Below are 112,733 nucleotides of genomic sequence, written 5' to 3'. Positions count from 1 at the left end.
AAAAAAAAAAAAATATATATATATATATATACAAAAAATTAGCCAGGCATGGTGGCATGCACCTATAATCCCAGCTACTCAGGAAGCTGAGGCAGGAGAAACGATTGGACCCGGGAGGCAGAGGTTGCAGTGAGCCGAGATCGCACCACTGCACTCCAGCCTGAGCAACAGAGCAAGACTCTGTCTCAAAAAAAAAAAAAAATCACATCTCCTTCAAATAAGGATAATTTGACTTCTTCCTTTCCAATTTGAATGCCCTTTATTTCTTTGTCTTGTCTGATTGCTCTAGCTAGGACTTCCGTACTATGTTGAATCACAGTGGTGAAAGTGGGGATCTTTGTCATGTTCCAGATCTAAGAGGAAAGGCTTTCAGTTTAAATTTATTTTTTGAATAAACTTTTCATTTTTGTAAAATTTCAGGTTTACAGAAAAGTTACAAAGATAGTACTGTAAATTCCCATATATTCTTCACCTAGTTTCACCTAACATTAACATCTTACATAACTTTGGTACGTTTGTCAAAACTATGAGTTTAACATTGGTATATTTTCTATTAACTAAACTCCAGATTTCATGCAATTTCACCAGTTTTGCCACTAAAGTCCTTTATCTTTCCAGGATCCAACCGAGGGTAGCACCCTGTAGGTGAGTCATGCTTCCTGAGTCTCTTCTGGTCTATGACAGTTTCTCAGTCTTTTCTTGTTTTCCATGACTGAAAATTTTCAGGTATTTTATAAAATGAGCAGGTATTTTGTAATATGTCCCTAAAGCTGGGTTATTGTGATGTTTTCTTTATGCTTAGACTGAGGTTAGTGTTTGGGGGAAGAATACCACAGAGGTGACATGCCCTTCTCATGATATCATATCAGGAGGTACGTGATACCTGCTGGTGATGCTCATCTTGATTACTTGATTAGGGTAGTGCTTGCCTGGTTTTTCCACTGTAAAATCCATTCCCTTTCCCATACCCTGTTTTTTTGTAAGTAAGCCCCTAAATCTAACCCACGTTGGAGGAGAGGTGGTGTGGGGTGATTAAGCTCCATTTCCTAAAGGAATGTGTGTGTGTGTGTGTGTGTTTATTATTTAGAATTCTTCTTTAGGAAAAATTGGTACTTTCCCCCACTTTATTTATTCAATCATTTGCTTATAATGGTATGAATTCACGTGTATTTATGTGTTTTTTTAAACCAAGTGTGTTTTTTTTTTATTTTATTTATTTGAGACAGGGTCTCACTCTGTCGCCCAGGCTGGAATGCAGTGGCATGATCACAGCTCACTGCAGCCTCAGCTGCCTGGGCTTAAGCAATCAATCCTCCCACCTCGCTTCCCAAGTAGCTGGGACTACTATCACCTACCACCATGCCCAGCTTGTTATTTATTTTGTTGCTCCAATTGTTCCCACTTTAGGCACTAGGAGCTCTTTCACATTGGCTCCTGTATCCCTTTGACATATTCTCATCCTTGTGGAGGTTTTGAGCAATTCTTTACTTTCTGTGACTACAAGATGCTCCAGGGATCCTCTTCTTGTCTTTTTCCTTGTCTTTTCCACAATACCCCAGTCACTAGCTTAAAAATGACCCACTCTCTCCCAGGATGGGAGCATTTTGCATCACCTAGATACAGTACCTGTCCTCTCAACCCTAGGATGTGACCCACCTGTCCAATTGGGTCCAACCCTAAGTTTCCATTGGATCTTAGGCATTTTGCTGTATTTGTAGAGCCCATCCCTGGAACCAGATGGAGTCCCCTCTGTCTCCTACCTGGTCCCAACATCCTCTTTCAATGTTACAGCTTATCTCATATTCAAGAGCTGGCTCCATGCTGTGTAACATTCAAAACAATCTGAATGTTAGACCAAATGAATGTTGGCCAGGTGTGGTGGTTCACACACACGATCCCAGCACTTTGGGTGGCGAAAGCAGTAAGATCACTGGAGGCCAGGAATCAAGACCAGCTTGAGCAACATAGCAAGGCCCTATCTCTACAAAAAAAAAAAAAATGAGCCGGGTGTGGTGGTGCACATTTGTAGTCCTAGCTACTTGGGAGGCTGAGGCAGGAAGATTGCTTGAGCTAAGGAGTTTGAGGCTGCAGTGAGCTATGACCTCACCACTGCACTGCACTGCAGCCTGGACAACATAGTGAGACCCTTCCCTTAAAAATAAAAAAGAGAGACCGTCTAAATTATGAAAAGAATAGCTAGCTGATTTTGGAGGCGGGTTCATGAGTTCCATTTTATATATATACATATATGGAATATATAAAATATATATCCATTATATATGTATGTGTATAGATATATAAAAAATATCAGGCTTAGAGTTTGTGTGATATCCAAATATCGTTTGCCCCACCCCCTCTTGTTTTTTTTTTCTTTTTTAGAGCCAGGGTCTTGTAACGTGGCCCAGCCTGGCCTTGAACTCCTGGACTCAAGTGATCCTCCCATCTCAGCCTCTCAAGTAGCTAGGATGGCACACCTAGCCCCCTTTGCTTTTGATCCAGCAAATATATGTGCTGGGAAATTGTTGTCTTCATCTTCCACAATCTAATCCAGTCTTCAGGCCCAGGCCCTTTAGTCCTTTCTACATAATTACTGCCTTGTATTAATAATGGATTATTCTCTTGCTGTTTTTGCCCTTAGATGTTTACTTTCTCCAAATAACTGCAAAAGTTGTCACCCTATCATTTGTGTCTGGATAGTTCTAAAAAAGCCTTTGAACTTCTTTAGCTCTGCCTAGAGCACAAATCCCATTGACAATGACCAGATTCTCTGCTATCAGATCCATATCCCAGTGCGAATCTTCAAATCTTCTTGGGTTTTCTTTGGCTGTTCCTTTACCCTACCCCAGCCTCTTTTCTTCCAAAACTTTCCTTGACTCTTGGCCTACCCTATAATTTCAGCAGCTCTCTGTTCTTGTCCTGCTGTTTAATCCACTTCAACTCTGTCTTGTATTCGAATTGCTATGTGCTTGTGAGTTTCTAGGGGGTAGGCATCAGATCTTAGTCATCTTCATCTCTGCCACAATGCCAGAGTGTGTCTAGCTTCTAATGTCCCCCAAGGCTGAGCAGTACTCCACCTTGTTCATGATACCTGAATATTGTGTCCAACTACATAAGAATTGAATTCACTTGATGTCTTTATGCCATCCATGTACTTGGCAACTAAAAAACTCAGGGCTTCTAGAGTTCTTCTGCATCCAGCCTTGGAGAAACCTAACCCTGTGCCCTATCCCCTCCAAATGTGGGAGGGGAGCTACTGTACAGTTGGCATCATCAACAGGATCAAGGGGTGCTCTGCCCTTTGGGGTCCCAGAATGCTAGGTATCTTCTCAGACTTGACACTGTTCATGACACCATGCTGAGAGACGAACTGAGCCGATGAAAGAACGCGGTAGAGAGTTGTGGGTAAAGAGAAGCAGAGGGACTTTGCAGGAGCCTCTCCTAACTTTAGCCATCTTGAATTTGGGAGAGGTGTTTGTGGAAGATGAAAGGGGTGGTACTCAGGAAGCATCGTGAGAGTAGTGGCTGGGGAAAGGGGGATTACTGATGATCCAAGGCATCAGTGTGAAGATGTGGAACAGGAAAACAGAGCTCAGATAGAGGCTGCAGGCCCTCAGATGCACAGACGGGCCTATGACCACCTTAAAAAGGTTGATTACTCTATCCTCATAAAACTAAAATCTGGCTCCTTTGCAGTCACCCTCCTGCCTAAAAGTTTCAGGGACCTATCCAGAGAGTTTCATCTCCAGAGGAATGTTCTTGAGTGTCTATTACCTGGATATTTCTCAGGCACCAGGAGGAACCAGCTCTCTACTGTCAGGGCCATATATCACAGGCCCGAAAGAGCTGGCATGAATCTAGGATGAACAAGGGTGCCTTTAATTTGTCAAAACATGGGGCAGCTGATGTCTAAAATGTACAGCCTGAGGTTTCTAGTGTTTGTTGGATCCCACCACCAAGGGCTTTCAGCACTCCCCAAGTTCCTTATGTTCCTCTTACAAACACGGGGCAGGGGATGTGACCCTCATTTCATGGTCTAATGCATGGATGTAGCATTCATTCTAGATCTTGTCATGTCTGATTAAGACTGCCCTTTTTCTGGGTTTCCTATGTTAGGTACACAACTTCTTCCCTCTTCCCCTGGAATTATCTAAAAGTTCCCACCTCTCATTGTGTGTCTGTGTGGGATTGGAGTGTGTGTGCACGCATGCACATGTGGCCGCATGTTGGTAATGAAAATATAGGGATGCCAGTATAAGGCTTGTGTTAGGAACCAATGAAATGGAGTTGGGGACAGAATTAAAGAAACAAATCTGCTGTTAAGACCAACCCATGCCACCCATCCTGTCCCACCTCTGATCTACTGTTTGATTTACTGACTTTGAAAGGTTAACTTTCCAAAATAAGACATTTCATTTTATTTCTGAAATCAGAATAAGTCGGTGAGAGTAGAAACCACTAGGTCAAGAACAAGAACTCTCCCCCAAAGTGGAGAGAATATTTCTCCCTAACCCGGGCTGCTGATGCCCTGGAAACCGGGCTTCTTCCTCCCACATGTGCTGCTGGCACAAGTCCCCTTGGGTGGGCTGGGCTGAAGTGGCCAGGGTTGGGCCCCTTTCACCCACCCAGAAACATGGGTTCACTGAACGTCAGGCTCTAGGATCTCGAGGGGGTCCGCAGTGCGCTTCTGACCTGGCCCAGCAAGAGCACTCCTGACAGCCTCACAGACAGAAGGAGCTGCAGCCAGGTGTGCCTGAGCCTCAGTGATCGAGCACCGGAATAGGAGGCTCAGCAAGGCGATGGGGATCACCTGTGGGGAAGAGGCAGAGGGCACTGAAGCCTGAGGGAATGAGGTCATCAGAGAAAGAACCCCGGAGGAAGGTCAGGCACAGTGGCTCACGCCTGTAATCCCAGCACTTTGGGAGGCCGAAGTGGACAGATCACTTAAGTTCAGGAGTTTGAGACAAGCCTGGCCAACATGGCGAACCTCATCTCTACTAAAAATACAAAAATTAGCCAGGCATTGGTGGCTGGCACCTGTAATCCCAGCTATTTGGGAGGCTGAAGCAAGAGAATCTCTTGAACCCGGGGGCAGAGGTTGCAGTGAGCTGAGATCGCGCCACTGCACTCCAGCAGCCTGGGTGACAGAGCAAGACTCCCTCTCAAAAAAAAAAAAAAAAAAAAAAAAAACCAGAACCCTGGAGGAGTTAAAGCATTTGATATTTGATATAGGAATCAGGAGCCACTAGGTTAGATGCAAATAGGATGTTATGAAGATTACAAGGTGGTAATGAGGTGGATTAAGAGCAGAGAGAAACCTTCACTTTGACCAGGAAAACTCCTATTCGTCCTTCAAAACCCAGTCCAAAGACCCCATGAATGTGGAGGTCCTTGTAAGCAGAGTGCCACTGAGCTTTGTAAACCCAGTGCCAAACAAACTTCCTGACACACTGGAAGTACTCAACAAGTATTTGTTGAATGACCAGCAGTGGGCAGGATACCTGTTCCTTCTCATGTGCAACCTGGACATGGCAGGAGATGGGAGCAGCCCGAATATCATCTGACAGTGGCTGGGGAAAGTGGATCGCTCGGAGGAGGCTCTCGATGCATCGAGCCTTGGACTGTCCAGAGAACCGCTAAGGAAGAAGTGGTAAGATCAGTGTCAGGCTAAAGGCCAGAGGAACTAAGAATGGAGTCAAGGGAGAAGAATGAACTATGAGAGTGGGAGGCTGGGATCCCGAGGCCTGGCTATAGAGGCTGTAGATGATTTGTCCATGTTGGCAATCTTAAATTGTAATTCCCAGGTGTAAAGAAAGACTAGGTTAAAGGGGTTGGTGGTGGCCTTGACTGGCTGGGTTAAACTGGAGGATTAATGGCAAATTGCTCAAATTTGCATGTGTGTCCCACCAATCCTATAGGTTGGTAATCTGGACTCCCTCTCTCTAGTTTCTTCTGTAACCAAATAAATCTTGCACACTAATGTAAGACTGTTCATCTGCAAACACTGCTTCCATTTTGTCATTACCCTCCTCTTGTCTAGCTCAGCATTGTCCGGTAGAAATATAATGCAAGGCTGGGCACAGTGGCTCACACCTGTAATCCCAGCACTTTGGGAGGTCAAAACAGGAGGATTACTTGAGCCCAGGAGTTCGAGACCAGCCTAGGCAACACAGCAAGACCCCATCTCTACAAAAAATAAAATAAATTAGCTGGGCATGGTGGCACCTGCCTATCGTCCCAGCTACTCAGGAGGCTGAGGTGGGAGGATTGCCTGAGCCCGGGAGTTTGAGGCTGTAGTGAGTCATGATGGTGCCACTGCAACAGCGTGAGACCTTGTCTCTAAAAAAAAAAAAATAAAGAAAAAATATAATGCAAACCACATATGTAAGTTTAAGTTTTTAGTAGCTGCATTAAAAAAAAGAAATAGGTGAAATTGGCCAGGCACAGCGGCTCACGCCTGTAATCCCAGCACTTTGAGAGGCTGAGGCAGGTGGATCACAAGGTCAGGAGTTGGAGACCAGCCTGGCCAATATGGTGAAATCCTGTCTCTACTAAAAATACAAAAAAAAAATTAGCTGGGCGTGGTGGCGCATGCCTATAATCCCAGCTACTCAGGAGGCTGAGGCAGGAGAATCACTTGAACCCAGGAGGAAGAGGTTGCAGTGAGCCAAGATCATGCCACTGCACTCCAGCCTGGGTGACAGAGCAAGATTCCATCTCAAAAAAAAAAAAAAATGTGATTTCACCTATTTCTCCCGACCTTGTGATCTGCTCGCCTTGGCCTCCCAAAGTGCTGGGATTACAGGTGTGAGGCACTGCACCTGGCCTGAAATCAATTTTAATAATATATTTTATTTAACCCAATGTAAACAATGTTAAACATTATTAGTGAGATATCTTGCAATATTTTTCTATATTCGTATTTTGTATTTTGAAATCCAGTGTGTATTTTGCAACTAGAGCACACCTCAATTTTTTTGTGGCTTTTTTATTTTTATTTTTATTTTATTTTTATTTTTTGAGAGACAGTCTCACTCTGTCACCTAGGCTGGAATGCAGTGGCACTATCTTGGCTCACTGAAACCTCCACCTCCCAGATTCAAGCGATTCTCCCGCCTCAGCCTCCCTAGTAGACAGGACTATAGGCCTGTGCCAACACGCCCGGCTATTTTTTTTATTTTTATTTTTAGTAGAGACGAGGTTTCACCATGTTGGCCAGGCTGGTCTCAAACTCCTGACCTCAAGTGATCTGCCCACTTCGGCCTCCCAGAATGCTGGGATTACAGGCATGAGCCACCGTGCCCAGCCAGCCCACCTCAATTTGGGTGCTAGATTTGCAATGCTAAAAAGCGAAATGTAGTCCTACCAAAATATTAAAGTTACATTTAATTTTAAAAGTATATAGCTTTGGTTTTTATATAAAATTAAAAATTCAGTTCCTGAGTCGCACTAGCCACATTTCAAGTGCTCAATAGCCACATGTGGGTGGTGGCCAATGTTTTGGACAGCGCAGGTCTAGCTGCATTTGGCAAAGTCCAAATTCCTGCCTGGCTTTAACCTCCCACATCCCTCCCCTTCCTACTTCTTCACAATCCCTCACTGCATTCTAAAGTGACTCGCCACTCTGGTTAGACCTGTGTCCTTCACATATCATGCCCAGTCCCCCTTCTGGGACTTGGTGAATGGCCTAACAGGAATGCCTTTCTGTCCACCTATCCAAGCCATAACCACCAGGCCTAGCTCAAATACCACCCCTTCCATGAGGCCTTCTTTTTGCTATAATGCGTTCTGACCCCCACCTTCTTTGTACCTCCACTGGATTCAGTAACGACCATAGTTTATTTTGGGGACCTGGTGGGCGCTCACTAAATGTTCATTGATTGATTCCTTTCACATAGGGTTGCCAGATTTTGTGAATAAAAATACAGGACATCCAAATATATAATGAAAAAAATAAAAAATATCTCAAATATTGCATAGGGCATACTTGATGAAAAAATTATTCCATATTTATCTGAAATTCAAATTTAACTGGGCATCCCATATTTTTATTTGCTGAATCTGGTGACCCCATTTTCATGACCATCTGTTGTTCTGTCTGCTCAACATCCACTCCTCCTTCTGGTATCAGCACCTTGGTTTTCCTCTGAGGACCTATCGCTTCCCCATGCTCACGTAACAAGGTTGGATTGAGGCTCACCTCCCAGCCCTTCTTCCACCACCATCCTGAAGGGAAAGCACATGAACCAGACTGGGCAGAGCATCCCTTGCTCTGGAGAACAGTGATTGCTTCAGGGACATGCATGTGTCCCAAGCAAGAGCCCCCGACCAGGCATTTGCAAGAACCACAGGATAGGCAAGCTCTTTGCCCACTACTGTTGCTAAGTAAATTGTCAGGCTGGCACTACTGGTGGCCAGTTTGCCACCTAATGGAAAAAACTTGCCTAAGTACGAGAGCAACGGCCAGGCGCAGTGACTCACGCCTGTAATCCCAGCACTTTGGGAGGCTGAGGCGGGTGGATCACCTGAGGTCAGGAGTTCGAGACCAGCCTGGCCAACGTGGCAAAACCCTGTCTCTGCTAAAAAATACAAAATTAGCTGGGCATGGTGGTGGGTGCCTGTAATCCCAGCTACTCGGGAGGCTGAGGCAGGAGAATCAATGGAACCTCAGAGGCGGAGGTTGCACTGAGCTGAAATAGCACCACCACACTCCAGCCTGGGCAATAGAGCAAGACCCCATCTCAAAAAAAAAAAAAAAAGAATGAGAGCAACACAGGGGAAAACAGAGTTAAGGGTGGAAAGTTCTGGAACACATTAGATTCAGCTGCCCTAAGATTGTTAAGTTATATCAGCCATCATTTTCTTTGTTTAGCTTAAACCAGTATAAACTCGTTTTCCATCACGTTTGTAACTGAGTCTTGCCTAATAATTACCATTTCACAAACACACCCATGTGTGCACACACACTCCTTAAGGGGAAGATGCACCTAATAGCAGGAGCAGAAGCACACAGAAAAGGCAGCCTGTACCCTTGCACATTTCCATACCTCTGCAAAATGCCCTCCTCTGGCAACCTAAGCATTGAGGCCAGGCCCCACCCAGCCCTGCCCCATCATATCCCTACCTGCAGCATGGCCAGTGCCCGCCAGAAGAGCTTGGAGTTGCTAATCCGAAGGTCCAACATGTGGTTTTGTAGGATCTTACCAAGAAGCACATGAGCACCTGTACTCACTGTATTCAGCACCCATTTGGTGCTTAGCTCACGCTGGAACTTCTGAAAAGGGCAGACACATGGGGGTGTCAAAAATTAGAGGACAGAATAGCAGCAGAGTGAACAGGGCCCTGTTATCAGATGGAAACCAACTATCAAGAACCAGGGACCAAAATGCAAACATGATTTGTTTGAGCAGCCCAGGGTTTAAATGTTAGGGCAGTAGATGTAAACCAGGATTGTCTCAGGCAAACCTGGTAGCTTCATCCATTTGTGTTTTTGACCCCTAGGTAGACAGACATGTTCTCTGAGTCCTTCCACATTAGGATTTTGATCCTGCTGAATCATTCCTTTTTCTCCCCGGGTATCAGACAGGAGGAGTGGGATTCATTCCACTAAACCACAGGCTTCTTGAAAGGGCAAAGATGGAGACTTATTCTGCTCCAGGGCCCCAGTTTTTTAGAACATGACTGACACATGTTTGCTGATCAATACATTTGTTGAGGCCAGGCACAGTGGTTCACTCCTGTAATCCCACCACTTTGGGAGGCCAAGGTGGGTGGATCACCTGAGGTCAGAAGTTCTCGACAAGCCTAGCCAACATGATGAAATGCTGTCTCTACTAAAAATACAAAAATCAGCTAGGAGTGGTGGCATACACCTGTAATCCCAGCTACTCGGGGGGCTGAGGCACAAGAATCACTTGAACCCGGGAGGTGGAGTTTGCAGTGAGCCTAGATTGTGCCACTGCACTCCAGCCTGGGCAACAGAGTGAGACTATGTCTCAGGGGAAAAAAAAAAAATGTTTGTTGAAAAATGAATTCTATTTAATTTTTGTAACAACCCTACAGAATAAGTTTACCTATCCTCATTTCTACATATGAGAAAACTAGAGGTCAGAAGTAAATTAACTTGGAGAAGCTCATATGATAACGAGATGCAGAATGAGGACCTAAATCCAGGTCTTCTGATTCAATGATGAGGGCATTTCCTACTTTGCCCCAAATATCTCCTGGATGAATGAGAGAACCTGTGTCAAGGCATGTTGAAAACTAAAAAGTTGTACAAACATGTGGTATTGCGAGTATAAAACTGCCCCCTGTTTTTGGCCCTTATATCTTGTCCACTTTGGGGCACTTATAACACCTATTGGCACATTAGCAGGGAAACTGGGGCCCAGTAAAGGTGTTGAGGGGATTAATTGGTGATATGGTTAGGCTTTGTGTCCTCACCCAAATCTCATCTTGAATTGTAATCCCCATAATCCCCATGTGTCAAGGGAAAGACCAGGTGGAGGTAATTGAATTACGAGGGTGGGGGTTCCCCCATGCTATTCTTGGGATAGTGAGTTCTCATGAGATCTGATGGTTTTATAAGGGGCTCTTCCCCCTTCACTTGGCACTTCTCCTTTCTGCCGCCTTGGGAAGAAGACGCCTTTCTTCCCCTTCACCTTCCACCATGATTGTAAGTTTCCTGAGGCCTCCCCAGCCATGCTGAACTGTGGGTCAATTAAACCTCTTTCCTTTATAAATCACCCAGTCTCAGGCAGTTCTTCAGAGCAGTATGAAAATGTACTGGCCAAGGTGGGCGGATCATGAGGTCAGGAGATTGAGACCATCCTGGCTAACATGGTGAAACCCTGTCTCTACTAAAAATACAAAAATTAGCCAGGCATGGTAGCAAGCACCTGTAAGTCAGAGCTACTCAGGAGGCTGAGGCAGGAGAATGGCTTGAACCCGGAAGGCAGAGGTTGCAGTGAGCCTAGATCGCGCCACTGCACTCCAGCCTGGTGACAGAATGAGACTCCATATCAAAAAAAAAAAAAAAAAGTACTAATACACATGGTCCCAGCCAGCCTGAGGAAACAGTCTACTGCTACTTTTACCTCTTTATTCTGGAACTCTAGAAATAGCTGTTCACACAAAACCCTGGAAGAGGGTATATTGAAAACATTTTAACAAGTGAATGACCAGGACACTAAATATAAGAACAGATATCTGACCAATTTCAGCATGAAACTGGCCAGTAAGTATGCAGTACTGATGCTATAGGGTGCGTGTCAGACTGCACTTTGGGAAAGAGGTCAATTACATCTGGGTTATACCACTAACCATTGATACCATTAACATTAACACCATTAACACTAACACCATTAACACAAAAATATTTTAAATTTTACAAAATTTGGAGTGCGACACATTCATTTTAAAGTACACATGGAAAAATCGGCCTGGATATAGCCAGGAAAATCCTTAAAAAGAATAATAGGCTGGGCGCGGTGGCTCACGCCTATAATCCCAGCACTTTGGGAGGCTGAGGTGAGCGGATCACTTGCAGTCAGGAGTTCGAGACCAGCCTGGCCAACAGGGTGAAACCCGATCTCTACTAAAAATACAAAAGAAAATTTGCCTGGTGTGGTGGCGTGTGCCTGTAATCTCAGCTACCTGGGAGGCTGAGGCAAGAGAATCACTTGAACCTGGGGGGCGGAGGTTGCAGTGAGCCGAGATCATGCCATTGAACTCCAACTTGGGCAACAGAATGAGACTCCACCTCAAAAAAAGAATGAAGAACAAACCCTACTGGATGCTAAACATACCATAATGCCTCCATAATTAAAACATATGGTACCAGCACATCAATAGACAAACCAGTGGAACAGAATAGAAAGTCCATAAATAGACCAATGCACATAGAAATTGAGTATGTGACACAGGTAGCATCCTAAATCACTCAGGAAAATATGAACTTAAAAAAATTATATTGGAGCCAGGCATGGTGGCTCACCCCGGTAATCCCAGCTCTTTGGGAGGCTGGGACAGGAGGATTGCTTGAGGCCAGGGATTTGAGACCAGCCTGTGCAACATAGCAAGACCTTGTCTCTACAAAAAAAAAAAAAAAAAAAAAGTGTTTAATTAGCCAGGCATGGTGGCATGTGCCTGTAGTCCCAGCTACTTGGGAGGCTGAGGTGGGATGATTGCTTCAGCCCAGGAGTTTGAGGTTGCACTGAAATCTGATCACATCACTGCACCCCAGTGTGGGTGACAGAGTGAGATTCTGTCTCAAAAAAAAAAAAAAATATATATATATATATATATATATGAACAATTGGATAATCACTTGGAAAAATATGTAATTGGATTCATGCCTTACCCCATACACAAGAATAAACTCCCAATAAATTAAAGATATAAGTGTTTAAAAAAAAAAAAGAAACCATCTTTACTAGCAGAAAACATGGATGGAATTCCTTTACAATTAGGTGTTAGAAAAAGCTTTCCAGACCATGCCTATAATCCCAGCGCTTTGGGAGGCAGAGGCGGGTGGATCACTTGAGGAAGACCAGCCTGGCCTACATGGTGAAACCCCTGGCCAACATGGTGAAACAAAATTAGCTAGGTATGGTGGCAAGTGCCTGTAGTCCCAGCTACTAGGGAGGCTGAGGTGGGATGATCACCAGAGCCCAGGAAGTTGAGGCTGCAGTGAGCCATGATCACACCACGGCACTCCAGCCTAGGTGACAGAATGAGACCCTATCTCAAAAAAATAATAAAATAAGGCTGGGCGTGGTGGCTCACGCCTGTAGTCAACACTTTGGGAGGCCGACATGGGCAGATCACCTGAGGTCAGGAGTTCGAGACCAGCCTGGCCAACATGGTGACTGTCTCCACTATAAATGCAAAAGTTAACTGTGCATGGTGCTGGGCACCTGTAATCCCAGCTACTCGGGAGGCTGAGGCAGGAGAATTGCTTGAACCTGGGAGGCAGAGGTTGCAGTGAGCTGAGATCACATCACTGCACTCCAGCCTGGGTGACACAGCAAGACTCCATCTCAAAAAACAATAATAATAATAGTAATAAAATAATAATAAATAAATGAAAACTACACAGAAGTGGCATTTCTAATCTATCAGGTTGACAAAATCCAAAAACTTCACGAAACTCTCCAAGAGGCTGTAGGAGAGCAGCATTCTTGTATATTGCTGGTATGGAAAGCAAAATAGTAAACCCTATGGAAGGAAATTTTGCAATATCTAACAAAATGGCGTATGTATGTACCCTTTGACCCAGCTCTAATATTTCTAGGAATTTATCCCAAAGATACTCTTCTGACATTACAAAAATACATGTACATTCATTACATCATGATTGATCATAGCAAAATATGGGAAACCTAAATGTCCTACGGCAGAGATTGCCTGAGTAAACTATTACATATGTGGAAACACACAAAGGTAAAAATTAATGAGGAAGAGCTCTGTGAGCCAATATGGAGTGATTTCCAGAATATCTTCTTGAAGCACAAAAGAGTATAGTAGACTGCCTTTTGTGTAGGAAGTGCAAACTATATACATATGTACACACACTTTTTTTTCCAAAAAGAAACATAGGAGGATAAGCCAGTAACTAATTAAACTAATTCCCTACAGGCGTGAATGGAAATGGAATGAGATGGCAGATATATTGATGATGTTGGAAATCAACATTATCACTAAGGGAAAGAGGAAGAAGAGTGGGAATATATATACAGTATATATAGATGTATATATAGATGTATGTGTGTGTATATATATACACACACACACATCTGTATGTAAACAAACATACATATGTATATGTGTGTATGTATGCATGTATACATACATAAACACACACATACACACACCCTTATTCTTTCTACTGATAGGGCTTAGAGGCAAAGACACACCAGTAGCAGTGAACATACCTAGCATTTGGGTTTCTAAATACTAGAACCCACTAACAAGAACCAGGGCTCCTCAGAAAAATGACTGACTCCAGGGCTGGACCAGGGAAAGTATAGGTGAGCCTGGGTCAGTGGTTTTGTGTTCCTGCATAGGAGATTGACAGGGCAAACTATTGTTACTCACACACACACACAAACACACACAAATGCAAATAATAATAATGAAGAAGAGATCTATAAACTGCACTGCAGTGATTTTCAGAGTATCTTAAGCAAAAAATGCAAGATGTAAAAAAGATGCTACCTTTTGCACAAGAAGGTTATTATTATTATTATTTTACAAAAAGAAACACAACAAAGAGTGTTCAAATACTGATGTGGATATGTCACAAGGACACAGGAACCAGCTTGAATGAGGTCTCATTTTGAGCATTAAAATAAATAATGAATAATAAGAATGGATTAAAACACATTTAACAACAACAAAAAATTCGTGAGTCCATATTGACACTAAAAAAACAAAGATAGAGTAGATAGGATGGGGAGAGAAGAAAAAAAATTTCTTTCTTTTCTTTTTTTTTTTTTTTTTTGTGATGGAGTATCGCTCTGTCACCCAGGCTGGAGTACAATGGCACCATCTCAGCTCACTGCAACCTCTGCCTCCTGGTTCAAACAATTCTCCTGACTCAGCCTCCTGAGTATCTGGGACTACAGCTGCACACCACCACACCCGGCTAATTTTTGTATTTTAGTAGAGATGGGTTTTGCTATGTTGGCCACGCTGGTCTCAAATTCCTGGCCTCAAGTGATCCGACTGCCTCAGCCTCCCAAAGTGCTGGGATTACAGATGTGAGCCACCGCACCTGGATGAGAGAGATTTTCTTCACAGAAGAATGCCAACTACTGAATACAGATGGAAGGGATAGAAATAGAAAATCACCATTTAAAAACTACCATAGTAATAATTAATGCAACCAAGAATCATCAGTGGATGCTAAAACCATTGGGTGAAAGATTGCTGAGGAATAGGATACAGAGAAATCTAACAGACACCATCCTAGCTAAACGATGGAATGTAGCATCACCAATAAAGGGGCAAACTGACATCAGGTGCCTCCCGATGTGATACAGTGATAAGGGCACAACTTCCCCTACGCAGTACTCCTGCCAAAAAATTTAACCTGAATATCATGAACAAACAATCAGGCAAATCCAAAGTAAGGCATATTCTGGAAAACAATTGACCTGGACTTCTAAGATATCAGTGTCATCAAAGAGGTAAAAAACAACTGAGAAACTCATCTGGAGTAAAGGAAAACCCAAAAGACCTGATAACTGAATGCAGTGCATTATCCTTGATTGGATCCTGGATCTGGGAAATAAAAACAATATAGGAATATTTGGGGAAATTTGAATATGGTCTAGATAATAGATAATAGTATTATATTAATTGTCATTTCCCTGAGTGGAAAAGTATATTGTAATTATGTAGGTGAATGTCCTTGTTCTTAGAGGACATATGCCAAAGTAATTAGTATGATGTATCAGGTATCTCCAATTATCTTCTTTTTTTTTTTTTTTTTTTTTTTGAGATGGAGTCTCTGTCACCCAGGCTGGAGTGCAGTGGCACGATCTCAGCTCACTGCAACCTCCGCCTCCCAGGTTCAAGTGATCCTCCTGCCTCAGCCTCCCGAGTAGCTGGGACTACGAGCATGTGCCACCATGCTCAGCTAATTTTTGTATTTTTAGGAGAGACGGGTTTCACCATGTTGGCCAGGCTGGCCTTGAACTCTTGACCTTGTGATCCACCCACCTCGGCCTCCCAAAGTACTGGGATTGCAGGCATGAGCAACCATGCCCGGCTCTTTTTTTTTTTTTTTTTGAGGTAGAGTCTTCCTCTGTTGCCCAGGCTGGAGTACAGTGGCATGATCTCAGCTCACTGCAACCTCTACCTCCCAGGTTCAAGCAATTCTTCTGCCTCAGCCTCCTCAGCAGTTGTGATTACAGGTCCAAGCCACCATGCCTGGCTAATTTTTGTATTTTTAGTAGAGATCAGGTTTCACCATGTTGATCGGGCTGGTCTCGAACTCCTGACCTCATGATCTGCCTGCCTTGGCCTCCCAAAGTGCTGGGATTACAGGCGTGAGCCACCGTACCTGGCTCCAATTATCTTTCATATAATTCAGGGGAAAAGAAAGAGATGAAGCAAATATGGCAAAATGTTAATAATTGATGAATCTAGGGAAAAGTATATGGGTGTTCCTTGCACCATTTTCGTATTTTTCTGTAGGTTTGATTTTTATCAAAATAAAAGAGCATCCACTGTCACTTTGAAGGGCGAAAAAGAAAAGAAAACAAAACAAAACAAAATAAAAGTGTAGGAACAGTTTACATCGAAAATATTTCTTTTTTAAAATTTTTTATTTATTTTTATTTATTTATTTTTTTGAGACAGAGTTTCACTCTTGTTGCCCAGGCTGGAGTGCAATGGTGCGTTCTCAGCTCACTGCAACCTCGGCTTCTCCTGCCTCAGCCTCCCAACTAGCTGGGATTACAGGCACCCACTACCATGCTCAGGTGATTTTTTTGTATTTTTAGTAGAGACAGGGTTTCACCATGTTGGCCAGGCTGGTCTCGAACTCTTGACCTCAGGTGATCCGCCCGCCTTGGCATCCCAAAGTCCTGGGATTACAGGCGTGAGCCACGGCGTCTGGTCAAAAATATTTTCATAGCTAAAGATTGACCAGCCCAAACAAAGCCTCTTTATTTCAAACAATTCCAATTCATTTAGAAAGATAAAACCAGGCTGAGTGCAGTGGTTCACTCCTGTAATCCCAGCACTTTGAGAGGCCAAGGCAGCCGTATTACCTGAGGTCAGAAATTCGAGACCAGCCTGGCCAACATGGTGAAACCCTGTCTCTACAAAAAATGTAAAAATTAGCAGGGCATAGAGGCGTGTGCCTGTAATCCCAGCTACTCAGGAAGCTGAGGAAGGAGAATCGCTCGCACCCAGGAGGCAGAGGTTGCAATGAGCCAAGATCACACCACTGCACTCCAGCCTGGGCCACAGAGCGAGACTCTGTCTCAAAAATAAATAAACAAATAAATAAAACCAACATCAACCAAAAGGCAAAAAACACAAAGATAAAGATTGATAGATTTGACTATGTAAAATTTTAAATAAAATGTCTCTACATAAAAAACATAAAAACAAAAGAAAATAATAAGCTGGGAAAAATATAGAACAGAAAAAAAGGGCTACTGTTTTTGCTATACATACCCCTTCTTACAAATAAGAAAAAAAATACCCCCCAAAGAAAGAATGGGTAAATAGACCCAAAAGACAAGAAGCAGTACATGAAAGACAAAAAAAAATGTATCAAATGGCCAATATATATTTTTAAGTAGTCCACCTACACAATAATTAAAGAAATATAAATTAAAACAACACTGAAATGCCCTTTTGTTGCTTTGCTGATTAGCAAAGATTTTTTTATAAGGATGCTATCCAGTATGTATAAGGGCGTAAGGGAACAAGCAACTTCACGCTTTATATATAAACCTCTTTGGAGGGCAATTTGCCTATATGTATCAAAAAGCTTCAAAATTTTACATCCCCTTTGACCTAGTGATTTCACTTCTGGGGTTTATCCTGGTGAAACAAGTCAAATGCTTAAAAGATGTATGTATAAGGATGTTCAGTGCAGCACTTTAATAAAAACCATAATACTGAAGTTGTCTCTGTGTCTGATAATTGGAGTTAGAGTAAACAATTTATGGTACATCCATACAGTGGAATATTACATTGACACTAAAAATGATAGTAGTGGCCAGGCACAGTGGCTCATGCCTGTAATCCCAGCACTTTGGAAGGCCGAGGCGGGCGGATCACAAGGTCAGGAGATCAAGACCATCCTGGCTAACATGGTGAAACCCCATCTCTACTAAAAAATACAAAAAATTAGCCAGGCGTGGTGGTGGGCGCCTGTAGTCCCAGCTGCTCAGGAGGCTGAGGCAGGAGAATGGCGTGAACCCAGGAGACAGAGCTTGCAGTGAGCGGAGATCACGCCACTGCACTCCAGCCTGGGCGACAGAGAGAGACTCCATCTTAAAAAAAAAAAAAATGATAGTAGTGATCTATCAGATGAGAACATGTCCTGGCGTGATAAAAATAAAGAATAATAATAATAATTTTTGAAAATGATAGTGATCTATTAGTACAGAAAGATGTTCATAAAGCAACTTTAAAACAGCATATTGAGTATGGTCTTACTTTTGTACAAATATATTTATATATGCATATAGTAGAAATTTAAAAGGACATTCTCCAAAATTTGTTAGAGTGGTTTTTTTTTTTTTAAGATGGTGGATTTGGAGTGATTTTTTTCTTTTTTGCATTTCTGTAATTTGTAACGTTTTTACTATAAAAAATGTATGGCTGTTAAAATGAACATTTTTCTTTAAAAATACAGTGTTTTGGCTAGGCGTGGTGGCTCACGCCTGTAATCTCGCACTTTGGGAGGCTAAGGCGGGTGGTGGATCACTTGAGTCTAGGAGTTGGCAAACAGCCTGGGCAACATGAAGAAACGTGATCTCTACAAAAAATACAAAAATTATCCAGTCATGGTGGTGAGTGCCTGTGGTCCTACCTACTTAAGAAGCTGAAGTGGGAGAATCAGTTGAGCAGGGGAGGCAGAGGTTGCAGTGAGCTGAGGCAGCACCACTGCACTTTAGCCTGGGCCACAGAGTGAGACTTTGTCTTTAAAAAAAAAAAAAAAAGAATGAAAGACATTGGAAGGAGAGTGGATTCCCTGTTCAGGGGCAGAGAAACTTCCCACTTCTATATGAGTTCTGAGTCCAGGTAAGTCAGTGTTCCAGCTGTGTCTGGTCAAGCCAGGAAACTTCCTGACAGACACGGTTTGAATAACAAGTAAGAGACCACATCTCTCCAGAGCAACCCTTCAGGGCCCTGATTCTGCCCATGGAGGGTGGGCAGGTGGTGTATGAGAAAACGGAGAACCAGAGATGTAAAATTGCTTGCTTTCTTGGGCCACGCAGTAGAGCTAGACTGGCATCCAGAGCTCCCAATGCCCACACAAAGCTCTAAATTGCAAACAGCACACACACTGATTATTATTTCTGTAATTATTATCAGTACTTGTGCTGGATTATAATTCACTGGCAAGCAGGGACTATACGCACATAAAGTTATCTGCAATGAATTCAGCATAGTAAACTTGCAAAAAAAAAATAAAAGGTGCGGTAAAAGCTTTTGGATAATGATGATGACTTTGGTATCAAGAAATAACCTGTCCCAGCCAGGCGCAGCGGCTTACACCTGTAATCCCAGTACTTTGGGAGGTTGAGGCAGGCAAATCACTTGAGGTCAAGAGTTCGAGACCAGCCTGGCCAACATGAGGAAACCCTATCTCTACTAAAAATACAAAAAGTAGCCAGGCATGGTGGTGCACACCTGTAGTCCCAGCTACTTGAGGCACGAGAATCGCTTGAACCCAAGAGGCAGAGGTTGCAGTGAGTCAAGATTGCACCACTGCACTCCAGCCTGGGCAACAGAGTGAGACTCTGTCTCAAAATAAAAATAATTAACCTGTCCCAACGGACAAATGAACATCTGTCAGGTGACTGGTGGCCTATCCTGCACTTTTTGCATATTCCTAAAGAGAGCTGAGCCCAGCAGTTTATTGCCTTGGGAATTCTGACTAGTGACCTGGTAACCCATGACCTTGCCCAGCTGGCTTTGTGAGGGTCAGAGAGGTCTCCAAGCTTTCTGCCCTCCAGCCTTGGGATTTTTGATTCCTGGAATCCCTCTCCCTCTGAGCCCCTTACTGCAGATAGGACCTTCTCATTCCCCATACCTGGATGAAGTTCCCTTCATATTCAAAGAAAAGCAGTGGCCATGTGATGCTGATGATGGAGGGAAAGAGCCTCTTCAGAGGGATCTGGAGAGAGAGAAAGAGGAGCAGGAGAGGCATCTCCACGAAGCCTTGGCTGCAGCTGCCACCTGGGTCCCCTTGTCACGGCTGGACTCTCACCGGCAAGGTCTGACCCACGGTGCTGTGTGCCAGGGCCTGGATGTGGCTGGTCTTCTCTTTCACCTGCTCCACTAGAGTCTGCACCTCCGTGAGGTTGTCTAGGAGAAGGGGAGGGCATCAGAGTCAAAAGGCTGGCTGTGCAGCTGTTCTTCCTGCTCCCCTGGCTGGGGTCCAGTCAGGACATTCACCCCGTCCCTCCCTCTGAGCAGGTACCCTAAGACCCAGAAAAATGACAGCTCCTCTGAATCATTCTACTTCCCCCCTCCCCACCCCTCACCACTCCCATCTTCCCTCTCACCATCCAGGGTGAAAATGAAGACCACAGTGTCGATTTCCGTGAGGGAGGGAAGGATGGAAGTCAGGAAGTCCTCCTGGGAGAAGGTGAACTGGGGACCCTGGGGCAGAAGAAGATGGGAGGGTCCCTCCCATGAAAACAGTCTAAAGCACAGACTTGAGGACTAAAGGGGGCCGTGGAGGAGATCTAACACTTTTGTGTACAGGTGAAAGAGCTGAGGTTCAAAAGGTACAGTGTTTTGCCCAAGATGATGTAACAAGTCGGTGGACTAGGGCCAAGTTTGGGGACTGGATCTAGAGCTTTCCACACTGCCCATGCTAAGCCAAAGCCTCATGGCTTCTGACCCATATGCTCTTCTCTGGACCATCTATTCCAACGAACTTCCCACCTAGCTCCACCTTCCCCTTTTCTTCCATCCTCAGCACACCAGTGATCTCCTCAACTTCCCCAAGTCCTGTTCTTCTCCGACCTGGTTGGTGAGCTCAGCCTTCTGGTTAAACATGTCACTGTGATCACCAATGAGAAAGCCACGGACATCTTGGAAATCTGGGAAGTTTAAGGACAAGGAGAGAAAAGTGATTGGCTATATAGGAAAGGAAGGTTCTAGGCTTCAGGGGGAGAAAATGGGACTGGGAGGAAAAGTGGCAAGTGGGGCGTGGAGTGAGGAGTAGCCCATGTGGGAGGCCATAGTTAAGCACAAGGGTGGGAGCTGAGAAGGGATCAAGGACTGAGTTGGGGTTCTAAGGAAGAAGAATTTGACTGAAGTGCCTATTTAGATAGGGAAGGTGGGACACTGAGGAACACCCATGGGTTGGGAGTAGGACAGTGTTTGGAGAGCAGCCCGAATGGTTGGGATCAGGAGGAAGCAGGAAGAACGTCTGGACTGGGGTCCCACCAGCGCCAAAGGTGTGGATGCACTCTACTCCGTCCATGATGGCAATGATGCCCAGGGTCTGCCAGCCAACCAGGTACACGTGGCCTTTCTTCTCCAGACTGAGAATGGATCAGAGGTCAGGACATGAGAGATCACAGTGCAAAGAGGCCAGAGATGTCCACAGAAAAGCACAGGAGTCAACAAACCATGACCCTTCAACATGCAATCCCATCGCCCATACCATGTTAACATGTCTCATAGAGTCTCCCTGCTCTCAGTATTCTCCATCCGGGCCACATCCCTGCCTCTAAACACATATCCACACACCTGGTGCTGATGCTCTTCATCAGGGTGGCAATCTTGGGGCTTTGGCTGTAGGTCACCTGATGAGCTCGCTCAAATGTCCGCAAGATTTCCAGGAGGCATCTGGGAGAAAAGCCACCAGCTCCCAAGAGGGGCCCAATTCCCCCTCGGAAAGCTTAGGTGCCTCCCTGAGCGGGGAGGTGAAGGTACAGCTCCCTTAGAACTAAATTCTGCTGGTCCCTGGAAAGGTGCAGAGAGTAGGCCCAGACTGCGTTCTGGAGGGGCAGCAAGGGCTTCAATGGGCAGAAAACAAAAGAGCAGAAAGAGGGAAGAGTGCAGCAGGAAAGCACTGCGAGGAGCAGGATCTGAGAGCCACTGGGAAGGGGCGTGAGCAGCCTGGGAGTGAGGCTAGAGACCCTGGAGAGGGAGGCAGGCCCAGAGGAGGATGAGCTCTACCTGCATGGCCTGGACCACCCCCAAATCAAAGGACCCTAGGGAGCCAGGCTAGCTTTGGAGGCCCCAGGCAGGCTCAGGGATTAGGTCTTGGCCTGAGGAATCCAGGATCTACTGGAAACAATTCGGACTCTGCAACTATGAGGTGGGAACAACAGCATGTACCAGCCAGCTCCCTTCCCAGGGGAGGCGTGGTGGGCTGCAGTCTTACTGCCACCAGCCCAGTCCTTGGATCTAGACCTGCCAATCTCCATCCACACCATCTCACGCTCGCCTGACTCTGAGCTCTCTCTTATCCAGATCCTCCCTACCTTTGAGATGCTGCAATGCCCTGGTCCACAGTCTTATGGGCTGCTAATAACAGGGTTTCCAGCAGAATCTTGGTGGCACTTCCACCTTTCATCCGGGAGGAGCCGCTGAGACCCTCGGGCTGAAGAGGTGAAGACACCCAAGAGAAATTGGGAGAGGATGAAGACCCCGTAGACCACTTATTAGTAACCCCCGGGCATGCATGTGATAGTACCGGTGGCCCCCAGTGTGCTTGTGAGGAAGGGTGCTGGGGTGGGCTTGACCGAGAGGAAGATTAGAAAGAGGGGAAGGGCCTCCTCTGGTCACTCCTAGGTGTATTCAGGACTTTCTGGAGAGGAAGTCACAGTGATTGGGTCTCTTGTCAGCTGGGTCAAGGGTTTTTCAGAGTGCTTTTCTTTTTTTTTCTTTTTTCTTTTTTTTTTGAGATGGAGTCTCACTCTGTCACCCTGTCACCGAGGCTGGAGTGCAGTGGCAGGATCTCGGCTCACTGCAAGCTCCTGCCTCAGCCTCCCGAGTAGCTGGGACTACAGGCGCCCGCCACCACGCCTGGCTAATTTTTTGTATTTTTAGTAGAGATGGGGTTTCACCATATTAGCCAGGATGGTCTCGATCTTCTGACCTCGTGATTTGCCCATCTCGGCCTCCCAACGTGTTTTTTTTTTTTTTTTTTTTGAATGGAGTCTCACTCTGCCACCCAGGCTGGAGTGCAGTGGCATGATCTTGGATCACTGCAACCTCTACCTCCCAAATTCAAGTGATTCTCCTGCCTCAGCCTCCCAAGTAGCTGGGATTACAGGCACCTGCCACCACGCCTGGCTAATTTTTGTATTTTTAGTAGAGACATGGTTTCACCATGTTAGCCAAGCTGGTCTTGAACTCCTGACCTCAAGTGATCTGCCCGCCTTGGCCTCCCAGAGTGCTGGGATTACAGGCGTGAGCCACCACACCCAGACCAGAGAGTGCTTTTCTTTCCAAGAAATTTCTCCCCCACCTCCACCATTTTCTGTGGTAGTTTATCAATCCAAATACCACATGTCATATGCTTTGGACAGACCAATGAAGAAGCGATTGCAGCAGTCCAGATGTGGAACACAGCACACCAGACAGACAAAGAGGCTACAGCAAACAGAATGATAACAGTAGTGACTGAGGCTGGGTGCGGTGGCTCATGCCTGTAATCCCAGCACTTTGGGAGGCCGAGGTGGGCGGATCACCTGAGGTCAGGAGTTCGAGACCAGCCTGGCCAACAGGCTGTCTATTAAAAATACAAAAATTAGCCAGACGTGGTAGCAGGCGCCTGTAATCCCAGCTACTCTGCAGGCTGAGGCAGGAGAATCGCTTGAACTAGGGAAGCAGAGGTTGCAGTGAGCCAAGATCACGCCATTGCACTCTAGCCTGGGTGACAAGAGCAAGACTTTGTCTCAAAAAAAAAAAAAAACAAAAAACAGTAGTGACTGAGAAAAGAAGATTGAAAGTCATTGAAAGTCAACATTTGCAGGGAGGAGGAAAGACAGATGAGCATTTGGGAGGTGAAAGCCGTGGAATTCTTATGTCATATGGAATTCTACCTTCTTATCTCACAAAAGGAAGATGGAGGAGAATGTTGCAGATGGTGTGCCCATCATTGGTAGAGGGAGGCACCGGCTGGAATTTGGCTAAGGCCCTCGTAAGGCCCAAGTAGGGAGAAATGGTGCTAGTGAAATGTATCCGCAATCCAGATGAGAAAAAAGGAACAGGAGAAAACAGCTTTCAAGCTAAGAAGGGCCACCCAATTTTGGAGAGGATTTAGAAAGGCAGAAGAATGAAACAAAACTGCACCCCATTTTTTAAAGCCCATATTTAAAATGTAAATATGTGAGAGAGACAGACTGAGACCTAACAATGGCTATTCAATGCTCTCTATACATAGACGGCAAAGAGCTTCTTTAAACAGAAACTGTCCCAGACCGCTGAAGTGTTTAAGGCTTACCAATTTGAGAGAGAGGGTTGGAATGAAGATGAAATATCTTAAGGTGAAAATGTAAATGGGAAAATAGGATTTGGTTTATAACATTTTAGCTGACTCACAATACCTCAGGAATTTAAACAAGATATAATAGAACCTAAAATCAGAGGCCCCAAGGAAGTGGCAAGCAGTTCCCGGGTGCTGGAGGGGTGGAGAACATAGAAAAAGGAAAGGCCCTACCCCGATGGCAGGATTGAGCACAAAAGCTTTCTGTTTCTCCTGCATTTTCTGCATCCGCTCTGCTACTTGTCGGAATGTTGAACTCCAGTCTTCAATGGGGTCATTTCTGAGGTCCAGAGAGACACAAGGTGGGGAGATTGTCTATGAGGATCTCAAAGAAGGGCCTCAGCTGGGAGTCATGATCAAAGACCGCATTGGGATTGAGGTCAGAGGTCAACAACTTCATACAGACATATGCTTTGGAGCTTTTAGAGGCTCTGTGTCCCTGAACCCCAGGGACAGGGGTTAATAAAACATGCAGCACCTCAAGCCCAGAGCAAAGCCAACACTCAAGTTTAAAGTCCCAGCCTGAGACCCAAACCATCTCGTGTCCTGCTCCTTGCATAAGCCCCAATGCCATGGCTACACTAATCTCACTCTCTGCAGGTCCTTTAGGGAATGCCTGTTATTCAAATGTCAAAATTGTAGCCTTATTTTCCATCTTAGGGTCCATCAGAAGCCCTTCCCATTTGTGGGAATACATACTGGAAATCCCTCCAAAGAGTGAACCCTCAGTACCAGAGAGAGGGATAACAGTGAGGGAACCAAGCTTCAAGGTAGCACCTCACAGTTGTTGAACATTCCTTGAGTAAATTAATTGGGAACAAATCAATGTGTTCATGAGGCAAGAGAGCTACAGACTTGTTATCTGCTTAGTTACAAATCATGGAATCTCAAAGAATGACGATCTTCTTTAGTTATTTCTAATGGCTTTGCTAGGGGATAATTTGTGAATCGGCCATTGTGGCAGGACTTCAAAGAGTTAGTTACTTCTGTACATGGCACCCCTAATTTCGCCTTATCATCCCATCCTGCAAAGGTTCCCTCCCCTCTTGAACTATTTTTGTATTTTTTTCTTCTGTATTACTTCTAGGGCAGACAAGTTTCACATATTTCATGCCCGTTGTATAAAATGTCTCCTGTCATTTTTCCTCAAACTATTACTGAAACTTCCTAGAGTCCTAAGAAAGAGGAGACTAAAGCAGAGAGGGTTCATATCGTATGGTTTAATGTCGAGATTCCTAAACACAGCTGGGCATCCAAATCATCTGGTGAGTTTTGTTTTTTAATAACTACCCATTTCTGGGTACCACATCCACCCTAAGATTCAGATTCAGTAGTTCTGGAGTGGAGCCCAAAAATCTGTATTTTAAAAAAGCTTCCCAGATGACTCTGAAAATCAGCCAAGTTTGGGAGCCACTGATTTAAGGAACAACTGGAAGATCTCCACGCCTACGTTGTTTGAAATTCTTCATTTCACTTAGTCATAGAGCCTGAAATTAGCATCCACTGCAGCAGAAACATTTTCGGTGAAGGAGAGCCCTCCATGAAAAGGATCAGGGTTAGGAGTATTTCAGATTCATTTACACCTTCGCATAAATTATACTACCGCCTAGAATTCGGAAGGTGAAAAAGCACCTTGGAAAAACCCACTTGTCCCCCTTCCCAAGACCACCGCTAAATACAAAAAGCTGCTCTAAAATAATCAACAAGCCTTTGCCGCATCCCTCTGGTGTCAGGAAGCCCTCAGCTTTGTCAGGTGGCCCACTCCAATGGTTTATTTAGCAGAGTTCCCCAAACCTGGCCGTGCATCAGAATCTCCAGGGTTGCTTTCAAAAAATAGATATTTCAGGGCCTTACTCCAAACCTACAAAATCAGACCTCTTACACAAGGAACTAAGAATCTTCTTTATTTTTTTTGTAACATTCCCCAGGCAGCTAATGCACAGAACCACATCTGAGCACTACTGGTTTAATATGTTGACTTATTCTGAAATAAGAGTGACCACTGATAAAGAGAATAAGAGGGAGGTGATTTGGTAATGAGGGGCTCTCAGGAAAGGTAAGAGAGTGAGAGATCTGAGGAGCCTCGGGGGAGGAAAGGGGTGCCTGGAATGATGAGAGAGAATGGGCACTAAATAAGGGAACTGGATAAAGAGGAGTAGGGGGCCATCTGGCACCCACTACTACTACTTTGAAAAGGTGCTTGGGGCTCACCCCCATCTGAAAGCACAAATCTTTGTGGTATGCATCTTCCTGACCCCATTTTATCCTCCATTTTATCCCTTGTTTCTCTTGCCTCTTGAATCCCGGTTTCGAATGTATGCTATCTTATATTTTATGCATCCTTTATATGCTGCCTTTAATGCTTTCTGAAACAAGAAGAGAATAATTCAACCAACCAACAAACAAAAAAACCTTATAAGCTTAGGGGCACCCCATATTTACTTTAAAATTCTGAGATTTGGTGAACAAGTCCATCTGTTCTCTCCCTTGTGGTTGTACTATAGACTTTGACATGTTCCCTTCCAGCCTGCCCCAGGGCTGCCCAGTCATTCCAGAAGGCTCACCTGGCCATGCTCACTGGATTGAAGCCAACCAGGACTGGCAAGAAGACAGCTGTGTTGTTCATGCAGTAGTCCATCTGGCCTGCGACAAAGGGAGCCTGATGGTGAAGACAGAGAAGGGCATGATGAGGGGGTCATTACTCTGAGCGGTGCCCAAGGCTCAAGTGCATCAGAATCCTTCAGAATGCTTGTTCAAAATGCAGATTCCTAGGTACAGTTACAATCTACTGGATCCAAATTTGAAGGGGGAGCACATTTTTAACAAGTACCTCAAGGGCACTACATTTTTAACAAGTTCCCCAAGGAAATCTTCTGCATGGTAAAGTTGGAATACTATTGAACTAAAATCGTAAGCTCTTTGAAGTCAATACCCTCTTCTCTTTGTGTGCTTCCTTCCATATATAACACTAGTGGGACCTGGTTTCTGCTCAGTGAATTCTTACAGCCAGAGAGCTGCAGAATTGAGAGGAAACTTGGAGTCATCTGGCTCAGTGCTTCTCAAACTACCTGGAAATCTTGTTAAAATGCTCAGTAGGTCTGGAGTGGGGCCTGAGATTTTGCATTTCTAACAAGTCCCAGGTGACACTGATGTTGCTGGTGCAGGCACCACATTTTAAGTAGCAAGGGACTAGTCCAGGGGCTGTATTTTTCTGTAAAAGGCCAGATAGTAAATACTTTAGGGTTTGTGGGCCCTATGTCTCTGTCCAACTACTCAACCCTATGGCTATAGCATGAAAGAGGCCTTAGACCATATGTAAACAAAAATGGCTGTGTTCCAATAAAACTTTATTTTAGGGGCTGGACATGGTGACTCATGCCTGTAATCCCAGCAATTTGGGAGGCCAAGGTGGGCAGATCACTTGAGGTCAGGAGTTCAAGACTAGCCTGGCCAACATGGCATTCCTCATGTCGGTGAGTACCCTGGTCCCCAGTTTTCTTTTTTAGTAGAAACTCTGTCTCTACTAAAAATACAAAATCAGCCAGGCATGGTGGCATGTGCCTATAATTCCAGTTACTCGGGAGGCTGAGGCAGGAGAATCACTGGAACCTGGGAGGAGCAGGCTGCAGTGAGCCAAGATTATGCCACTGCACTCCAGCCTGGGAGACAGAGGGAGACTCTCAAACACAACAACAACAACAACCAAAAAAAAAAAAAAATTAACCTTTATTTTAGGGCCAGGTGCGGTGGCTCATGCCTGTAATCCCAGCACTTTGAGAGGCCGAGCGAGGCAGGTGGAGTACCTGATGTCAGGAGTTCGAGACCAGCCTGGCCAACATGGTGAAACTCTGTCTCTACTAAAAATGCAAAAACTAGCCGGACATGGTGGTGGGCGCTTGTGATCCCAGCTTTTCGGGAGGCTGAGGCAGGAGAATCACTTGAACCCAGGAGGTGGAGTTTACAGTGAGCCGAAATCATGCCATTGCACTCCAGCCTGGGTGACAGAGCGAGACTCCATCTCAAAAACAAACAAACAAACAAACAAAAAAAAAAACTTTAAAAACAGGCAGCTGGCTGCATTGGCCAGCCAGTAAAGTTTGCTTACCCCTGGACTAGTCCACCTATCTTAGTTGTTGATTGATTGATACACAGTTATTCTGAAATAGAATCCCTTCCCCATCTTCCCACATTCACACAACTCGATCCAAGTTAGTGAAACTAAAACCAAAATTCCTTGAGCAAACTTCCTGCTTTCTAGCACCCATCTCATTGATCTATCTTCCATGCTATTCCATTCCCACTCACTTCCTCTCTCTAAAATTGATCCACTCAACCCATCTTTTTACTCACAGACAGTCCCACAGAAATGCCAATGACAATCACCCTCTTCTTCCCGGAAGCCACCTAGGAGAGGAGGATGGACAAGGTAGTGTAACTGGGAGGATTCCAGGGCACAAACCTACTGTGTGAGGATATCAGGGCCAGGAACAGGGGAGGGAGGAAATAGGCTTTGGCTGAATGCTGGGGCTTTTATGTCCCCATGAGAAGGAACAGATAGAGGTCTCTGGTCAATGTCAGTGAAAAGCACAGACCTTCTTCAGTTCCTCAATCCCGTGCAAGGCACTATCTTCTGTCCCCTCCCTAGAGGCCACCACAGACCTAAGAGGACAGACTCAAGGTCAGTGGCACTGGCTGGGAAGCAGAAGCCTATGGTTTATTAGGGCAGGCTACATTAAGAGATGGGAATAAAGGGAAAACTATCGTTGAATGAGCACCCACAGTTTGTTGGTGCATGACAGACACTCTGTAGAGTTGAAAAACTCAAATACCTATAACAGCCAGTCAGGCAACATAAGTATGTGAAGTGGGCCAAGTGTAAGGGAATAAGAAATGGTGAGGACTAAGACAAGCCGGACACAATCTCTGTATAAAGGCATTCAAACTCAATTTCTAAGAAATGCTATTTAGGTCAAACAAAATATTCATAGGCTAACTTGGCTTACCTGTCACCCCCTGCAATGAGGTAGGTGTAAAGAGGTTTCTGTCCCAGACCTTTCATCAGCTGATTAAAGGACACCTGTCAAGGGGGGAGAGGATGTAAATAGGTAATGACAGAGAAGAAACAATTATTTTGGATTTTCAACTCCTAGAGGGCAGAGACTATATAATGATTCTCTTAGACCAGTGCTTAACCCAGTCCTACATGGAATTTGGCACTTAAAGCTGCTACTTGGAGATGATTAGTTGGTGGTGCATGGGATGTAGAGGCATTGACAACATACTGGCAGGACTCAGATGGGCTCAGAAGAAATGGGACTTCATGGTGACATCCAGCTTTTGGAAGAGAGAAAGAGCCAGGCTTGGAGTCCAGGTCTAGTGAGGGGGCCACCTGGGAGCTTAGTTATGATGATCTTTATGGTCCTGAGGGTCACCTCTAGAAGTGGAGCGGGAAGAAAACTGGGGACCAGGGTGCTCACCGACATGAGGAATGCCATCCGGCCAGAGGTGCCCCCTCCACTCAGCACAACCAGCCCCCCATCTGGCTCCTGAAGAAGGAAAGAGGTATATATTACCAGGGCCTGGCTCAGGTTGGGGGAAGAATATTCTTTTCTTTGTCAGTAATGCAAGAGGAATTGGAAAGACTCCTTATCCCTCCTCTCATCACAAAATTGAACAAATACATGCAACGTAGCATAGCAAAAAGAACATTGGATTAGAGAAACCAGTTTGACTCCCATATCTTGCTCCACTACTTGTTCAAATCCTTACTTATCCCAGAAAGAACTGAAAGCAGCTTTGTCATCTAAATAAAAGTAAATAATAAAAGCGGCATTATCCAGCAATTATTAGCTGAGTGTATTTGAGCAAGCTACAGTGATTATCCTTTCTAAATCTTTGTTTTTTTCATCTGACGAAAACAAACAGAAGTCATATCAACTTCACAGGCTTTTGTGAGGGTAATAGGTGTGAAAGTAGATTGTCAATTATAAAGTATTAAGCAGAGAAGTTATCATTATTATTTATTAATAAGATGAAAATAAGGATCCAAAAGGGAGGATCTCCAAAAGGGAGAAAGGAGAATGAGATCTATCAAAGTGAGAAATAGAGACAATAAAAAGAGAAAGAGGGAAACAGAAAAGTTTAGGCAGGGAACAGAAGGAAGGTTAGTACCTTCAGCACTTCCTGAACTTTCCCAGCCACCTGTACCATGGTGGTCAGAATGGATTCGCTGTAGAGTCTCTGTAGGGAATAAGCAGGAATGAGAAGCCAAGAAAAGGAGGACGATGGATGGGGGAGGGGGTCTCGGGGTTTCTGATATTAGAAGCCACAGTGAGGGAGAGCAGAGGTGGGGTTGGGGTTGGCATGTTTATTTGCAGTGTCCAGGTCTTGGGTCTTGGTTACCTGGTATGTGGGCAGGGCTTGCCCCTCCTCCTGGAAGATCTCAGCATCACATTGCCCCAGCAGTCGAACAATGTTCTCAGCATCTGCTTTGTCTAGATCCTGGGTCAGTGGGTTTGACTTCTCTGTGATTGGCACAGCTGCCTCGTACCCAGACAACTAGAAGGAAGAGGGGACAAGGATGGAGCAGGAAGCCAAAGCCTTATTCGTGCCTCTGAGCTGGAGGTAGGAGTGGCAGCAGGCACAGAGTTTGGACTCACACACACGCACACACATACCACACCAGAAACTCAGCCTGTATTTGGTACTGTGGGCATATTAGGGAAAGAACATCAGGAAGGAAGAAGAGGTGAGCAGAAACCAGGGTGGAGGGAAGACAGGATGAAAAATAATTCTAGGAATCAGCACAGAAAGCCAACATAAAGAAGGGGTCTCACCTCCCACTTGCCAGGCTCCGGGGTCTCAATGACATGTTGAAACCGTTTTGTGCCTGGCATGGTCCCACGCTGTGGATACACTGTTCCACCTGCCTCTTCAGCCACACAAACCCCTCTGGTCACAACGACTCTGCTTCCAGTTGGCAGGGCCTTATCTGAGCCCCAGTGATGATTAACCCAAGCACCCTGGGCTCTCAGAGCACCACCCCCTGTACCACTGCCTGCACCACCCTTTCCTGGTCACTAGGCCCCCAGCCCTCTGGTAACCCTAGGGAAACTCCTGGGCTTCCTCTTTGCATGCACCCTGACTCGCCAGCCTCTGCTTTGGCCCCTGAAGAGGAAGACCTGAGGCTCGGGACTCTTGCCCTATAGGGACAATGCCCTCTTCTCCGGAGGACCTGGAGCCTGGGAGTGCAGGACAACACCAACAGCAGTGAGAATCCCTGGGCAAGCGTCCTCCGAGGCCAGAGATCAGGGCCACCAGGTCAGCAGAAGTCAGAGGACCTGGCCCATGGCTTGATCACAGGCTCAGCACGCACAGTCCCACTGGTCCCATTTTATCCTCTCCTCTCAGAAAGGAAGGCAGTAGAAGCTTCCGAGCCCCAAGTGTGCACACACTGTACTGGATATTACAGCGGGAAAAATCCCACAGAAACAGAAATACTGCATTGAGAATTAGAAACCAAAGAATCTGCCCTAAATACAATGTTAGCCAACATTTATTTACACTGAAGAACACACTTTTCACTGGTGTATCCAGTATCTCATTGAATACACCAACACTAAGAGGTTGGTCAATATTGACACCCTCATTTTTCAGATGATGAAACAGGCTCAGAGTAGTTTAGTTGGTTGCTTAAGATCACACAGCTGGACAAATTGGGACTCATGCCCAGGTTCTCAATTCAGATTTCAAGCTCAACTAAAGCATGAAATAATGTAAAGGCTTACATGAACAAACAAGCAACTAACAGATTGGTGCAAATTAATCATCATCATCCAGTCACATAGTGTTGTGAGATTTATAAAGATCTTTCCCCAACATTATCTCATTTGAGCCTCACAACAACCCTGTGAGATTTCACACGCTTTGCTTTACAGGTGGGAAACCTGAGGCACAGATAAACCAGTTTCTCCAAAACCACACCGTAAGTGGCAGAGCTTTAGAAAAACAAAAAAAGAAAAGAAAAGAAAGGAATAATAATTTTTTTAAAAAAAGCCATAGAGCTTTGCGCTTTGATTCTCCCGAGAAGCCCAACACTTAACAATCACTGTATCTCCAGGTTTTAACATAATGCCAGACACATAGGAGATGCTCAATAAATATTTGCTGAATAAATGAAAGAATGAATGAGAAAGAGAATGGAATTAAATGAGATTATGAATGGGAAAGAGACTTAAAAGCTGACGCAGTCTACAAGTAAGGGATTGTTAAAGCAATTACTGTCTCCCTCACTCTCTTCCCCTCTCCTCTTAGCCCCTCGGGCACTGGAGGTGGAATTCCTCTTCCCAACTTGGCTTTTCCATGCGGGGAGGAAGGGGATCTCCCAGGTGCCAGAGACCCTAGCACCCGCGCCTCCCCCCCAACGCCTCCGCCGGCTTGTCCGCTTGAGCTGGGAGAGAGAAGGGATAAGGGATGGGTCCCCGGAGGCGCCATTGGGAGGGTCGTGGGAGGAGCCCCGAGACGACGGGAGTGAGGGGGCGGGAGGGGAATGACGGCTGCGAGAACCCGAGCTGGGCGGGGCGGGCCCGCGCGTCCCGGCCGGGCTGCGGCGGAGCGAGCGGGGCCAGCGCTGCAGAAGGCGGCGGCTGGCTCTCCGGGACGGTCACATCCCGCTGCAGGGGCGGGCGGAGGCCGCCGCACTGCCTTCCGCACCGGGGACCCAGGCCAGCGTCCGGGCAACGCCCCCTGCTCCCGGACAGACTCCGTGGCCCGCCCGAGCCCTGGGGGCTCCGCGGACCCGCGCCCGCTCCGCCGGCAGCTCGGCCCCGCGCTGCCCGCGTCGCCGGGCCCGCGCCGGGATGGGGTAGGGGCAGCGCCACCGAGTCGGGCGATGGGCCGCCCTCTGGGCACCGAGCAGCCCCCGGAGGCCTGACCAACCGCGAGGACCGGCGGAGGTGGGTGTGGGCAGGGCAGACCGCGCTCTGGGGCCGCCCGGGCAATGCGGGGGTGGGAGGGCGCAGAGAAAATAGGGCTGTTGTGAGCTGTGGGGAGCCCAGGAGAGCTGCTGCCCCCCCCCAAACCTCCGTGCGTTCTGGGCAGTCCTTGACCCCCCGCAACTCCTGCCATCTCCAGGAGCCCCGCCTGGATGTCAAGCGGATGCCACAGTGCCCCCCCCCCCCCAGCGGACTCGGTGGGGACATGGCTTCGCTGGTGCCCCTTTCCCCATATCTAAGCCCCACGGTCCTCCTGCTGGTCAGCTGTGACCTGGGCTTCGTGCGAGCAGGTAAGTAAAGGGGAAGGGGGCTGAGGGTCAACCAGAGCTAGTCAATGGGTGAAACCTGTTAACACCCTGGCTCCCGCAGATCGGCCTCCTTCTCCTGTGAATGTGACGGTCACTCACCTCAGAGCCAACTCGGCCACTGTGTCCTGGGACGTCCCAGAAGGCAACATCGTCATTGGCTACTCCATTTCCCAGCAAGTATGAATCACCCTTCTGCTCCCCCAACCTGTGTCCTTGGATTTCTGCACATTTCTTCACTTAAGTGGGGGGAGGGGGGGGATCTGGAAGCTGGCGTATCCTGGCTCAGGCTGCCCTTTTCACGCTACTCCCCCGGAGTGCTTGGATGTTGAAGAGTCTCTGGTTTGAGCCTTGTGGCCTGGCAATGGGGTGAGGCTGTCCTCCTCTCCCCTCATCTCCCTGCAGCGGCAGAATGGCCCCGGGCAGCGTGTGATTCGGGAGGTGAACACCACCACCCGGGCCTGCGCCCTCTGGGGCCTGGCTGAAGACAGTGACTACACAGTGCAGGTCAGGAGCATCGGCCTTCGGGGAGAGAGTCCCCCAGGGCCCCGGGTGCACTTCCGAACTCTCAAGGGTTCTGACCGGCTGCCTTCAAACAGCTCAAGCCCAGGTGAGGGTCTGTGCTATTGGATTCTCTGGCTGCTTACCTGGCTTGCAGCCTCTTACTTGCTTCCCCAAAACAAGCAACAGACTAGCTGAGTTGAATAGGATGATTTAATTCATTGTACTGCCAGGAAAGGAAGGAAAAGCAGGTGGGAAGGGGACTGGGTATAGACAGGCTGGTATTGAGTTGTTCGGGGGAAGGCCTTTTAAGTTTCCTGTTACCCAACTTCACAAAAGCTGCAGCTTGCATAAGTGAGTAATTAACCTGCAGCCATCCTGCTTTTTGGTCGCTAACCACCTGTCCACCAATGGCTTCCTCCCAGGGAGGGGCTACCCTACACTCCAAGGGCAACATTATGATGGGTCTACCCTCTCTAATCCCCAGCATCTCCATCCTGCATATGTCTGCATAGATAGCTATTCCCCAGTAACCTGGAGTCTGCCTTCTCCCTTCTCAGGTGACATCACAGTGGAGGGTCTGGATGGAGAGCGGCCACTGCAGACTGGGGAAGTGGTCATCATTGTGGTGGTGTTGCTCATGTGGGCTGGTGAGTAAGCAGCTAGACAGGGGACCAGGGACTCAGTAAAGGTGTGAGGTGGCAAAGGTTGTCAGGAGAAAAAGAAGTGAGAGATACAGTGGCTCACGCCTATAATCCCAGCACTTTGGGAGGCCAAGGCAGGCAGATCACCTGAGGTCAGGAGTTTCAGACCAGCCTGGCCAACATGGTGAAACCCGTCTCTACTAAAAATACAAAAATTAGCGGAGTGTGGTGGAGGGCACCTATAATCCCAGCTACTCGGGAGGCTGAGGCAGAAGAATCGCTTGAACTCAGGAGGTGGAAGTTGCAGTGAGCGAGCCAAGATCATGCCACTGCACTCCAGCCTGGGCAACAGAACGAGACTGTGTCTCAAAAAAAAAAAAAAAAAAAAAAAAAAAGAGAGAAATGAGAAATAGAGTGGGGAGATACTTAGTTCAGGAGGCACGATTTGAACTTTGAAGAGAGGGAGAAGAGGCTGTTGAGAGCCCAGAGAGGAGGACTGCATGGGCACCAGGAATTCAGGATGTTCTTCATGGATTTTCTAGAAGCTACGTGGGTATCTCCCTATGAGGGCGGAAGTGGAGATGAAGGCTCAGACTGTATTGTGTTTCAGCTGTAATTGGGCTGTTCTGCCGTCAGTATGACATCATCAAGGACAATGACTCCAACAACAATCCCAAGGAGAAGGGAAAGGGGCCGGAACAGAGTCCTCAGGGAAGGCCAGTGGGGACAAGACAGGTGATGTGGGGGCCAGTGAGGGTGGAAAGGGTGATTCTGCCCCTGAGGGGCAGCCAGGGAAAGGAAGAAGGTCCAAGAGGGGCAGAAAAAGATGGAGAATGGAAGACCTGGGATGGGGGAGGCTGGAGAGAAAGGGTGGCACCTATTACCTTCCTGAAATTGAGACTCAGGCCATTTTCTTTCACAGAAAAAGTCACCATCTATCAACACCATTGATGTTTGAGTGAAGAAACACACCCAGAAGAGAGATGCACTAACAACTGGGGATGGGGATGGGGTCAGGGAGAGCCCAAGATGGTGATCTGCCCGAGACTCCCAGAGGGTAATACCACTCCCACAATCTCAGGCCTGGTACCCATCCTCTTTCCACTGTGAGCAGAGCCAGAAGGTAGGTCTGTTCAGAGTCTGTGCCCCTGGACCTGCGGAGTGGATATCAGATGGGATATCTCCTTCCGTTCCCCGGTCCAGGGGAGAGTCACTTGTTGTACCCTACTCCATTAGGTCCCAAATGGGGGCCCCATTTCACCTGTATCAGGACTTTCAGCATCCCCAGCTGCCCCACATCTTGCCTCTGGGCCTCAGAGAGGGGTGTTTCTATGGGTACTCATCTTACCCCAGCAAATAAAAGGAATTGTCTGACCCTAGAGGCAGATGCTGCACTGCACTACTCCAATGTCTTCCATGGAGCCTCAGGTGCTCCCCCTCTCACCTGGCAGCCCCTTCAGCTGCGAGTGATCTCACTCGTTGGACATTTTTCCAATAAAGGTTCTTGGACAAACTGGAGCTGACTGTATAGTATGCTGAAGACATTTCCTCACCTTGTCTCTCTCCTGACCCTCCAAGGACCCCTTACACCACCACCTACTTGACAGGAGCATTGCAAGGTGTGTTAATACCCCCCCCAGGATAGGGCCAGGAAGAAGAGGTGTAGAAAACTGGAACCCCGGATTCTTTTGCTTTGTTGGGTGAGAAGGGAAAAAAGAGAAGAGAAAGATATAAGTTCCTGCACCACTGAAAACTAAGGCATATCATATGAGAGGGCAGTAGCCTTTTTATCTTCACTGCTTGCATCGACAGCACAGCTCCTCACCACTTATTCTTCTGACTCCTCCATCAACCCTGGGCTAATGGTCAGAAAAGGACTAAGCAGTGTCTTGGGGACTAATGAAAGGACAGCTACACTCATGGATTCCTTGGTGCCACATGCTCCTATCCTATGTGTTCCTGTGTCTGTTCTTCCCTCCTTTGCCTTCCCTTTCATCTCTATCTCTCTTTAGTCAGTCAAAGTCAGTAATAACTGTAAATTATAAATGAGTTTATATTCATGCTCTGCCACCATATCCAGAGGAGGATTCTGAAAATAAAACTGAGGGGTTGGGACTCCCCTGTCAAAATAATTCTCATTTGACCTCTGAGGCCTACTTGTTTTCTGTGAAAATAGGGGCTGTCCTCTGCTCTTTCCTATTTTCTAAGGGGTAGTTGGTGGCCATGAGACAAACACCTGTTGACACTTGCAAACCACTGTGGGGGAAGGCTTCTGGACCCACAGTCTGTCTGGAGAGCATATGCTACACTTCCTGGAGAGTTACAGATCTTCCCAACTTTGGATCATTTCAGAGCAGGCTTATGAATAACTCCTTTCTGCATTTCAATCTCTCTGGTATGTTAGAAGATAGGCCAAAAATTCTGAAAGGGACTCCAATCCAAACAAAGATCAACAAGTCAGTCTCTTTTCTACTTAACCAACCTCTAACCCCAGGTATCACAAGACAACCTATCGGGTGAGCCAAGTCAGGTCTGCCCTCAAAACTGAACCATAGGCCGGGAACGGTGGCTCACGCCTGTAATCCCTGCATTTTAGGAGGCCAAGGCAGGCAAATCACCTGAGGTCGGGAGTTCGAGACCAGCCTGACCAACATGGAGAAACCCTGTCTCTACTAAAAATACAAAATTAGTCGGGCGTGGTGGCACATGCCTGTAATCCCAGCTACTTGGGAGGCTGAGGCAGGACAATCTCTTGAACCCAGGAGGCAGAAGTTGCAGTGAGCCAAGATCGCACCATTGCAGTCCAGCCTGGGCAACAAGAGGGAAACTCTGTCTCAAAACAACAACAACAACAAACTGAACCAGAAAAGCATTCCAATATAAACAGCAGTCTTTAACCCACCATTACCCAATTTGGAATTAGGGTACCTTACATTTCTTTGGCAGCCGGTTCCAAAACACTCATCTCTCAGATTCTGAGAATAAATGTCATTTATTGGGATGGGAGTGTGACAGGTTATAGTATCGTGGCATGGAGAGAGCGAGCTAGGAGTTGAGAAAGAACATAAAAGCTGTTTAAAGTTACTAACTCTGGGTTAACCCCAGTTGCAAGTCCTTCGCTGGCTGTGTTAGTTTGAGCAAGTGCCCTGAGTCTCCTGTTATGTAAAATGAGACTAATAACGCTATCCCCTTCAAAAGGTGGTTTTGAGATTAAATGACACAAATGCACGTACAATACTTTACACAGTACCTAGCAGACACATACTGAGTATTCATCGTTAGCTATCGTTATTAGCCTTGCGATCCCGTGCAAGTCATGTAACCTATTTGGGTACCATTCCGTCAACTGCAGAAGGCCTATCATGGAAACCGCCCTGCTTTCCTCCAGGGTTGTGAGGATTAAAAGAGTGCACTCAGAAAGTCAGGTACATCGAAGAGCGAGACGGACCGCTATGACGTAGGACCTGGGGCTGCCTGAAGGCTTGTGGGCGGGGCTTGGTCTTGAGTTTGCATGCGGCGACGGGATTGGTCAAGGAGAGCATTCGTGAAGCCCTCTCAAGGGCCCGGCCTAGATCTCACCGCGCTTGCGCACGTTCTGTTTGCTTCGCCGCAAAGCTACGTGTGACCTTACGACGCGTGTTGCGCTCCGGTCGCATAAGCGTTAACGAACGGCTGCGTGGCGAGCTGTCTAGGTAACCACGGGAGTTGTCGCTGTCTGGGAGCATCTGAGAGACAGGTGTGCGTCATGAAGTTGAAGCACCTGAGGACCCTGCTAAGCCCTCAGGTGAGGAGTTGCGTGCCAGTCCCTCCCCCTTACGCTTTATGTTCCAAGAAAAGTGGGGGAACTGAAGTTTAATGATGTTGAGCTCCTACTGTGTGCAGAAGGCTGTAAAGGATATAGCGATGATCTGGATCTTGGCCTGTCGATACAGCGTCCAGGAGGCGAGATGGAGGGCTAAGGACTTGTAGCTTTCCTTACATTTCATTCACATCAGTTGTGTACAGGCCCCGTGCTGGGGCTTGTAGGAATCCCAAACCACCCGACTTATGCCCCTCCCTTCAGGAGGCTTGTATTAGAGGGAGAGGTACACAAGTAAGCAGCGAGTATGCGTGTGCCCATAATTAAATAAGCGCCTTAGGTGCAAGCCCTGAAGGGGGGGAGTGCAAAGACCGAACCGTGTATTCTGATTCAGGAGAGGCTGAGCACTAGGGGAGGAGCCCTGACACATGGTGAAGAAAGGGTGGGCTTTGGAGTTAGCACACCAGAATTTAAGTCCTAGCTCCACCACTACTTTCTTATTTTCTTTTTAAAATTTCTTACCTTGTCCTTATTTCAGATCCACCACTACTTTATTTAACTATTTGAGACAGAGTCTTGCTCTGTCGCCCAGGCTGGAGTGAGTGGCGCGATCTCACTGCAACCTCCGCCTCCCGGGTTCAAGGGATTTTCCTGCCATAGCCTCCCAAGTAGCTGGGATTACAGACGTGCTCTAGCACGCCCGGGTAATTTTTTGTTTCTTTGTTTGTTTTTGTTTTTGTTTTTTGTAGAGATGAGGTTTCCCCATGTTGCCCAGGCTGGCCACTAGTACTTTAAACAAATGACCTGATGTCTCTAACTTTAGCCTTTATTATACAGTGTCTCGGAGCACTCACCAACTTCTTCATTTGAAAAAACATGAGTTAGCTAATAGCAACTTTAGGGGACTTGGGCAAGAGTTATATAGGGTAATATACACAAAAGAGCATTGTAAACTGAAAAGCAGTGTGAAAAATTGATAGACAAGAGGAAAGGACATTCAAAATTCAAAGGACAGAATAATACAAAGCTAATAAGAATAAGATGTCTGGCCAGGCACAGTGGCTCACACCTGTAATCCCAGCAATTTGGGAGGCCAAGGTGGGAGGATGGCTTGAGCCCAGGAGTCCAAGACCTCTACAGAAAAATTTCGACCAGGTGCGGTGGCTCACGCCTGTAATCCCAGCACTTTGGGAAGCTGAGGCGGGTGGATCACCTGAGGTCAGGAGTTCGAGTCCAGCCTGGCCAACATGGTGAAACCCCATCTCTACTAAAAATACAAAAATTAGCTGGGTGTGGCAGCAGCTGCCTGTAATCCCAGCTACTCAGGAGGCTGAGGAAGGAGAATCACTTGAACCCGGGAGGTGGAGGTTGCAGCGAGCTGAGATCGTGCCACTGCACTCCAGCCTGGGGGACAAGAGTGAGACTTTGTCCCAAAAAAAAAAAATTTTTTTTAAATAGCCTCGTGTGGTGGCAAGCACCTGTAGGCCCAGCTGCTGGGGACACTGAAGTGGGAGGATCTCCTGAGCCCAGGAGGTCGAGGCTGCAGTGAGACGTGATCACACCACTGCACTCCAGCCTGGGTGACAGAGTAAGGCTGCGTCTCAAAAATAAATAAGATGTTCCATAACTGAGTGTGTAATATGTACTGGGGCATCTTAATAAAGAAATTGGGATTGTGGTTTATGGATTTACACATACATAGATTTAATCATGGTTCTAGGCCAGGCGCAGTGGTTCATGCCTGTAAACCAAGCACTTTGGGAGGCCGAGACAGGCGGATCACCCGAGGTCGGGGGTTCGAGACCATCCTGGCCAACGTGGTGAAACTACTAAAAATACAAAAATTAGCTAGGTGTGGTGGCGCATGCCTGTAATCCCAGCTACTCGGGAGGCTGAGGCAGGAGAATCACTTGAATTCAGGAAGCAGAGGTACAGTGAGCCGAGATCGCACCACTGCACTCCAGCCTGGGTGACAGAGCGAGACTCTGCCTCAAAAAATAAATTAATTAATTAAATAAATCATGGTCCTACCACTTACAAACTGTGTATGTGAACTTGGGCAAATTACTTAATCTTTTTGGGCTTCCATTCCTCTATCTGTAAAAGGGGGTTAATAACAGCATCTACCTCAGTGTTATGAGGTAAAATGAGATTATGCTTGTCAAGCACTTATCAAAATGCCTATTCTATGGTAAGTACTTGTTAAAGGCAAGCTCTTATTATTTTATTCCCTACCTCACTTAATAAAACAATCTAGTGAGGTACATATTGTAGAGAAAGGAGAATTGATTGATTATGGAAATCAGGAAGGCTTCACAGAGGGTGTGGCATTTGGACAATAGGAGGAAATGAGAACACAGGCCGGGTGTGGTGGCTTACACCTGTAATCCCAGCACTTCAGGAGGCCAAGGCGAGTGGATCACTTGAGGTCAGGAGTTCGAGACCAGGCTGGACAATATGGTGAAACCCTGTCTCTACCAAAAATACAAAAAAATTAGCCAGGCACAGTAGCGCACCCCTATAGCCTCAGCTACTTGGGAGGCTGAGGCAGGAGAATTGCTTGAGCCCAAGAAACAGAGTTTGCAGTGAGCCGAGATTGTGACACTGCATTCCAGTCTGGGGGACAGAGTGAGACTCCGACAAAAAAAAAAAAAAAAAAAAAAAGGAAATTAGAACAAAAGATAGTTGTGCTCTCTCCTCAGTTGGAGAAGGCAAAAATAAAAAGACAGAGATTTGTGCTCATTGTTCAGCAAGCTGTCCATTGAATTTGTAATTTAAAAATTTCTCTGCCCTAATGGAAAAATTGGAAATGAAATCCTCCTTCAGTCTCTCAAAATAAGATGATGTCATGATGCAGGTAGGGCTGAATGCCCAGGATTGGTCAAAGCGATAAAGCAGGAGGATCAGCAAAGGTTGATGAGGAGCCCTCAGCCCTTCTATATATAATGAAGAGTTAGAGGATCATAGTGATGGTAGTGTGGCTATTTTCTGGTTTGAGGATTTGCAGGAAAAGAGGCTTTTTACTTCTGACTTTGGAGATAGGTGAGTTTGGAGTGAAAAGTGTCAATGTTTTAAGCCAGAACTCTAGTGTCCAAATAATTAATCAAACAATTGGGGCAGAAGAAAAGCAGAATAAAATGTTTTGTTTTCAAGGAAGGAAACCCTTAGTAGCAGAGCTAGTCCCTCAGGACCAGACCTAGTGTTGGAAGGGTCAGATCTGGTCAGAATAATTCACCTGGAGATAACTTCTAACTTGGGTTTCTGTGAAGCGGGTAGTTAAGAAGAAAAGAAAGTGGGATTGTTCATCCTGAGTCTCAACTCGTACTCCCCCATCCTGAACTCTCACTGTCTCTCCCTTTCCTTTCAAATAAGCCCAAACTCCTTTGCCTGGCTTTAAAGACTTCCTGAGCTGGCCTGTTTTTCCTGCCTTACCCCTTCTATTCTACTATTTATAAGGTATAATAGTTTCAAATAAACTAAATTACTGTTTCTTGTCCAGAACTTGCCTTTGCTCATTGCCATTCCTCCCATCTCAGATAACTTCCTACTCAACTGTATTCATTCTTCAAGCTTAATTTTGATAATTTAAGCATAAAATTCTCTCAGTCTTCTCCAAACTATTGCAGTACTTTATATATACTTTAATAGGACTTTTCTATTTTGCACCATCTTATTAGACCTGGAGGCAGGATCTATGGTTTGCTTTTTGTCTCTCTCTCAGCCCCTGGCCAAGTGCCTTGAACAATAAGGTGCTCAAAAAATAATAATTGAATGAATGGCTAATGACCAAAACTTACCAGACTAATTGAATTTATTTCAGTAGCAGACCTGGGAACGAGGAGGCCGTTGCAGGGATTCATTGATACAGTTGACTTAGCACCCTGCCTCTTAGTTGTATTTGCATATGAGTCTCTAGAAGCACATTGTTCTCACAGTCCAGGATCTGAAGGCCTTTGGAGACCAGGATGGGCCACAGGCATCTCTTTGTTTTGAGGATAGAACCGTGACAGGAAGAAAATTGACCAGAATTACACTAGAATTAATGGAGCTAGAAATGCTTTTGGCATTCTAGACCAGCACATGGGTTTGTTTTTACCCTTTTGCCTCTGCAGGATGGAGCTGCAAAGGTGACCTGCATGGCTTGGTCCCAGAACAATGCCAAATTTGCTGTCTGCACAGTGGACCGAGTGGTCTTGCTGTATGATGAACATGGAGAACGGAGAGATAAATTCTCCACCAAACCAGTTGACATGAAGGTAAACAGTGTATTCATGTGTATCTTAACCTATTGATGAGGTCTTACAACCTGGAAGACATAGTCTACCTTCTAGCCATCGGCATAGGAAATGGCATACCCCACCTTTTTCTCAGTATAAATCCTCAAGCTCCCTTAGGAGCACACGTATACCTTTTTTTCTCTTTTCTCTTTCATGTGTACTCATTACTTCTTTTTCTTTTTCTTTCTTTTTTTTTTTTTTAAACTCTTAGTATGGCAGGAAGAGCTATATGGTGAAGGGCATCACTTTTTCTCCTGATTCCACTAAAATTGCCGTAGGACAGACTGATAACATCATCTATGTCTACAAGATTGGAGAAGATTGGTGAGGATAGAGGTTGGGAGATGGGATGGCCCAGGAAAGAAGGGGAAGGCAAGAGAAATGCCTCACTAGGGAGGGGAAATAAAGGGGATGAGAAGCCAAGCTTGGCCATTGAAGGCAGAGACTTTCTGGAGTCTGTTTTTGCTTTTCTGCCTTCGCCTCTCCCACGTGTTCTTCAATCCCATCCCTGGAGGAAACAGTCCAAGGTCAACAGGAGGCCCTGTGAGATCCTGGAAGCCCAGAGTGATGTCACATCTTTGTTATTATTCTGAAGCTGCTTAGGCTCCCTCATATGCCTCCTTTCAGGGCTCCTACAAAGTAGTCAAACATTAGTGGGCCAGGGAAGAAATCTGCTCTTTCTTCTCTTCCCTCAGCATCATTTTTGGCAATTTGTTTATGGAAGTGGTTTTTAATACGTTTCTCCTTCTTTTGTTTGGCAGGGGTGACAAGAAAGTCATCTGCAACAAGTTCATCCAGACGGTAAAGTTCAGACCAGTCCCTGGAAGCTTAGGATGAACAAACATATATTAGTATATCTACTTATAAATACAGCCAGGAGTTGCATTTCTAACATCTGAATGTGACTTTTCCTACTGCAAGGATGGTGATTCGTGGCTGTTCATGGTCATCTGCTGTCTTCCTTAGAGCCCTGTTGTGTCCTTCCCTATAGGAGATTGAGGTTGTGGTGTGTTGGGGTGTTGAAGTTGTTATAAAAGTGCCGGCCCACACAGATGGGGTTATCCTTTTCATTATTTCCTTTCACGCAGAGTGCTGTCACTTGTCTGCAATGGCCCGCAGAATACATCATTGTCTTTGGACTGGCTGAAGGGAAGGTAAAAGAGGGAAGGGAAACACAAGAGAGGGAGTGGTAGGGATAATGGTTCTGGAGAGAGGAATATGGTCCATCCTCTTTCTTAGGATCAAGTTGTATACTGGGGAGAATGCATAGGGACCCGTTTTGTGGGACAGTTTTTCCTTGTTTTCTTAGGGCCTAGTTAAATTTAAAATAGCCTAACCATACTTGTGTCCATTTTTCTATTTTCAGGTTCGTTTAGCAAACACCAAAACTAATAAATCATCTACCATCTATGGGACAGAGTCTTACGTGGTGTCCCTGACAACAAAGTGAGTAAAGAGGAGTAGTATCACTAGAGTCTGGAAGTGTTAGGAAAATGCTGTGGGGAAGTCTGGACTGCAAGACCATAGTATGAAAGGCAGGAGAACTGGTAGCAGGAAGCACAGACAGGGTTGTGTTTGACAGAGAAAGGGGCTTTCTTGGTGAGATAAAATAATCTCTTCCTGTATTTCTCTCCTTTCTCCTTTTTAGTTGCTCTGGGAAAGGAATTCTCTCTGGTCATGCAGATGGTACCATCGTTAGGTATTTCTTTGATGATGAAGGCTCTGGAGAGTCACAGGTATGAATAAAGAATGTTGTGGGAGGCTTGGATCGCTTGAGTCCAGGAGTTTGAGACCAGCCTGGGCAACACAGTGAAACCCTGTCTCTACCAAAAAAATAAAAAATAAATACAAAAATTAGTCGGGCATGGTGGTGTGGGCCTGTAGTCCCAGCTACTCAGGAAGCCGAAGTGGGAGGATCACTTGAGCCCAGGAGGTTGAGGCTGCAGTGAGCTGAAATAGCACCACTGCACTACAGCTTGGGTGACAGAACAAGACTGTGTCTCAAAAACAAACAAACAAAAAAAAGATGCTGTGGAATAGGGGATAAGGAAATTCCAGGAGCCCTCCTAGAGGAGGTTGGACTTCTAAGGCATTTGGATTGAGATACTAAGGGAGGAAGCTAGAGGAGGACTCAGGGACAGAGAAAAAGTTGGATGTGGCCACTGAGAGGATTGGTGTTTAGGAGCCTGGAGCTTACTACTTATAAGAAGGGATGACTCAGGTGAAAGGGACCTTGAGACAAAGGGAAACAAAAACTCTTACAGTAATGAAAAGTGAAAATTATTCCTATTTATGTAAAACATATATAATATATATTTATGTATGTAGATTCATAGAAAAAAGAGTTAACAGTTTACTCTGGAGAGGGAAAAGGAAAAAGATGGGGGATAAAAAGGAAACTTTCATGTTTTACTCTATATAATTGTGTATTGTTTGAATCATTTACATTAGGAATTACTTGTGGGCCGTGCCTGTAATCCCAGCACTTTGGGAGGCCGAGGCGGGTGGATCATCTGAGGTCAGGAGTTCGAGATCAGCCTGACGTGAAACCTGTCTCTACTAAATACAAAACAATTAGCTGGGCATGGTGGCACATGCCTGTAATCCCAGCTACTTGGGAGGCTGAGGCAGGAGAATCGCTTGAACCTGGGAGGCAGAGGTTGCAGTGAGCCAAGATCGCATGCCATTGCACTCCAGACTGGGCAACAAGAGTGAAACGCCATCTCAAAGAAAAAGAATTACTTGTATAGGCTGGGCACAGTGACTCACTCCTGTAATAGCACTTTGGGAGGCCAAGGCGGGTGGATCACCTGAGGTCAGGAGTTCAGGACCAGCCTGGCCAACATGGTGAAACCCCGTATCTACTAAAAATATAAAAATTAGCCAGACATGGTGGCATGTGCCTGGAATCCCAGCTACTCGGGAGGCTGAGGCGGGAGAATTGCTTGAACCCGGGAGGCGGAGGTTGCAGTGAGGTGAGAACACGCCACTGCACTCCAGCCCCGGTGACAGAGTGAGACTCCTCTCAAAAAAAAAAAAAAAAAAAAGAAATACTCGTATAATAGTGAAATTTAACCCTCTAAAAAAAGAAGCCTTATGCTCTTTGTGGGCCCAGACGGTGTTGGTTAATGTGTAGCACATCTCCTTTTCGGAGGAGCTTTACCAGGTGCATATTAAAAATTTCCAATACATGCTGGGCGTGGTGGCTCAGGCCTGTGATCCCAGCACTTTGGGAGGCCGAGACAGTCTGATCACAAGGTCAGGAGTTCAAGACCAGCCTGACCAACATGGTGAAACCCCCATCTCTACTAAAAATAGAAAAATTAGCCTGGTGTGGTGGCACACACCTGTAATCCCAGCTACTCAGGAGGCTGAGACAGGAGAATCGCTTGAACCTGGTAGGCAGAGGTTGCAGCGAGCTGAGATCGTGCCACTGCACTCCAGCCTGGGTGATAGAGTGAGACTCTGTCTCAAAAAAAAAAAAAAAAAAAAGACAATTCCAATATACAAGCATTTTGAGGTTTTTCTAGAGCACAAGTTCAACAAGTGTGTGTATAGGGGTGTGTGTGTGTGTGTGTGACAATTTGTGAAGAGTTCAGGATTAGGATGTGTTGGGATAGGGAAATGTTGGAAGAGACTTCTGCAGGGTATGATGGGCAGAGTGAAAGTACCAGGTGTTGAGAGTGAGGAATTTCTCGGGTGGAGTCTTCGAAGAGTGATTGAAACCCTCTACTTCTGTCTTAGGGGAAGTTGGTTAACCACCCGTGTCCACCCTATGCCTTGGCATGGGCAACCAATAGCATCGTGGCTGCAGGCTGTGATCAGAAAATTGTAGCCTATGGAAAAGAAGGCCACGTGCTACAAACTTTTGATTATAGCCGTGACCCTCAGGAGCGGGAGTTCACCACAGCTGTAGCAAGTCCTGGGGGCCAGTCCGTTGTGCTAGGAAGTTATGACAGGTGAGTCCCCTTTCCAGTTTTATCTACTGCCTACTTTCCCTGTGAACACTCTCTGCTTTAGCCAAATTATTCTGAGCCAGAGTGGGAGACTGGAGCAGAATCAAATGTATGTATGTAATTCATGCGCTTTCCTCTTCCTGCTCCCGCCATCCATTGGTGTGCTGGCAGTTCCAAAATGTCCTGGGCTCTTGTTTTGTCTCTGTGCCTCTCCCCGCACTTCCACAACAGAATTCATCTCTATTTTCTGTTTCCATTGCCCCGTTTGAGACCGCTTAGAGTTTCTCACATTATATTACAGTTTGTTGTTTGCAAACTACTGTTGTTTAGCCAGATAGATGGCTAAATCAGAGTCCTTGAGAAGGGGGCTTATTATTGATCTTTTCAGTGCCTAGATTAGCATCTATATGCTATGTATATCTAAGATATGCTCAGATGTTTGGAGAATGAATGAATGAATGATGGAACAGCAGATAAACAGCCATGTTCCAGGTCTCATCATTTCTCTGCCATGTGTTTAACCCCAGTTTTGTCAGTCCTGTCTTTCTATCAATCTTATGTCTCCTCGTATTCTCTTCTTTCTTCACTGACTCCTACCATTTATCTCCTTGTTCCATATTTTTTTGCTCCTAGTAGCTTATTTTTCTCACCTGCCCTGGTCTTTTTGTTTTCTCTGCTCCCCTCACTCTTATTCTATTTTAGTTTTGCCTTGATTTTCCCAGCTTATTTCCTGTGCACCTCTATATCCTCTTCTGCTAGACTGCCTAGCTTGTCTGTTCTTTTTATTTCCTTTCTTTTCTGATATAGCAAGACTAATTTCCTTTGGTTATCAGCCCATTTGCACTCTTTAGCTCAGCCTCGATCTCTTCTAAAAGCCACATACTTTATTTCAGGCTTCGGGTGTTCAACTGGATTCCTCAAAGAAGCATCTGGGAAGAGGCAAAGCCCAAGGAGATTGCCAATTTATACACCATCACTGCCTTGGCCTGGAAGCGGGATGGCTCACAACTCTGTGTGGTGTGTTACTAGTAATCCCTTTCTGGATTGGTGACTTTCACCAAACTAGAAAAAAATCCTGCCTTATCCTAAAGCACTGTTCCCTGACACTAGAGAATCTCCTCTTTCCTTTTGACCCTGACCTAAAATTCTGGCGTTAAAGGCAGGAAACAGAAATTCATACTTTATTGGAGGTCACAAAAGGGACAAAAAATTGTGTGTAGGCAGGGCTACTTTCTCCCTTTTATCCCATTAATATGTTGTGCCCTTGAGTCCAATGATTGTAGCCTCTTTCCTTTTGGTAATTCCAAAAACTGCCAGCTCTTTCACTGCCAACTCTTCTCTAGACTCTGGAGCTTAGGTTTTGAGGATGTCTCTAGATACTCTCCCCATGCCAGTGTACTATGTGTGTGACCTTTTATGCTGTCACTTTCCCTTCTAGGGCACACTGTGTGGTGGGGTGGAACAGTTTGACTGCTACCTCCGAAGGAGTATTTATAAGAACAAGTTTGAGTTGACGTATGTGGGACCTAGCCAGGTAAGCAGGATGGTAGCCTTCTGCATTGAGACCTTGTGTGGCTCATTCATCCTTATAACGTTTCCCTGCCTTCTGGCCACAGCCATAGTTCAAATTTAATCTTCATCCCTCTGGAAAGCTGTTCTGGGCAACAGAATATGTCAGGGCAACACCATGGTAACTTTCCTGCTGTAGTTCTTGCAGCTTATTATAAGAAAAGTTTTGGCCGGACGCAGTGGCTCATGCCTGTAATCCCAGCACTTTGGGAGGTCGAGGCGGGCGGATCACAAGGTCAGGAGATTGAGACTATCCTGGCTGATATGGTGAAACCCTGTCTCTACTAAAAGTACAAAAAAACTAGCCAGGCATGGTGGTGGGTGCCTGTAGTCCCAGCTACTTGGGAGGCTGAGGCAGGAAAATGGCATGAACCCGGGAGGTGGAGCTTGCAGTGAGCTGAGATTGCACCACTGCACTCCATCCTGGGTGACAGAGCAAGACTCTGTCTCAAAAAAAAAAAAAAAAAAAAAAAAAGAAAAGTTTTAAGCACCAGGCGTAAGGTGTGCAGAGATTGCCACTTAAGCCTTTCTGGCTTAAAACTTTACTGCCTACACACTGGCAATTGGGCAATTGGGCAATTGGATAAATAGAATTATAAATGTGAACTCTGTTGTTTTAAGGCCTCTGAGCTCACTGTGTATGATGTTGCAAGCTAAAAATTTCTCAGTTCCTGGGCCAACTTTTCTCTTTTTTCTACCTCTGTCCTTCCATTTATTATACATTGGTTTCTTCATTCTTTTGTTCTTTCCAGAAACATTTATTCATTCTCATTATTCAGCAGTGTTAGGCATTGGGAATACACAGATAATTATCTGTAAGACATTGTCCCTTGATCAAGGAGATCATTATAACAGAGGACACAGACATATCAAAAAATAATATTAGCCAGATGCAATGGCACATGCCTGTAGTCTCAGCTACTCAGGAGGCCGAGACAGGAGGATTGCTTGAACCCAGGAGTTCAGGGCCAGTCTAAGCAACATATTGAGACCCTGTCAAGTCAGTCAATCAACCGATCAATACATACACTGTGATCAATGATATATAAGGTTTGTACAAAGACTATGAGAACACAAAAGTGATTGGTTTTACCCAGTGGAACTTTCAGAATTATATAAATTATGGGCGTCAAAAGAGATAATATAGGAAAGCATTTCATAAATAGTAAATCCCCTGTAAACATAAGATATCATTACTATCAACAATATCCTAGACCCAGGGAGGAAACAAGGTATTAGCTTTGTTTAGTGCTATGGAGGTGGGCAAAGGGCATAGTTGTTCACCCTTCTTTTGGGCTGGGGAAGCCTAAGGGGCTCAGACTTGTCCTTTACCAAGGTGATTGTGAAGAACCTGTCATCAGGAACCCGAGTGGTGCTCAAGTCACACTATGGCTATGAGGTGGAAGAGGTGAAAATCCTAGGAAAGGAACGTTACTTGGTGGCCCACACATCAGAAACACTGCTGCTGGGGGACCTGAACACTAATCGGCTTAGTGAGGTAGGAACCAAAATTGAGGGTAGGGTGGGGAATGGGGCATCTTGGTTTAATACTTGTGGGGATCCAAAATCCCTAGGGGTAAGCTCTCCATGAGAAGTTCTAACATTCTGGTGTAGGGGACCTGGTTTCAGGGAAGGAGACCCAGGAGGTTTATAATCCCAGAGTATGAATCACCATATTTGGACTGTTTTTATGCCCTCTCTCAGAAACATCTCTCTGGTTTCTCTCAGGGACCAGAGCAAATTCTGATACAGCACCTGTTTTGTGTAGTGCCAAAGCCTACATAAATATATCTTTCCACTTCCCAACCTGTCATTCTTTCGGCGTTATCTTGGGTATTTTTCCACATTGCTTCTTAAGTCTTCTCCCATTACAGATAGCCTGGCAAGGATCTGGTGGCAATGAGAAGTATTTCTTTGAAAACGAGAATGTGAGTAGAGCTTGATTCACCATCACCATCTTGATAAGCCTCTTTCTAGCTTCTGTGTCATAAAGATGGCAAGTTGCAAGGGATAGGGAAACAGCAGATAAAGAAACAGGGAGGATGAAATTGGCAGGGTAAGAGAACAAGGAGAAAAGTGGTAGTCACCTTGAACTGACAGTACACCTCCCACTACTGTTTTTCTTCATGTAGCCTTTCCACCGTACAACAACTCCATTTTTCCCAGGTATGCATGATCTTCAATGCCGGAGAGCTAACCCTGGTGGAATATGGGAATAATGACACCCTGGGTTCTGTACGCACTGAATTCATGAACCCCCACCTCATCAGGTAACCTCACAAGATTCTCTAAATCCCTGAAACCCAAAATAATTCCTTTTGGACTCCTAAATTCTGTGTCCTCCAGTTAATCCAAAAGCTTCAGCCAGGCGTGGTGGCTCACGCCTATAATCCCAGCACTTTGGGAGGCGGAGGCAAGCAGATTACTTGAGTCCAGGAGTTCAAGACCAGCCTGGGCAACATGGTGAAACCCCCTCTCTACTAAAATACAAAAAATTATCCAGGCATGGTGGCACACCCCTGTAGTCCCAGTTACTCAGGAAGCTGAGGTGGGAGAATCACCCGGAGCCTGGGAAGTCAAAGCTGTAGTGAGCCGTGATCACACCACTGCACTTCAGCTTTGGCATCCAGAGTGAGACCCTGTCTCAAAATAAATAAATAAATAAAAGCTTCATCCCATATGGTACTTCAGAGCCTTTAATAAACATCCCAACTACCTCAGCCCATTTTGCCTTACCTCACCCTTCATGTTTCAGTGTTCGTATTAATGAGAGGTGTCAGCAAGGAACAGAAGATAATAAGAAATTGGCTTATCTTATTGATATTAAGACTATTGCTATAGGTGAGTAAGACTGTCATAATTTTAATAACAAAATAGATGTTTATATCACACTTCCATACCACAGGATTGCGTTCAGTGGTGAATGCAGGAATCTGAGATGCACCAGGTAAATAGTAACCCCACATGTACAGTGGATATATATGAAATGTTTAAGTCAATATGTGTGCATCTGTACCTGGATATCTAAATATAAAAACAAAGGTTCAGGCCAGGCACAGTTACTCATGCTTGTAATCCCAGCACTTTGGAAGGGCAAGGCAGGAGGATCATTTGATCCCAGCAGTCCAAGGCTGCAGTGAGCTATGTTTGTGCCACTGCACTCCAGCCTAGTTGATGGAGTAAGACCCCATCTCTTAAAACAAAAACAAAAACAAAACCCAAAGGTCCATATAATTATTCATGTTCTCTAGACATATATCTTAGGGTTGGCAAATTGTGAGTAGTAGAAAAGGCCCATTAAATTAATGAATTTTCCTGTTTAGACTTCATAGAATCATAGACTGTTAGAACTGGAAGAGGTGTTATTTTTTGTATAGTTTATCATTAGTAACTAATAATGACAGAAACTTTATTTGCACTTCACAAATATTAACATATAAGATTTATAAATCTTAGATCTTAATATTTTTATCATGAAATGTTTCAAGCATGAAAAGTAGTATAGAGAATAGCATTACCTATACAATGTAGCTGTTAAAAATGGGGCTCTGGGCCAGGCACAGTGGCTCACACCTGTAATCCCACCACTTTGGGAGGCTGAGGCAAGTGGATTGCTTGAGCTCAGGAGTTTGAGACCAGCCTAGGCAACATGGTGAGACCCTGTCTATGAAAAAAGAAATTAATTAAATTAAAAAAAAGAATGGGACTCTAGAGTCAAACCATCTCAATTCTCTACCTGTGTGATCTTAGGAAGTTACTTCATCTTTCTATATCTCAGTTTCCTCATCTATAAAATAGGGATAAAAATAGTACTTTATATGAAATACACTTATCCCTGGTACATAATAATAAATGTTAGCTATAAGTAATAATGATATTTTTCTTGCTTTGGCAGTACATATATTAAAATTGGAATGATAAAGAGAAGATTGGCATGGCTCCGTGCAAGGATGACACACAAATTTATGAAGCTTTCCACTTTAAACCAGTTTTTTAAAAGAAGATATTATCACTTGTTTATCCATACCCAGTTCTGTCAGATCCTGACATTTTGTTATATTTACGTTGAATCATTTTATATCCTCCCCCTTATTGATGGACATTTAAGTGGCTGATTTTTCACTATTACAGTGATTTAGTTAGTTCCATGCCTAGAATGGAACTGCTAAATCATAGAGGAGCTGTGTCTTCAACTTCACTAAATATTTCCAAATTGTTCTCTAAAAAAGTTATACCAATTTCTATTCCCACCAGCAGTTAGAGTTTCTATTGTCTGACATCTTCTGTAATACTTGAAATTGCCCGACTTCATAATTTGGCTTAAACGTGATATATATAAAATTATAGCTCATATTAATTTCATATATAATAATTATTGACCATTTATATTTCTTCTTCTGTGAATTGCTAGTTCGTATCTCTTACCCATTTTTAAAATCAGAGTGTCTCTTCTCATTGATTTGAAGGAGTTCTTTGCATATGCTTGTATAGACTTTGGTGGTTATTTGCATTGCAGATATTTTTGCCTCAGCCTATGGCGTGTCTTTTCTCTCCTTTTGGGAGTCTTTTACTATTCAGACATTTCACTTTAAAATAGTCCATTTTTTTCTCTTAAAAAAAAAAAAAAAAACAGTTTGAGGCCAGGCACAGTCGCTCACGCCTGTAATCCCAGCACCTTGGTAGGCCAAGGCAGGCGGATCACCTGAGGTCAGGAGTTCGAGACCAGCCTGGCCAACATGGTGAAACCCCGTCTCTACCAAAAATACAAAAATTAGCTGGGCATGGTGGAGGGCACCTGTAATCCCAGCTACTTGGGAGGCTGAGGCAGGAGAATCACTTGAACCAGGGAGGCGAAGGTTGCAGTGAGCTGAGATTGCGCCACTGCACTCTAGCCTGGGTGATAAGAGTGAAACTCCTTCTCCAAAAAAAAAAAAAAAAAAAAAGTTTATGATGCTTTAAGTCTTATTTAAGAAATCCTTTCCTATTCCCTCCTATATTTTAACATTTTTAAATTTTTCTTTTCACCTGGAATTTGTTTTTATGTATAATGTGGGTAGGGATCTAATTTTTTTTTTCCATATGTTTAACCATTTGTTGAAGTCCATTCTTCACCCACTAATTTGTAATGCAATCTCTGTCACAAATCAAGTTTCCATATACATGAGTCTATTAAAATAGTTGCACATTTCAAGAATATTATATTTCACATTAGGTTTCTGCACTCAGAAATGTAGATTATCTATGATGGAAACAATAATGTAGACCAAGAGGCCTAAGATTCCAGCAGCAAAAATGAGTTGTGAGAACTTGGACAAGCAATTTCACTCTGTAGGTCTCATTTTCAATGTATGTAAAATGACAGAGTTCAAGGCCGGGTACGGTGGCTCATGCCTGTAATACCAGTACTTTGAGAGGCCAAGGTGGGCAGATCACCTGAGGTCAGGAGTTTGAGACCAGCCTGACCAACGTGGTGAAACCCCATCTCTACTAAAAATACAAAAATTAGCCGGGCATGCTGGCAGGTGCCTATAGTCCCAGCTACTCGGGAGGCTGAGGCAGGAGAATTGCCTGAATCCGGGAGGCGGAGGTTACAGTGAGCTGAGATCGTGCCACTGCACTCCAGCCTGGGCGAGAGAGGAGACTCCATCTCAAAAAAAAAAAAAAAAAAAAAAAATACGGCTTTATCATTTTCCTTTTTTTTTTTTTTTTTGAGACAGAGTCTTGCTCTGTCGTCCAGGCTGGAGTGAAGTGGTGCGATCTCAGCTCACTGCAAGCTCCGCCTCCCGGGTTCACGCCATTCTCCCGCCTCAGCCTCCTGAGTAGCTGGGACTACAGGCACCAGCCACCACGCCAGGCTAATTTTTTTTGTATTTTTAGTAGAGACAGGGTTTCACCATGTTGGCCAGGCTGGTCTCCAACTCCTGACCTCAGGTGATCTGCCTACCTCGGCCTCCCAAAGTGCTGAGATTACAGGCGTCAACCACCATGCCCTGCCGATTTTACTTTTTAATTAAAGGAAGATTGTTTTTTAAATTGGTCTTCACAATTATAGACACCAGTGGACATTTGGTCTTTGGCTTAAGCACATATAATAAAGTGAGGCCTGTTGTTCGTTAATAATGGATATCACTAAAATGTATAAATAGGCTTTGATCAAGAGACCCCCTGAAACCATCCCAGCCAACCCTAATTGGTCTGCTCTAAATGTGATAGTTTCTGATAATGTCTACAAGATTCAAACCAAACTAAAATATTCATCTTCTGCAGTGACCAGCCTAACTTTAGTCAGAGGTTTGTCTGTTGCCGTCCCCACCATCCACCCTTGCAGTGCTCTTACACAGTAGGCATTCAAATATGCAGGTAACTTCTTAGAGCATATGACCATCAAGGTCACTGATTCATCAGCCTTGTCTCACTGCTGTGTTGTATCAGGCTTATCTTTAATGTGCTCAGTGCTGCCTTCGAGGGAATTGTGTGAGTAGGAGAAGCCACTTGCTCAATAGTTCTAGTCTGCTCTGGGGTAACTCCATAAGTCCCAGACAGTGACGACATTTCTTTGGGTCTGGACCTTTTGAGTTAACAACATAGTTAAACAAAACCTCTGCAATTCTAAAAGAGACCTAGCATCCTAGGCATCCTAGCAAAATTATGTGTTGGCCATACTATGTAGATGTGTGGAATCTCTCTTCTTAACCCTGTCTCCTTTATTCTATAGTGGATCTGATTGGTGGCTACAACATTGGCACCGTCAGCCATGAGAGCCACGTGGATTGGCTGGAACTTAATGAGACTGGACACAGGCTCCTCTTCAGGGACCGGAAACTTCGTGTGAGAAGAGCTACTAAGGCCTTAGGCATTGGTTGGCCCACAGAGGGTGTGAGACAAGCTGCCACCAGGGACTGAGGGAGGCAGGATGGAGCACATTGTCTTTGCTGTGTCATCAGCATAGCAGAAGGCACAGAAGAATCAACATTCTCTGTAGCTGATACCAAAACCCATCCTTTATTACCTCTTTTTTTTTTTCGGAGACAGTATCTCACTCTGTCACCCAGGCTGGAGTGCAGCAGTACAATCTGGGCTCACTGCAACTTCTGCCTCCCGGGTTCAAGCGATTCTCCTGCCTCAGCCTCCCCAGTAGCTGGGACTACAGGCACGTGCCAACACACCAAGATAATTTTTGTATTTTTAGTAGAGATGGGTTTTCACCATGTTGGCCAGGTCTCAAACTCCTGACCTCCTGACCTCAGGTGATCTGCCCGCCTCTGCCTCCCAAAGTGCTGGGATTACAGGTGTTGAGCCATGTACCCGGCAATCCTATATTACCTCAGAGGTGATTGTATTATGGCAACAAAGTCAAGAAGGGAGTTTGGAAGTTGGTGTTTCTTACTATTCACAGTCTGTGCCCTCAGGAAACTTCCTTAACCCTGCATTCCTCCTCCTCATTCCTAGCTGACCTTCACCTAGACCTGCTGTCCAGTGCTTTTCAGCCACACTTATCTGATAGCACGAACTGGCTGGAGGACAGCCTCTTCATCCCTCATTGATTCTCATCCCAATGTGGTAGCACCAGAGTCTTACAACCTCAGATCAAAGAGACAACCTGATGACTTTTCATTTCAGTGAAAGCCACATCACAAATTTCTGGATAATTTAATTTTTCTAGTGGCCTGCCATTTGTAATCCAAGCTGGTAACTCTGGCCCAGAGTTATTTCAAGAAGGAAAGACTGACCTTCACCTAACTTAAAATTCCTGGGATGTAGATCTTTGTTCTATGGGTCATCTCTTACTTGACCAGAGTTAGGATATACCAGCTCAGCAGAAAGCACGTCAGTAAGCTTTGAAATGCAGCATGAACCTGAGTAGTGGATTAGCTCACCACATCTCACCATTAGGGAAATGGTCAAAAGCAGGAGACAACCCCACATCCCCTTCTAATTGTGTTATCTGCCTTTTCTTTCTTCAGTTGCATCTGTATGATATTGAAAGCTGCTCTAAGACAATGATCCTCAACTTCTGCTCCTATGTGCAGTGGGTCCCAGGAAGTGATGTGCTGGTAGCTCAGAACCGAAACAGTCTGTGTGTGTGGTACAACATTGATGCACCTGAGACAGTCACCAAGTTCACTATTAGGGTATGTTGGACACTAGGGGCTCTCAGATGTGGTATTGAGCTGATTAATTACAGCCATGAGGAGACTCTGAAGGCTACTTGGTTTTCTGTGTCCACCACCCTTAATCTCTGTGATAGAATTGGCGAATGAAGCTTAGACTTATGGACCAGCCCCCAGAACCATCCTTTTTCAGATTCCTGACATTATATTAGACCCTTGGAGTATGGGTTCATTACAGTGGCCCTGGGAAGTCACCACGTCATAATATGGAGATCCCTGTAAGCTGGAAGATCCCTGATAGGAGAGGCAGTTCTAATGTCATCTCCTTCTATGCTGATTCTCCATTATAAGCCATTCAAAGTGCCTTTTTTTCTCAAATTACAGATCAGATCTTCTCTCCTGTCCTACCACAACATCACACATACCCAGTAGTCTTCCAAAATCTGGGAGGAGCCAGAGAAAACGAGAGGCAGGCTCCTGTGCTAGGCTAGGATGACTGGTGTGTGTATGACTTGATGCTTTCTTTTTGTCCTTTTCCATACCTTTTTTTAATCTCCTTTTTACCTCATTTTAAATGGATTAGGGTCTAAAATTTATTGGTTTAGTTCTTTCTTTTTCTTTCTTTCTCTTTCTCTCCTTCTCTTTTACTCTCTCTTCCTCTCTTTTCTCTCTCTCTCTCTCTTTCTGAGACAGGGTCTCACACTATCTCCCAGGCTGGAGTGCAGTGATACAGTCATAGCTCATTGCAGCTTCAACCTCCTGGGCTCAGCCAATCCTCCTGCCTCAGCCTCCTGTACAGCTAGGACTACAGGTGCATGCCACCATGTCCGGCTAATTTTGTGTTTAATTTCTTTAAACACCTTTTTTTTTTTTTTTTCCACATTTTGGGTTTGAAAGTTATATGTCCTATTTCTGTAGAGGTTACCTTGGAAGTTTAACATGTAGTTAAATGAACAAAGTCTAAAGTTAATCACATCTAACCACTCCCCTGCAAACAATACAAGGACTTTAAAAGACTTTAACCTTCATCTCCTCCTCTTTGTCATTGCTGTCCAGTATTTTAGTTCTAATCTTACTTCGTCTCCAAAGTTAGGCATGATTATTTTATTTGAGACAGAGTCTCTCTGTCACCCAGGCTGGAGTGCAGTGGTGTCATCTCGGCTCACTGCAACCTCCGTCTCCTGGATTCAAGAGAGTCTCCTGCCTCAGCCTCCCAAGTAGCTGGGATTACAGGTACCCGTCACGATGCCCACCTAATTTTTGTATTTTTAGTAGAGATGAGGTTTCGCCATGTAGGCCAGGCTGGTCTCGAACTCCTGACCTTAGGTGATCCACCCGCCTTGGCCTCCCCAAGTGCCGGGATTACAGGCATGAGCCACCACGCCCTGCCTGATTATTTTATAAGACAGGATTCATTTAGATTTACCATCAAGGTACCAGTTCCTTTGTTTACCTTTTCTTGCAGTGCCAATCTTCCCTCTGGAATGACTTTTCTTCTTCCTGAAGAATATTATTTAGAAGTTTTTTGTTTCTGTTTTTTGTTTTTTGAGACAGGGTCTCACTCTGTTGCCCAGGCTGGAGTGCAGTGGCACGATCTTGGCTCATTGCAACCTCTACCTCCCACATTCAAGTGATTCTCCCACCTCAGCCTCCTGAGAAGCTGGGATTACAGGCATTTGCCACCACGCCTGGCTGATTTTTGTATTTTTAGTAGAGACGGGTTTCACCATGTTGGCCAGACTAGTCTCAAACTCCCGACCTCAAGTGATCCGCCTCCATCAGGCTCCCTAAGTGCTGGGATTACAGACATGAGCCACCGCGCCCAGCCTTATTTAGAAATTTCTTTAGTGAAAGATGATAAATTTTCAGTTTTTCATTATCTGAACATGTTTTTATTTTGCCTTTGTTCTGAAAAGATGCTTGGACTCAATACCCAGTTCTAGATTGACAGTTAATTTTTCTTAATTTGTAAATGTTGTCTCATTGATTGACTTCCATTGTTGTTCTGAAAAATTTATCAGCAGCCATTTCTGTACAGGTCATCTGTCTTTTCTCTTTGGTTTCTCTTTTTTTTTTTCTTTTTTTTGAGACAGAGTCTCGCTCTGGAGTGCAGTGGCGTGATCTCAGCTCACTGCAACCTCCGCCTCCTGGGTTCATGCCATTCCCCTGCCTCAGCCTCCCGAGTAGCTGGGACTACAGGCGCCTGCCACCACACCCGGCTAATTTTTTGTATTTTTAGTAGAGATGGGGTTTCACCGTGTTAGCCAGGATGGTCTCGATCTCCTGACCTCGTGATCTGCCCACCTCGGCCTCCCAAAGTGCTGGGATTACAGGCGTTAGCCACCGTGCCCGGCCTCTCTTTGGTTTCTTTTAAAGTCTTCTTTTTTAGGACCAGGCACAGTGACTCACGCATATAATTCCAGCACTTTGGGAGGTTGAGACAGGCGGATCACTTGAGGCCAGGAGTTCAAGACCAGCCTGGCCAACATGGCGAAACCCCATCTCTACTAAAAAGAACAAAAATTAGCCGGGCATGGTGGCGTGCTCCTGTAATCCTACCTACTCAAGAGGCTGAGGCATGAGAATCGCTTGAACCTGGGAGGCAAAGGTTGCAGTGAGCCGAGGTTGTACCACTGCACTCCAGCCTGAACGACAGAGTGAGACTCTGTCTCAGAAAAAAAAAAAAAAAATCTTCTCTTTTTCTTAGGTGTTTTGAAGTTTCACTACAATGTGTCTAGATATAATTTTTTTTTTTTTTGAGACGGAGTCTTGCTCTGTCATCCAGGCTGGAGTGCAGTGGCACAATCTTGCTTTACTGCAACCTCTACCTCCCGGGTTCAAGCGATTCTCCTGCCTCAGCCTCCTAAGTAGCTGGGACTACAGGCACGTGCCATCACACCCAGCTAATTTTTTGTATTTTTAGTAGAGATGGAGTTTCACCGTGTTGGCCAGGGTGGTCTCAATCTCCTGATCTTGTGATCGGCCTGCCTCAGCCTCCCATAGTGCTGGGATTACAGGCATGAGCCACTGCACCCAGCCATAAATTTTTAAAATGTATCCTGCTTAGTATAGATTGTATTTCCTGTGTTTATGAATGCACATATTTTCATCACTCTTGGAAGTTTCTTAGTTATTATCTCTTCGAACATTCTTCTCCTCAGCCATTCTTTAGTCTCTTCAGAACTCTAATTAGGCAAATGTTAGATTTCTTGTTTTACATTTTTAATTTCTCTTTCATAGTTTCTTTCTTCCTGCTCCATGCTTCATTCTGGATAATTTCCTTTTTTTTTTTTTGGAGACAGGGTCTCATTCTGTTGCCCCATGTTGGAGTGCAGTGGTGTGATCTTGGCTCACTGCAGCCTCGACCTCCTGGGTTCAAGCTATACTCCTATCTCAGCCTCCCGAGTAGCTGGGACTACAGGCATATGCCACTACAGGTGTATGCCACCATGCCCTGCTTTTTTTTTTTTTCAATTTTCTGTAAAGACAAGTTCTCACTATGTTTCCCAGGCTGGTCTCAAACTTCTGGGCTCAAGCAGTCCTTCTGCCTGAGCCTCCTAAAGTGCTGGGATTACAGGCATGAGCCACTGCATCTGGCCTCTGGATAATTTCTGTAGATCTGTTTCGATTCATTAATTTGCTTTTCATAATTGTCTAATCTGCTATTTAAACTATACATTGAGTTTTTTACTTCAAATATTAAATTTTTCTTTAAGTTTTATTTGATTATTTCTCCAGTCTGCCTGGCTATATTGATAATTTCTTATTCCTTGCTTAATTTTTCATTTCATCTTTTAAGGTATTTAGGTGCTTCATAAATAATCATTTTATATTCTATAACTGGGCTTTAAAACAAAAACAACAAAACAAAACAAAAAAACAGCGTCTCACTTTGTCACCCAGGCTGTGCAGTGGCATGATCACAGCTCACTGCATGTGCAAACTCCTGGGCTCAAGTGATCCTCTCACCTCAGCCTCCTGAGTAGCTGGGACTACAGGCACATGCAACCACACCCAGATAATTTTTTTTTTTCAGTAGGGATGAGGTCTCGCTATGTTGCCCAGGCTGGTCTTGAACTCTTGAGCTCAAGTGCTCCTCCCACCTTGGTCTCGAAAAGTGCTGGGATTATAGGTATGAGCCACCGAGCCCGGCCTTTAACTGTTATTTTTAATATCTGAAATTCTTGAAGGTCTATTGTTTGTAGTTATTATGTACTTTTTCATAGTAGTTGGTTTCCTTGTATTTTTTTTTTTTTTATTGTGAGCTCATGTTGCTTTGAATGTATTTTTTTGGAATCCTGAGGGCTTAAAATGGATATGTTCTCCTCCAGTGATGATTTGGTCTTGCTTCTGCAGGAATCAGGCATATTAATGATCTATAACCATTTCTTTTGTTCCCTTTACTAAAGAGTGGATCCTAGGTTTAATTAAGGATTTTCAAATTCAGCCTCTCCATCCTGCTGGAGGGCCTGAGGTTTATTCTGCTGACACTGCATTTGCTTTCAGGACAACTGTACCTTTCCCATTTGCTCACTTTCCTTTTTTTCTTGCTCAGGATTTAGCTTATTGACCTTTTTCTTTCTGCCTGTATTTTTTTGAGAGAGAAGGGTAGGATATGGGTAGGGAATATTCTTAGTGATTTCTTCAAGTAAGCCCAAGCAATGCATTAAAAATATGTTCCAGGTTCAAGTCATATTTTAATGAGAGAACCCTTAAGAATATCTTACTCTTATGGTACTGCTGGAAGCAGAAGTGAATGCCACACTTTGTACCTCCAGGAGTTGGTGCTGTCATAGGAGTATACTTTAACTCAAGGATATTGCTATAAATGAAGTATTTTTTTATGCTTGAGATAAACTAAAATGTTAGGAAAATCAGGGCCGCTGTGACTCTCTTGACCACTGACTGGGTCGGATGAGGGTGGGTCTTTTCTACAATTGATTCAGTGGAAACTAACCTGAAATTGGGGTGGGTGGGGGGATAAACTTTTACAGGGTGATGTTATAGGTCTGGAGCGGGGCGGGGGAAAGACCGAGGTGATGGTGATGGAAGGTGTGACTACTATTGCCTACACATTGGATGAGGGCCTCATCGAGTTTGGAACAGCCATTGATGATGGCAACTACATCCGGTGAGAGGCTGGCCAATAACCAGTGAGGTGGTGGGAGAGTCTGGTTCTGAGAGGGGAGGACCTGGGGTGGGGTGTAAAACTGGCCAGCACTGATAAGGATCCAGTGATCCTGGGAGGATGAGACAAAGATGGCCCTTTCCCCTCCCCTTGCCCCATCACCAGTCTTCTGCTGTATCTTCCTAACCCTTTCCTCATTCATTATGCTTTGCTTCCTTCCCTTTCTAGGGCAACAGACTTCTTAGAGACTCTGGAAATGACCCCAGAAACGCAGGCAATGTGGAAAACCTTGAGTAAACTGGCGCTAGAGGCAAGGCAACTACACATTGCGGAGAGGTGAGGTAGACATGTAGAACAGAGGTGCCAGGCAGCTAGGAGGGATGACCACATGAGTGTTTTCCCTGTGGGCTGCTCCAATCCAGTGTTAAGGTACTCCCTCCCTTCCCACTGCCAGCAAATAGCATAGAGCCCTTCTGCAGTACAATATTCCAAACACTCTCCCATCCTAGATTATAAGAGTATGCCTTGACCAGGCATGGTGGCTGATGCCTGTAATCCCAGCACTTTGGGAGGCTGAGGCGGGCAGATCACAAGGTCAGGAGTTCGAGACCAGCCTGGCCAACATGGTGAAACCCCGTCTCTACTAAAAATACAAAAATTAGCCAGGCGTAGTGGCGGGCGCCTATAATGCCAGCTACTGAGGAGGCTGAGGCAGGAGAATTGCTTGAACCCAGGAGGCAGACGTTGCAGTGAGCTGAGATTGCGCCACTGTACTCCAGCCTGGGCGACAGAGCAAGACTCTGTCTCAAAAAAAAAAAGTATGTCTTGGCTGGGCACGGCGGCTCATGCCTGTAATCCTAGCACTTTGGGAGGGCGAGGTGGGCAGATCACTTGAAGCCAGAAGTTTGAGAGCAGCCTGGCCAACATGGCGAAACCCCAGCTCTACTAAAAATACAAAAATTAGCCAGGCATGGTGGTGCACACCTGTGGTCCCAGCTATTCAGGAGGCTGAGGCACAGGAATCACTTGAACCCGGGAGGCAAAGGTTGCAGTGAGCTGAGATCATGCAGCTGCACTCCAGCCTGGCTAATGAGCGAGATTGTAACTCAAAAAAAAAAAAAAGTGAAAAAACAAGAGTATGAGTTTTATTATTTTTACTGCCCCTTCTTGTAACTAGGTTCCCCTTAACATTTTTTTTACTATTCATACCCTTCAATCCATGCATATGTGTATAATCCAGGTTTGGTATAGGAGTGCAGTTCACAGGACAAACTTGGGACTCCAGACTCCTTGAGTTCAAATCTTGGTTCCAATTACCAACTTGCATAACTGTAGAGAGGTTATTTGACCTTCCCAAACCTTGGCTTCTTGATTTTCTCTGTGTAGAATAGGGATAATAATAGTATTTGCCTCATATGATGATAAAGAAGATGGTAAGGATATTGGTAGTGAAGGAGTGATGAGAGAATCTGTGCAAAGTGCTCAATAAATGTCACCTGCTGCCATTTTGGCTAGGAATCATCCTTGATCCCATTTTCTCCACACTTCCCACATGTAGATTATCAGCAAGTCCTAAGGACTCTGTCTTCAAAACACATCCTGATGTCTCCATCCTCGTGCAGACCACTGCCATCTCCCACCTGCAATATTGCACAGCCTCTTAATTAGTCACACTGATACTATTTCTTGTATCCCTACCATCTATTCATCCCAGAGCAGCTGAGGTCATTTTTTTAAACATAGATTGTGTCATTTTCATGACTGGAACCTTCCATTAGCTTACTGTTTTACTTAGTATAAAACCCAAACTCCTTGTGTGGCCTTAGCCCTGAAGTTTTTTGGCCTCTGCTTCCTTCTCATGCCAGCTTCCTGCTTGCCCATTAGTCTCCAACCACACTGGCATCCTTTTGGCTCTGTGAGTGTGCCAAGCTCATACGTGCTATAGGGCCTTTACACTAGCTGTTCCCTCTCCAGGAATAACTTTTCTTTTAGGCCTTGGTGTCCTTATGCTTGAGAGAAACAAAAATGTTAGGAAAATCAGGGCCGCTGTGACTCTCTTGACCACTGACTGGGTCGGATGAGGGTGGGTCTTTTCTACAATTGATTCAGTGGAAACTAACCTGAAATTGGGGGGGATGGGGGGATAAACTTTTACAGGGTGATGTTATAGGTCTGGAGCGGGGCGGGGGAAAGACCGAGGTGATGGTGATGGAAGGTGTGACTACTATTGCCTACACATTGGATGAGGGCCTCATAGAGTTTGGAACAGCCATTGATGATGGCAACTACATCCGGTGAGAGGCTGGCGGTGAGAGGCGCCTCAGCCTCCCAAAGCCACTGCAGAAATGTGGCTTTTTCTTGTATTCAGGTCTCAGCTCAAATGTCAATTCATCAGAGAGAACTTCTCCAACTACCAACTTAAGTGGCCCCTTCAGTCACTATCTATAACAGGGGTGTCCAATCTTTGGCTTCCCTGAGCCACATCGGAAGAAGAATTATCTTGGGCCATACATAAAATATACTAACACTAATGATAGCTGATGAGCTAAAAAAAAAAAAAAAAAGAGAGAAAAAAGAATCACAAAAAAAACTCATAATGTTTCAAGAAAGTTTATGAATTTGTGTTAGGCCACATTCAAAGCCATCTTGGGCCATGGGTTGAACAAGCTTGATCTATAATATTACATTATTTTATTTTTTATTATCTCCAATTTTACTAATTATTTGTCTCCACCAGAATGGAAGTTCTCTGAGAGCAAGGCCCTCATCTTCCTTAGTCTCTGTATATCTCCAGTGACAAGACATTGCCTGGCACATCATAGATGCACATCAATTTGTATTTGCTGAACCAATGAATTAATGCTGATTCTATAATAATATTACTATTAATGTCATTGCTTCCATGCCATAGGTGCTTTGCTGCTTTGGGCCAAGTAGCAAAAGTTCGATTCCTGCATGAGACCAATGAGATTGCAGATCGAGTATCCCGGGAATATGCAAGTATTATGCTCCTGATTCATTCTGTCTGTCTCCCAAGCTGATTTCTCTTAGTATTCAGCCCCATGATTCCTGGCTTTCCAGCCATCCCTAGTTTCCTTTACCCTGCCCACCCCACCTTTACCCTCAAGTCAGACCATTTCAGAATTGCTTTTGCTAAACCTCAAACCTTTAAGCTCCATGAAGTGTTTTACCTTCCCAAGTCTTTTGTTTTCTACATCCTTCTGGCCTTCCAATTTCAGCCCTCACAGACAGAACGGCAGCACCTACAGAAAAATCAGAACCTCCTTTTTCCCCCACAGGGCGGAAAAGGAACAGACTTTTATCAGGTCCGAGCACGTCTAGCCATGCTGGAAAAGAACTACAAACTGGCTGAAATGATCTTTTTGGAACAGGTAATAGGAAAAGAGGGACAGGATGGAAGAGGGGATGAGAGAAAAAGAGGGAAAAGGGGTTACAAACTCAAGGGAAGAAAGCATGCTGGTGAGCTAGGCTTCCAAAAGTTTGGGGAAAACATTCAAAGGGGTTTATATAGTTAATTTCACCCCTTCCTTAATTTCCTCCTCTTGTGTTAGTCCTTACTTTTCCAGACAAACTTCCTTCTTTGGCCTTTGATTACTACTTTCTTTCATAAGCAGTCTACTACCTCCCCTCTAGTCCAGAGCCTGTCTTTGCAATTCTTGTGCATAGGGGTAGATCCAGGTTTTGTGGGCCGGAAGCTTATACAATTTGAGGAGCTCTCTTTAAGAACAGTTGCCTTAGGCCAGGCGTGGTGGCTCATGCCAGTAATCCCAGCACTTTCGGAGGCTGAGGCAGGTGGATCACATGAGGTCAGGAGTTCAAGACCAGCCTGGCCAACATGGTGAAACCCCATCTCTACTAAAAATACAAAAAATTAGCCAGGCATGGTGGCACACGCCTGTAATCCCAGCTACTCGGGAGGCCGAGGTGGGAGAATCGCTTGAGCCAAGGAAGCGGAGGTTGCAGTGAGCCCGAGATCGCACCACTGCACTTCAGCCTCAGCAACAGAGTGAGACTCCATCTCAAAAGGCCCGTGCAAATAAGGAGCCCTGAAACTTAAGCTTCTTTTAGTTTCCCAATATTTCTGCTGGTATAGTAGTTAAAAGGTAAGGCTTTTGGTCCTCATGGGCTGGCATCTTAGCCAGGCTGAGGAGAGCTTGCTGCTTTCTGATCCTCATATCTTTCTGGCGTCCCTCTCTGCTCTGCCTGTTTCCCCTAGAACGCTGTGGAGGAGGCCATGGGCATGTACCTGGAGCTACACCGTTGGGATGAGTGTATCGCTGTGGCTGAAGCCAAGGTACCTGTTTTTTCTTCTCCACAGTTGTTCAGAATTTGGTTCTGCCAATTTCAAAAACCTCTTTTTGTCAAGGAGGCCATAGAAACCAGAACAGGGTTGGGGCTTGGACTTGATGTGGTGAGGAGTTAGGATACTGCTGATCCAGGAGGATTCCCCTTGTTATAGAGGGATTGGAGAAGCATGGGAGGCAGAAGGGTCGGAAGGGGGATGTGACTCCTAGTTGTCCTCTGTGCGTGTCCAGGGGCACCCAGACCTGGAGAAGCTACGTCGTAGTTACTACCAGTGGCTGATGGACACACACCAAGAGGAGCGAGCAGGTGAACTACAGGAGAGCCAAGGGGATGGGCTAGCAGCCATCAGCCTCTACCTCAAAGCTGGGCTCCCTGCCAAAGCTGCTCGGCTGGTGCTGACCCGAGAGGAACTGCTAGCCAACACAGAGCTGGTAGAAGACATCACTGCAGCCCTTATCAAGGGGGAACTCTACGAAAGGGTATGCTGGCTTCCTTTTCCTAGCCCTTATCTCCAGAGCTCAGGACCCTTCCCTCACCCAGAGGAGTCTTGGGGTACAGAGCGCTTCCTGACTGCTGGTGTTCCCTTGTTTTTGGAGCTAATACTTAGTTCTTTGTGTTGTAGGGGTATCATAGTAATGTGGTATGTGTTAACAGGCAGGTGATCTCTTTGAGAAGATTCACAATCCACAGAAGGCCCTGGAGTGCTACTGTAAAGGCAACGCATTCATGAAAGGTACTAGCCACCTATAAGCCATCCTTTACTGTGTGGACTCTTGCCCATCTGGTTCCCTGGCACCTCTTGGTGCGTGTGTTCAGGATGCCTGGCTCCAGTTCTCCATTCCTCCCCTTCTTACCTATTCTCCATGCTTCATCTCCCTGTCTTACCTTTTTCTTGAGGCCCATCCCTGAAAATCTGGGCTGAGCACCTTTTCTATCCCTGGCAGCGGTAGAGCTGGCTCGATTGGCTTTCCCAGTGGAGGTGGTGAAACTAGAAGAGGCATGGGGGGACCACCTGGTGCAGCAGAAGCAGCTTGATGCAGCCATTAATCACTACATCGAAGCCAGGTATGGGAGTATGGGAATGTAAAGGAGATTTAGGTGTGAAGTGAGGGGCAGTGGAGCAAGTAAGGACACCAAGGCCTAAAAGAAGAGATCTCAAAATGTAGGTTGAAGTGTGCTTAAGGGGTCCTTTTACCTCCGTTCATTTTCATCTTTCATCCTACATATTTATATCTTTCCCAACTTTGCCAGGTGCTCCATTAAGGCAATTGAGGCTGCCCTGGGTGCCCGCCAGTGGAAGAAGGCAATTTATATATTAGATCTACAGGACCGGAACACTGCATCCAAATACTATCCTCTCGTGGCCCAACACTATGCATCCCTGCAGGAGTATGAGGTGAGGAAGAGTCCCTTTCCACAGTACGAGGCGATGCAGTAGAGGATAACAATGGGAGAACCCAAAACAGGAAGTGGAGACAAGCTCACCAGATCCTTCTTCCTGGGCTCCAAACGGCATCATCACCTTGAAGGGGAAGAGAACAGTTTACTTTCCCAATTTCATTCCAGTGTGACATAGATACCTCCCTTCACCCCAGATATATAAAGTGAGTCTCTAGCTATGTTCCAGCCAGCATGAGTGATTCTTCATGAATAACGCTAACATAGTTACGATATAAAATTGCTTTGCACTGCAGAAATGTGAGGCCCTTTTGGATTCCACTGTATTGTCCTCGTACTGTTTGGGGCTGGTCTTTCTTTTTAAATGGTAGAATGTATGAGACACCCATACTCATCTTTTCTTCTCTATTATTACAAGGTCATATCGTAGGCTCTTCAACATCCCAGCCGAGGTTTGTTCTTTCCTCGTTCAAGCTGCTTCTTTTTTTTTTTTTTTTTTGAGACGGAGTCTTGCTCTGTCGCCCAGGCTGGAGTGCAGTGGCGCAATCTCGGCTCACTGCAAGCTCCGCCTCCCGGGTTCACGCCATTCTCCTGCCTCAGCCTCCCGAGTAGCTGGGACTGCAGGCGCCAGCCACCACGCCCGGCTAATTTTTTGTATTTTTAGTAGAGACGGGGTTTCACCGTGTTAGCCAGGATAGTCTCGATCTCCTGACCTCGTGATCCGCCCGCCTCGGCCTCCCAAAGTGCTGGGATTACAAGCGTGAGCCACCGCGCCCGGCCTTCAAGCTGCTTTAAGTCTGTTGCTCTGACCTTTTGTATCTACCTCCCATCAACTACAGATTGCTGAGGAGCTCTATACCAAGGGAGACCGGACTAAAGATGCCGTAGACATGTACACCCAGGCTGGCCGTTGGGAACAAGCCCACAAGGTAGGGATGGGTGGAGTTCATGATAAGAGAACTCTGCCTTAGTGGCAGTGTGGCCTCATTCCTCGATCTCTGTTTCTCCTCTTCGCTTGGCTCCCTGAAAGCTGACAAAGAGTACCAAAAAACAGTCTGAGCCACTTTGATCCCTAGCCATAGGGAAAGGAAGGGATGAAGAGAGGCCCTTGTTTCCAGACCTATCTATCATTCTGAAGGAGCAGATGGGCTTGGGAGCTGGGGAATCTGAACTACCACTCCTGACACCTCTGGTCACATTGATGACTTTGTTCTCGCCCCTACACTTCAGAGTCCAGTGGTTACAATGATAATGGGAGTGTATGCCCCAGCACAAGGCATCGCAGACCCTCCCACCTTAGCAGAATATAGTTCTTCCCCTGCTTCTTACGGACTTGGAATTCCCCAACCTCACTAGTACAGTGGCAATAACCAAACTCCTGTGATTGTTGGGAGAGTTCAGAGTTTCTGAACAAGCAGGTTTCCTTGAAGCCCTGCTTCCCTGGGGAATTGGACCTGAGGCTGCCTTGCCTCTGTGCCTCCACAGCTGGCAATGAAATGCATGAGACCAGAAGATGTGTCAGTGCTATACATCACTAAGGCCCAGGAAATGGAGAAGCAGGGCAAGTACCGTGAGGCTGAAAGGTGAGCCGTGGCCTCAGAGGAGGTGTAGAGGGAGATGAGATTTCAAGGCTGGGAGGAGGGATGGGGCCTGAGGATGTGTACCCTCTGCCCAGAAGGCAGTGACAGCAGGGATCAGGTCTAGGAGGCCCCAGATGTATCTCCCTTCCCCAGGCTATATGTGACAGTACAAGAGGCTGATCTTGCCATCACCATGTACAAAAAGCACAAGATGTATGATGACATGATCCGCCTGGTAGGGAAGCACCATCCAGATCTCCTCAGTGATACACACCTACATCTGGGCAAGGTGAGCCCTTCTCCTGGCTCTCCCTATCTCTTCCCCAACCAGGCTCCATCTCCCCATCTCTCCATCCTAACTCACCTTCCTGCAGGAGCTGGAGGCTGAAGGCCGACTACAGGAGGCCGAGTACCACTACCTCGAGGCCCAGGAATGGAAGGCAACAGTGAACATGTACCGGGCCAGTGGGCTTTGGGAAGAGGCCTACCGGGTAAGGAGTTCAGGCCATGGTGAGGGATACATCCATCCTTCTTTTCCACGTTTTTTCCTTTTTTTCAGAAAGGGTCTCACTCTGTCACCCAGGCTGGAGTGCAGTGATGCAATTATGGCTCACTGCAGCCTTGACCTCCTGGGCTTAAGCACTCGATCCTCCCACCTCAACCTCCTGAGTAGCTGGGACTACAGGTGCACACCACCACAGCTGGCTAATTTTTTAATTTTTTTGTAGAGACAAGTTTTCACCATGTTGCCCAAGCTGGTCTTGAACTCCTGGGCTCAAGCGATCCACCTGCCTTGGCCCCCCAGAGTGTTGGGATTACAGCTATGAGCCACTTTGCCCAGCCCTTCTTTCCCACTTTAAGTGACTAATTCACAATTGGTCAGAGCATCTTTAAAAGTGTAGTGAAGATCAGAGTCTCTCTTGCCAGAACCATGTCCACATCTGTATACAGAAAATTTCACTTATAATTTTAAGGGTCTGTGGACCAGGTGAAGCCTATCTTGGACCCTAAGTACTTTAACCTAAGTTAAGAAACCCTGAAATTTAGCCCCCTTCTTGTTAACTTTTTATTTTATTTTATTTTTTGAGACGGAGTCTCGCTCTGTCACCCAGGCTGAAGTGCAGTAGCACGGTCTTGGCTCACTGCAACCTCCACCTCCCGGGTTCACGCAATTTTTCTGCCTCAGACTCCCAAGTAGCTGGGATTACAGGCACTCACCACCGTGCCCAGCTAATTTTTGTATTTTTAGTAGAGATGGGGTTTCACTATGTTGGCCAGGCTGGTCTCGAACTCCTGACCTCAAGTTATCCTCTTGCCTCGGCCTCCCAAAATGCTGGGATTATAGGTATGAGCCACCACACCCAGCCTCTTCCTGTTCAATTTAGAACAGTTACTGGATCCTTGTCAAAGCCGAGGTCAGAGATGAGAAGGGAGAAGCTCTGTATTGGAGGATTATTGAGTAACTTTGCTTTACAGGTGGCCAGAACTCAAGGAGGGGCTAATGCCCACAAACACGTGGCCTATCTGTGGGCAAAGAGCCTGGGTGGAGAGGCTGCAGTTAGACTGCTTAACAAGCTGGGACTCCTGGAAGCTGCTGTTGACCATGCTGCAAACACTCGGTGAGGCCCCAAGCTTTCTCTCCACGGGCCCCATCCCAGCCAGAGCCACTATCTAGAGAAAGAAAATTGATGTATAACTGAAAGAAAGATCCTCGGAAGGACATGATAGAGTGGCATGAATAAATTAACTGCTTCTGTTCCCTAGGGGCTCAGAACAGTGTTTAACCTTTGGCTGTTCTAAGACAGGTGGAGAGGAAACAGATTGTAAAGCTAGGACTGCAGACTGCACTAAACCAATAACTTACTCCTGGGTAATGGAAGTGTGATTCTGTCAAATGCAGAGTGAACTTTTTTTTTTGAGACAGTCTCGTTCTGTCGCCAGGCTGGAGTGCAGTGGCACGATATCGCCTCACTGCAACCTCCACCTCCTGGTTCAAATGATTCTCCTGCCTCAGCCACCCAAGTAGCTGGGACTACAGGCATGCACCACCATGCCCATCTAATTTTTGTATTTTTAGTAGGGATGGGGTTTCACCATGTTGGCCAGGATGGTCTTGATCTCTTGACCTCGTGATCTGCCCACCTTGGCCTCCCAAAGTGCTGAGATTACAGGCGTGCACCACTGTGCCCAGCCAAACTTTTCTTTTTTTTGGAAGCACCAGAGTCTGTGAGGCATTTTATTTGTAAATATGTATTACATCTCTAGAAAAAGAATCCCAGGATTTTCCCTCCTATGTGTTGTTGTCTTGCTTCTTCATGGTCCATGATGCCAGCTGAGGTTGTCAGTACAATAAAACCAAACTGGCAGGATGGGAGCAGATTATTCTGCCACTTTTCTTTTTTGTTTTTTTTCTGAGATGGAGTCTCGCTCTGTTGCCCAGGCTGGAGTGCAGTGGCGCAAACTTGGCTCACTGCAAGCTCCGCCTCCCGGGTTCAAGCCATTCTCCTGCCCCAGCCTCCCAAGTAGCTGGGACTACAGGCGCCTGCCACCATGCCTGGCTAATTTTTTTGTATTTTTTTAGTAGAGACAGGATTTCACTCTGTTAGCCAGGCTAGTCTCGATCTCCTGACCTCGTGATCCGCTCGCCTTGGCCTCCCAAAGTGCTGGTATTACAGGCGTGAGCCACTGCGCCCAGCCTATTCTGCCATTTTTCTCTGAGTTGCACATCAAATCTGGGGCTGATCACTCTACACTTGTTTAGCCTGCCTGTGAGGTTCACAGCAATTTTCCTAGCTGTGATCATCAATGATTTCAAAATCGCCAATTTACCATACTTCAGCATCACAATTAGAAACCAGACGATGACTTTGGAGCACAGCCTAATAAGGACCTGGCGTTTGCCTCTCTTTCTGGCATTGTTGATGCTCTTGAGCGCATCAGCCAGGACATTCATGCGAACCATTGCGGCAGCGCAGAAAGACAGCCAAAAGAGCAAAGTGTTCTCAAGCTACTGTTATCAGTGCCAATCGTGCAGTCCGATGCTGAGGGTGGTCTTGCTCATTTTTTAGAGACTGTGTTTCTGCTAATGTAGCTGGGGCTCAGGAAGAGGTGGTGAGCACCAGGATCCCTCCTAGCCCTGTCAGCATAGGTCTGCGAGGCTCACTCCTCCCTTCACCTTCGCAGGCCCAAACTAATTCCTCAGGAGCAGCTGGCCTCAGGGAAGGCATAGGCTTTTCCAGACGTCTCTTGATCCACGCTGACAGTGACGTGGTCTTCACAGGGCTGCCTGCCTGTCTTCCTTTTTATCTCTCCATGCTTTTCTGTCACTTCATATCTGTTATCCTTAAATCTGTCACTTTTTCTCCCCTCAACTCTGTCCTTTCTCTGTTTTGTCTTGTCTTGTTCCTTTTATGAAGGGAAGCATGAAGTAAGAAAACTTTATCTGCACTTTCTGTTTCAGCTCCTTTGAATTTGCGTTTGAACTCTCTCGGCTGGCCCTCAAGCACAAAACCCCCGAGGTTCATCTCAAATACGCTATGTTCCTGGAGGATGAGGTATGGGTGTGATTTGGACCTCGACCATAGAGCCCTCTTATTCCATCCCCTAGTGCACAGCTGCTGGGTGTGCAGACCCCCAGTCTCATGCCTGCCTGTGATGCCAGTCTCCTTCTCATCACGCACGGCTGCCTTTCTTTCCCTGTAGGGTAAATTCGAAGAGGCTGAAGCTGAATTCATCAGAGCTGGTAAACCCAAGGAGGCAGTCCTCATGTGAGTTACCCCATACATTCCTTAATACTGTTTCTCCAATCACAGTCCCAGGATCTTTCATGATTATCTTGACCTTCATTCAAACCTAGAACAAATCAGTGTTACACCCCTCAGTGACATGGCTGTTTGTCTCCCACTATTGGGGCCTCAGTCCTATACTCAGTCTCTCCTCTGTCCCCACCTGGAGGCAGGTTTGTCCATAACCAGGATTGGGAGGCAGCTCAGCGTGTGGCTGAGGCTCACGACCCTGACAGTGTCGCCGAGGTGCTTGTGGGACAGGCCCGGGGGGCCTTGGAGGAGAAGGACTTTCAGAAAGCAGAAGGGCTGCTGCTCCGGGCCCAGAGACCAGGCCTGGCCCTCAATTATTATAAGGTGGGGCACTGGATGCAGGGCCATGAGGGGAGGGGGAGAGGTTCTAAGAGCCCACAGAGAGCCACACTGACCCCTGGTATGAAGAAAGATCAGGGAGGTTAGTATTGGGGAGTGGGAAAGACAGGAAAGAGGAGGAGAAGAGAGGTCCAAGGACCCAGGAGTCTGTGGGCCAGAGCACCTGTGTGGCAGTAGGAAGCTGTCAGGCCTGCCTCTGCCCTCTTGATACCTGGAAATCTGAGCAGGAGGCTGGATTATGGAGTGACGCTCTGCGGATCTGCAAGGACTATGTGCCCAGCCAGCTGGAGGCTCTGCAGGAAGAATATGAGCGGGAAGCTACTAAGAAGGGGGCCAGGTATGAGGCCAGAGGTCCAGGCAGCATTGGCAGGGCTGGGAGGGTCATGAGGCGTGCACAGGATAGAGCACGCTGCCCCCCTACCATCCAAGTCCCAGCGCTCTCATCTCCACAGGGGTGTGGAGGGACTTGTGGAACAAGCTCGACACTGGGAACAGGCTGGAGAGTACAGCCGTGCCGTGGACTGCTACCTCAAAGTGCGAGACTCTGGAAACAGCGGCCTGGCGGAGAAGTGCTGGATGAAGGTGAGGGCAGCAGGCCCTTTCTGGCCCTCCTTCTCCCTAGGTCTCTATTCACACTCGGCTCTGCTTCTCACATCTGCAGCTCTTTCCTCTTGTGTCTTTTTCTTTTCAATCAGGTAGCAGGAATCTATGGAGTGCCTGCTGGATGATAGAGCCAGAACCTCTGAAAGCTGTAAAAGCGGATATAAGACAGAGCCCTGACAGCCAAAAGTTAGGGGAATTAAACCAATAAATGGCTCAATTACTATCATATCTGAGTAAAGAATAAAGTGCATGATTTAAAGTAGAGTTCAGAGAACAGTGAGATCTCTGTGGGCTAGAGGGGTCAGGAAGGCTCTGTGAAGAAGGAGGGAGAACTTGGACAGGAGCTGGAAGGGCAACTCCAGGCACAGGAACTGGCCAGACAGGGAACATGAAAAAAGCATGGGCTCCGCCTCCCCCACCCAACATTTCCTGAAAAGAAGCCTCCAGCAAATTAAGCCAGGCCAGTATGTGTCACAAATAATAAGACATACTGTATTGGAGAAACCAACAGGATACATACAGTCATATGCCATATGACAACGTTTTGGTCAACAGTAGACCACATGGGTGGGCATGGTGGCTCACGCCTATAATTCTAGCACTTTGGGAAGCCAAGGTGGGTGGATTCAGTACACAAATACTTACCATTGTGTTATGGTTGCCTATAGTAGTCAGTACAGACATGTGCTGTACAGGTTTGTGGCCTAGAAGCAATAAGGTCTACCCAACGTCTACCTAGGTGTATAGTAGACTATACCATCTAGGTTTGTGCTATGATGTTTACATAACGATGAAATCCCCTAAGGACACATTTCTCAGAACATACCCATCATTAGACAATGCATGACTGTAGGTATATGCGTGTACATGTATATAAAGAGATTTATTAAAAGGATTTGGCTCATGCAGTTATGGAGTTAGACAAGGCCCAAGATCTGCAGGTGAGCTGGCAAAGTGAAAACCCAGGAGAACTGATGGTGTAGTTCTTGTTTGAAGGCCAGGAAGCTTGAGACCCAAGAAGAGCTGATGTTTCAGTTCAAATCTGAAGGCAGGAAAAAGCCAGTGTCCCAGTTTAAAGGCAGTCAAACAGGAAGAATTCTCTCTAACTTGGGAAGGAGGCCAGCCTTTATGTTCTGTTCATGCCTTGAAATGATTGGATGAGGTCTATCCAACAGTAGAGAGGGCAATTTGCTTTACTTAGTCTACCAATTTAAATGTTAACCTCATCCAAAACCACTTACAGAAACATCCAGAATAATGTTTGACCAAATACCCAGATACCCTGTAGCCCAAATTGATACGTAAAGTTAACAATCACATATATATATATATATAATTATATTTTAATATATTTAAAATTGGGATGCAGGTATAGTTTAAATGATGCACCTTAGATACAGTGAAATATAGGTGGGGGTCATGGGGGGGGTGAGATTGGCCCTCTAAATGACATATTCATATGGTGATGCCCCTGCAAAATTTCCCTTAGGTTTGAGGTTTTTTTGTTTGTTTGTTTTATTTGTTTTTTGAGACAGAGTCTTGCTCTGTCGCCCAGGCTGGAGTGCAGTGGTGCGATCGGTGCTCACTGCAAGCTCCGCCTCCCGGGTTCAGGCCATTCTCCTGCCACAGCCTCCTGAGTAGCTGGGACTACAGGCGCCCACCACCATGCCCGGCTAATTTTTTTGTATTTTTTTAGTAGAGATGGGGTTTCACCGTGTTAGCCAGGATGGTCTCCATCTCCTGACCTCATGATCCACAAGCCTTGGCCTCCCAAAGTGCTGGGATTACAGGCGTGAGCCACTGTGCCCGGCCTTTTGAGGTCTTAAAACTCAATAACCCCTAGAAGTTAGAGGGAGAGAAGTAGAAAGAGGGGCTGATGTTTGGTTTTGAGGTTCTAGCAGATTTTAATCAGCAGTATTGAATAAGCATCTGATATATGTAACTTGGGAGCACAGCATGACTGTACCTTTTTCAGATTAGTCAGAAAATGGCTTCCTGATACTGACAGAGCAGATTAAGCTTTGAAGGGCTTGGCAGTAAGAAAGGGAGGCAAGAACAGGTGAGGGAAAGACCAGAGGGGATTAGCATAAACTACAGCGAAATTGGATTGTGTGGAAATTGAAATCTGGTGAGGATGTCAGCATCATAATGGAAACAGAGTGATCTCATCGAACACTTGGGTTTGTAGAATTTCTGAGTGTTAAGTGTTGAAAGGTATCATCAAGACCATCTATACCAGCACTGGCACTAGAAATATAATGCAGGCCACAAATGTAAGCCATGCATGTCATTTAAATTTTCTAGTAGCCACATTTAAAAAGAGTAAAAAGAAACAGGTGAAAATAATTGTAATATATTTTATTTAATACAATATATCTAAAATACCACCATTTCATCTGGGCGCAGTGGTTCATGCCTGTAATCCTAGAACTTTGGGAGGCCAAGGTGGGCAGATCACTTGAGGTCAGGACTTTGAGACCAGCCTGACTAACATGGTGAAACCCTGTCTCTACTAAAAATACAAAAATTAGCCGGGCATGGTGGTGGGTGCCTGTAATCCCAGCTACTCAGGAGGCCAAGACAAGAGAACTGCTTGAACCTGGGAGGGAGAGGTTGCAGTGAGCTGATATTGTGCCACTGCACTCCAGCCTGGGCGACATAGCAAGACTCTGTCTCAAAAAATTAAATAAAATACTACCATTGCAACATGTACTCACACACATTATTTAGATATTTTCCATTCTTTTTTTATACTAAGCCTTCAAAATCCAGTGTGTGTGAATGAAGAAACAAGCTCATAAAAGCCCAACACAAATAGTTACAGAATGCCCTGGACTCCTCATTTTAGAAGTCCTTTCTCTGTACTCTGCTACGAAGATTTTACTTATGACAAAGACCTTGAAAATGATTTTGTCAAAGGTGGAAGGTTCAAATGCAGTGACCTCAGGCAGCGCAAGAAGTATCTGAAAGAGTTAATGAACTGAAAGGAAAGATAGGTCCATTGATGGCTAATCAAAGGATCTAATGGACCATGAGCCAGGCTTTGCCCAGGAGGGTGGGGTTGAAGGGGAGAGTAAGAGAAAAAGTTGGCATCTGGAGGAGAAAAATGTATGAAATGGATCAGGCTAAGAACTCAGCAGTATTTGTCTCTCCTACCCATTTCCATCTTCTGTTCAACCACTCAGGCAGCTGAACTCTCCATCAAGTTTCTGCCTCCCCAACGTAATATGGAAGTTGTTCTGGCTGTAGGACCCCAGTTGATTGGAATTGGAAAGCACAGTGCAGTAAGTAGGATGCTGAGATGGAACAGAAATAGATTTCACAGAGATGGGTGCAAGGGTGACATCTATACCCAGGAAGGTGTGTGAGGTGGGCCTCCTGGTGGGCATGGCTTGCAGTCCTGGGGAAACAGATGGGAGACCTCACAGCGGGAAGACTGGGAGCGAGGAGAAAGTCTCCCTGCTGATTTCCCATTGTGCAGGCTGCAGAGCTCTATCTGAATCTGGACCTTGTCAAGGAAGCAATCGATGCTTTCATCGAGGGTGAGGAGTGGAACAAGGCGAAGCGTGTAGCTAAGGAGTTAGATCCCAGGTAAGCTTGTAACCCCTTCTTACTGGGAAATTCTCTTTTACTTCCTTTTGTAAAGACTGGGAAGTCTTACGGGGAGGGTTGGTATTCTGGAACATGAAGATGGAGCTCTCTGAACATCTTCACAGGTATGAAGACTATGTGGACCAGCATTATAAAGAGTTCCTCAAGAACCAGGGCAAAGTGGACTCGGTGAGACTTGCAGAGTTAGCAGGAGGCAGAATGCAGGGAGAGACTCACAAGATTCTCTCCCTCTTCTTTGCCTCATGTCATCTCTTTTCTCTTATAACTCTGTCTTCCATTGACCCAGCTGGTGGGTGTGGATGTGATAGCTGCTTTGGACCTGTATGTGGAGCAGGGCCAGTGGCACAAGTGCATTGAAACAGCTACCAAGCAGGTACTGCTCTCTTCCCATTCCCAGGTTTTCTTTACATTCTCCCTTGATTCCCCACCTGCCTCAAAGATGCATCTCTCCTACACCTCCACAAAAACCCAAAGCCCAAAGATTTCTAATGGACATCAGAGAAGCTCAGTCTGAAACTGGGGTCAGAGGTTTGCATACACCCTTTGTCCCCTCAACAAATACGTGGCCTCAAGTCACCTCACTGCTTGGTCTTGCTGATCCGAACCTCACTCATGCTTTTCCTCCACCCCTGTACAGAACTACAAGATTCTGCACAAGTACGTGGCTTTGTATGCAACTCACTTGATCCGGGAGGGTAGTTCTGCCCAGGCATTGGCCCTGTATGTACAGCACGGAGCCCCTGCTAACCCACAGGTACCAGCCTTCTCCTTGGGTTGAATGTTTCCACAAGGAAACTCTTTCTCCTCTAGAACCACCTATCTCCTCAGGAACTATCTTCTCAGAGGATTCTATCCTTAGAGAACATCATGCCCAGAGTCCCCCACACATCTCCAGAAATGTACAGCCTCTCTGGAGGCTGTGTATTTGCTAAGAGCATGGGGAGGTTTGCAGAAACTTCCGACTTCTGTTTGAAGAAACACCCGTGGAGCTCCCCATGCTGTTAGCAAATACACAAGCACCTGTCTTTCAGAGATAAATCCTGCACACACCTCTAGGGCCTTTATTGACTTCCTCCAGAGAATGAACACTGCTCCCTGATCTGAGAGTCACAGCCCATTAATGTTGTGACTCTGCATTTACATTTGTACAGTTGCCCACACTCACACAGCACCAGCTAAGAAAGTTATTTCTTCCTCTTTTCTCTTTATCAAAAATAATCAGCACTTAAAAATAATTCACTTCATTAAAAATAATCAGCACTTAATAATCTGCCACTGTCGGCCGGGCATGGTGGCTCATGCCTGTAATCCCAACACTTTGGGAGGCCGAGGCGGGCAGATCACAAGGTCAGGAGATCAAGACCATCGTGGCTAACATGGTGAAACCCCGTCTCTACTAAAAATATAAAAAGTTAGCTGGGCGCGGTGGCAGGCGCCTGTAGTCCCGGCTACTCGGGAGGCTGAGGCAGGAGAATGGCGTGAACCTGGGAGGCAGAGCTTGCAGTGAGCTGAGATCACGCCACTGCACTCCAGCCTGGGCAACAGAGCAAGACTCTGTCTCAAAAATAAATAAATAAATAAATAAAATTTTAAAAATAAATAAAAATCTGCCACTGTCCCCCAGCCCTTGCACACACACACATACCCATTTCTACACACAAAGCCTATTTCTCCTCCCTTTGGCCTCACTTCCACTTACTTTCTCTTCTAGCTTTGCCCTTCTCAGATGCCCTTCTTCCCTCTACCTCTAGAACTTCAATATCTACAAAAGGATCTTCACTGACATGGTGAGCTCTCCTGGAACCAACTGTGCCGAGGCCTATCATAGCTGGGCTGATCTTCGAGATGTCCTCTTCAACCTGGTGAGGAAGTGAAAGGGCTGCTCTGTCTGTCCTTGTCCTCATCTCTTCTTTCATGCACATAAACCTTTATTCCCAGATGTATTTTACCTTCCTCTGACAGGTGGCCATCAGAGACCACTCTATGGCCCTGGCAGTCCTCTGACCCCTGAGCCAGGCTGTGCTGTCTCCCTCCTCTAGTGTGAAAACCTGGTGAAGTCCAGTGAGGCAAACTCTCCAGCCCATGAGGAGTTCAAGACAATGCTGCTGATCGCTCATTACTACGCCACGCGCTCTGCAGCCCAGAGCGTCAAACAGCTGGTGAGATGTACGGGGGCGGAGGAGCACTCAGTCAGAAGGGCTCATCTGCAAATGTATAAAGCTGAATTGATTCACGTTCTGGATTCTTCAGCTTGGGCTCTTGAATCTCCTCACCTCTCTTTCAGCTTCTCTTCTGCCTAAACAAATCTTTAGCCCTTGCTGAGGTTTTCTTCTTCTGACCTTTTTAGGGCTTTGTGCCCACACAGCCTCAGCCTCATTATGTTTAAACATCCAAATCGCATGATTTCTTTATTCACCTCTTATAATGTACACATATTCTGGGCTTATTTTTGACTGTTCACTGTATATTTCATGTACTTGGATGATAGAATTCTAGAAGTGGAAAGAACCTCAGAAACAATCTAGGTGGAAAGAACCTCAGAAGCAATCTAGGTGGCCGGGCGCGGTGGCTCACCCCTGTAATCCCAGCACTTTGGGAGGCCAAGGCGGGTGGATCACTTGAGGCCAGGAGTTCGAGACCAGCCTGGCCAACGTGGTGAAACCCCATCTCTACTAAAAATATAAAAATTAGCCAGGCATGGTAATGTGCGCTTGTAGTCCTGGCTACTCAGGAGGCTGAAGCACGAGAATTGCTTGAATCTGGGAGGCAGAGGTTGCAATGAGCTGAGATGGCGCCACTGCACTCCAGCCTGGGCGACAGAGTGAGACTCTGTCTCAAAAAAAAAAAAAAAAGAAAAAGAATTGAACCTAGGCCCAGGTCTCTTGTTCAGAGAAAAAAAAAAGAAAAAAAAACTAAGACCCAGAACAGCTTGAGATCCAGAGCAGTTTAATAATAATTGTTGTTTTTTAGTTCTGTGGCTGCCTTACAGGATCATTGGTCTGGTAGCTCAGTCATTTTAGTGCCATATTCATAATGCTTTGACTTTAATCCCAGGAAACCGTGGCTGCCAGGCTTTCTGTTTCACTCTTGCGTCACACCCAGCTACTACCTGTAGACAAAGCCTTCTATGAAGCAGGCATTGCTGCCAAGGTGAGCTGGGACAAGGAAGGGTGGGGCAGATGGGAGGAGTCAAAGGTTGGAAAATAGAATATCCCTTCTGCTCTGGTAGAGGAAAGCTGAGTGTAGGGCTGATGTTACAGAGGATGTAGTCCTCCTATGTCTTCCTGGATTTTTCTCCCTGGATCCCAGAGAAATAGCATTCAAGCCCAGCTTGCTCACTCCCATTTGCATCTGGATCCCAGAGAAGTAGCATTCAAACCCAGCTTGTTCACTCCCATTTGCAACTCTTCTCTGCAGGCAGTTGGCTGGGAGAACATGGCACTTATCTTCCTCAATCACTTTTTGGACCTGACCAATGTGAGTAGGGAAGCTGTGCCCCGAGGGTGGCGGTTTTTGCCGGTCGCAAGCTGTGCCTAGCTCATGGTTGCCCACTCTACTGCAGGCAATCGAGGAAGGGACTCTAGATGGCCTTGACCACTCTGATTTTCAGGATACAGACATTCCCTTTGAGGTGCCACTCCCAGCCAAGCAGCATGTACCGGTAAGGGCCCAGGGTTGGAAAACGGGAAGGCCTCACCAGTGTGAGTGCCTTGAGGAGGGAGAACATCTTTGTGCTGCCATCTTTGGAAGGACCTCAGCCCTCACTGTTCTTTCAGTGAAAGTAGAAGCAAAGTAGAAAGAAAAGGCTGTGACTGCATCCCCCAATCCAAGGAGGATTTGTGGCTAAAAGCTGGTATACAGGATGAGGGCTTAGCAAACGCCCTCCTCACCCATCCACCCTAACTTGCCCTGCCCTGCCCTGCCCTGTGTGAAGCTACCATTCCCTCTTGTCCTTTCCAGGAGGCTGAGAGAGAAGAGGTTCGAGACTGGGTGCTTACAGTCTCCATGGACCAGCGGCTGGAGCAGGTTCTGCCTCGGGATGAGCGTGGCGCCTACGAGGCCTCCCTAGTGGCAGCAAGCACTGGGGTTCGAGCCCTGCCCTGCCTTATTACAGGTATAGAAGCCTACAGCACCCCAGATCCTGTGGTGGGTGGAAAGCAGCAGGATCAATACACTTAATTTTACTACGATTCAGTAAAGGGTACAAAAGACAGGACCGTGCTTTCTACTCCCCAGGCCGCTCCTCATTTTTCCCTCAATCTCTCTCAAACCCCAGTTCATCATTTTTTCTTCCTCCACAGGATACCCCATTCTGAGGAACAAAATTGAATTTAAGCGGCCAGGGAAGGCTGCTAACAAGGACAACTGGAATAAATTCCTTACGGCCATCAAGGTTAGAGAGGGGGACTTGAAGAATGAAGGCAGAGGGCAGCACTAAAAAAAGAAGAAAAACAAGTCTGGGTGCAGTGGCTCACACCTGTAATCCCAGCACTTTGGGAGGCCAAGGCGGGCAGATCACCTGAGGTCAGGAGTTTGAGACCAGCCTGGCCGACATGGTTAAAACCTCGTCTCTACTAAAAATACAAAAATTAGCCGGGCGTGGTGGCGTGCACCTGTAATCTCAGCTACTCAGGAGGCTGAGGCAGGAGAATCGCTTAAACCCGAGAGGCGGAGGTTGCAGTGAGCTGAGATTGTGCCACTGCACTCCAGCCTGGGCAACAAAGCAAGACTTTGTCTCAAAACAAACAAACAAACAAAAAAACCCACATACACACTAGAAAGATGGGTGGGATTACAGGAAGGCAGATGCAGACCCTGAAGCCTGCAATGGAGCTGATTTTCTATTTCCAGTACTAACAAATTCCTATCATGTTCTTCCATTTGCTCACAGACCTCCCACAGCCCAGTGTGCCAGGACGTGCTGAAATTCATCAGTCAGTGGTGTGGAGGGCTCCCCAGCACCAGCTTTTCCTTTCAGTAGTCGGTAGAGCTGAGGAAGAGTTAGGGCCTCTCCCTCATTAAAGTTTTGTCAATAATTGAGACCACTGTATTCTTTGGTCAAAGTCACTCCCAACACCACACAGTGCCTTTTCCCCAAAAGGAATCATAATCACGTAGAAGAAAAGAGAAGTTACTTTATTACAATTTGTTATCTCATCCTGAGGTCAAGGCCCCTTGCTTAGTGGGAAAAAAACCCTTTAGGACTGAGTCTCGGAACAGCACCTGCTGGACAGAGGGGAGAACCAACCCAGGTCAGAGGGGAAAGCAGTATGGCAAGACCTAGACCCAGTTCTAAGAGCACTTCCCTGCCCCCACTCTTACCCGGGCCACTACCTTCAAGGCCCATTACCTGTCCTAAACCCAACTTCTCTGTGATGCCCGGATTTCTTGATTTTGATCCAGTAGCTGCTCATTTTCCTGCCTTTTACATTGAGGAGATTCAAGCTCTGTCATTTCCTCTAGCTGCAGAAGAAGGTGGAGTTAGACACCCTCGCCCTGAATGATAGGTCAGCATCTTTTTTTTGTTTTGTTTTTTGTGGCGGAGCCTCGCTCTGTCGCCCAGGCTGGAGTGCAGTGGCGATCTCGGCTCACTGCAACCTCCGCCTTCCGGGTTCAAGCGATTCTCCTGCTTCAGCCTTCCAAGTAGCTGGGATTACAGGCACCCGCCACCCCACCTAATTTTTTGTATTTTTAGTAGAGGCAAGGTTTCACCATGTTGGCCAGGCTGGTCTCAAACTCCTGACCTCAAGTGATCCGCCTGCCTCAGCCTCCCAAAGTGCTGGGATTACAGGTGTGAGCCTCTGCACCCGGCCGGTCAGCATCTTTTCAACACAGCCAGTCTCTGTGGAATGAACCCTTCCTGTTCACCTTCCTTACCTGCCCCTGAAGTCCGTCCTTCCTGCAGGGCCCAACTCCACGTAGAGTGAATGCAGCCACACAGCAGTAACCAGATAGAGCAGCCTCCCCTGCAGACATGAGCAAAGAAGGGATCCAGAGAGCCAAGGCTGTATCCTGAAAAGCAAGAAGGATGGGGAGTAGGAGGGAGTAGGGCAAGTGCAGCAAATAGGGGAAATTAAAAGGGCAGGACCAAGGCTTTGTAGACCACAAGAAGGAAGAGAATGTGCTCACATAGATTCTTGTGGGGTCAAAGGGGCAGTCAGTATGTCCCGGCCCCTCATCCAGTGGTACCAGAGGATCCAGCAGTCCTGGGTGGCAGTCAGCAATAAGGCGGCGGCCACCGTTGGCCACAGTGAGTGACACAGCAAGCAGGAGGCCCAGGGAGCAGGCAGCGGACAAGAGCAGGTTCACCAGAGCTAGTGCCAGCAGGGCCCAGTGCTGGCAGGGACAGGAGATCAGGGTGAGCAGCCTGGGCCTGGCTGACTCTCTCAGTCACTAGACACGCAGTTTCTCTATTTGAGGCTCCTCCAATCTATTGAAAGACCAAGCTCAGTCAGCCCCCATTTCCCTGACTCAAGCCTACTCGTTAAAAGCTCCAGGAAGTCCCTTCTCACCAGTGGAGAGCGAAGAAGGTTCCTGGACGCCAGGAGGGCCACAAGTCCCACGGAAATGCTCTGTGGAAGACACAAAGCCTTTGGCCTGCTGGGCTCTCCGGGCGCCCGGCCCCCGCCCCGGGTCGCCTGCCGCGCTCACCAGCAGCCCCGAACCGACGGAGATGACATTGGCCACGGTGTACTCCGGCGTGACAGCGCCGCGGGGATTGGCCACGTGCCGCAGGACAGTGCCGTGCAGCACGGCCCCCAGCAGCAGGTTCACGTGGCCCACCAGGATCAGCGCGAGGCCCACACGCATCAGCCGCCGCGGCCCCCGGGCGGCGTCTGCAAAGCACGGGAGAGGGCAGGGTTGAGTCAGGCGGGGAGGGGAGAGGCGGCTCGCGGTGGGTTAACCGCGGGCAGTAGGACGGGCCAAGGGTGGCCCCAGGGGAAGGAGACTAGACGCCAGGGCCCGGAAGTTACCGAAAGCGCAGAGACTGCAGCGCCTCATCCCGTCCGCCCCGCCAGCCGCAGGGCCGCTCTACCTGGGCCCGGCCCCGCCCCAACCTGGGCCCCGCCTCCGTCCCGTGTCCCCCCTCCCACCTGGGCCCCGCCTCCGCCCCGGGCCCGCTCCCCCTGGCGGGAAGGGCGCGAACACACGACGCTTTTAGCAAAAAGTAGACTTTTATTACAGCAGCAACTGAGGCGAATCGAATGGCCCCCCAGGGCCACCACTGCAGCACCACCTTTCTCTCCCGCCCCGGCCGCCCCAGCGGGATTGTAGAATTCGGCTCCCCTAGTGCCCGTGGGCCTCCTTTCCACACAGGCTGGGCGGGAGCCGGCAGATCAGCGACTAGCCCCCAACTAGAAGGCCCAGGCCCACGTCTGTGCAAAACAAGTAAACAAAGTGCAGAGGGGAGGAAGAGAGGGGAGGGAGAGGATGATGCTCAGAACCAGGGAGCCCCCTCAGCCCTCCTGAATAATAAAGGAGGGAAGGGGCTTCACAGGGTAATACTGACTGGGGGGAAGGGACAGGAGGGCTGCAGCACGTCCAGGGACAGCCACAGCGCAGATCAGGGCCTGGCCCGAGTGAGCTCTAAGAGGAGACGGTGACAGCGGCTGAGTTGAGGGTATTGTTCCTGGCAAAATTGAACTTGTTCAAGGTCTCTTCTAGCAGAGAAGTCAACCGGCTCTGGTCAGCCTGGGGGAGAAGAGCTCAGTGAGATGGGGGCTGAGAGAAGAGAAGGCATGGGGGCAGCCAGGGCAGATGAAGGCAGAAACCTCACCTCACTAATGAAGCCCAGCTGTACCAGCTCAGCCGCCAACTCGGGGATATTCTCATCTGACAAAGAAACAGGAGGGGGTGAGTACAGTATGGGACTGAGGGACCTGGGGCCCTTCAGACAGCCCCACTAGGGCTAAATTGTCAGATCCACCCACTGCTTTAGGGTCTAAGATAGTCATTCTGTGTGAGTCAATGTGTTACTGCCTTGTCACCTCCCCCACCCCTGAATATGTCCCTAAAAGATAAGGCTCATAGACTCTCCATCCTCTGAGGGAAACGAGAGACTCACTTGGCATCAGGTCACAGCTCAGGTGCCGGTTCAGTTTGTCCTCCAACTTCAGCAGAAGCGTCAGCTGGAGAATAGGACAGTCAGAAAATGAGACTTTTCTTCCCTACCCTCTGGCCACTAGCCCTGCGCAACCCTAGCTAGCCCTGAGCCTTACGTGGTGTTTGACTCCCTCCTCCACCGACTCAATGTTGCACTGCATCAGCACCACCTAGGGAGGGAAGAGAGAGTCACTCTAGAGACCTGTCCGTAAAAAACCCAAAACCTAGACGTCTTTCGAGCCCATAGGACATGGCTGCTAGGGAGCATTTTCTCTAAAGGATAGAGCCTTATTTGAGATGTCCTCTCTCCCTTCCACCACAACCATGGAGACAATCCACACCCACACAGCCCCCACCTTGCGAGTCTCCACCTCAGCTGGTTCAGGTGTTGGAGTCTTGACAGAGGGGGGCACAACAGGTGAAGTCACCTCCTCCTGCTGTGGCTGCTGGGGCCGAGGCAGCCCAAAGGCTGTCAGAGGATAGATCCCATTCCTGGAGGGAGATGAAGACAGGTCACATGGGCTCTGTGAACACCTTAGGATACCCAACCCTGCCTGCTTCCTCAAGAAAGCCTGCCTTCTCACTCTGCTCTCACCTGACATCTTCAAGGAATTTATCTAATTCCAGAGCTGGTGACTGAGAGTACCTGGACGAGAAAAGAGAAAGGAGATGGAGGGAAGGAAACAAGCAAAATAACAAATTCAAGCATTCCCAGAGAATGGACAGTTTATAGAGCCTCAAGAGTGGTAGTGACCAATCTGCCCCTTTCAGACCCTCTCAGTTAACTCACAAAGTCTGAACTGGTTCTCTTCCTGGTCCTGCAGGGATTTCAGCCAGTACGGCACTGGTATCCATGTTTTTGGTGATCTCCTCCAGAGCGTTCTCTGGGATCATGTCTGGAGGGCATGATGGAGTGGGATGTTATGAAGGGATAGTCAGATTAAATGTCATAGAAGGCATGCAGGCAAAGGGGTAAAGAATCCCTTTGGAAGCCTGGCACAGTGGCTCATGCCTGTAATCCCAGCACTTTGGGAAGCCGAGGCAGACAGATCACTTGACGCCAAGAGTTCAAGACCAGCCTGGCCAACATGGCGAAACCCCATCTCTACTAAAAGTACAAAAATTACCCAGGCATGGTGGCACATGCCTGTAATCCCAACTATTCGGGAGGCTAAGGCAGAAGAATAGCTTGAGCCTGGGAGCTGGAGGTTGCAATGAGCTGAGATCAAGCCATTGCACTCCAGCCTGGGAGACAGAGTAAGATTCTGTCTCAAAAAAAAAAAAAGAATCCCTTTGGAAATAGAAGAGGAAAGCAAGCATGCCAGTGATAGTTACAGGGCTCCAGATTGGAAGATTATTCCCCATAGGGCCAAGAGGACTCACGTTGGTGTCCCACAATGCAGTGGGCAGCAAGGAGTTTGAGCGAGGGCACTTCAAACAATGCTGGGTGGAACAGAAGTTCTCTGGCTGTTGGTCTGCGAGCAGGCTCAGACTGCAGGCACTTTTGAATGAACTCCTAGAAAAGAAAACAAGGAACTAGAGCAGGCATCTGGCAAGCCCCCCAATGTGTTCATCTTTATAGCTCTCATTCTACTTAGCACAAGGCTTTGTACATAGCAGGGGCTCAGCACTTACTGAGAAAACAATATATTGACAAATGCACCTGAAAGGGCTTCAAAAACTGTAAGATATTATATGAAAGATACCATCCACTGCCTTTCTGGTTTTAATTATTTTTCTGCTTTCCAACTACAAGCTTTCTTTTTTAATGTTCACACCTTTTTTTTTTTTTTGAGATGGAGTCTCGCTCTGTCGCCCAGGCTGGAGTGCAGTGGCGCAATCTCGGCTCACTGCAACCTCCGCCTCCCGGGTTCACGCCATTCTCCTGCCTCAGCCTCTCCGAGTAGCTGGGACTACAGGCGCCCACCACCATGCCTGGCTAATTTTTTGTATTTTCAGTAGAGACGGTTTCACCGTGTTAGCCAGGATGGTCTCAATCTCCTGACCTCGTGATCCACCCGCCTCAGCCTCCCAAAGTGCTGGTATTACAAGTGTGAGACACCGCGCCCAGCCCCACACTTTCTTTTTCCTTAGTTTCTACCTCTCTGCTTTATTAGCCAACTCACTGCCTATCTTCTTTTCTAAATCTTGCCAAATTTAGCTTCTCTCTTCCCAAACTTACCCAATGTGATCAATATTCACCATCTTTTTTATTTCACAAGCCTAGTATCACAATTTCCTTTGCCCACAATCACTGAATTCACCGAATTTCCCAGGATTCCTCTAACCATTCTGCCTTATTTTCTTTCTTTTTCCTGAGACAGGGTCTTGCTGTGCCACCCAGGCTGGAGTGGCACGATCACAGCTCACTGCTGCCTCAACCTCCTGGGCTCAAGCAATCCTCCCACTTCAGCTTCCAGAGTAGCTGGGACCACAGGCATGTGCCACCATACCCAGATAATTTTTATTTTTTATTTTTCATAGAGATAGGGTTTTGTCACGTTGCCCAGGCTAGTCTCGAACTCCTGAGCTCAAGTGATCCTCCCACCTCAGCCTCCAAAAGTGCTGGGATTAAAAGTATGAGCCACCGTGTTCCACCACCGCCTCCTTTTCTACCTCCTGCGCGTCCCATGACAATTAACCTGCTTTCCTGCTTTTAACCTTGAAGGCTAACAAGGTCACACACCTAATCTTTCACTTGAATACTCCACCTCAATGTTGAAGTAGAAACTTACTCCACACTATCCTCCTGACTTCCCACTAGTCTTCTTTTCTCTTCTGTTCCCTACTATACTTATCTAATGAGTTACAAACTGTTCTTGTTTGGACCTTCCTGTCCAGACTCTACTTACTATAGTCTATCAACTGATTCATAACCTTATGTCTTTTACATCTTAGCTCATTATTTCAGGACACCGTCCCTAACTAAAACTGTATAAATATAAAATCCCAAACAACTGGTTTAATTTAAATTGACTGATGTGCTTAAAAATATAAAAATGGCTGTCTGAGAGTATACAGCAATTGCCTGAAGTAACCATCAAATTAATTTACCTCCATGTAGACACATAAATTAACACACATTTTTTTCTTTTCTTTTTTTTTTTTTTTTTTTTGAGACAGTCTCGCCCTCTTGCCCAGGCTGGAGTGCAGTGGCCCAATCTCAGCTCACTGTAACCTCCGCTTCCCGGGTTCAAGTGTTTCTCTTGCCTCAGCCTCCCGAGTAGGTGGGACTACAGGCCCACACCACCATGCCCAGCTAATTTTTCTATTTTTAGTAGAGACAGGGTTTCACCATGTTGGCCAGGCTGGTCTCAAACCCCTGACCTCAAGTGATCCACCCGCCTCAGCCTCTCAAAGTGCTGGGATTACAGGTGTGAGCCACTGCGCCCAGCCAACACACAACTTTTTTTTTTTTCTGAGGGAGTCTCGCTCTGTCGCCCAGGCTGGAGTGCAATGGCGTGATCTCAGCTCATCGCAAGCTCTGCCTCCCGGGTTCACGCCATTCTCCTGCCTCAGCCTCCCGAGTAGCTGCGACTACAGGCGCCCGTCACCACGCCTGGCTAATTTTTTTGTATTATAGTAGAGATGGGGTTTCACCATGTTAGCCAGGATGGTCTCGATCCCCTGACCTTGTGATCCGCCCACCTCGGCCTCCCAAAGTGCTGGGATTACAGGCGTGAGCCACTGCACCCAGCCTCCAACACACAACTTTTAACCCCAGTATCATCCATCTTAACCCCCTTACCTGTACGTTTCTATGCAAAAACATGGTAGGCACCTCCCAAGAAAATGTTTACAGATTTTTCGTGTCCTTTCTGTTATGTTCCCTAGCTCTTAGGAGCATATGCCCAGTGGGTACAAAGGAAGAAAAACCAGAAGACATTTGAAGGTCAGTTGAGGAGGGAGTGATCCTGAAAATCCTTACCCTCTGTAATGGGTCTTCTAGAAGCTGGATGGCACTGCTGATGGCTTCCTGTGGCACATATGAAGACTCTCCATTGCCCTGAATCTCCAGCACTGCCATCTTCAGTGAGGAAGAATTAAAAAAAAAAAGTAGACACCTAAGAACTTCAGTGCTCCCACAATCACTCCCTCCAAGCCAGCGCCTTACTTGTCCTCCCTCCATTGCCAATTCCATCTTCTCATTTGACCCCTTTCCCCCCTCCCCTCCAGTCTCCTCACCTCCAGTGCACACATGCCGAAGGAGTAGATGTCCACTGCTGTTGTCACATTAGTGACTTCTAGGGAAAACAGAGAAGGCTTTGGTTAATCAGAGGATTGGGGGCTAGGGTTGGCAGGAATGCCTTAGAAAAAAAAAAAAAGAAAAGAAAAATATTTTGTATGCAGGTAGAGAAGGCCTAGAAGTTTCAGTTATATTGCCTCTGTACCTCAAGTTATAAGGTGCAAAAGCAGGGGGATGAGGACAGGGCAGAGAAAGCAGGAAGGCTCACCTCCATACTCTGGTGCAAAGAAGTGTAGATTCTTCTGCTCTTCTCGACAAGTCTTCACATGATTGTTGATAGTGTCAGGAGCCACTGGGAGTAGGGGAGACACCCACAATCTGACCACCATCAACGAAGAATAGTCTCACTCCAGAGAGAGGCCCCAAAAGCCAAATTCTCTCCTGAAGTCTCCTTTCTGATGACCCTCAACAGTCATAAACATATTCCCTTTCCTGTCCTGAACTACAGACCACACATGGATGCCACCTACCTCCCCTTTCTTAGGCCTACTGCTTCTCATCTAATGTCCCTAACTCAGGAGCAACAAAAGCACCAGACTAAATTAACAGATACACAGGGGCTTCGGGCTGGTCTAGAAGCAATGAAGTTTAAGGAAAAATTTTCACTTGTATCGCGTTCACCTTCCCTAAATCCCAGGTACATCTAATCCCTGCTCACATGAAAATATTTGGTTTTAGTTTTTTCATCCACCTTGCAAATAACATAAAAAAACAGGCAACCCTTCCTAATCTGGGGCAATTGGAGACCTCAGGAACTTGGATAAATAAGGATAAGAAGTATTAACATACAGCTCAGAAGGTAGCCTCCTTCTTACCCACCTTTGCTGAGTGAAACTCAAAAACAGCTCAGAATTGAGCTAATACCCTTGAATCTGTTCCACTTTTAATCCACCAAAACGTTTTAGACTCCTGTTCTACCCCCTTATTCCTCAACACTGCCTGCCACAGGGCTGAACGAGGAACCAGGACCAGGCCCAATTTGGACTCACTCAGATCATAAACAATGACTACAAGTCACAGAGAATCTGGGAGCACAGTATGATCTGGGAACTAGCCTGATGATGAGGGAGAACATGAATCCAGGAGGTAAGTGGCCAGCCAGGCAGAATCCACATGAAACAAGCAGGTTATGGAGGGGCAAGCAGGCGGAGGGCTGGCAGGGCAGAAGCTAAGCAGGCATAATTAGGCAGGGAAGATAGGGGAAGAGGGTTTGCTCCCACGACTGCATGCACTGGGCAGCCGCCAAGGGAGCAGAGGGAGCACAAACAGAGCCCCAAGTGGGGCAGAGGGAGCTCTCACCATTAGCAAAAATCCTATGAAAGACTGTTGGGAACAGAGCAGCCCGTAAGCGGGAGGGAGGAAAACAGAGAAAAGTTGTGAGCGATGGAGCAGCCAAGCCCCAGACAAATGGACACACAAATACCACACAGACACAGCACACAGAAATGTTGTACACTGCACACAAATACATAGCAAATGAAAGCACTCACAGCAGGCACAGCCTGGAACCTCCTCTGGCAGGGTCTGGCCCCAGGATTCAAATCAAATCTCAAACCCATCTCTTGCCCTTTCCCAGCCTCCTATCAGTATCTCTGTATTAACCCCAATTTTCCCTTCAAAAAGGTGTAAGATTATATATCCTACCCCCTCTCCACTAATTAACTGGCCTCTCCTATGAATTACCCCTAGCAAGGTCCTTTCTCTTCTCACCAGCCCACACCTCAGAATTTTGCTCTGTTATCCCCCATTCCTTTCATCTTACCCCCATGGTTCCCAAATTCCCGAGGCTCCCCTGCCCAGAACCTCTCCCTCCCCTCACCAGAGCCAATCTTGATGAGTCCGTTGTGCTGGATGAAGATGGTGTCACAGGTCAGGTTCCCATGGATGATAGGGGGGTCACAGGAGTGCAGGTAGCTGTGGGGGCACTGGGCTGTTAGAGGGGCCACTGGGAAATTAAGGGCAGGGGGAACCCAAGGGTTAAGAGGAGCAAGGGCCAGGTCTCCTGCTGGTCACCATAAAGATAATCCCCACACTCTGAATCTCCATTATGCCTGATGATTTAAATAGCTGGATAAGCACTAGGAGAAAGAGGTAGGAGGTAAGTGTCGTGGTTAGGGCATTAGGATGCACCCTTTAAAAGACCCGTAGGGGGCCTAATCTTGACAGTATATGATTCGAAGAAAGTGGGGAGAGGCAGAATAGAACAGAAGAGTAGTGCCCTGAAATCTGTTTGGAGTAACTACATCAGGAAATATGGGTAAGAAACTAACCAGGTACTACTTACCTTAGGGCAGAGAGGATTTGTGTGCACCAACGCTTCCATGCCTGGAACAAAGTTTGATCCAAGGGTCAGCAGTAATTCCCTCTCTTAACTCTCTCCCACTAGCTCCTTCCATCCCTTCCTGATCAGCTTCATTATTAACATAGTCATTTTTACAACCACCCCCAAAAACCAGCCTAAAACTTTGTCTGCTCTCCTTCTATACCTTTTCATTCATGGTCTTGTGGTTCTTTTTGGTCTTCTTCAGAAATTGCTTCAGACTCCCAGATGACATGTATTCTGTGATAAAAATGACCTGGGGAGGCAAAGCACTTACTAAAAGGCCGTATAGTAGAAATGATCCCTTCCCTTGTAACATATTTTAAATTTGAAAGTTTGTTAAAATTTCTCTCCTTTTGTTCTTAGCTTTACTTACCTAGACTAAATAGGGCAATGAAAACCATTTTTTTTTTTTTTTTTTTTGAGACGGAGTCTCGCTCTGTCACCCAGGCTGGAGTGCAGTGGCGCGATCTCGGCTCACTGCAAGCTCCGCCTCCCAGGTTCACGCCATTCTCCTGCCTCAGCCTCTCCGAGTAGCTGGGACTACAGGCGCCCACCACCACGCCCGACTAATTTTTTTTTGTATTTTTAGTAGAGACGGGGTTTCACCGTGGTCTCGATCTCCTGACCTGGTGATCCGCCTGCCTTGGCCTCCCAAAGTGCTGGGATTACAAGCGTGAGCCACCGCGCCCGGCCAGTGAAAACTATTAAGCAATAAAAGTTATGGGAAGAAGGAAGCAAAAGTTCACTCATTTTCTGCCCAATCTATAGCCACACAAAAGGCATAGGTGACAACTGAAGCCCTACTCTTATCGCCATTACAGCTGATTCCAGCTCTGTTTCAAAACTACCTTGTTTTAATCTCTGAGTGTAAAAGGGAACAATAATAAATGTAGCTAGTCTCTTTGCAGTAAGTTCAGGAAATATGGGGAAAAAATTCTTACCCTGGCCTTGTTCTCTTTAATGTCAGCCCAATATTTGTGAAACTTAACAATGTTAAGATGCTCCAATTGAATCAGATTATCAAACACAGCACGAACCTTTTCCTGAAAGCAAGGGAGACAGTGGAATAACAGAGTTCACAAATCACTGTAATGATCCTGAGAAGCCATTCCCTATCCCTCCCCAGAAACGATCTAACCCCACCATACTCTCCTCATGGGCAGCTTCCCAACACCAATTCCTTTCTAACATCAGTGTTCCAACATTCCCCAGGCTTCACCTTTTCAGCATCACCTACCTCCTGCAGCTTGTAGTTCTTGCGCTCAGAGAACTGTACCTCATTCCACACAACCTCTACACCTTCCTCTGTATCCATGGCCAGGTATGCACTGTCAATACCTGGTACATTCCGTTGATTCACCTGAGAAGAAATTCATATGAAACACAATTAAACTTATCTCACAAATCCTCCATTTTAACACTCCATATGATCATCTCCTCCTAGCCCCCAACCTATTGAAGTTTGGTAGGCCTCTTTTAAGACTTTGCTTTTCCAGTTCTCACCTTTCCAGAATTCACTCGCCCAAGAGTGACTGTACCATAACCCTACCTCTTCTCGCCTCTTCTGCCAGCGCCCACAGGGCGACTCTTCCAAAATCTCAGACTCATCTTCACTTTCTTCTTCTTCCTCTGGGGAAGCAGCTGAGGTTGTGGAGGTCACAGGAGGTGACACTGATGTCAGGCCAGGAGCTGAAGATGAGGATTCTACCTTTGGTTCTGAGCCACTGCTAAGTACTGTCTGGGACTCCCCCTCCGACATGCTGGAAGGAACACTCAGGCCTGCATTGGTTGGGGCAAATATGGAGGGAGAAGGCAGAGAAAGTCAGGATACATCTGTAAAGATTTGGTAATCCAGGCTGGACGCGGTGGCTCATGCCCGTAATCCCAGCACTTTGGGAGGCTGAGGTGGGCAGATCACCTGAGGTCAGGAGTTCAAGACCAGCCTGATCAACATGGTGAAACCCCATCTCTACTAAAAATACAAAATTAGCTGGGTGTGGTGACGCGTGCCTGTAGTCCTAGCTACTCAGGAGACTGAGGCAGGAGAATTTTTTTGAACCAGGGAGGTGGAGGTTGCAGTGAGCTGAGATCGCGCCACTGCACTCCAGCCTGGGTGACAGAGCAAGACCCCATCTCAAAAAAAAATTTAGCAATCCAGCTGAGCACAGTGGCTCACCCTTGTAATCCCAGCACTTTGAGAAGCCGAGGCAAGAGGTTCATTTGAGGCCAGGTGTTTGAGACCAGCCTGGGCAACAAAGTGAGACCCCATCTTTACAAAAAAAATTTAAAAATTAGCAGGGCAAGGTGGTACACAGCTATAGTCCCAGCTACCCGAGAGGCTGATGATGAGAGAATCACTTGATTGCCCAGGAGTTTGAGGCTGCAGTGAGCTATGATCATGCCATTGGCTAGGCAACAGAGGGAGACCCTGTCTCAACAACAAGAACAAAAAAAGATTTAATAATCCTAATACTTCATCTGCAAATTCAAAAGAAAATAAAACAGGCCAGGCATTTGAGACCAGCCTGGACAACATAACAAGACCCCAGTCTCTACACAAAACTTTTAAAAATTAAAAATAGAAAACACACACCACCTTTGTTTCCTTTAAATCCAAAATCAGAATCAGTCCTAAATACTGAAACATTAACTATTCTCCTCACTCTAGTCTAGAGAAGGGGAGCTATCTTAGTTGAAGATGACCCACCCAGGAATGACAAACACAAGATTTATGGCAGTCTAACCCCACTTAGAGTAAGGTTCAAATCAACAACAAAATCAGGTGCTCCATTCCTTCTTGGCAAATACTCATCCAATAGGCTTCCCTTTGAATCCCCAAGTACACCCTATTTGTACTGTGCTCAAGAATTAAGCTATGTGTGGCTGGGCACAGTGGCTCACGCCTTTAATCCCAACAATTTGGGAGGCCGAGGTAGGTGGATTACCTGAGGTCAGGAGTTCTAGACCAGCCTGACCAACATGGCAAAACCCTGTCTCTACAAAAAATAAAAAAATTAGCTGGGTGTGGTGGCACGCACCTGTAGTCCCGGCTACTCGGGAGGCTGAGGCAGGAGAATCACTTGAACCCGGGAAGCAGAGGTTGCAGTAAGCTGAGATCGTGCCACTGCACTCCAGCTTGGGCAACAGAGTGAGACTCCGTCTCAAAAAATAAAAAAATATAAACTATGTGGGCGCTATTCAGAACAGATGACTCCAGACTCCAAAATGTTTCACTGAGACAGCCTTAAAGCTAGACCTGTAGCACCCTCAGCCAACTTATCCAGCTGAAACACTTGGCTAATTTATCCAGCTAGAACTAATCTTGGCATTCACTATCCATCCCTTCTCTACACAGAACAAGCCCACTAGTCCATGGTGAGGCTACCCTTGGGGCAGATGACTGGCAGTTGTTAGTGACTTCATCCCTGATGACCTCACCTTTCCCGTGATGTGAGTGTGACAAATGGGTATTGGTTAACAACATTTTTTTTCATTCACTCATTTAACAGATGTTTTATTAAGCATTTATTGTGGGCCATGCACTGGGCTAAGCCCTTGAGATACAATAACAAACAAAATAAATGCCCACATTCAAGCAGCCACAAATTCAAGTCAGAGCTAAGACTTTAAGCTTCCAGCTTTCATTTCATTCACATTGCTCAAAGGCTCTGAAGTTTCCATTCTCTGGGGGACTAAATCTGATATAGGTTATTTCTTTTTTGGCAGAGGGGATGGAGTCTCACTCTGTCACCCAGGCTGGAGCGCAGTGGCGCAATCTCGGCTCACTGCAACCTCCGCCTCCCAGGTTCAAGTGATTCTCCTGCCTCAGCCTCCCGAGTAGCTGGGACTACAGGCACATGCCACCACACCCAGCTAATTTTTTGTATTTTTAGTAGAGATGGGGTTTCACTGTGTTAGCCAGGATGGTTTCAATCTCCTGACCTCATGATCCACCCACCTCAGCCTCCCAAAGTGCTGGGATTACAGGTGTGAGGCACCACACCTAGCCTAGGCTATTTCTTACAAGTACAAATAACTCAAGGTACAACTTTTATAGGAAAAAGTATTATACAGCATAACATTTTTTTCAGGGTCATGGGTACTTCAAGAAAAAGAATTCTCAAGAGCTAAATGCCATTAACTTGTACAAAAAGTCTCAAGACAACCACTTAATGTTATTTCATATCTCTAAGAACAAAGACTGTGAAGGAGTTGGAACCTGTGTGTGCTCGGCTCAAGAGAGTTCTCTACAGTATGAAAGAGAGACCCTGGGCCAGGCAAGCTGGCCCATGCCTGTAATCCCAGCACTTTGGGAGATGGTGGCAGGCAGATTGCTTGAGCTCGAGTTTGAAACCAGCCTGGGCAAAAAAAAAATTAAAAAATATACAAAAATTAGCAGGGTGTGGTGGTGCACGTCTGTAATCCCAGTTTATTGAAGAGGCTGAAGCACGAGAATCACTTCAACTCAGGAGGCAGAGGTTGCAGTGAGCCCAGATGGCGCCACTGCACTCCAGCCTGGGTGACAGAGTGAGACTATGACTCAAAAAAAAAAAAAAGAAAAGAAAAAGAAAGTGATATCCTGGAAAGTAAATGTGCTCCTCTAAGTTCAGAAGTCTCCAGTCAACACACCAATCTTTTGAAAAACCCACATTTATTTTTAGAACTCTCTAATGCCCATTTGTGCCCATCTCTGCCCCCAATCTACACTACGTTTAACTCAACTCAGGAGATTTTTATTAGAAGACAGTCTAGTAAATACCAAAGAGCAATAGGCAGTACAGAGGAAATCTGGCAAGATATTCTTTCCCTATGTTATTTTCTAGATCCTGACTTATTCTAGAGAGATTTGCCAGGCGCGCTGGCTCATGCCTGTAATCCCAGCTACTTAGGAGGCTGAAGTGGGAGGATCGCTGGAAAGGGATTTAACCCAGCCAGCCAGGAAAGCTACTATCTGCCTGTTTTAGTAATCTACCAGAAAACTTCTGTTAGAGATCATGTTCCTTCTTCTGAAAAGTAGCTAAGAAAATGGTAAGACACTATCAGTTACTTCCTTGAGCAGCTGCATTCACTGAATGCATCTAGAATCTGAACAACTAAATAAAATTCCCAGCCAGACTACAGTAGGAAATAACAGTAGAATTCTAATACAGGAAAGCGGTAGCCAATGGGCTCCAAAGAAACTTCTGGACCGAGGACACAAACAACTAATCCACAGTAGGGCACCACAGGAGACACAACCCTTCATCAGAGATAGATGCCCTTGGAATTTGCTTATCCCCCCCTTCCTAATTTTTGTGACTTTTTGTCCCTTCCTAATTTTTCCTTCGCAGGCAAAATGAGGGCAGTGCCCAAGATCCTCCAGCACTCCTCCTATTGATGAAGAAACCTCTGCGACACTGGGAGTTTTGCCTCGGAGCCGCTGAGAGGTTTTAAAGAGATCACACATGGAAACGCCCCTATACGCCCATAAGGGGATTCTCCTCGCCGCCTCCAGCCACCCTGAGACATGCAAGTAAGTGTGTTCACTTTGGAGTAATGCAGATCGCCCTGCAAAGTTTTTCCCCGAGACTTTCGTTTATTGGACAGCAGCCCCTCTGCGTGTCAACTCCTCTGCAAGAGCTCGCGGGCCCGGGCCTCTCAGCTGTCCTCACCCTGAGCAGACCAGAGGGCCTCTGAGACCCGCAGCACAGTCCAGTCGGAAATAAAACCGCTCGGGGGAGGAACCTGGCCCCTAGAATTTCACACTCCAACAGGTCGCATGCCCTGCGTCTGGAAGGCAGCCGCGGCCCGCGCGGGCACCAAGGCTGGGGCCCAGGGAGCCAGCGGCGGCCACCTCATCAAAGGCCGGCCCGACAGCGCAGTCAGGGGCGCAGGCCACGCCCCCGCGCAGTCTGCGCGCCGCCCCGCGAGCAGGCCCGGCCAGGCCGCCGAGCTTCCGCAGGCCTCCGGGCCGCAACCGCCGCCCCCGCCCCCGCCCCCGCCCGCCGGGCCCCGCCTCTCTCAGCCGGAGTTCCAAGCGAACGCCAGGGCCTCCCGACCCGCGCCCGCAGAATCCCGGGGCGCCGCCGCCAAGCCAGAGAGGCCAGAGAGGGCTAAGCAACGACTGCGGGGCCGAAGCGGCCCCTCGGCTCCAGCAGGCAGGCCCGATCGGGCCTGGGCTACTGAGTGAGAAGGGCCGCCTTCAGCACCCGCCTGGCGGGTCCCACCGTCCCGGGCCTCGGAGGCCGATCCTTCCGTCCTCTCGCGAACCTCTCCCCCCGGGGCCCTCTTTTCCCTGGGCGCTCACCTCCCGACTCCGCGCCCCGCAGCCTGCGCTTCAGCTCCAGCTCGGGTTCCGGGGCCCCGGATCACAGCGACTCCCTCACAGCTGCGCTCCTCAGCGCAACCGAACTGCGGGCCCCGCCCTCGCGGCGCCCCGACCAACAGATGGGCGGTGCCGCACCGCCGGCAGGTTTCCATTGGGCGACGTTCTGGGTGGGCGGGGCCCGGCCTCCTGGCGTTTGCTGAGGTAGGCTTCCACCCGCTCTTCACCCCTTGCGCCGGTCCAGCGGAGACCTCTCGGAGGGGTCGATGTTTTCGGTCCCAGCTGGGGCTCGTCTCTCTGTCTACCCCACCGCCCGGTCGAGGTGCCCCAGATGGTTCTGCTGGACGCAGGGAGGGCCTCCTACCTCTTCCTGAAGGCGCCATGACAGTTCTAATGCCCGGAAAAGACAAAAGGAGCGAAAGACGTAGCCTGAGTCCGAGAGAAGCGCCCCCACCCCAGCCCCCGCCTGCATTATTTTGGAACGAGACTGGTGTGCAGGACGCCAATTCTCTGGAAAGCTTTTAAAAATTACCTAACACTGAAAATTAGTGGTTAACTCTTGGTGATTGCTTAGCACTATTTGCTTAAACTTTGTAAGAGGTTTTCACAGATGTTATTTCATTTGATCCTCATAAGAACGAACTCATTGAAATTATCATTCGGTGGTAGTTGACAAATGCAAAAACCTGAATCAGAGGTATTAAGCTATTCACCGAAAGTTAAGTTGGTAAGAGCCAAGTCTAGAATCCGAAACAGTAAATTTCATCAAAGGAGACTACGTTGAGAAGATGTTTGGAAAGAATTTAGATTGGTTTCGAGTTAGTGGAAAGAAAAGATGATAAATTCTTGGTGAGCTATTAATCTGCGAAAACTAAGCGCGGAGCCTTCAGGATGGAAGTTCACTCTGCCCTTAGACGTGTATGATGGAGGGGAGATGATGAATCAATCAACAGAACTTGGAAATGTCACAATCACCAAATTTTACTGTCCTTAAAGGGAATCTCTAATCCTGTTTCACTGGGAGAAAGGACATCTGGCAGAAACCCTCTCGTTTTCTCATCATCTGAAAATACTCATTTTTAAAACCAATCTTTCGGCCGGGCGCGGTGGCTCACGCCCAGCACTTTGGGAGGCCGAGATGGGCGGATCACTTGAGGTTAGGAGTTCGAGACCAGCCTGGTCAACGTAGTAAAACTCCATCTCTACTAAAAATACAAAAATTAGCCGGGCGAGGTAGCACATGTCTGTTCTCTAAAGCTGCTTGGGAGGCTGAGGTGGGAAGATCACTTGAGTCCAGGAGGCAGAGGTTGCAGTAGGCCAAGATTGTACCACTACGCTCCAGCCTGGGCAACAGAGTGTGAGAATCCATCTCAAAAATATATACATATATATGTATATATTTTACCCTTTCTTCCTTGATTCTTCTATCTTTGGAAGAGGGGGGCTCAAACACCCTTTTTAAAATCTGATGTAACTTATGGGCCTTCTCTTGTACTTTAAAAAATGCACTTACCCAACAAATTTAGGATATAATTTCAGGAAATTGAGGTTAAGAATCTCTGCTCTGGGCTGGGCGCGATGGCTCACGCCTGTAATCCTAGCACTTTGGGAGACTGAGGCGGGCGGATCATTTGAGGTCAGGAGTTCAAAACCAGCCTGGCCGGCATGGTGAAACCTCGTCTCTTTTTTTTTTTTTTTTTTTTTTTTGAGACGGAGTCTCGCTCTGTCACCCAGGCTGGAGTGCAGTGGCGCAATCTCGGCTCACTGCAAGCTCTGCCTCCCGGGTTCACGCCATTCTCCTGCCTCAGCCTCTCCGAGTAGCTGGGACTACAGGCACCCGCCACCACGCCCGGCTAATTTTTTTGTATTTTTACTAGAGACGGGGTTTCACTGTGGTCTCGATCTCCTGACCTTGTGATCCGCCCGCCTCGGCCTCCCAGAAACCTCGTCTCTACTAAAACTACAAATATTAGCCAGGCGTTGCTGATGGGCGCCTGTAATCCCAGCTACTCAGGAGGCTGAGGCAGGAGAATCACTTGAACCCGGGAGGCAGAGGTTGCTGTGAGCTGAGATCAGGCCACTGTACTCCAGCCTGGGCGACAAGAGTAAGACTCCACCCCCCCCCAAAAAAAAAAAAAAAAAAAATATTGGTTCTAATCTCAAAGGAAAAGATTAACCTTTCCTTCCTGTGGGCTTAAAACCAATTGGAACACCTGGCCCAGGGTAAACATTCATTAAATAACAGTTCATGTTATCATTAGAGATTCCCATTCTCTTCTGCCTGGGGCCTTATCATTATCAACCTTCCCCTTTCAACTAGGTCCTTTCAAGTATGCATAGAGGACCCTTTGGCATCCTCTAGCTCTCATTTTTAACCCTTCATTACATTTAAAATGATCAAATACTACCTGCATTTTCACCACCTCATGTCGTTATTTTTTCCTACTTATAAAAATAATACATGCTCATTGCCAAAAAAATCAAAAATATTCCCAAAACTATTTTAGTATAATGTAATATTTATATAGTAGCGTCTATGTGTTAGGCACTTTTAATTGCTTTATGACAATAATGCTGACAACAGTAATATGAATATTAACAATTTCTGTAGAAAGTGAAATCTCTGGCCGGGCGCGGTGGCTCACGCTTGTAATCCTAGCACTTTGGGAGGCCGAGGCGGGCGGATCACGAGGTCAGGGGATCGAGACCACGGTGAAACCCCGTCTCTACTAAAAATACAAAAAATTAGCCGGGCGTGGTGGCGGGCGCCTGTAGTCCCAGCTACTCGGAGAGGCTGAGGCAGGAGAATGGCGTGAACCTGGGAGGCGGAGCTTGCAGTGAGCCGAGATTGCGCCACTGCACTCCAGCCTGGGTGACAGAGCGAGACTCCGTCTCAAAAAAAAAAAAAAAAAAAAAAAAAAAAAAAAAAAAAGAAAGTGAAATCTCTTATAATCCTACTTCCCGCAATAATTAAGACTTTGGTGTATTTTTTTTTTCTTTTGAGATGGAGTCTCGCTCTGTTGCCCATGCTGGAGTGCAGTGGCACGATCTTGGCTCACTGCAACCTCCACCTCCCAAGTTCAAGAGATTCTCCTGGCCTCAGCCTCCCGAATGGCTGGGACTACAGGCGTGTGCCACCATGCCTGGCTAATTTTTTGTATATTTAGTAGAGACGAGGTTTCATCGTGTTAGCCAGAATGGTCTCGATCTTCTGACCTCGTGATCCGCCCACCTCGGCCTCCCAAAGTGCTGGGATTACAGATATGAGCCACTGCGCCTGGCCTTTTATTTTTATTTTTCTAAGTATATATTCACATATGTGTATACAATTTTAAGTGAAAACAAGTTTATACTACATAACCTTTTTCACTTTTTTCTACGGCAGTGCACATGGCACTACTTTAATTTTTTAACCACTACTTTAATTTTTTACTTTACTTGGGTCTTTTTTTTTTGTCTTTTTGTTTTGTTTTGTTTTGTTTTTGAGATGGAGTCTCGCTCTGTCGCCAGGCTGGAGTGCAGTGGCGCAGTCGTGGCTCACTGCAACCTCTGCCTCCTGGGTTCAAGCGATTCTCCTGCCTCAGCCTCCCAAGTATCTGGGATTACAGGCACACGCCACCATGTCCAGCTAATTTTTGTATTTTTAGTAGAGATGGGGTTTCACCATGTCGGCCAGGCTGGTCTTAAACTCCTGACCTCATGATCTGCCCACCTCGGCCTCCCAAAGTGCTGGGATTACAGGTGTGAGCTACTGCACCCAGCCTTTTTTTTTTTTTTTAAAGACAGGAGTCTCACTCTGTCACCCAGGCTGGAGTGCGGTGACTCAGTCTCGGCTAACTGCCACCTCCACCTCCCCGGTTCAAGCGATTCTCGTGCCTCAGCCTCAGCCTCAGCCTCCCAAGTAGCTGGGACTACAGGCATGTGCCACCATGCCCGACTAATTTTTATATTTTTAGTAGAGAGAGAGTTTTACCATGTTGCCCAGGCTGGTCTCAAACTCCTGAACTCAGGCAATCCGCCTGCCTTAGCCTACCAAAGTTCTAGGATTACAGGCGTGAACCACCGTGCCCGACCCTTTACTGGTTAATTTTTAACTAGCAGAATATTCCACTGTCCAAATATGCCAGCATTTAATTAGTAACTACCTGTGGACATTGGGATAACATTCATCATTTATTATTATAAATAAAGTAGCAATGAGCATTTAGCTACATATGTCTTTTTTTTTTTTGAGATGGAGTCTCGCTCTGTCACCCAGGCTGGAGTTCAGTGGCACGATCTTGGCTCATTGCAACCTCTGCCTCCCAGGTTCAGGCGACTCTACTACCTCAGCCTCCTGAGTAGCTGGGATTACAGGCATGTGCCACCATCCCCAGCTGTATTTTTAGTAGAGATGGGGCATGGTGGCACACGCCTGTAATCCCAGCTACTCGGGAGGCTGAGGCAGGAGAATGGCGTGAACCCAGGAGGCGGAGCTTGCAGTGAGCCGAGATCGGGCCACTGCGCTCCAGCCTGGGTAACAGAGCAAGACTCTGTCTCAAAAAAATTTTTAAAAAAGGCACCTGGCCGCGGTGGTTCATGCCTGTAATCCCAGTACTTTGGGAGGCCAAGGTGGATTGATCACTTGAACCCAGGAGTTTGAGACCAGCCTGGGCAACATAGTGCGACCCTGTCTCTATAAAAGAATTTTTTTGGCCGGGTGTGGTGGCTCACACCTGTAATCCCAGCACTTTGGGAGGCCGAGGCGGGCAGATCACGAGATCAGGAGATCGAGACCATCCTGGCTAATCCGGTGAAAACCTGTCTCTACTAAAAACAAAAAAATTAGCTGGGCATGGTGGCGGGCACCTGTAGGCCCAGCTACTCGGGAGGCCGAGGCAGGAGAATGGCGTCAACCCTAGAGGCGGAGGTTGCAGTGAGCCGAGATCACGCCACTGCACTCCAGCCTGGGTGACAGAGTGAGTCTCTGTCTCAAAAAAAAAATTTTTTTTGAGGCATGGTGGCATGCCCCTATAGTTCCAGCTACTTAGTAGGTTGAGGCAGGAGGATCGCTTTAGCCTAGGAGGTCAAGGTTGTAGTGAGCCGTGATCGTGCCACTATACTCCAGGCTCTGTAACAGAGCAAGAAACTCTGGTATAGAGAGAACAATGGATATAACTTTGGGTACATTAGTAGGAAAAGGAATAGAAAGTAAAGATAGAAGGCCGGGCGCGGTGGCTCACGCTTGTAATCCCAGCACTTTGGGAGGCCGAGGCGGGCGAATCACGAGGTCAGGAGATCGAGACCACGGTGAAACCCTGTCTCTACTAAAAATACAAAAAAAAATTAGCCGGGCGTGGTGGCGGGCGCCTGTAGTCCCAGCTACTTGGAGAGGCTGAGGCAGGAGAATGGCGTGAACCCGGGAGGCGGAGCTTGCAGTGAGCCGAGATCGCGCCACTGCACTCCAGCCTGGGCAACAGAGCAAGACTCCGTCTCAAAAAAAAAAAAAAAAAAAAAGAAAAAAAGAAAGTAAAGATAGAGGAGAAAAATTAAGAAACAGAGAGAAATAAAATAAATCAGTATTATGAAAAGGAAGTGAGTAGAAAGTTTTAAGAAAGAGCTGTTCAGTAATCCTGAATGCTGAAGTGATCATGGAGAATTAAGAATGAAAAAGAGCTTTGCAGTAGAAACTTATAATAAATTGAGAGTAAATTTTCAGTAGCGAGAGGATGAAATTAACATTGTAGGAGATTGGGAAGACAATAGAATTTTTCTGATGTACAAAGAGCCCTTACAAGCCAGAAAGAAAAAAAATGATCAACTCAGTAAAGAAATTAACAAAAAAACTTGAACAGGCAAGAAATTGAAGAGGAAATACAACTGGGCAATAAACATATGAAAAGATGTTTAGCTTCACTTATAATTAAATAAATGCAAATTAAAATGGGATATCTTTTTTTGATTAATGTATCATCAAAGTTAAAAAGGTTGATGTTACCCGGGCCAGGCATTGTGACTCATGCCTGTAATCCCAGCACTTTGGGAGGCCGAGGCAGGCGGATCACAAGGTCAGAAGATTGAGACCATCCTGGCTAACACGGTGAAACCCTGTCTCTACTAAAAATACAAAAATTAGCTGGGTGTGGTGGCACACACCTGTAGTACCAGCTACTCAGGAGGCTGAGGCAGGAGAATCACTTAAACCCGGTGAACCTGGGCAGCGGAAGTTGCAGTGAGCCAAGATCACACCATTGCCCTCCAGCCTGGGCAACAGAGTGAGAGTCTGTCTCAAAATAAATAAATAAATAAAGATCGGTATTACTCAGTGTTGGTAAGGATGCAGGGGAATAGGAACCTTAACATACTCTGGGTGGTATATTTTTGAAAAGCAACTTGGCAATATCTATTCAAATTTAAGATGTTTTTAGCCTTTAAAATTTTTTATTTATTTATTTTTGAGGATTCTCCATACTGTTGTCCATAATGGTAGTATCAATTTACATTCCCACCAATAGTGTACGAGAAGGGTTCTCTTTTCTCTTTTCCCCACATCCTCATCAATACTTGTTATCTTTTGTCTTTTTTTGTAACAGCCATTCTAACAGGTGTGAGGTGATATCTTACTGTGATTTTGATTTGCATTTCCCTGATTATTAGAGTACTTTTTTCATATACCCGTTAGCCATTTGTATATCGTCTTTTGAGAAATGTCTATTCAGGTACTTTGCCCCCCCGCCCCCCACCTTCCTTTTTTTTTTTTTTTTTTTTTTGAGACAGACTTTCACCCTTGTTGCCCAGGCCAGAGTGCAATGGTGCAGTCTTGGCTCACTGCAACCTCTGCCTACTGGATTCAAGCAGTTCTCTTGCCTCAGCCTCCCAAGTAGCTGGGATTACAGGCACCTGCCACCACGCCTGGGTAATTTTGTATTTTTTGTAGAGACAGGTTTTCACCTTGTTGGTCAGGCTGGTCTCAAACTCCTGACCTCAGGTGACCCGCCCGCCTTGGCCTCCCAAAGTGCTGGGATTACAGGCGTGAGCCAACGCGCCCAGCCACACCAGGCTAATTTTTGTATTTTTAGTAGAGACAGGGTTTCTCCATGTTGGTTAGGCTGGTCTCAAACTCCCAACCTCAGGTGATCTGCCCACCTCAGCCTCCCAAAGTGCTGTGATTACAGGCCTGAGCCACTGCGCCCAGCCATATATTTTGTATTTTTAGTAGAGACAGAGTTTCACCATGTTGGCCAGGCTGGTCTCGAACTCCTGACCTCAGGTGATCCACCCACCTTGGTCTCTCAAAGTGCTGGGATTACAGGCGTGAGCCACCGTGCTCAGCCTGTTTTTCTTGCTATTGAGTTGTTTGAGTTTCTTATATATTTTGGATATTAAGAGTAGCCCCTTATCAGATGCATAGTTTGCAAATATATTCTCCCATTCCATAGTCTGTCTGTTCACTCTGTCGATAGTTTCCATTGTTGTTGTTTGATGCAATCTCACTGTCTATTTTTGAGACTACTCATTTCTATTTGTTCTAAGTCTGAGCTTCCCTGGTGACCTGCTGACCTAATTTCCCATGTGGACTATAACTTGCATTGTGACATACCAGTTGCAGAACTCTGTAAATTTACTGTAAGTCATTAAATTCACAAAGAGTGAGTTTGTTTTTTTTCTTTAGAGACAGGGTCTTGCTCTGTTGCCCAGGCTGAAGTGCAGTGGCGTGATCATAGTTCATTCCAGCCTCAAACTTCTGGGCTCAGGCAATCCTTCCACCTCAGCCTCCCAAAAGTGCTAGGATTACAGGTTTGAGTTGCCGCACCCATACCCCAGTAAAACTGTCTAGAATTTTTCAGGGTCTTAGCTCCCACAGATCAGGGCAATTGGAAAACCTATTGGGTTTCTGCTCTAAGTTTTTTTTTTTTTTTTTTTTATCTCAGTGTGAGACTTGCAAGCCATGCCTTCAATCTAATCATTTCTCTAGGGATGTGGTGTGGATCCTTTCTTCCAAGAAAGCCTTTTTTCAAACTGAAGGCCAAATAAAAATAGCATTTACATTTCTGTATGATTTCAAACTAAATAAGAGAAGCCTAGATTTCTTGATAATTGTGAATTATCTGACGTGTTTTAAAACACACATCTCTAGGACCCTCCCTGGATCAGCTGAATATGAATCTTGGGGTCAGGGAGACTTGAGTTTCTGCATGTCTAAGAATTTTTCCAGGTGATTCTGATACAGATAGCCTGTCATTAGGCTGAAGGATAGTAACCATCACCCTAGCTCACACCTTATCCTTGTCTTGGAATGATGCCTTGGGGCATTGCCTCATACCTTAGGCCTCTGAGCTTCATTTTAAAAGTTATTAAATGGGAACATTATTTGGCTGTATACCTGTAAGTCATATCATAAGGAACTGAGTCAACTTCTAAGATAAACAAATACATAAATAGGGCCACTGAGAAATAAAAAGACAAACATAGCCCAATTAAATCTTAATTCAGCTGAGATTATTTGATTTCCACAATTGTGTTCAATTACATTCAGATCAAATTCATGTATTATTTATTTTGCACTTTTTTTTGTTTGTTTTTGAGACAGTCTCACCCTGTTGCCCAGGCTGAAGTGCAGTGGCCCAATCTCGGCTCACTGCAACCTCTGCCTCCCAGTTCAAGCTATTCTTGTGCCTCAGCCTCCTGAGTAGCTTCGACTACAGGTGCGTGCCACAATGCCTGGCTAATTTTTGTATTTTCAGTAGAGACGGTTTCACCATGTTGGCCAGGCTGGCCTTGAACTTCTGGCCTCGAGGGATCCACCCCTGTCGGCCTCCCAAAGTGCTGGGATTACAGGTGTTAGCCACCTCGCCTGGCCGTTTTGTTGTTGTTGTTGTTGAGATGGAGTCTTGTTCTGTCACCCAGGCTGGAGTGCAGTGGCGCGATCTTGGCTCACTGCAACCTCCGCCTCCCAGGTTCAAGCAATTCTTCTGCCCCAGCCTCCCGAGTAGCTGGGATTACGGGCACCTGCCAGCATGCCCGGCTAATTTTTGTATTTTTACAAAATTACAGGCATGAGCCACTGCACTGGGACTTAAATTAAAATTTTTTATAATCCAGGAGATTACCCTGGATTATCAGGGTTGCCTCTAAATGTGATCACAAGTATCCATGTAAGAGGAAGGCAGAGGGAGGGTATGAATACAGAAAAGGAAATATGACCACAGAAGCAGGGTGGAGTGATGGCAACGAATACAGGCAGCCTCTAGAAGCTAGAAAAGGCAAGGAGCTGGACACGGTGGCTCATGCCTGTAGTCCTAGCACTTTGGGAGGCCGAGGCGGGTGGATCACCTGAGGTCAGGAGTCTGACCAATATGGTGAAACCCTGTCTCTACTAAAAATACGAAACTTAGCTGGGCGTAGTGGCGGGCACCTGTAATCCCACATACTTGGGCAGCTGAGGCAGGAGAATTGCTTGAACCCAGGAGGCAGAGGTTGCAGTGAGCCGAGATCGCACGCCACTGCACTCAGTCTGGGCAACAGAGTGAGACTCCGTCTCAAAAAAAGAAAAGGCAAGGAAACAGATTCTCCCCTAGATCCCCCAGAAGGCACTAGTGCTGCCAACACCTTAACTTTACACTTTAATTTCAGATATCCGTCCTCTGGAATTGTAAAATAATAAACATGTGGCACTTTACATCACTAAGTTTATGGTAATGCATTACAACAGTCATAGGAAACTAATACATACGGTTTCCCAGAGAACAAAGTTGATCTGTCTGACCTGCGTTCTAAAGGATAAATAGGAATTCAACAAGCAGTTAAGGAAGTGAAGAGAAGTCCAGGGAAGACTCTCCAGTATTGGAAGTCAGGAACTTGGACCATAAAACCTATAGTTTTCCACTCCAAGTTTTGTGAAGATGTCTCACTTTTTAGCAGTAATAGTTGAAAATTTCGAACCTGGGTGTGGGTTTCCTTTCTTTTGCCCTACCTCCAGTTTTGCAGTTTGAAATTTAATCTTTTTTAAAAAATAAAATTTATTGTCTAGGTGCGGTGGCTCATGCCTGTAATCCCAGCACTTTGGGAGGCCGAGGCGGGCGAATCACTTGAGGTCAGAAGTTCGAGACCAGCCTGGCCAACGTGGAGAAACCCCATCTCTACTAAAAATATAAATATTAGCCAGGCATGATGGCACGTGCCTGTAATCCCAGCTACTCAGGAGGCTGAGGCAGTAGAATCATTTGAACCCAGGAGGCAGAGATTGCAGTGAGCCAAGATCGTGCCACTGCCCTCCAGCCTGGGCGACAGAGTGAGACTCCATCTCAAATAAACAAACAAACAAATAAATAAAATGTATTACATCTTGGAGGGAAGAGAGGAGACTTTCCAGAGAGAACATTCTTCTTTTTTTCTTTTTTTCCTCAGACCTCTCAGGGATGAAAAGGAGAACATTCTTCAGAAAATAAATGAGAAAACTAGAGAGATAATCAGATCACTGACACTTGTTTATTGTTGGAGCAGGTTTGGAGAGAGAGTGACAAAGACCTCGCCAAAAACAAGTAAAGAAATTCCTTGCCTGATTTGTTTGGGACTAAGAGAAACAAAATAATAAAAAGAGCTCTAAGTTTGGTATGACTAACAAGAGAATAAGTTAATTCACACAGAATGCAGCACAAAACCTCGGGATATATATAGTTAAAAGATGGGGAGGCCAGGCACAGTGGCTCACTCCTGGAATCCTAACAGTTTGGGAGGCCCAGGCAGGCGAATGCCTGAGCTCAGGAGTTCAAGACCAGCCTGGGCAACACAGTAAAACCCCGTCTCTACTAAAAATACAAAAATTATCTGCGCATGGTGGCACGCGCCTATAGTCCCAGCTACTTGGGAGCTGAGACAGGAGAATCACTTGAATCTGGGAGGCAGTGGTTGCAGTGAGCCAAGATTGCACCATTGCACTCCAGCCTGGGCGACACAGCAAGACTCCATCTCAAAAAATAAATAAATAAAATAAAATAAAATCGTACATGGATCTCCTAAGAACAAATGAGGATTTTTTTTTTTTTTGAGACAGAGTCTCGCTCTGTCACCCAGGCTGGAGGGCAGTGGTGCAATCTCGGCTCACTGCAAGCTCCGCCTCCCCAGTTCACGCCATTCTCCTGCCTCAGCCTCCCCAGCAGCTGGGACTACAGGCACACGCCGCCACGCCTGGCTAATTTTTGTATTTTTAGTAGAGACGGGGTTTCTCTGTGTTAGCCAGGATGGTATCTATCTCCTGACCTCATGATCTGCCTGCCTCAGCCTCCCAAAGTGCTGGGATTACAGGCATGAGCCCCCGCACCCGGCCGAACAAATAAGGATTTTAACAGACAGTTCATTCTATATCCTTATTTAAAAGAAAATATGATCTCTCTCTGCCCCCCCCCACCCCCCACTGGAAGGACACAATCCTGCTAAAGACACAATTATTATTATTATTATTTTGAGACAGGGTCTTGCTCTGTCACCCAGGTTGGAGTGCACTGGTGCAACCACACCTCACTGCAGCCTCAACCTTCCAGGCTCAAGCAATCCTCCTACCTCAGCCTCCCACAGTGCTGGGATTACAAGCATGAGCCACCAAGCCCAGTCACAGTTGATTTTATTTTATTTTTTGAGACAGTCTCGCTCTGTCACACAGGCTGGAGTGTAGTGGCACGATCTCGGCTAACTGCAACCTCTGCCTCCCAGTTTCAAGAGATTCTCCTGCCTTGGCCTCCGGGGTAACTGGCATTACAGGCGCTCGCCACCATGCCCAGCTAATTTTTTTGTATTTTTAGTAGAGATGGTTTTCGCCATGCTGCCCAGGCTGGTCTCAAGCTCCTAAGCTCAGGCAATCTGCCCGCCTCAGCCTCCCAAAGTGTTAAGATTATAGGCGTGAGCCACCATACCCAACCCACAATTTATATTATTAATAAAAAGATAAACCCCAGCATATCAGTCTGAAGGATCTGAATTTTGGTTAATGGTCCTTTTGTGACTTTCTTTAGGATAGAGATAGGTATTTCTTTTATATGTGTCTAAAGGGCCCATTCTAGTGATTTCCATGAGTGTAGGCAGATTGCTTCAAGATTAATTCATGTCTTGCCTTCTAGAAATAGAAAAGTACAACTGTAAAACATAACACTTTTCTCACTTAAAAAATTAGTTTCATTTATTGGGCACTTGTTCTGCGTTCCTTTAGGTGACGGTCAGTCAGGTGTGGCCAAGAGGAGACACGGGAGAGGCACAATAAAACAAAATTTATTATACTCACAGGTTTTAGAAAGAGGGTCATTATATACCACACAAGGTCACAGGGGAAATGCCAAGTTTTGGTCAGGTAGCAGAAGACAGTAACAAGGAGAAAGGATAGACCAGAACTTTTTCTCTGTCTCACTTTTGTTGCCCAAGCTGGAGTGCAATGACGCAATCTCAGCTCGCTGCAACCTCCGCCTCCCAGGTTCAAGCGATTCTCCTGCCTCAGACCCCTAAGTAATTGGGATTACAGGCATGTGCCACCACACCTGGCTTATTTTTCTGTATTTAGTAGAGACAGGGTTTCGCCATGTTTGTCAGGCTGTTCTCAAACTCCCGACCTCAGGTGATCCATGTGCTTCGGCCTCCCACAGTGTTGGGATTACAAAGATGAGCCACTGCGCCCAACCTAGGCCAGAACTTTTTTTTTTTTTTTTGAGGCAGAGTCTCGCTCTGTCACCCAGGCTGGAGTGCAGTGGCGCAATCTTGGCTCACTGCAACCTCCGCCTCTCAGATTTAAGCAATTCTCCTGCCTCAGCCTCCTGAGTAGCTGGGATTACAGGTGCACACCACCATGCCCGGCTAATTTTTTGTATTTTTAGTAGAGACAGGGTTTCGCCATGTTGGCCAGGCTGGTCTCAAACTCCTGACCTTGTGATCCGCCCGCCTAGGCCTCCCAAAGTGCTGGGATTACAGGCGTGAGCCACTGCGCCTGGCCTAGGCCAGAACTTTTGTTGGGGTTTCTAAGGGTAAGGCAAGGCAGGGCAAAGAGTTTAGGGTTGGCTAGTTTGAATAACTCCTGCAGGCTCTAAACTTTAGGGATGGTCCCTAATTGCCTGCGATGATTAAGGCAAAAGAATATTGCTTCTTGTGATGTACGGGCCAGATAGGGGAGGTATAGCGCTGGACTGGTCAGTTTATGTATCAAAGGAATGTTTTGGCTGGGTGTGGTGGCTCATACCTATAATCCCAGCACTTTGAGAGGCCTAGGCAGGCAGATCACTTGAGGTCAGGAGTTTGAGACCAGCCTGGCCAATATGGTGAAACTCCAGTCTCTACTAAAAATACAAAAATTAGCGGGGTGCGGTGGCCTGCGCCTGTAGTCTCAGCTACTCAGGAGGCCGAAGCATGAGAATTGCTTGAACCCAGGAGGCGGAGGTTGCAGCGAGCCAAGATGGCACCACTGCACTCCAGCCTGTGTGACAGAGCAAGACTCCATCTCAAAAAAAAAAAAAGTCCTTTGCTATCTCTAATTGGTTAGCATTGGAAGGGCAGTCTTTCCCAGCCAGAAAGGGTTTTATAAGATGTCAAAATACAGGCCAGGTGCGGTGGCTCACGCCTGTAATCCCAGCTCTTCGGGAGGCCGAGGCAGGCGGATCACCTGAGGTCAGGAGTTAAAGACCAGCCTGGCCAACATGGTGAAACCAAGTCTCTGCTAAAAAATACAAAAATTAGCCGGGTGTGTTGGCAGGCGCCTGCAATTCCAGCTTCTCAGCAGGCTGAGGCAGGGAGAATTGCTTGAACCCAGAGGAGGAGGTTGCAGTGAGCCAAGATCGTGCCACTGCACTCCAGCCTCAGAGACAGAGCAAGACTCCAACTCAAAAAAAAAAAAAAGAAAAGATGTCAAAATATGGCCTGGCACAGTGGCTCACGCCTGTAATCCCAGCACTTTGGGAGGCCGAGGTGGGCGGATCACGAGGATCAGAAGATCCAGAACATCCTGGCTAACACGATGAAAACCTGTCTCTACTAAAATTACAAAAAAAAACATGGGTGTGGTGGCACACACCTGTAGTCACAGCTACTTGGGAGGCTGAGGTAGGAGAATCACTTGAACCTGGGAGGTGGAGGTTGCAGTGAGCTGAGATCGTGCCACTGTACTCCAGCCTGGATGACAGAGTGAGACTTTGTCTCAAAAAAAAAAAAGTCAAAATATTATCATCTACAGAAAAAATATATATAAATTAATGAGTATAAAGGGGAATAAGAACTAGCCCAGAATCCCAGAAATGGACTCTCCTCTTCTTTTTTAGTACTTTCAAAATATTTGAGTTCCTTCTTTCTTAGCCCTAAATCTTGTCCCTGAGATTTTTTGCTACCTCTCTGGATCAATCTTTCACCTTTAATCACAACCAAGAAGGAATATGGTATCAAAACTGCTTAGCTTTTTTTTTTTGAGACAGAGTCTCGCTGTCGCCCAGGCTGGAGTGCAGTGGCGCGATCTCGGCTCACTGCAGGCTCCGCCCCCCGGGGTTCACGCCATTCTTCTGCCTCAGCCTCCCGAGTAGCTGGGACTACAGGCGCCCGCCATCTCCCCCGGCTAATTTTTTGTATTTTTAGTAGAGACGGGGTTTCACTG

At 46.5% G+C, this 112,733-nt stretch overlaps 5 protein-coding genes and 1 non-coding gene across 21 annotated transcripts; 3 read left to right on the top strand and 3 right to left on the bottom strand.

Moving 5' to 3' along the window:
- Positions 1-4,389: 4,389 nt before the first annotated feature.
- On the bottom strand, positions 4,390-32,622 carry GCKR (glucokinase regulator). 2 transcript variants are annotated; one of them, XM_003270660.3, is made up of 19 exons: positions 31,045-32,622; positions 30,611-30,766; positions 30,380-30,448; positions 29,686-29,754; positions 29,212-29,285; positions 28,801-28,867; positions 28,559-28,612; positions 26,773-26,867; positions 24,383-24,488; positions 22,200-22,318; positions 21,460-21,558; positions 21,154-21,251; positions 20,728-20,804; positions 20,262-20,358; positions 19,964-20,061; positions 19,787-19,870; positions 9,122-9,271; positions 5,499-5,633; positions 4,390-4,807 (listed from the first exon to the last, which is right to left on the bottom strand). In XM_003270660.3, the coding sequence occupies exons 1-19, from the start codon at positions 31,102-31,104 to the stop codon at positions 4,637-4,639; spliced, it is 1,878 nt and encodes a 625-aa protein (XP_003270708.1). In that variant the 5' UTR covers positions 31,105-32,622; the 3' UTR covers positions 4,390-4,636. The 2 variants fall into 2 exon arrangements, with proteins under 2 accessions (XP_003270708.1, XP_030655302.1); XM_030799442.1 differs by lacking the exon at positions 4,390-4,807 and having other exon boundaries at positions 5,183-5,633.
- A 163-nt stretch (positions 32,623-32,785) lies between these two features.
- On the top strand, positions 32,786-36,169 carry FNDC4 (fibronectin type III domain containing 4). 3 transcript variants are annotated; one of them, XM_030799446.1, is made up of 7 exons: positions 32,786-33,162; positions 33,341-33,491; positions 33,571-33,686; positions 33,912-34,116; positions 34,568-34,657; positions 35,262-35,386; positions 35,574-36,169. In XM_030799446.1, exons 2-7 carry the CDS (start codon positions 33,365-33,367, stop codon positions 35,607-35,609), a joined length of 699 nt encoding a protein of 232 aa, XP_030655306.1. In that variant the 5' UTR covers positions 32,786-33,162; positions 33,341-33,364; the 3' UTR covers positions 35,610-36,169. The 3 variants fall into 3 exon arrangements, with proteins under 3 accessions (XP_030655306.1, XP_030655308.1, XP_030655307.1); XM_030799448.1 differs by lacking the exon at positions 35,262-35,386; XM_030799447.1 differs by lacking the exon at positions 35,574-36,169 and having other exon boundaries at positions 35,194-35,355.
- A 2,077-nt stretch (positions 36,170-38,246) lies between these two features.
- Positions 38,247-82,204, top strand: IFT172 (intraflagellar transport 172). Of its 7 annotated transcripts, none has more exons than XR_004027109.1 (48): positions 38,247-38,435; positions 42,563-42,706; positions 42,939-43,051; positions 43,489-43,528; positions 43,816-43,881; positions 44,094-44,173; positions 44,376-44,463; positions 46,472-46,686; positions 47,577-47,700; positions 48,122-48,217; positions 49,589-49,750; positions 50,127-50,180; positions 50,419-50,522; positions 51,008-51,093; positions 54,968-55,080; positions 56,217-56,384; positions 61,358-61,494; positions 61,720-61,827; positions 64,403-64,487; positions 64,791-64,883; positions 65,729-65,806; positions 66,048-66,296; positions 66,472-66,550; positions 66,762-66,882; positions 67,069-67,213; positions 68,055-68,144; positions 68,701-68,798; positions 68,949-69,084; positions 69,170-69,286; positions 70,272-70,414; positions 72,256-72,349; positions 72,498-72,562; positions 72,754-72,934; positions 73,177-73,286; positions 73,402-73,531; positions 76,738-76,836; positions 77,034-77,143; positions 77,269-77,332; positions 77,451-77,537; positions 77,802-77,918; positions 78,876-79,026; positions 79,204-79,323; positions 80,219-80,314; positions 80,582-80,641; positions 80,727-80,825; positions 81,125-81,278; positions 81,466-81,557; positions 82,056-82,204. XR_004027109.1 is itself a non-coding variant. In XM_030800793.1 (48 exons), the coding sequence occupies exons 1-48, from the start codon at positions 38,397-38,399 to the stop codon at positions 82,143-82,145; spliced, it is 5,250 nt and encodes a 1,749-aa protein (XP_030656653.1). In that variant the 5' UTR covers positions 38,247-38,396; the 3' UTR covers positions 82,146-82,204. The 7 variants fall into 7 exon arrangements, 4 of the variants coding, with proteins under 4 accessions (XP_030656653.1, XP_030656654.1, XP_030656655.1 ...); XM_030800793.1 differs by having other exon boundaries at positions 78,916-79,026; XM_030800794.1 differs by lacking the exons at positions 80,582-80,641; positions 80,727-80,825 and having other exon boundaries at positions 78,916-79,026.
- Positions 52,136-52,237, top strand: LOC115831585. Its single transcript, XR_004027115.1, has one exon. It is a non-coding gene; the product is annotated as a U6 spliceosomal RNA (small nuclear RNA).
- A 75-nt stretch (positions 82,205-82,279) lies between the features above and the next one.
- Positions 82,280-84,218, bottom strand: KRTCAP3 (keratinocyte associated protein 3). 6 transcript variants are annotated; one of them, XM_030800804.1, is made up of 6 exons: positions 83,816-84,218; positions 83,677-83,736; positions 83,294-83,500; positions 83,042-83,176; positions 82,515-82,627; positions 82,280-82,390 (listed from the first exon to the last, which is right to left on the bottom strand). In XM_030800804.1, the coding sequence occupies exons 1-5, from the start codon at positions 83,972-83,974 to the stop codon at positions 82,520-82,522; spliced, it is 669 nt and encodes a 222-aa protein (XP_030656664.1). In that variant the 5' UTR covers positions 83,975-84,218; the 3' UTR covers positions 82,280-82,390; positions 82,515-82,519. The 6 variants fall into 6 exon arrangements, with proteins under 6 accessions (XP_030656664.1, XP_030656665.1, XP_030656661.1 ...); XM_030800805.1 differs by having other exon boundaries at positions 82,280-82,387; XM_030800801.1 differs by having other exon boundaries at positions 83,042-83,500.
- Positions 84,219-84,320: 102 nt separating this feature from the next.
- On the bottom strand, positions 84,321-98,260 carry NRBP1 (nuclear receptor binding protein 1). 2 transcript variants are annotated; one of them, XM_030800798.1, is made up of 19 exons: positions 98,123-98,260; positions 93,386-93,615; positions 93,074-93,196; positions 92,778-92,879; positions 92,000-92,089; positions 91,798-91,838; positions 91,333-91,427; positions 90,813-90,836; positions 89,722-89,805; positions 89,453-89,511; positions 89,196-89,294; positions 86,651-86,783; positions 86,058-86,163; positions 85,863-85,913; positions 85,624-85,759; positions 85,384-85,437; positions 85,230-85,293; positions 84,942-84,997; positions 84,321-84,856 (listed from the first exon to the last, which is right to left on the bottom strand). In XM_030800798.1, the coding sequence occupies exons 2-19, from the start codon at positions 93,593-93,595 to the stop codon at positions 84,752-84,754; spliced, it is 1,632 nt and encodes a 543-aa protein (XP_030656658.1). In that variant the 5' UTR covers positions 93,596-93,615; positions 98,123-98,260; the 3' UTR covers positions 84,321-84,751. The 2 variants fall into 2 exon arrangements, with proteins under 2 accessions (XP_030656658.1, XP_030656659.1); XM_030800799.1 differs by lacking the exon at positions 90,813-90,836.
- Between the last annotated feature and the right edge of the window lie 14,473 nt (positions 98,261-112,733).

Source organism: Nomascus leucogenys, chromosome 19 (genome assembly GCF_006542625.1).
Source record: "Nomascus leucogenys isolate Asia chromosome 19, Asia_NLE_v1, whole genome shotgun sequence".
In the NCBI taxonomy this organism is placed as follows: Eukaryota; Metazoa; Chordata; class Mammalia; order Primates; family Hylobatidae; genus Nomascus; species Nomascus leucogenys.
This window is presented reverse-complemented; position numbering and strand designations above follow the sequence as displayed.

Coding starts and splice junctions, on each gene's coding strand:
- GCKR (XM_030799442.1), bottom strand. CDS start 31,104: ATGCCAGGCACAAAACGGTTTCAACATGTCATTGAGACCCCGGAGCCT. Junction 20,805..21,153: donor CATCCACACCTTTGGCGCTG/GTGGGACCCCAG, acceptor TAAACTTCCCAG/ATTTCCAAGATGTCCGTGGC. Junction 5,634..9,121: donor GGGCACTGGCCATGCTGCAG/GTAGGGATATGA, acceptor CTTCTTCCTTAG/CGGTTCTCTGGACAGTCCAA.
- FNDC4 (XM_030799446.1), top strand. CDS start 33,365: ATGCCACAGTGCCCCCCCCCCCCCAGCGGACTCGGTGGGGACATGGCT. Junction 33,687..33,911: donor GCTACTCCATTTCCCAGCAA/GTATGAATCACC, acceptor ATCTCCCTGCAG/CGGCAGAATGGCCCCGGGCA. Junction 34,658..35,261: donor GGTGTTGCTCATGTGGGCTG/GTGAGTAAGCAG, acceptor ATTGTGTTTCAG/CTGTAATTGGGCTGTTCTGC.
- IFT172 (XM_030800793.1), top strand. CDS start 38,397: ATGAAGTTGAAGCACCTGAGGACCCTGCTAAGCCCTCAG. Junction 47,701..48,121: donor ATGGCTCACAACTCTGTGTG/GTGTGTTACTAG, acceptor TTTCCCTTCTAG/GGCACACTGTGTGGTGGGGT. Junction 66,297..66,471: donor AGGGGGAACTCTACGAAAGG/GTATGCTGGCTT, acceptor ATGTGTTAACAG/GCAGGTGATCTCTTTGAGAA.
- KRTCAP3 (XM_030800800.1), bottom strand. CDS start 83,974: ATGCGTGTGGGCCTCGCGCTGATCCTGGTGGGCCACGTGAACCTGCTG. Junction 83,737..83,815: donor CCGTCGGTTCGGGGCTGCTG/GTGAGCGCGGCA, acceptor TGTCTTCCACAG/AGCATTTCCGTGGGACTTGT. Junction 83,501..83,676: donor ACCTTCTTCGCTCTCCACTG/GTGAGAAGGGAC, acceptor TGTCCCTGCCAG/CACTGGGCCCTGCTGGCACT.
- NRBP1 (XM_030800798.1), bottom strand. CDS start 93,595: ATGTCGGAGGGGGAGTCCCAGACAGTACTTAGCAGTGGCTCAGAACCA. Junction 90,837..91,332: donor ACTCATCAAGATTGGCTCTG/GTGAGGGGAGGG, acceptor TGTTCCCAACAG/TCTTTCATAGGATTTTTGCT. Junction 86,784..89,195: donor TAGAAGACCCATTACAGAGG/GTAAGGATTTTC, acceptor TTTCTTTTCTAG/GAGTTCATTCAAAAGTGCCT.